The sequence below is a fragment of the Oppia nitens genome, unplaced genomic scaffold (assembly GCF_028296485.1).
Source record: "Oppia nitens isolate AA-2021 unplaced genomic scaffold, nextdenovo-longstitch-racon4-pilon3 scaffold20_pilon_pilon_pilon, whole genome shotgun sequence".
Lineage (NCBI taxonomy): Eukaryota > Metazoa > Arthropoda > Arachnida > Sarcoptiformes > Oppiidae > Oppia > Oppia nitens.
In genome coordinates this window covers 1,488,689-1,598,912 of record NW_026533200.1, presented here as the reverse complement: position 1 = coordinate 1,598,912, position 110,224 = coordinate 1,488,689, and the positions used below count along the sequence as shown (strand labels likewise).

Here is a 110,224-nt window from a genome sequence, read left to right as displayed (position 1 = left end):
TAATTTAAAAATAATTTATATATATTTAAACTATCCGTTTATTATTAATTTAATGTTAAATATTCACACTATGTTAGTGTATGTACTGTTTGTCTAATTAGTAAATCTAATGTGTTTAATAATAATTTTTTAAAATTAATTATTTGATAATTTTTTAAAAATAACATATTATTTATTTATCTAATTAAAAAAATTTATATTAATTTTACAATAGTTTCAATGTTTAACTATTGAATGATATACAGTATTAGTTTTTAAAACTGTATTTTTATTATTTATTAAATATATTATACAATTTATAATTAATTGTTATTAATTTATTTTGAACAGCAAATCCACTTTAATTTTTTAATAATAAAAATTTAATAGCATTTATAGCTATTTATTTTTTATAATTTAATTTAATTTAATTTAAATAAATTTTGATATTAATACCTTATTAAATCTTAAATATTAGATTAAAATATTTATAACTAAGAGAGTAAAAACAAATTGTAGATAAGTTGATTAAAGTAAAATTTATTTATTAAATAGATAAATCTATAATTAAAATATTATTTAATTAAAAATAATTTTGTTCAAACTGTAATTTGTTAACAATTAATTATTTTAATATCTTATAATTAAATTTTTAAATATAAATAGTCCAAATTTTATAATTATATTTTATTAGTTTTAAAAAAATTGTCCAGTTAAATTACTAATTTATTATTTTAATTTTTATTAACATTGTATTAACAAACTGTGGTATAATAATCAAAAAGTTTTAATACATTATTGAAAAACATATATGTTTTTAATTATTTTGTTTTGTGTACATTTAAATTTAACTGAACTAAACAATAATTTAAACAATTTTAATATCTCGAATAATAATAAACTTAAAAAGTTATTATAAGATTTTTTTTTAAAATTTAATTATATCAGTGAAAACTGTAAATTTTCTATATATATTAAACTTAAAATTATATTAGATTTTTTCTATAAATATTATTCTAGATTATTATTTTGATATTTAATTTTACTATTAATAGTTAAGAAAAATATTATATAAATTATTTTTTATATATAATAAGTTATTTTTCATTTGACCATAAAACATTTAAAACATTAATTATATTTAATTAACAAATATTTAACATTTTAATTATTTAGTAATAAAAAATATATATATTTATTAGATTTTCATTGTTTGTTTATAAATATTAATTTTTAAAAAATAAGTTTATTTAGTTTTGTAAATTGTTTTAACAATAAATATTTGTATTTATAGTTAAATAAAAAAAACAATATAGTTGTAAAAAATAGTCAACAATTGATTGCTTTTTATTTAATTTATTTTAAATTTATCTAAAATTTTAATTTATAAAAAAAACTAAGTTTGCGTTTGTGTGTGTATTGTCTATAGTAGTAATTTATAGTAGAAATTACTTAATATTTACTTATTTTTTGATTGATAAAACTTATTTTTGTTTGTGAAAAAAACTGTAACTTTTTAATATAAAAACATTTTAATCTAATATATTTTTATTAATAATATTAGTTAATTAGACGGTTAATCGAATTGATATTTATTTATCTATGAATTTAATTGTTTTGTATTAACAAAAAATTATTTTTTAAAATTAAAATTAAATTAAAGTTAATTATTGAAATGTAGTAAAACAAATTTTAGATATTTTTATAAATTTTTTTAGTATTGTAAACTTTTTTCTATATAAAATAATAACTGTAGTAACTATTATTATATTTATTTTTAATAAGTTATTGAAATAATAATCTCATTTTAAACACATTTTATACATATTTAGACTATTTTTTTAAAAAAATAACTTAATAGTGATTATACAGTATTTTAATATATACTTTAAAATTTTTATAGCTGTCTAATTTATTATTTATAAAAAATTTACCATAAATGTATTAATTGCAGTAATAAAATTAATTAGTTTATTCAATTATATTATATTGATAATTTCTATCGGTTTATAAATTATTTAGTTTAGTAATTTTATGTTAATTAGTTTAATAATTTTTTTTATTTTATATAATTGTGTTATATAATAATAATTTTTATATGTAAAAACATATGTAAATTTAAATTCAAATAAAAAATAATTATTGTTTCTTGTGTTATCTTATCTATAATGTATTTATTTTAGGAAACTGTAAATTATTTTTTAAAAATATATTAATTATTATAAATTTTAACATAAATTTATAGACAGTTAAACAACCAAAAAATATTTTCCAAAAAAGTTTTATATTTATTTAAATTTAGTTATAAAATTATTAATATAATTTAATTTCTTTTTTATTTTAAAAAAACATTTTTTGAGTAATCTATAAAATTGTAATACATGTGCTAATATTGTGTGTGATCAATATATATATATATATATATATATATATATATATACAATTATAAATTATTATATATTTTTAGATATTTACAAAACTAATATTCAAATTAATTACAATAAAAATTATTAAATTGTTAGAACATATTACCAATAATTTTTTCAGCTAACTGTAAACTGATAACTAAATGATTTTAATTAGATAAATAAAATAAAAATTGAACTATTTTATAATTTACAACCGGATTAAATTTTAAACATATTTGTAAATACTCTATATGATTTATTTTATTTTTACATATATTTATTATATTTATAATTGAATTTTTTTTATAAATAAGCTTAACTAAAATTTAATAAATTTATTTAATATTATCGATATAATATTGAACACTGTAGCTCTTTAGTAAATGTTTTTTACATAAAAAAAATTTAATTTTTAACTAAATATATTATAGTTAACTTTTAATAAATTATTAATTTTTTAAACATAATATTAAAAAATATTATTATTTTTAAAAATAATTTGTCATTTTTTATAATTAATAAAAAAAACTTTGAAAATGTTTTAACTTTAAGAAATAATTTGTTTTTAAAAAATTTAAACATAACAAGTATTATACAATTTTCAATAAACAAACAATTGTTTTTATTTACTTAATTAATTAAGCTAAGTATTTAATCTTGTTATTATATTTATCATAATTTTTTATTTTTTATTAAATTAATATTTTAATTTGAATTGTGATAATAAATCATAGAATTAACACTATTTTGAAATTATATTTTTTTAATTTTGCTCAAAATACGTGTAGTTTATTAGTTGTAAATTGTTAACTATCTTATTTAATAATTATTTTTTTGAAAATAAACATGATAAATTAACAATATTTAAAATTTATAATATTATTAATAATAATTAGTAATATAAATATACAATTTACTATAATTTTTAGTTTTTTTTACTTAAATTATAATATTTAAACAATTTTCATGAACGTTTATATTTATCAAACTGTAAATTTTAAATTTATTTTATTAATAATAATATTTATATCGTGTAATTTATTAAAATAGTTTGCATACCATACATATAATTAATTTTTAAATTTGTTAAATAAAATTAAAACTTTTTACTTTTAATCTTAATTAAAATATTATATATTTTTTATGTAATTATTAAAAAATAATAACAAATTAAAATTAATTTAATAATTATAAACAAAAATATTATATATAGATAATAATTTTTATTTTTTATTTTATTTGTCTAGTATTTACTACTAATAGTATTAATTATTATTAATAATTAGTATAAATACTAACTACAAAATGTAATTTTAATAAAAATAAATATATTGATTATAATATATTTATTTTAAACTATTAAATTAAATTTTTAGAGAAATGTTTATATAGAGATTAGAATCATATTTAATATTTTTACAAAATAAAAGTTATTAAACTATACTAATATAAATTATTTTATTTTGTATTATAACATCTATGTTTAGAAAGTTTTAATTAAAATAAGTATTTTACATATTTAACATTTAAAAAAAATGTATTCTATTTTATCAAACAATTTTTTTAAATTTTTAAAAAAATATTCTAAAATAGCTATCTAAAATAATAGATAAATTTTAATTTATATAACTAAATAATAAAATTTTAAAAATATTTTACAGTTATCTAAATAAATTTATTAAATTTAATTTATTTAATTTTTAGTTTTTAACCGGATCAAATTTTATATAAAATTGTAAATAAACTATATTTGTTTCCTTTATTTTTATTATTGCTATATTTATTATATTTATAATAAATCTTAGTAACCATAACTAAAATTTAATAAATTTATTAAATCTATTTTCGCTATAATATTGCAAACAATAGCTCTTTATTAAATGTTTTACATTAAACTTTTAATTTTTTTAACCCAATATATTATAGTTAATTAAAAAAAACTAATTATGAAACTGAATTATTTAATAATTTATTTACACATAAAATTAAAAAATATAATTAATTAATCAAAATAATTTTAGGTTATTTTTAATAATTATAAAAACAAAAACTTATGTTCACATATTTGTCTAAACTATATAAACTATAATTAATTATTTATTTTTAAAAATTTAAACATAACTAATATGTTACAGTTTTTATTATAGTAAACAACAAATATATTAATTTAAATTAATTCATACAAATAAACTAAGCATTATATAAACTGTTATTTTAAAAATAAATAAATAAATTTATTATAAGCAATTTATTTTAAACACTTTTAAATTAATTTTTTTAGAAATGTTTCGATAGAATTTATTATCAAATTTAATATTTTTACAAAAATAATTACCAAAAACAAATGCTAATATTAAAAATTATAAGTTATTAAACTATAGTAATATTAATTAATTCTAATATTTTTTTAATTTATATTTTCTATGTTTGTAAAATTTTAATTAATTTTAGTATTTTACATTTTTAACATAAAAAAATTTCAATTAACAAACAATATTATTTTTTAAAAATGAATATAAATATAAAAAATTATTGAAATATTTACTTAAAATTTCATAATTATTAATTATCTAAGAAAATAGTTTCAAAAATATTTTATTAGTATTTAATTGAACAAAATAATAATTTTTTCAAATTAAAGTTAAACAAAATTTATTTAAAATAATAATATTTTTGATATTAAATTTATTAATAAAAAATATTAGGCTTTATAATATAAAATAATAATTAAATCAAACTATTTGTTTTTAAATAATTATAAATTATTTTTTTTTATTTAGTTAAATATTTATTGTTAAACTGTTAATTTATAATAATTTATTAATGTAAATATTTTAATTATTACTTGTATATTGTTTTCAATTAGATTTAAAGATTGTTGTTATATTTGAATATTTATTTTTTTTACAAACAATTTATAATAATTTTATTATTTAAAATATTTATTTTATTTTATTTATGGTAACTGGAAACATATATCTAAATTAACCAAAATTAAATTTAGATAATTATTATCATTATTATTAGGTATATAATTATTTATATATATATATAACTATTTTATTAATAATATTGTTGAGTAGAACTATAATTTAGTTTTCAAAAAACAAATTAATTTATAAATTTATATACAATATATTGTATAAACTTACTTAAAAATAGCCATAACGATTGTTTTAATTTTTAGTGTATTTGAATTGTTTTTTTTAAACAATTTATAATATTATTATACTTTATTTTTATTTTTTTACTTTATTTGCTAATTTTATTTTGTTATTTTTATATTTAGATTATATAAAATTAAATTTAGATTATTATCATTATTATTATATATTATGTTAGTATTAAAATTGTTAGGCAGTCCTATAATTTAGTTTTCAAAAAAAATACAAATAAATTAATTTATAAACTGTATATTTATATATAAAATTACTTAAATTCATCATTGAATACTAGTTTTTTAATTAACTTGTTTTTTTAACTAAATTGTAATTTTAATTTCAAATTAAATTACATTTGTTTTTTGTTTGCAAACTGTAAATCATAAATAATTAATTTCAATAGTTTTATTTATATAAATAAATAAATAAAATATAATTAGCATCGCAAACCATAATTTTATTAATAAATTTAAATGTATAATTAATTAACTAATTATATTATAAACACTTTTTTTTGTCGACAATTATTTAAAATTAGATTCAATTATGTATATCATTATTAGTTTTAATAGTTTTATTTATAATTTTTCTAACTGTATTAAAAACTAATTAAAAACTATAATTTTACAACAAAATTTTTATAATAGTAATATAATTTAAAAATATATTTTAAATAGTTTGATTATTAATAATTTACTTTTATTTATCCTATCATTAATTTAGACTTTAATTTATAATAATTCAAAATGTGTTTGTATTAATCTATACTAATATTAATTATTATTTCTAATTTTCAAATAACAAATTTTTTACTTATAGTTATAATTTAAATAATCTATAATATTAATATAATCAACAATTTTATAATTTTTAATAAATCTTAATTATTTATTTACTATTACAATTAAATAATCATTTATCTGCATAATAAATTTTAAAAAAAGTTTATTTATAATAATTAATAATAAGTAAACTATTTTTTACTAATTACTATTAATTATTATTAATTACTGTAAATAAATAATAAAATATTTATTTAAATATTTTATTAATTACTTGTATATTGTTTTCAATTTTAACTTTACTATTGTAAAAATATTTGTTATATCTGTATTGTTATTGATCTAAACAAATAATATACTATAATAATATTATTTTATATTTTTTTTGTGTAAACAATAATAATTATTTAAGTTATTTACTTTATTTATTTTTTGGAAACTGAAACATATTTGCTAATTAGTATTGTTGGGTAGACCCCTGGGTTATTTAGATTTTAAATTAATCAAATATTTAATTCATCATTAAATACTAGCCTTTTGATTAAGTTATATTAAACGTAATTAGAAATTTTAATTTAAAATTAAATTACATTTTTTTAAAACTGTAAATCATTAATAATTTATTTGAATAGTTTTATCTATATAAATTATTATATTTAATAAAATTAGTATTAAAACCTCACAATCTTATTATTATTATTTTAATTTTATATTTAATATAATTATTTATTTATTTATACTATAAACAAGTTTTTTATACTTATTTTGTCATTTTGTCTGTTAACATTAATAACATTTATTTAAATTATAATAAAAATAATTATAATATTGTAAATAAATAATTTTCATGAATTTAATATTTTTAAAAACTGTAAATTTTTAAATAATTTTTTTAATAATATTATTTATATAGTGTAATTTATTTCTATAATTTAGACTGTGTATCGGCCAATAAATTTTTTTAATTTTAATATGTTTTTTAATATTATAAATTATAATTAAATTACAATAATATTTATTAATATAGTTAAATATATACAAAAATAATAAATAATTAAAAACAAAATTATTTTGTTTTTTTTAAAATAAACAGACCATACGACTTAAGTAATTTATGTTTTTACATATGTAATTATTAACAATTTAAAATTAATGTAATAATTTTAAACAAAAATACTAGATAAAGATAACAATAATAAGTTTTTTTATTATTAATAATTAGAATAAATATTAACTATGATTTTAAATGAAATAATTATATTTATTATAAAAAATTTATTTTAAACTATTAAGTTTTTAATTTTTTATTTGTATTTTAAAAAAATATTTACTCAATATTTTTTTGACTTTTTAATTAGATATATTATTTGCTAATTTAAAAATAAATCTACATTATATATTATCTGAATATATATTAATATATAAATTGTATTAATTTCTATTTTTAAGTACAGTATCTTTACGTTCTATCTTGATGAGATAATAGTATTAAATTTATTTATATTTTAATATGAAACTGTTAATTTAATTTAAAAATATATAATTTATATTAAAGTTTTAATAGTTATTAATTTTCTTTAATAATTAAGATAAAAAATAATATTAAATTAACAATATTAAAAGCTATCATATTATATATATATATTTTTAAAAAATGTAACTTATAATTACTTGATTTTATTAACAACTAATATTTTATATACTTAATACTAGTTTACTTTAATGGAAGATATTTATTTTATATATATAATTTTAATTTAATTTAATTATAATGGTTATTAAATAGTAATTAATTATTTAATACAAATTATTTATTAGTTAGTTAATTGTTGTCTTAATTTTATTTACTAATAATTAAAATAAAATAACTAAGTATTAATAACAACTATTTTAGATATTAATATTTTTAATTATTATTTTATTCTAATTTGTTTATAATTTATGCATTTCAATAAACAATATACTAATGTTATTTTTAATTTTAATTTTCAATATACATATATTTGTTTTTTTATAATTAAAAATTAGTATTTACTTTTATTTATATATTTAATTTAATATTTTAAATCAATAATTAGTTATTAGTGATTTTCCTATGAATTTTTTTTGATTTATTGATTTTTTTTTCGCTATCCGCTAATTTTAATATAAATTATAGTTTATAGTTAACATTATGGGGGAAAAAATATTTAAAATTTACAGTTTAAATAATTGTTAATTATTATTATTAAAATATTTTTTTTAATAAATTAAAAAAATAATAAATATTTTCAGTTAGTTAATAATTATACTTAACTAATAGTTACACAAATAGATATTACGGTATTTGCAAACTAAAACTCTAACACAAAACAATTTTTTAAAATAAAATTTATTAATTAATAGTTCAGACATTGTATTTAAAATTAAAAATAAATTTAAAATTTATAAAACTAAATAATAAATTAAATTATATCAAATGAATATAATTAAAATGTAATTATTAAAAACCGTAACATAATAATGAATAATTATTTTTAGTATTTCAAGTAATATTATTTATCAATCAAAAATTAGATTAAGAATTTATTATTATTATTATACTGTATATTTTAATATTAGTGATCACATTAGACTCTACATATAGTAGAAATAATTTAAATTAATTAAATTAAATAAACAAAAATAATGATAATTTTATTAACAATTTTGATTATAATAATAAAAAGTTATTTATTAATATATAGTTTTTAAAAATATTTTAATCTATTAAACTGTAAATTATAATATTATGTTAATATTAATTTTTTTATACTTTTAATATTTATAATATAAAGTATATGAAATAGTTAAGCTAATTACTTTTGGGTAACTTATTTTTGTAATAATATATCAGATTTAATAAATATTTAATTATTAATAGAATTTTTTAGATTTAGTTTTTAATAATAATAAAAAATTATATAATATATAATATATTTTAATTTATAATTGAAAACTGTATATTAATATAATATAGATTATAATAAAATTTATATAATTTATGTTTAATTTTTGTTGAGATTTGACGATAAAATTTTTGTAAATATTTAATTAGTAAAACTAAACATAAAATTAAATTTACAATTATTTTTTGTAATTAATTTGAAAATACTTTTTTTTCTAAAAATAATAAAAATATTGTAAAAAATTAGAGCATTATTAATTTGATTACTATTAATTAATATATTATTAATACTACTTTTTAGTATAGATTAAAACTAAGTTTACAATATAATTATTAAACTATAATATACTAAATATAATATTTATTTTTTTAAATTAAATAATTAATAAAAACTGTAATTATCTAATAATGTTGATATTAATAGTTGATTTTTGAATATATTTTTTTTGAATTAACTAGATATGCACCGAATGTTTATTTTAAAATAATTTTATATAAATTAATTTATATAATTTTTATGTATTAAATAAAAATATAATAGTAAAATATACTATATTTTTTATTCTACAATATACACTATTAAATTTAAATCATTTAGTATTTAATCAATTTAATATTGTTTATAAATATTTACCAATTGTTAATTAGTATTAACTATTAAATATTTTATATGTATTTTATTAATATTATTAATTATATTATAAATAAGTTATTTTTTTATTAATTAAAATTAATGAAAAACTTTGTAAAATTTAAATATATATATATATATAAATTATTTACTTTTGTAATTGAATGTAATATTATATTATAAAAAACTGTAAATTTTTAAATTTATTTTTTGAATAATGTTTTATATAAAAATCTATAGATATTTATTGATAGATTCTGTCAATCCAATCACTATATTAACTATTTTTATTAGTTATTTTAATTAAAGAAATATATATAACTTTTAAAATATTTTTTCTTCAATATTTAATAATTTAAAATATTTTACATTATTTGCAAACAAACAAAATAATAATTATTTTTTAAAATTTCTATTCAATAATTATAAATTTAATTTAATAAAAAATAAATAACTATTAAATTATTATTATTATGTCTATTAAAAAAAATAAAATTTAATTTTAAAGACTGTAAATATTAATTACTTAATAATCAAATATATTAAATTTTTAAATTATATATTTTTAAAAATTAGTTGTCAAATGATATTCCAAAAAATTGTATATATTTTTTAGCCAACAATCAATTACTAGTAAATAATATTTTTTTATATTATTAATAAATTAATAAAGTTTTAATTAACATGAATTTAAATAAAAATTATTTAGAAAAAATATCTAACAAAAAATTTGTAAATTTCTTTAATTTTATTTCTAACCTTTTTATATATATATATATTTATTAGATTTTAATTGTTTTTTAATAAATATTTTTTTAAATATGTTAAATTATTCTACAAAAAAATGTCAACATTTAAAAATAAGTTAATTATCAATTTAATTTAAATAGCTAACTAAAATTCGTATATTTAAAATTAATTTTTTTATAAAACATTAAAATTTCTAAATTATTTCTTAAATCAATCAATTAAACTAAAACTATTTACAACAACAAAAAATAATAATTAAAATAATAATAAATTGTATGTTTAACTCTTAATCAACAAATTTGCGTTAATTTTTATAATTATGTGCTGAAAGCTGTAAATTGTTTAAACAATAAATATTATTATTTATATTTTAAAATATAAAAAAATTTATTTAAAGATAACATATATTGAGAATTAATTATTTAACCAAACATACTGTTATTTAAAACTGTAATTTTTTAAAAAATAATTATTTTACTATTTTATAATTAAATTTTTAAATATAATCACATTTTCTCATTCAACTTTTAAACAGTTAACTTATTTCTATTAAATATATATAATTAAAAATTTTATTTATTTTTTAAATTTTAATTTATAAAAAAAGCATTAATATATATATAACTATCCATAGATTTGAAAACAAATTCAATAATTTAAGCTAAAATTTGTGATTTTAAAAAATTATGTTATTGTGATTAAAAAATTTATATTTTAATTAATTAACTTATAAATATTTCTATTATAGTAGAGATTAATTTATCTCTAGTATATTTAACAATAATAGAGTTAACATTACATTTATTAAGAATTATAATATGTAAACAATTTTTTTATAAATGAATTATATATTTTAGCAAACTGTAAATTTTTAATTTATTTTTTTAATAAGATTATTTTTATAGTCTAATTTATTTATTTAATTTAGAATGTGCTACCGGATAATAAATTTTTAAATTTTAATTTGTTTATTAATATTATAAATTATAATTAAATATCACTAATATTTAAAACCATATCAAAAAATTTAGTTTAGTTTTAATTATATACAAATATTTTTTTTTAAATTTAGAAACTAAATAATACATATAAAACCAAAATATATTAAAATACATATTTTTTACAAACACATATATATTTAACAATATTGGAATACACTTGATATCAATAACATTAGATTTATTAAAATTATAATATGTAAACAATTTTTTGTAAATATTTTGTATATTTTAATAAACTGTAAATTTTTAATTTATTTTTTTAATAATATTATTTTTATAGTATAGTTCATTTATATAATTTAGCCAGTGTATCTACAGATTAATTTTTAAATTTTTAATTTGTTTATTAATTTTATAGATTCTAATGAAATTTCACTAATACTTATTAAAATACAAAAATACTAATTAAAATATTAAATATTTAAAAACATAAAAAATTATGTTATAATGTTATAAGTTATATAATAATTATAAACAAAACAAAATGCTAAATAAAGATAATAATAATTTCCATTTTTATTTGTTTTGTATTTACTAATAATAGTATTAATTATTTTTAATAAATAGTATAAATACTAACTATAATTTTGAATGAAATAAATATACTATTTATAAGCAATTTATTTTAAACTATTTTTTAAATTAAGTTTCAGATATATGTTTCAATTAGACTGACCACTCTATTTATTAGTAAACCTGTATAATACAATAAAATATATGAATTTCACCTGTATTTTCCTGTATATTAAATATTATATTACTGTATGTTAACCTGTATTCAAATAACTATATATATATTTATAATATAAATTTTTTTTTAAAAATAAATTTAAATATAATTACATAAAAAGATGAAATTTAGTTTTTTTATTTTGAACATGAACAACTTTATTTTATAAAATTTAATTTTTAAAAATTTATTTTATATATTTAAACTTTATATTAAAAATTTTACCAATTTTTATTAACAAATTTTACTTCATAGTTATTTTATACTTTTATTAATTAATTGGTTTCACATATTTTAAAACTGTATATTACATTATACAGGTTAACCCCTTTCCTGTCACCTGTATCAGACCATACATTCCTGTATGATACAGGCGTCACCTGTATGGGTGGTCAGTCTAGTTTCAATAGATATTATAATATTTAATAATATTACAAAATAAAAGTTATTAAACTATACTAATATTAATTATTTTATTTTGTATTATAACTTCCATGTTTATAAACTTATAATTAAAATATGTATTTTACATAATTTTTAAAAATATACTCTTAAATCTAAAAATAAATAAATTTTATTTTATTTAATTAAATATCTAAATTTTATAATTATTTTACAGTTAGTTCAATAAATATATTGAATAATAATGAATTTTCTAACGGAAATATAATTATAAAAATTTATTATTTAGTTAATAAAATATTTTTATAATAATGTTTACGTAAAGTTTTATATTTAGTAATTTTCTGAGAAAATAGTTTCAAAAATATTTTATTAATATTTAATTAAGAAAAATAATTTTTTTAATTAGTTAAACGATTAATTCATTAATTAACTATAAAATTCATTAATTAATTGAATTTTTTAATTAACTTAATTTTAACTAAATTGTAATTTTAATTTCAAATTGAATTATATTTGTGTTTTTTTTGCAAACTGTAAATCATTAGTAAATAATTTCAAAAGTTTTATTTATATAAATTAATATATCTAATAAAATTAGCAACAAAAACATTAATCTTATTATTAAATTTATTAACTAATTAATTATAAAAAATAAAATTTTTGTATTTATTTTGTCAACAATTAATATAAAATAAACTATTCAATTATGAATATCATTATTAGTTTTAATAGTTTATGTATAGACTTATATCTAACCCCAGGCTAATTACAAAAAAAAACAATAAATCTATTTATATGTTTATATTTTTACAAACTGTAAAACATTAGTTAATTAATTTTTATAGTGCTATTTATAAACAGTTATATATAAATTTATATTAGATTATAAGATTAGAATTTTTATTTATTTTAATAGTTTAAAACAAATAACTGAATTGTTTTAAATATTTAGTAAAAATTAAATTTTTTTATTATACTAATAAACTAAAAATTATTTTTTTATATTTTTACAAAACTAATTGTCATATTTATTAAAATCATTATTAAATTGTTAAAAAATATTACCTATAATTTTTTTTTGTAAATTAATTGTAAAATTATATATTTTAGATAAATAAAATAAAATTTATCAATTTTTTAGTTTACAATATTATTAGTTATATTAACGTACTTTTTTCTAAATTATTGATTATTAATTGTAAACTGTAAATTATTATTAAAAATTTTTTATAATAGTATTTTATAATGTAATATAATTTATTATAATAGGCTATGAGATACAACAGTTTACTTTTAATTTTAATTATTAATACATGTAATTAATTAATTAAAATTATTTTGAATTACTAATAAAATAAAACATCAATAATTACTTTAAATTATTATTTTTTTAAAATTAAATAATATTAACTTTTATTACAAAAAAAACAAAAAAGATTTATTACAATTATTATTAAATTGTTAGAAAATATTGCCTATAATTTTCAGCTAACTGTAAAATAATTTCATTATTATATTATTTAGTTTAGTTAGTTATTTATTTTATATAATTATATGTTACAGTTTTTAGTAAAAAATATATTGCTTATAATTTTATCAGTTAACTGTAAAATAATTTTAAAAAATTATATTATATAGATAAATTAAATAAAATTTATCTAATATTTAGTTTACTGATACATTGTAAATACACTATTTAATAAAAATTTTTATTATTTTTATTTTATCTATATTTATTATATTTATAATTTAGAAATTTATCTAAATAAGCATAACTAAAATTTAATAATTTTTTTTTTTAAATTTTGTCGATATAATATTAAACACTATAGTACTTTAGTAAATGTTTTATATAAAATTTTTAAACCATTATATTATAGTTAACTTTTAATTATTATAATTATTAAACTAAATTATTTATTCTTTTTCATAAAATTTAAAAAAATAATATAATAATAATGTTATTTTTAATAATTAAAAAATTTGTGTCAATATATTAGTCAAAAAATTATAATTTTTATTATTTATTTTAAAAAATTTTAACATAACTAATATGTTACAATTTTGAGTATATAACAAAAATATATTTTTTCAAAATTTTCAAAATTTATTTAGTCTAATTCATACAAATAAACTAAAATATTTTTAAAAATATATACTTTACACCCACACACACACACACACACATAAATTTAAAAACTTTTTTTTTATTTAGTAAAATATTTATTAGTATAGTGGAAATTACTAATAAAATAATTATTTAAATATTTTATTAATTACTTGTATATTGTAATTATTTCTTGAAATTTTTTTTAGTTATATCTGTATTGTTAATGATGTCCTATTATCTCATTATTGGATCCAAAAAAAATCTATATTTTTTAACAATCAATTTATAAAAATATTATATTATCTAAAACAATAATAATTATTTTAGTTATTTATTTTTTAGGAAACTGTAACATTTTTGTTAATTTTATTATGTTATTTAATATCTAAATTAAAAAAAATTAAATTTTGAAAACAATCCGCATAAATTATTTTTATTTGGATATTTATTATTATCATATATTATGTTAGTATTAATATTGTTAAATAGATCTATATTTTTTAATTTTCAAAAAATAATAAAAAATAAATTAATAAATATATATATTGCATATTTATATCTGTATAATATATATAAAAAAAACTTTATTGACTTTTTTATTTGACATTGAATTAGTAATTAATTTTGTATTAATTAATATTAAATTCATCATTAAATATTAGATTTTTAGTTAAGTTATATTTAAAACAAAAATAATTAAATGTATTACTTTTATGGAATACTGTAAATTATTAATTAAAAATTTTAATATTGTTTATATAAATTAATATATATCAACAAAATAGCTATTTTTATCCAATGCATTATTTTTTAATATAACTATTTAATTAATTAATTAAACAAAAATTATTTTGAATTATTAATTAAAAAAATCAATAATTATTTGACATTAATTTTATTAAAGTTTATTAAATTATAATTTTTGTTTTTTTAAAAGAAAAATTAAATATAATAGACTTAAATTTAATTGCTATTAATATTATCTATCCAATTAGTTAATTAAAATTTAAACAAAACAATATATTTATGTATTTTTAGATATAATATTTATATTTTATTTTTGAAAATTATTGTCTACTAGTTGTGGTTCACTATTTGTATTAATTTATTTGATAATAAACTTTGTTATTTATTTATAAATTTTTACAATTTTTAATTAGTTAAATTTTTTTGTTAACAATTTAATATTTATAAATATATTTATAATAGATTTAGTTTATAAGTATATAAAATTATTGATTTAAAATTTTAGCTGATCATCTAAATTTTTCATTATTTTAATTTAATACTTGAGTATTAGTATAAAATTATTTATTATTTAATATACTAAATAATTTTTAATAATTTGTTTAATAATATTTTACCTATAAATATATATTAGAATATTTAATATAAAATATATTATATACTGTATATAAATACTGTGTAAATTAATAAGTATTAATAATAACATGATAAATTTTAATATTGTCAAATTAACCTTATTTTTTAATCATAATTATTAAATTAAATAGTTAATAACATATTAAACAAATTTATAGAAGATTTTAAATTTTTAAAAAGCAATTAACTTATATTAAAATATTAAAATTATGATAAAATAAAACTAATGATTTGTATATGAAGTTTAGTTATTATAATTTATTTCAATTTTAGATAATTTTATTTAAAAAACACAATGTCCAAACGACTAAATTAATTTTCATAATAGCTTTAAATATATGTCAATATTATTAGTAAAAACAAATAGATTACAGTTTTTTTTATTATATAAATATTTAATAAATATAATTTTATTTAAATTTACAACATTTACAAAATTATTAAAATAGATTTTAATTCTACTCAAAAAATTCGTGTTTTTTTTGTTAAGTTTGAAAACTGTAAATCATTAATAATTTATTTCAATAGTTTTATTTATATAAATAAATACATTTATTAATATTAGAATAAGTACAATAGAGTCTAATTAAATTTTTAAATTTTTATTTAATAATTTTTTTTAATATGTATTTTTTAAATTTTTTTTATGATCTGAATATTAATTTATAATCATTATATTATATTTATAAAATATTTTTTTTTGAATATTTTATTTAAAATTATATTCGTATAAGATTTAGTTAATTATTGCCACTACTACTATGTATAACAGTTTAGTATTGTTTTATAGTTTTTATTTCTCTTATAAATATTTCTATTATAGTAGAGATTAATTAATTTTTACATTAATTGAAAATAAATAAATAATTGTAACTTTTTTTTAATATAAATACATTTTAATTGTAATATATTATAATTACAATTAACAATTTAGTATTATTAACATTTAAAGCCATGCAATTAATAGTTTTTTATAATATAATTTATCTTTAATATATTTAACAATAATAGAGTTAACATTACATATATTAAAAATTATTAATATGTAAACAATTTTTTATAAATGAATTATATATTTTAACAAACTTTAAATTTTTAATTTATTTTTTTAATAATATTATTTTTATAGTGTAATTTATTTCTATAATTTAGACTGTGTTACCGGCTAATAAATTTTTTAAATTTTAATTTGTTTATTAATTTTTTTAAATTATAATTAAATTTTCCTAATATTTATTAAAATACTCTAATATTAATTAAAATATTAAATATTTAAAAACATATCAAAAAATTTAGTATAGTTTAATTATATGCAAATATTTTTTTTAATTTAGAAACTAAATAATACAAATAAAACTAAAATATATAAAAATATATATATATTACAAACACATATACACACATACATATTTAACAATATTGTAATACACTTAACATTAATAACATTACATTTATTTAAATTATAATATGTAAACTATTTTTTATAAATAAATTATATATTTTAAAAAACTGTAAATTTTCAATTTATTTTTTTAATAATATTATTTTTATAGTATAGTTTATTTCCATAATTTAGCCAGTGTACCTTATAATAAATTATATTAATAAAATTTTTGTACTTATTTTGTCGACAATTATTTTTGTAATAATTAAAAATGTATTTGAATTAAGCTATAGAAATATTAATTGTTATAATATAGCTATAATTAAGCCATTTTGTTTAATACTTTAAAAAAAAGTTATTATATTATATAATAAAAGAAAAACTGTAAGTTTCTAATATAGTTTAAAAATTAAAATAATTATATAAAATTATTGATTTAAAATGTAGTTAATCGATTGGTATTTGAATTTTTTCAATATTTTAATTTATTAGTTATGTGTTAGTATTAAAAATTATTTATTATAAACAAAACATATTTAAATTAAAATACTATATATATATTGTATAAATTAATAATTATTAATAATAATATATGATAAATTTTAATATTGTTAATTAATTTTTTATATTAATTATTAAATAAGATAGTTATAAATAACATATTGAAAAATTTGCAGATGACAAATTTTTTTTTGAAGCATTTAACTTATATTTTTAAAAAATTAAAAATATGGTAAAATAAAACTAATAATTTGTTATGTGAAGTTTATTTTTTTGTAATTTAATTTTAATAATAAGTTTATTATATTTATAACAGTAATACAATTAACATCAATAACTTTAGATTAGTTTAATAATATATTTTAATTTATAAAATTGTAAATAATTTTATTTTTAAAAAAAATAATATTGTCCAATTCTCAAAATTAACTTAATTATAGCTTTAAATATATGTCTATACTATTAGTAAAAACAAATATTTTACAGTTTTTCTAAATTGAGTCTAAAACAAAAAATTAATTTTTTTATTGTATAAATATTTAAATAAATATAATTTTATTTAAATTTCCAACATTATTAACTAGTAATAAAATTAGTAATTAATTTTCAATTAATTAATATTTAATTTATCATTTAATACTAGCCCTTTAATTATGTTACATTTAACCAAATTGTTATTTTAATTTCAAAAATAAGATACATTTGTTTATTTTTGCAAACTTTAGATCTTTATAGATAAATAATTAATTTAATAATTAGTTATATATTTATATATTTAAATTAATATATCTAATAAAATTATACTATCACAACCGCATAAACTTATTAATATTTAAAAAAGTAATATATTTAATACTTTTTTAAATATTTATTTTTTACATTTTTTAGATTATATTTATAAAAAAAAGTTATTTTATTTTAATATTTAATTAGTTATTTTTTAATATTTTCTTGTAATTACATATAATTAATTAATTATACTTAGTTATAATTATAATTAGTTAATTACTATTTTACTAATTTATATAATTTAATTATACTTTTTAAATAATATAAACTTTATAATAATATAATAAAATTTATAATTTTTATGTAAACTATTTAGGTTTAAAATAATATAATCATTAAATTATTTTCAATTATTTTACATGCATGTTAAGTAAAATATAATTAATATATTAATTAATCTAACCCGGCTTATTACAAATTGTAATTTCACAATAAATTTTTTTAATAGTAATATAATTAAAAAATATAATATTGTTATAGGTACTCAGTGCCATTTCAAAGCTAAGATTTTTGATTCAAAGAGAATTTAACACAAGGCTGTTTTATTTTTATTTAAATAATTATATTTTCAAACCAAGGTTTGTTTAATACTAACATGTATTACTACTAACTTTGATTTAATTTATAATATATTATTTTGTTTGTTTTTAACTTTTCTCAGATAATATTCAATCTTAAAATACATTGAAATGTTATACAGAAAAGTGAATAGTAAGCACCTACTTTTTAGCAAAGTTTTATGTTATTTTTACTTAGTATTTCACTGTTAAAATAATGTATTGAAATATTATACAGAAAAGTGAATGGTTTACGCCCAGTTTAGAATAGGGATTAAAGCTGACTCAATACGGCCTAATTATTTCTCACGTACACTTTAGTATAAATAGAGGTGTCTTTTAGACACCAAAATCAGTTCTCCACTTGGAGTCATACCGTGTGTATTACTTTAAAGTGTTTCAATAAAAGTATTTGCATATTACTTTGTGTGTGTTTACTTTCTCGACGCGGACCAACCGTTGGACATCACAAGGGACGCCTTTTGATAACTCCATAACCACGCGGACGTTAAACAACTATTACGTAAGTAAATATTTTTATTATGAGAACTCCGGACTCCGTATCCGTAAACGGACGACTCTTAGGATACCTTAGTATAACCGTTATTGAGTAATCTTTATTAAGTAAACCATAATTTATAACCTTATGTCCTGTAACCCTTGACGGGACTGTGTCCCTTGACGGGCCTGCGACTCGACGGGACTGTGTCCCTTGACGGGTCTGTAACCCTTGACGGGTCTGAAACCCTTGACGGGTCTGTAATCCTTGACGGGTCTGAAACCCTTGACGGGTCTGAAACCCTTGACGAGTCTGAAACCCTTGACGGGTGCCAGACCCTAGATGGGTGCCAGACCCTGGATGGGTGCCAGACCCTAGATGGGTACCAGACCCTGGATGGGTGCCAGACCCTAGATGGGTGCCAGACCCTAGATGGGTGCCAGACCCTAGATGGTTGCCAGACCCTAGATGGGTGCCAGACCCTGGTTGGGTGCCAGACCCAGGATGGGTACCAGAACCAGGATGGGTACCAGACCTCAGATGGGTGCCTGTCCCAGGATGGGTCCATGATCCCAGATGGGTGCCTTGCCCATAATAAACATTTAACGAGTCTGTAATACTGTACGTGTAGCTCTTAGCATTACTTAAAAGATAGAAAAATAGAATACTCAGAGTTAACATAGGAAAGCCGCTCGTTCCTTAGCCACGTATTACTATAGGTTATCACTACAAGAGTCAAAACCGTAAGGTAAGTGGTGTATTGTCGAGTGTTTGGTTTACATAAGTAAGGTTAGACAAGATTAGATACCCGTAATATACCCACTTCCCCTACATTTGGTGTGCAGCTTCCGGGATTAAATGAATCTATTTTGATCGGCGCTTAGTCTAAGATAAACAGCTTTAGACGTAGCCAAACTATATAAATATATTATTGATTATGAATTAAATTTTTATAATTGCAAGTTTATTTACATGAGTTAATAAACATGAAGTCAATAAACTTGTTACAGCGTAGGAAACGAAAAATCTTTAAAAGATATCGGCATAACAATGTACGACATAAATACAGCGAAAACTACTATTTAAATTATCAATATTTTAAAACACGTTTGACAAGTTTCCTACAAGTACACTACATGTCTCGGGATTCACAGACTCGGTTTAAAAGATTAAGAATAAGATATACTTTACCAAAGTGTAGACCATATAATATACCTGACTTTGGAAAAAGTAAACTACCGGCGGTGAACCAAAAAACTAAACTTCGCAGTGTGGTAGTCATACCACCATCAAATAAATACTTATTAGCAGACGTAAGTCGAATAGAATATAATAGACTCATGCTGTCTACTGATATGACACTCGCCATCACACAATTTATTTGTGAAGTCAGAAAAAATTCTAATCAGCAATATCTGGGAAACCGAAAAGATTGTCTTTGTCAAAATAATAAAAAATAATTTAATAATAAATTTATGTTTAATAATTGATTATTTAAGACTCAAATAATTATTTGAGATAAAAATAATCAACGTATCAAATATTATAAAACGTTAATTATTTTTAAACACAACTTACTTGATAATACAAAATATCTTGTTAAAAAATATTTAATTAAATAAATAATTTTAAAATAAATTTTATTCAAAAAGTTACACGCAAATTAAATTGATAATAATGAAAATTAGTTATGTCGTAGCCATCTAACAAATACCCAATGAATAACAAACAGGATTGAAAAACTTCAATGTCTTCCAATTGAGAAAAGTAAAGACGCCTAATAGTTAATACATTAGTACATACTCGTATAAGTCTCTGTAATGTGTAAGGTAAATAGCGTCTACGTCTTGCTCTTTGTATTGGATCAAAAACATAAACAACTGAGAGATAAGATACTTTAATTAATTTAAAGCATTTCAATTATAATCATAAATTAAAAATAAAACCGTTATTTTTAATAATTAACAACAATGGGTCAATTCCAGTTGTAGTATCAGTGTTTATCAATAGGTTTATGATTCCTGAATTACGCGATATTAAATTTATTTGAGTAGTTGCTTGTATGAAATTTGAGAAATAGTAATACTGGTCCATGTTTCCAAATGTGTTTCCAACAATATTGTTTAAAAAATCCAAACCGTTTGAAATATTTCGAAAAGTGTGAACCAATAAATTAGTTGTAATAGTATAGTCGGGATTTGTTGGTACAATCTCTAAAAAATTTCTCCACAGACATACAAGGTTATGACGGGATGATATAACTCTACGTCTCCCATTACTATAAAATGATCGTCTAATAATCTTGATCAGTATCAATAATTAAAATTAAATTTATAATTACCTTAGAGGTCCGGTATATGAGAAGTAAATTCGTAATTCTTCAAATTCTGAAAACATACGGTTTATAATATTTACTGTAGTGTTGTCTTCAATGTCGGACACATCATCCAATAAACTCACTATCTCTGGGTTTACTGAGATATTGATGTTACTGTTCTCGAGTACTGATATACCCGAGACACGAACAACTGGCCAGTCTGGGCTATACAATTAATTAGTATTAATATACAAAATTGATACATTTGATTATACCTTTGAAAACAGTCGGAGAAACTATCCATTGTATACGTTTATAACTTTGTAACTCGTATATATATACTAATTTAAAGATGTCCTTAACATAATTTTTAATAGTGTTACACCTTAAGTAGGAAAAAATTTATTAGCAAATATTTAATAAAAAATAAATAAAAACATTTAAATAAATAGAGAGGTTAACCTAAAAGCTACAGTAAAAATGATAGCACATTCAAAGTTAGTTAACATACTTTTGTGTAAAGTTTGTGACGAGTTATGTTGCCCACCATTATATCAGTGTCGCAATGGGCACATTACATGTAACAATTGTTTGCCGAAATTGCATAATAATAATTGTCCTGTCTGTCGCGAAAGTTTGGATACCAAATCGCGAAATTTGGCATTAGAAAATGTACTCGAAGATCATAGATTTCCTTGTACTTATGCTGATCAAGGGTGTAGTGCTTTATTGTCTATTGAAAAAAAATTAATACATGAAAACAGCTGTACTTACACAACAATTAATTGCCCGCTTGTTGGAGATAATTGTCAATTTAATGGTGATCTTAACACCGCGATTCTACACATAAATGATGCACATGGCTTCTTGCCGACTCATCATAGCTCATACCTTAAATATGAAGTCACAGAATTGTTCAACGATGACAAAAATATGTGGCCCATTATAATTGAAGTATACAACACCAAATTTTTGCTAAATGTACACAAATTTATTTACAGCAATACTGTATTATATGCTGTATATGTTAAATGTTTACATCATTGGGAGACTACTAAAAAATATAAAGTTATGCTCTGTATAAATAACCTAATTTTAAATAAAGGTTTTGCATATAAATGTAAAGTAAATAATGTCAATGATAATATCGATAGTATTATGAAAAACAGCAACTGTTTTATATTTTTGAGAGATTGGATTGCTAGTTATGTAAAAAATAATAATTTAGTTATTGAAGTAAAGTTAGACCCTATATAATAACTTGTGTTTCTGTAATACTGTATTATAATGTTGTAAAAAAGTTTTATATAATAAACTGGTTTATACAAGTATGTAAAAAGTAATAAAAATAATTTTTTGCAAAAATTATTGTATGAAATTGAATAACTATAAAATAAAATATTTTTCATGTATAAATAGAGTTTCGAATAAATATCTGCATGTTTCAATTAAAAAAAATATTGTTATTATATTTTTAATATTTAACAAATATATATTTTAATTGTTGAAATAATATTAAAAATAATAATTAAAATAAATTTTTATACATATTAGATAAAGCAAAACTAATTTAAATTTACTATAATACTTGTGTATAGCTTAAGGCTATTCAAGGTTATAGCACTTTTCATAACAAAATTTTTAAAGCAATGAGTTGTATTAAACCTTGAGTTAACAAAACCTAAATGAAAACTTGTTATAATGACTTGTCTTACAAAAAATATACAAAAATTATTTTTTGATTTTTTCTTTTGCAAACATATATTTTCCCTTTGAATATATGTTTTATTTTCTTAATAAATACAACAAATAAAATGTTTATTTAATGAATTTTACTGTTCAAAATTTATGGCATTATTTGTAATAAATTTAAAAATTAAAAAGAAATGCTAATAATTTGGATAAGCATTTGAATACATAACCTGTTGTATAGTTATTATTGTTGTGTATGCATTACACAATATATTTTTACTAAAATATTTTTATGCAAAAAATAACATTAATTAGGTCGATGTTCTGTTAAACCTGAATACTACAAAACATATACATGTCACGTCAAAAATAATTTTTAAGATAAACTTATTAAATAGTTAATCGAATTCTAAATGTAAATGTCTGGCAAATGTTTTTTGAAAATCTTGAAATTTTGATTTGAGATTCGGTTAAATATTAAAAATTAACTATAATTGATTACACTAAAAAATATCCTATGTCATCGGGAACATGTTCAAAATGGCGGCCGAAATTAGTTTTAAAATTTAAACAAGTTAATTTTGGGATTTTATATAGTTGTAACATTAATCTGCGAATGCTAGGTTTGTTTGGATAGGCAATAGTGATGTTACCTTTCCGGTACATTGAATAGTATAGATTGCCGATGGTGGCAATAGTGATGTTACCTTTCCGGTACATTGAATAGTATAGATCGCCGATGGTGGCAATAGTGATGTTACCTTTCCGGTACATTGAATAGTATAGATCGCCGATGGTGGCAATAGTGATGTTACCTTTCCGGTACATTGAATAGTATAGATCGCCGATGGTGGCAATAGTGATGTTACCTTTCCGGTACATTGAATAGTATAGATCGCCGATGGTGGCAATAGTGATGTTACCTTTCCGGTACATTGAATAGTATAGATCGCCGATGGTGGCAATAGTGATGTTACCTTTCCGGTACATTGAATAGTATAGATCGCCGATAGTGGCAATAGTGATGTTACCGTTCCGATACATTGAATAGTATAGATCGCCGATGGTGGCAATACAGTGATGTGATTAAATGTTGCATCGAGAGATATATATATCGAAAGTTAATGTGTAAATTAAGTTAAAATCATGATCTATTGTGCGACATCGAATTGCACAAAAGAAAGAACTATAGGGTCGACTAGATAAAATTAAGCTTAAATATAATCATGAATATATGTATTAACTATTATTATATAAGTATAATAATAATTTAACGTAAATTACAGTATTGTTTAATTTGTACATTATCGTTAATTGGCCAATTAAAATGTATAATTGTGCATAATTACAATCTATCTGTAAAAACTAGAATATCATTTTGCCCAAATAAACATGGCTGAAAAATCATTTGCTGAAAAATTTCATCAAACTGAGCCATCTCATCTTTACGACGATTTGGAAACTATTAGCTATGACAATCGTGAGGTTTCGGCATTACAAAACATCGGAGACAATGAAAAGAATGAAACTCAAAATGCAAGAATAAACGTTAAGCCTAACATGCCTATGTTACAGCCAAAGCCTTATGATGGTAAAACTAATCCTGTTATTTGGTTGAATCACTACGAAATAATTGCGGATGCAAATCTATGGGATTCTGATTTAAAATTGAGAAGAGTCATTGGTTGTCTCGACGGCGCCGCCAGAATTTGGTATCAAAACCAAATTCTTATGAAAACAGTTACTGATTGGGAAAATTTCAAATTACTTTTGAAAGAGAATTTCTCTAACAAACTGAACGAATTATTTTTTACTAAAACAATGTTTGATTTAACTCAATCAAAAGATTTTAATGAATACTTTGAAGAAAAATTCGGATTGATAAAATTGACTAAACCCAATACCAGTGATAATGACATGATTGCATACATGTTAGAAGGAATGGAGGGTGATTTAAAAAATGAAGTAATGGATAAATTAATTACAAATCCCTGTTCAACTATTGATGAATTCAAAAATCTTTTAAAACGTATTTGTGACGTTAAACGATATCAACAAATGAATAAGAAGAAAGATCAAGATAATTACACTAAAATTGACATAAAACAAGTAGACAACAACGTGGAAACATATGTAATAAAGCAATCAAAAGACATTCAAAGAATTTTCGACAATTTGAAAGATATAAGAAGATTAATTTTAAAAGGTTTTAATAGATTCAATGGCGAAGAAAGCGGTACTGGAGTAGAATGGGATGCTATAAAATGCTTTAAGTGCGGTCAATACGGACACATTGCTAGACAATGTAAAGGAAATAAGGATTGACTACACTTTATTACAACTCATAGTCAAATAGGTGAAGAGGGTTATCAAATGGATTGAATAGAATTTAATAACTATACTAATGATACAGACAGCAATTAAAATTTAATATAATGCATGGTTAATTTGTAGTCTATAGATTTATGATATATAATGCATGAAATTTTGAAATTTATAATTAGTTTATAAAAATTAGTTGTAAACTATTGTGTACATGAGTGATAGTTATGAACCATACGTAATATCTTAATTACGCATCTGAGGACAGATGCAGACTTGAAGGGGCGGAAGTGTTATAGGTACTCAGTGCCATTTCAAAGCTAAGATTTTTGATTCAAAGAGAATTTAACACAAGGCTGTTTTATTTTTATTTAAATAATTATATTTTCAAACCAAGGTTTGTTTAATACTAACATGTATTACTACTAACTTTGATTTAATTTATAATATATTATTTTGTTTGTTTTTAACTTTTCTCAGATAATATTCAATCTTAAAATACATTGAAATGTTATACAGAAAAGTGAATAGTAAGCACCTACTTTTTAGCAAAGTTTTATGTTATTTTTACTTAGTATTTCACTGTTAAAATAATGTATTGAAATATTATACAGAAAAGTGAATGGTTTACGCCCAGTTTAGAATAGGGATTAAAGCTGACTCAATACGGCCTAATTATTTCTCACGTACACTTTAGTATAAATAGAGGTGTCTTTTAGACACCAAAATCAGTTCTCCACTTGGAGTCATACCGTGTGTATTACTTTAAAGTGTTTCAATAAAAGTATTTGCATATTACTTTGTGTGTGTTTACTTTCTCGACGCGGACCAACCGTTGGACATCACAAGGGACGCCTTTTGATAACTCCATAACCACGCGGACGTTAAACAACTATTACGTAAGTAAATATTTTTATTATGAGAACTCCGGACTCCGTATCCGTAAACGGACGACTCTTAGGATACCTTAGTATAACCGTTATTGAGTAATCTTTATTAAGTAAACCATAATTTATAACCTTATGTCCTGTAACCCTTGACGGGACTGTGTCCCTTGACGGGCCTGCGACTCGACGGGACTGTGTCCCTTGACGGGTCTGTAACCCTTGACGGGTCTGAAACCCTTGACGGGTCTGTAATCCTTGACGGGTCTGAAACCCTTGACGGGTCTGAAACCCTTGACGAGTCTGAAACCCTTGACGGGTGCCAGACCCTAGATGGGTGCCAGACCCTGGATGGGTGCCAGACCCTAGATGGGTACCAGACCCTGGATGGGTGCCAGACCCTAGATGGGTGCCAGACCCTAGATGGGTGCCAGACCCTAGATGGTTGCCAGACCCTAGATGGGTGCCAGACCCTGGTTGGGTGCCAGACCCAGGATGGGTACCAGAACCAGGATGGGTACCAGACCTCAGATGGGTGCCTGTCCCAGGATGGGTCCATGATCCCAGATGGGTGCCTTGCCCATAATAAACATTTAACGAGTCTGTAATACTGTACGTGTAGCTCTTAGCATTACTTAAAAGATAGAAAAATAGAATACTCAGAGTTAACATAGGAAAGCCGCTCGTTCCTTAGCCACGTATTACTATAGGTTATCACTACAAGAGTCAAAACCGTAAGGTAAGTGGTGTATTGTCGAGTGTTTGGTTTACATAAGTAAGGTTAGACAAGATTAGATACCCGTAATATACCCACTTCCCCTACAATATCAATAATTATAGTTATATTAATTTTCTAAAATTTATCATAATAATAATTTAGACAATTTAAAAAAAAATAAAATACTGTATATTAATCTATATTAATATTAATTGTTATTTCAATTTCTTATTACAAATTTTTTAAATAGTTATAGCTTAAATAATCTATAATATAATAAATAATTTTTATTAAATTTCAATTATTTAATTACTTTTACGATTAAATAATCATTTATCTTTATTAGAAATTATATAAAAGTTTATTTATAATAATTAATAATAAATAAACTATTATTTTTATATGTATATATTTCTACAAACTGTAAATTATTAGTTAATTAATTTTAATAGAGATATTTATAAACAATATAATATTAATTGATATTAGACAAAAATATAATTTTTATTTATTTAAAAAAATTTAAAACAAATAACTTAAAAAATTATAAAAATTTAGTATTATTTTAAAAATTTTATTTTTTTATTATACTAAGTAACTATAATTTTTTTTAATATTAACAAAACTAATATTTAAATTTATTACAAATATTATTAAATTGTTATAAAATATTGTTTATATTTTATTAGCTAACTGTAAAATAATTTCAATATTATATTATTTAGTTTAAAGAAAATAAAATATTTATAGTTTTTAGTTTTCAATATATTTGTATACTGCTTTTTAATTCAAAATTAATTAAAATAAAATTTTATAACAAATAATAATAATAATAAGTTAATATATTATTTATTTATTATAAATGATAATAATTATAACAAACTTTAAGTAAACATTAATATTAAATTTTATTACATTATTTTTTTTCTAAAATAAGTTTAATGTAATTAAAACATAATTATTTTTAACAAATATTTTTTTTTTACTTATTTATTATTTTAAAAATTAATATTATACTTTTAATAAGATTGTATTATTATTGTAATCTGTGATATGTTTATAAATATCGATTATTAATTTTTTATATAAAAATGAAACATAGAGTAAGATAAAACACAAATTAATTTAATTGAAGTAAATTATTTTTTTAATAAATACGAATTAATTAATTAATTAAAAAAACTTGAACAATATATAAAATTTAAAAACAAATTTATAAGTATATTTAGATATAGTTTTTATATACTTTCAATTTTTATTCACAATTATAAATACACTATTATTTAGTAATTTTAAAATAATTTATTACTATTTATAAGTCTATTACAGTATTATATATAAATTTTTACTAATTTTATAATATTGAAACGTTATTTAGTATATGTATAAAAATTATTTAAATTTTAATTATTAAAAAACTTAATTTACTAAATTTAAATATTTATTGCTCTTATTAATAAATTTTTAAAAAATATTTTATAAAAAAAACCTAATATGCTTAATTATTATTATTCAAAATTTAATAAAAATTTAATTAAAACAGTTGTGTTGAAATTTTATTTTTAATTTTATAAATATATACTAAAATTGATTAAATATTTATTTTAAGGAAAAAAACATAAATATATTATTTTGTCAAATATATAAACAATCATTATATTCATAATTATCAATACATTTTTAAAAAAGTAATCTAAAAAACAAAATTAATATATCAGTAGTTATGTTAACTTACTTTTATTTAAATTATTAATTTAATTTAATAATGGTATAAACAATGTATTTTTTATGGAAAACTGTAAATTATTAATAAAATTGCTTTTTAATATTATTTATATAAATTAATAAATTTTCAAACAATAGACAATAGATTCCATGAGAAATTTTAAATTTTTAATATATTTAATTAATTAATTAATCAAAATTATTTTGAATTATTAATTTAAGAAAAACATCAATAATTACTTGTTATTAATTAAAAAATTGTTTAGTAAATTATAATTTTTGTTTTATAAAATTATATAAAATTTAAATTCTATTCATAGTTTTAATATATATGATAAAAATGTTATTATTTAAAAAAAATAAAATTATCTATCCAATTAATTAATTAAAATTTCTAACAAAAACAAATTATTTATTTATTTTTAGATATAATATTTAAATATTTTTTATTACTGAAAATTATTATGTATTACTTGTGGTTCACTATTGGTATTAATTTATTTTCAAAATAAACTTGGTTATTTAGTCTTGATTTAAATAATTATGTATTTTTTACAAGTTTTAAACTATTAATTTATTACTTTTTTACACACTATAGTATTAAATAAAATTAAATATTAATTACTTTAAATTAACATTTTATTATTTAATCTATATTTACTAAACTAATATTTAAGACAAATTTGTTAGCATTTGATTTATGTATAATAATTGTAAATTTGATTTAAATAGTTAATTAAATTAATTACAAAATTTAATTAAATTTCCAATTAAATTAATTTTATTTATATGAATCTAATCAATAAAATTTATATATATTTAATTAAAATTTAATAAAAAATTATAATTATTATATAGACAACTAAATTTTCTAAAAAAAAATACAATTAACTAATTAATTAATACAAAAAATCATTAATAAATTTCAAAAAAAAAAATAATAATAAAATATTAGATATAATTTATTTTTAAGATATCACTAAATTTTCAATCATTTTGACAGCAATTTCTAGTCTATCGGATTCAATCAATCGCCGGGATATCCGATTCAAACGTTCCTTTAGTTGACTATCGCTAAGCAATATATCCAATGCATCCCTGAGCTCGCCATCGGTATAGTTGTGTGCATCCAATTGTAAACCGTAACCCATTTCCTGTAGACGTTGGCCGTTATCAAACTGATCCAAATACAGCGGTAGGGCTAACAATGGCCGTCCGTATACCAGTGCTTCGCATAGACTATTGTTGCCGGCATTAGTCACCAGTAGATCCACATGAGGTAGTAGTTGTCGTTGAGGTAGAAACGGTTGGCCATACATGTTGTTTGCCGGCAACTGATAACTATCGCCATTATAGCCTTTAGCCACTATATACCTGTTCAAAACATAACAACAAAAATGTATATCAAACTAGGTATATACACCCAGGGTTGCGATAGGGGAGGGTAGGGGGTAAGGCCATATTACCCCCCTGAAATTTTTAGTTTTTTACCCCCTGGCCTAGTCAAAAAGTTAGGCGACCCCTACCAATTTAGTGGGTATTTATTGGGAATTTATTGGTAATTTAGTGTGAATTTATTGGGAATTTAGTGTGAATTTATTGGGAATTTAGTGTGAATTTAGTATGAATTTATTGGGAATTTATTGGGAATTTATTGGGAATTTATTGGGAATTTATTGGGAATTTATTGGGAATTTATTGGGAATTTATTGGGAATTTATTGGGAATTTATTGGGAATTTATTGGGAATTTACTCTAATTTGGCAAAAATTGTTGTTTAAAAATGCAATAAAAATTGTTCAACAACCCTCCCCCCTAATACCCCGCCGAGATCAAAAATATTTCGCAACCCTGATATATACGGTATAATACGGTATGACTTATCACACACACACATACCTACCTGTGCTCTGTTTTGGCTAATATACCGATTAGTTTATCCATAAATTGCCGATCGCCTGAACAATAGGATCCCATCGATACTAGTATTAGTTTTTTGCCCCGACTTTCATCAATAAACTGTTTCAATGGTTCGCCAATTATCGATGTCTTACCATCACTAGACTGGTCATACTTTGGTGACCACATTGTATCGATACGATAGATTAGTTTACGTATATTTTTTTGTTGTCCATCACTACTATTGTTGGCAATAGGATAGTCCAGTTCCTCCGGATAGTAGCATAGGTTTAAATAGGGTGATAGAGGTATATAACGATTATCCGGATTAGCGGGATATCCGCGCAATAGATAACCCAATTTGTAGAGTAATGTCAACACTATTAGATAACTACGATATAATAATCCAAATATTGTTGATTTTAATGTAGGCGGCGTACTATTGGACAAACCTATATAGTTATATAATAGTAATATTACACTAATTAGAGTTAATAATAATACTAATAGTTTTGAATTAAATTATTTTTTTTTGTGATTAATATATAAAATTATACTATTTATAATAACATATATTAACACACATACATGTACAGTATATACTGTATACAAAAATACACATACAGTACACACACACACATACATACAATCATCTAAGCACACACACACACATACAAACAATCACATAAACACACACACACACACACACACACACACACACACACACACACACAGATACATACATACACATATAAACAATCACATAAACACACACATACATACACACATATACACTTATATCCCTACCCCCCCCACACACACATAGACATACACATACCTAAAAAAGGTGTCGGTATGTCGGTATCATCATAAACGCTTAACGGATTGCCGCTAACCTGCCAGACCCAGGGTATACCCGAATAAACTATTGAGGGAAAGGTATGCAAGTCGTCCATCAAAATCAAATCGGGTCGTTGTCTTTGGATAATACGGTGAAGTTTAATATCCTTATTAAACCAACTGTACACTAGTGTAGCAAAAATTTTCAATAGTGTCAACTGTCGGGTTGTTAGCAATAGATTACGGGTAAACCACCAAATGGTTTTCGGTTTAGTCACCTCTAAACCGCCGGACAGTTCCGATTCGTAACCATTTAGCCGATAGTGGCCATCAATCAGCCGATTGTCAATGATTTCCGTATCGAAACCGTGATTGTGTTGTCCATCGGTTGTGTTGTTGTTGGTGTTGTTGTTGGCCACCAACTCCCGGTGCGAGCTATCAATAGCGTAGCAAATGCGATGACCTCTCTGGCGTAGTACCTGAGCCAGACATAGGGTGGCCCTAACATGTCCGGCCAGCTCCTGGGGTACAATCAATATTTTTAATGATTTTTTTGACATTATTTTCAAAATATATATTTAAAAAAAAAATCAAAAAAAAAATAAATAAAATAATTGTTTTGTTTATCAGTTCAATGCTATAGAAAAAATAAATAACAAAAAAATAATACTATTATTATTATTAGTATTAATTTTTTTTTTATAACAAACATATATAAAAAAAATTATATTATATTATAAATAATATTTAATTTATTGTTAATTAGTACAGTACAGTATAATAGTTTAAATTATAATTTCCGTTTTTTTAAAAACAAATTAAATAATAATAATTTTGTTATAATATTTCCTGATAAAAACAATAAAATATTACACTATATATGATTTTTTAAAAAAAATAAATAATTAAAATGATTTTTATATTTATTTAATTACATATTTGTTTCAGTATTATTTATAGTTTAGTTATTTTATCAGTAATTTATTTCAAATATTATTATTAATTTCCTATTCATAGATTGTTATCAATTATTGTAATTAATTTGTTAAATTTAAGTGAATAGATATTATCTCTAAAAAATTAATATAATAAAAAATAATTTTTTAAATAATATTTATAAATTATAAATAATAATAATAGAGATTTATAAATTATAGTTAATATGAGACTCAATTATGTTAATTAATAATTTTTATTTTTAAAACTATTTATTTTATTTTAAACCATTAAAAGTTATGTATGATATGGTATACTAATACTGTAAGTATTAGTAATACAGTAAAAGTTTATTACTATTTTTGTATTAATATTTTTTGATAATTAAGATAAGTCTAAATTTCAATTATATTTTTTTTTGTTGATAATAACAGCAATTTTAGACAGTTTTTTTTAATAAAAAAAATGTTAAAAATGTACTAAAAATGTACTAAAAATACTAATAATTAAAATTGTAATTTTTTTTAAATATGTGTTAAAAACTACTTCAAAAAAACAGGATTTAAAAAATAAAATAAAAACAATAATTATATTATTGATTAAATAAAAACATGTGTTATTTGTCTATAAATTATACATTATTTTTTTTAAAAAAAGTAAGTGCACTGTTAGTTAATAAACTTTTTTAAAACATAGATTAGATAATAATAATAATAATAATACTAATATTAATTTTTTGAAAAAATGTTTAAATGTACTTATTTTAAACAATAAAATAGATATATGTTATCTAAAATATTTATTTTTTTCAATTTGTTTTTAATTATCAATATATATATATATATATTAAATAGATATACTTAAAGTTCAAGTTTATATATTATTAAAAGTTAGATATAAATTCAAGTTTATAATAATATTATTAAAGCATTAAACTTTTAATTATTATTATTATTATTATTATTATTTGGGGGAAAAAATCAAATATAATTTTTTCAAACAAAAAAAATAAAAATTATTAATTAAACAATGAATTTATTATTATTGCTATTATTTATAAAACAATTAATATTTATATTAATAATTAGTTTATTTTCATCGACGACATCAATAAAATGTTGTGATATATCGGTCAGTGATCTAAAAGTTGAATATCTGGTCAATCCGTTAGCAGTGGACATACCCGGGCCGCGTCTACAATGGCTACTCCAGGCCATTGACCATCGGAAACATAATTTATGGCAATCGGCTTATCAGATACTGGTTGCTACCGATACGGAAACTTTATTACAGAAAAATACGGGTAATCTATGGGACAGTGGAAAAGTCGTAAGCAATCAATCAAATCATATTGAATATAAGGGACGACCACTTAGTGCCGGTCAGTTAGCCTACTGGATGGTTAAGGTATGGGATCAGGACTCCCGAGAGTCTAACTACAGTACAATTGCCTATTGGGGTAACGGTTTGGGTAGCGGTAGTGGTGGTGGTGGTAGTCAATGGTCCGGTCAATGGATTTCGGCACCCAATGGTCTACAACAGGAGGCGCTCAAACAGTTGGCAGATATCGATAAAAAAGTAAGTATTTATGAAAAAAATATATAATTTTTAACTAATAAAAATTGATCAGGGTGATCACACAATAAAATAAAAAATAATTATAATTATTAAAAAAATAAATTAGCATACATTACTATATATTTTTTTTAAATAGTAATTTATTTAAACAATATTGGGTTATTAATAAAATACGTTTAACTAAATAAATAACGTCAACATATATCTAAATAATTAATTTCTAAAATAGGTTATACTGTATTTCACACATAGATTTACAATTTTTTAAAATTATTTTTTCTCTCTTAAAAAATTGTACAAGGTTATTACAATATAAAAAAAATCATAATTATAATCATTAAAAATAGCATACATTACTATTTTATTTATTTATTTATTATTTAGACAATATTGGGTTATTAATAAATTACGTTTAATTAAATAAATAACGTCAACATATATCTAAATAATTAATTTCTAAAATAGGTTATACTGTATTTCACACATAGATTTACAATTTTTTAAAATTATTTTTTCTCTCTTAAAAAATTGTACAAGGTTATTACAATATAAAAAAAATCATAATTATAATCATTAAAAATAGCATACATTACTATTTTATTTATTTATTTATTATTTAGACAATATTGGGTTATTAATAAATTACGTTTAATTAAATAAATTACGTCAACATATATCTAAATAATTAATTTCTAAAAATAGGTTATACTGTATTTCATATATATATTTATAATTTTTTTTTAATTTTTAAATTATTTTTTTAAATAATCTAGGTAGTACAAGATCACCAAGGTTTACTACCGATGCTCTATATGCGTAAACAGTTTAGTTTGGGACAGTCAGTATCATCATCATCATTGTCGTCAAGGGGTAGTCGTAAAGTCAAACGCGCTATACTGTACGCTACAGCACAGGGAGTCTATAAAGTTTGGATTAACAATAAACTGGTAGCCGATCATCAGCTAAGTCCCGGTTGGACTGACTATTTGAAAACCTATAACTATCAGTCCTATGATGTAACTGAGCTGCTGCTGACCAATGCCAGTACTACTACTGATAATACTATAGGTGTCCTATTGGGCACCGGCTGGTACAGTGGCTATATTGGATTGCAAAAAAATTACGCCCACTATGGCCGACAACAATCGTTTTGGACGGAACTACATGTCCAGTATGACAGTGGGGACAGGGAGGATGAAATTATTATCAAATCAGATCAATCATGGAAAGTAGGTACCGGTTCTCTGATGTACTCGGATATGCTTCACGGACAGCTGTACTATGAGCACCTGGAGCCAAAAAATTGGCGATCAACTGGGTTTGATGATAGCAAATGGCCCGAAGTAGTTGCCCGGCCAGTAGACGATAGTAAACATTTAGCACTGTTAGCCGATCCGGGTGTACCCATCAGGGTAATTGAGGAACTGATACCAGTAGCTAAATGGCAGTCAAGTCCCGGTGTTTGGGTATTTGATTTTGGCCAAAATGCGGCCGGTTGGATACAATTAAGGAGACCTACCGGTGCTGCACGGGTACAGATCAGACACGCCGAAGCTTTGAATCCAAACGGATCCATATATACCTTAAATTTGCGATCAGTTTTGGCTACCGATACCTATGTATTCACAGGTATGGGTCTGTATGTAATGAGTATGTATGTGTATGTGTATGTGTATGTGTATGTGTATGTGTATGTGTATGTGTATGTGTATGTGTATGTGTATGTGTATGTGTATGTGTATGTGTATGTGTATGTGTATGTGTATGTGTATGTGTGTGTATGTGTATGTATATGTGTATGTGTATGTATATGTATATGTGTATGTGTATGTGTATGTTTATCTACCGTTTCTTTTATATTCACCCAAACATATACTAACTAATACTTTAAATACCTTTTTTAGATACAACCGATGCCGAGGAGGAGGACACAGACACAGTTGAACCGCACTTTACATTTCACGGCTACCGATATGTTGAACTGGTCGGCTATCCGGACGGCGAACCCAAACTAACTGATCTCAAGTTTCGGGTCATACACTCGGATACACCGATGCTGTCCAAACTGGTCACATCCGACCAGCTGGTCAACCAATTGATTAGTAACATCAAGTGGGGACAGCGCAGTAATTTCCTGTCCGTCCCGACCGACTGTCCACAACGCGATGAACGTATGGGTTGGATGGGCGACGCAGAGATATTTGCCCCGACGGCCAGCTATATGGCCGACGTATCGGCTTTCTATACAAAATGGTTACGCGATGTACGCGATGGCCAGTCCCCCGAAGGCGGCTTTTCCGATGTAGCACCGCGTATGGTCGACCCCTATGACGGAGCACCGGCATGGGGTGATGCCGGTGTAATACTACCCTATACTATGTTGACGATGTTTGGCGACCATCGTATAGTCGACCTCCAGTGGCCGTCAATGGAAAAATGGTTTCAATATATTGCGGCCGAAAATCCCGATCACTTGTGGACCAAACGTGTCAACAATAATTACGGCGATTGGCTACAGGTTAACGCCCGGACACCCAAAGAGGTTATGAATACAGCCTACTATGGTTACGATGCACTGTTGATGTCCAGGATGGCCTCCGTTACGGTCAACCGTACCGCTGATGTCCTAAAATATCGTCAATTACACCAATCGATTGCCCAGGCATTCAATCGCGAGTTTGTCAACCAAACGGATGGCCGTATTGCTGGCGATACGCAAACCGGTTATCTGTTGGCACTGGCCTTCGAATTGCTACCCGAACGGCTACGACCGTTGGCCGTCAATCATTTAGTCGATAATATACGGGCGCATGACTGGCATCTGACCACCGGTTTTATCGGTTAGTTGTGTTAATGTTGTTAAACTGTGTTAATAAAAAACGGTATGTTATATATGCATAGGTGTAGGCTATCTGTGTCCGACATTGTCCGAGTTTGGCCGCCACGACGTAGCCCTGCGGCTGCTCCTACAGGACACCTACCCGTCCTGGGGCTACAGTATCCGTAACAATGCCACTACAATATGGGAACGTTGGGACGGTTGGACCCGAGATAAGGGTTTCCAGGATCCGGGTATGAATTCATTCAATCACTATTCGCTGGGATCGGTAGGTCGATGGCTGTGGCAATCGTTAGCTGGTATCGACAATAATGACAGTAATGGTTTGGTCACCGGCGGTGGTTTTAAGGACATACTCATAGACCCGAAACCGGGTGCCAACCTATACAATCTGACAGCTAATTATCAGTCAATTAATGGCCAAATTGATAGCTCCTGGATCTCCAATGGCACACACATTAAGTTTACTGTAATTATAATATACAGTATAATAATAATTAGGAACGATTCACATATTACGTTTGCAATTTTTTTGCAAGAAATCTAGACCCCCTCTCCATCCCCTATGCTCGCAATTATTCGCATATAGTCATTTTTTAAAAAAAATTACGTTCGCATATCCCTAAGCGCAATCCCCCCCCTTCCCCCACCACTAAGAAATAAAATATTATCTAAATCTAAATAAACCCCTCCCCCTCGTACGTAAAAGTTTGCTTTGGCAACCTTCCCCCATCCCCTTAAGTGCGAACGTAATATGTGAAACACCCCTTTATTATTATTATTTCGTTTTTAATATTACTATAACTATATTACTATAAAAATAAATATTGTATTTAATTATTTTTTTTTAATTATTATTATTATTATTAGACAACAATACCGGTTAATACTCGGGCGACAATAGACGTGACATTTATTAGGAATGAAACGATTCACAGGAATGTCGGGTCGGGTAGGTATGAGTTCATGGGTCAGCTCAACAAACAGTACGATCGGATAATCAATAAATTAATATTTTAATTAAAAAAAAATTGCTGAATTAAATACTTGAATAATTTCTAAATAATTTAATTAAATAGTAGTAATAAATAATAATTTAAAATATAAAATAATTTAATTACTATTAAAATAATTTAATTACTATTAAAATAATTTAATTACTATTAAAATAATTTTTTTAAAAATTATTTTTGCTTTTGTTAACTAAATGTTTACACCAAATGATTATTAATTGATATTTTATTTTTTATATTTATGTACAAAACATTTGATGTGATTTTTTATTTGTGATTTGATGTACAAATGTTTTTAAGACATAATAATTGACATTACATTTAAATACATTTCTAAAAGTAATTTTCCCCATTATATTGAATATAGTAGCAAAATATTTATAAATGATAATTAGTATCTATAAAAATAATATAAAAATATGTTATGAATAATAAAAACTAAAATTAGTAATAATTAGGAAAAATATTTATAATTATTAATAATTAGAAAAATATTTATAATAATTAGTATCTATGAAAAATACAAATTATGTTATGAATAATAAATACTATTAATTTTAAATTAATTTAAATAAAAACCATAATAATATTTTTTTATTTTAATTATTTTTATGTAACAATTTAAAATGTTAAAAAATGAGATATAGCTTATAATAATATTTGTGTATTAAAAGATATATATATATTAAAAAAAATATTTATAAAAATCTAGTTAATAGTTAAATGTTTTTATTTAAAAGGAAATGGATATACCTTTTCATATAAAATGATTTTTCATTAATCCTTAAACTTGTTTACAGTATATAACAGTTTAAAATATTTTTTATTTGTGTTTCAATTTAATCAAATTAATAACTATACAAACTGTATATTAACTATATATTAATTATTTGTATGATTATTTTTAATTGATAAATAAAATACATTTAGTATCAATAATATGATAAAATCTATATTAACTGTAGTTAAAGTAATTAATAAATTATAAAATTTACTGTAAATTATAATTATTATTTATTTAGTATGTTTTATTAGTATAGTTATTAATTAGTTAGTATTAATAACTTATTATTATTATAGACAACAATATCGGGTAAAACTCGGATAACAATTGACGTAACATTTATCCAGTAATGTCGGGTCGGGTATAGGTATGAGTTCACGGGTCAGCTCAACAAACAGTGCGATAGTATGTTATCAATGAACTGATATTTAAAAAAAAATAATTGAATAATAATTGTTTAATTAAAATTGATATTAAAAAATCATAATATAATTAATACATATAATTAATATAAGTATAGATAAAATTTATTTTTCAAATTTTTTTTTACAAAATTTGAATTAAATACAATAATAATAATAATTGTAATTATTTTATAAAATTTATTTTAATATCATATAGTATAATAAGTATTAACTATAGAATCTATAGTATAGATGTGAAGATAATTGATATTTATTTAGCATTAATTTATTCAAAAATAATTATTAAAAAAAATTTCCACAATTATTGACATTACATTTGAATATTATTTGAAAACAATATCTAAATTAACAATATTTCTGTATATATTGAAAATGTTTTGACGCAATCATTTAACTTAAAATTTATTTATTTATTATTATTATTTTTTTTATTAAATTTTGTATTAATTTTTTAAAACAATAGTTGTACAGCCAGTTGATGTCATTTTTAAAAATTTCATTTATATTGAAAATGTTTATAATTTAACTTTCAAATAATTATATTTACAATAAAAGTGAAATTAATTAATGTTTTTAAGTAATTTTTTTAATTATGAAAATAAATTTATTTACAACTTTACGTACAACTATTTGAAATTTTTTTTTTTAATTTTCTTTAAATTGAAATGTTTTGCCGCAATCATTGACTTCACATTTAATTATTATTATTATTATTATTATTATTAATTTTTGCTTTTATAATCAAAATGTACAACAAGTTTATGTCGTCGCAAATTACGTAAATTGGCAAATGTTTTGCCACAATCTTTATAATCACATTTGAATTTTGGTTCAATTGAATGATCCCATGACTGGTGTTGTCGTAAACAATGATTTGTTGTAAATGTTTTCAAACAATCACTAACTAAACATTTGTATCGATTTTCACTTATATGTTGTTTTTTATGACAATTTAATTGACGTTTTGTTGCAAATGTTTTATCACAATAATCGACATTACATTTGAATGGTTTATATTTTAGATGAGCAGTTATTTTATGATTTTTTAAACATTCATTTCGAGAAAATTTTTTGCCGCAATTATTGATATTACAAATGTATCGTATATTTAAATGTTTGTCATTTTTATGACAATATAATACGGATTTACTAAAGAAAATTTTATTACAATTATCATAATTGCAAATAAAGTGAATATTTAAATGTTTAATATTATTATGCAATTGAAGACTCTGTTGACTAACAAATGTTTGATTGCAATCATTAAAATCACATTTGAATCGCTTATAATTTGAATGACTTGATTGATGTCTTTGTAAATTAGGTTTAAGTTTTGCTTTAAACCGACATTTAGGCCAAAAGCACTTGTATTGCCTGTTGTTATCCACACGTGTGTTGTTATTGTTATTGTCATAATTGTGGTCACAATCGTTGATAATATAATCAGTAATTTTCAATGATTTACAATTATCTAATAAATTCAATTTATTTTCATCACAATAAATCAATTCATATGTTTTACACAATTTATCACTAATTTGTTTCAAACTATTTGCTAAAGATTTCAATTGAATTAATTGATTTAAATTCATATTCAAATATCTTATGTTTGAATGACTTAAATATTTAGATAAAAAAATGGCGATCACTTTCATCGCAAATAAAATAATGTGTTTTATCTTTTATATCACACATTCAAAGCACACACCAAACAAACAGTCAGTCAAAAACCTGTTTAGGGAAATGGATATACCTTTTCATATAAAATCATATAAAAATTTCAATTATAATAATAAATTTTTCATTAATCATTAAACTTGTTTACAGTGTATAACAGTTTAAAATATTTTTTTTGTGTTTCAATTTATCAATTAATAACTATACACTATATATATATATATATTATATGGAATATATTAGTATTATTTGTATGATTATTTTTAAATGAATAATAATTTTTTTTTTTTAATTATCAATTATGATAAAATCTATATTATCTGTAGTAATAATTAATTATAACTAAAAACTAATTATTTGTTTAGTATGTTTTATTAATATAGTTATATTAGTATATAGTTATAATAATTTATTATTTTTATAGACAACAATATCGGGTAACAATTGATTAATCATTTATCCAGCAATGAGACGGTTAACAGTAATGTCGGGTCAGTCAGGTATAGGTATGAGTTCACGGATCAGCTCAACAAACACTGCGATAGTATGTTATCAATGAATTGATATTTTAATAAATAATAGTTTAATTTTTGTTTATTTGTAGATTGATGTGTGAAAATTGATAATATATAACGTAATATATAACAAAAATTATGTAAATTAATATAATATACAATTAAAATCTTATTTTATTTTTACAAAATTTGAAATAAATACAAATAATAAAAATTAATAATTAAAATATTATAATATAATGATACATATGAAAAAATTAACTAAATAAATATAATATACAATTAATAATATAAGTAAAGATAAAAAACTTTATTTTTACAAAATTTTAATTTAATACGAATAATAATAATAATTAATTGAAAAATTTATTTTAATATCATATCATCAATAGGCATTAACTATAGATCAATTGGTATTTATTATCATTAATTTATATAAAAAAAAAAGTTTTGCCACAATTATTGACATTACATTTGAATTTGTTTAAATCAAATGAACAATACTTCGGTGTTGTTTTAAATGTTTGGAAACACCAAATGTTTTGCCGCAATCTTTATAATCACATTTGAATTTAGGTTGAATTGAATGATCCCATGACTGGTGTTGTCGTAAACAATGATTTGTTGTAAATGTTTTCAAACAATCCTTAACTAAACATTTGTATCGCTTTTCCCTTATATGTACTCTTTTATGACAATTTAATTCATATTTTGTTGCAAATGTTTTATCGCAATAATCGGTATTACATTTGAATGGTTTATGTTTTAGATGAGCAGTTATTTTATGATTTTTTAAACATTCATTTCTAGAAAATTTTTTCCCACAATTATTCACATCACAAATGTATCGTATATTTAAATGTTTGTCATTTTTATGACGATATAATACGGATTTAGTAAAGAAAATTTTATTACAATTATCATAATTGCAAATAAAGTGAATATTTAAATGTTTAATATTATTATGCAATTGAAGACTCTGTTGACTAACAAATGTTTGATTGCAATCATCATTAAAATCACATTTGAATCGCTTATAATTTGAATGACTTAATTGATGTCTTTGTAAATTAGATTTAAGTTTTGTTTTAAACCGACATTTAGGCCAAAAGCACTTGTATTGCCTGTTGTTATCCACACGTGTGTTGTTATTGTCATAATTGTGGTCACAATCGTTGATCATATAATCAGTAATTTTCAATGAATTACAATTCGCTAATAAATTCAATTTATTTTCACCACAATTAATCAATTCATATGTTTCACACAATTTATTACTAATTTGTTGTAAACTATTTGCTAATGATTTCATTTGAATTAATTGATTTAAATTCATATTCAAATTTCTTATGTTTGAATGTCTTAACAATAATTTAATTTAATATATAACATAATAATAATTTAATAAAAAACAATAACAATAAATGGCGATCACTTTCATCGCACATATAGTAATTTGTTTTGTCTTTTATATCCAAACATTCAAAGAACACATCAAACAAACAGTCAGTCAAATACCTGTTTTTAAAGGAAATGGATATACATTTTCATATAAATATAACTTAATTATTAATCCTATTAACCTGTTTATAGTATTATTGTGTATATAATTTTGTACAAGTTTTTATACCCATTGGTTGAATTGAAATACAACAACAAAATATTGTCTAATATAATAAAAAATAAACTATAGAATCGATAAAATCTATTTTCAAACACTTATTAATTAATTATTATTATTATTATAACTAATTTATATTATTTAAAATGTTTTATAATATTAAAAATTACCATAACAATATTTTATTATTATTATGTAATAATTTAAAATGTTAGAAAATAAAATATTCTATTAAAAGATATATATTAAAAATATTTATAAAAATCTAGTTAATAGTTAAATGTTTTTTTAGGAAAATGGATATACCTTTTCATGTAAAATGATTTATCATTAATCCTTAAACTATTATAGTTTACAGTTTATTACAGTTAAAATATTTTTTTTTGTGTTTCAATTTATCAATTAATAACTATACACTGTATATGTATATTAAAATATATTAATTATTTGTATGATTATTTTAAAATGAAAAATAAAATATGTAAAAAATAATTTAAATATAATTAGTATTAATCAATATTGATACATATAATGATATATAATAAAAAAATTAACTAAATAAATATAATATACTATTAATATATATATTGAATATTTATTTATTATTTACAAAACAATGAATTAAATACAATAATAATTGTAAATATTTGAAAAATTTATTTTAATATCATTTTATCAATAGGTATTAACTATAGATATAAAGTAAATTGATGTTTATTTAACATTAATTTATTTATTTAATAAAAAAGTTTTCACTTAATTATTGACATTACATTTGAATTTTATTTGAAAACAATATCCAAATGGACAGTATTTCGGTGTCGTTTTAAATGTGCGGAAACACCAAATGTTTTGCCGCAATCTTTATAATCACATTTGAATTCGGGTTCAATTGAATGATCGCATGACTGGTGTTGTCGTAAACAATGATTTGTTGTAAATGTTTTCAAACACTCTTTTACTGAACAATTGAATCGCTTTTCAATTAAATGTTGTTTTTTATGTGAATCTAATTCATGTTTTGTTGCAAATGTTTTATTACAATACTCGACAATACATTTGAATGGCATATATTTTAGATGACAATTCATTATATGTAACTTTAATAATGATTTACGACAATATTTTTTGCCACAATCATTGATATAACAAACATATTTTTTATAAAAATGTTTGGCATTTATGTGATCATTTAATCCGCATTTACTAAAGAAAATTTTATTACAATTAGTATAATTGCAAATATATTTAATATTTAAATGTTTAGTATTTTTATGCAATTGAAGACTTTGATGATTAAAAAATGTTTGATTGCAATCATCATTAAAATCACATTTGAATTGCTTATGATTTGAATGACTTAATTGATGTCTTTTTAAATTAGATTTAAGTTTTGTTTTAAACCGACATTTAGGCCAAAAGCACTTGTATTGCGTGTTGTTATCCACACGTGTGTTGTTATTGTCATAATTGTGGTCAAAATCGTTGATAATATAATCAGTAATTTTCAATGAATTACAATTATCTAATAAATTTTTTAAGTTATTTTCATCACAATTAATCAATTCACATGTTTCACGCAATTTATCACTAATTTGTTGTAAACTATTTGCTAATGATTTCAATTGAATTAATTGATTTAAATTCATATTCAAAATGTGTTTGTTGTTTGAATGTCTTCAATAATTTCGATGAAAAAATGGCGATCACTTTCATTGAACATATAATGTGTTTTGTCTTTTAATTATCATTTATTCAAAGCACACACCAAACAAACAGACAGTCAAATACCTGTTTAGGGAAATGGATAATTAATAGATATTTTTAGACAAATTAAAATATTTAAAAAAAAAATAAATTTGTATAAATTATATAGAGTATAATACTATAAACAGGTTTAAGGATTAATAATAAGATATACTTATATGAAAAGGTATATCCATTTCCCTTAAACATGTATTAAAAATATATATTAATTATTTGTATGATTATTTTAAAAGAAAAATTAAATATATAAAAAAAATTAAATATAATTAGTATTAATCAATATTGAACTTATTATTTTTTATATTTAGTGTCAATAATATGTTAAAAATCTATAGTACCTGTAGTAGTAATTTATTATTAGTAAAAATTATAATGCTTACTGTAATTACATAATTTACTGTAATTAAAATTATTATTTATTTAGTATGTTTTATTAGTATAGTAATATTTAGTATAAATAATGTATTACTTTTTTTTAGACAACAATATCGGGTAAAACTCGGGTAAAACAATTGACATAACATTTATACAGCAATGAGACGGTTATATAGTAATGTCGGATCAGTCGGGTATAGGTATGAGTTAACGGGTCAGCTCAACAAACAGTGCGATAGTTTGTTATCAATGAATTGATATTTAAAAAAAAATAATTGTATAATTTTTGTATATGTTTTTAATTAAAATTACATAATATACATAAAAAATTAATTAAATAAATATAATATACAATTAATATAATTCAAATTATTTTATTTTTTATTTTTACAAAATTTTCAATTAAATACGAACAATAATAATTATTGTAATTATTAGAAAAATTTATTTTAATATCATACCATCAATAGGTAATAACTATTAGATATAAATTTAATTGATATTTATTTAACATTAGTTTATTAACATTTATTGACATTACATTTAATTTTTTTTTAAAAACAAATGGATAGTACTTCGGTGTTGTTTTAAATGTGCTAAAAAACCAAATGTTTTGCCACAATCTTTATAATCACATTTGAATTCGGGTTCAATTGAATGATCCAATGATTGGTGTCGACGTAAACAATGATTAGTTGTAAATGTTTTCAAACAATCTTTAACTAAACATTTGTATCGCTTTTCACTTATATGTTGTTTTTTATGACAATTTAATTCATATTTTGTTGGAAATGTTTTATCGCAATAATCGACATTACATTTGAATGGTTTGTATTTTAGATGAACAATCATTTTATGTTTTTTAAATTTTGATTTATGTGTAAACTTTTTGCCGCAATCGTTGATATTACAAATATATCGTTTATTTGAATGTTTAGCATATTTATGCTGTTGTAAACTGATTTTATTAAAAAATATTTTATAACATTTATTGAAATTACAAATAAATTTCATATTACTATTAAAATGTTTAGCATTTTTATGTGATTGAAGTCCAGTTTCAAACTTAAATGTTTGATTGCAATAATTAAAATCACATTTAAATTGTTTGTAATTTGAATGACTTGATTGATGTAAATGTAAGTGACTTTCGTTAATAGCTTTATACAGACATTTGGGCCAAAAACACTTGAATTGCTTGTTATTATTCACATGAATGGTATCGGTATTGTCATAATTGAGGTCACAATCGTTGATAATATAATCAGTAATTTTCAATGAATTACAATTATCTAATAAATTCAATTTATTTTCACCGAAATTAATCAATTCATATGTTTCAAATAATTTTGTATTAATTTGTTGCAAACTATTTGCTAATGATTTCAATTGAATTAATTGATTTAAATTCATATTCAAATGTTTTTAGTTGAATATCTTTTCAATAATTACTTGAAAAAATGGCGATAACTTTTATATCACTTTTTTCAAAGCACACACCAAACAAACAGTCAGTCAAATACCTGTTTAGGAAAATGGATATACATTTTCATATAAATATATCAATAACTTTATAATATTAATCCTTAAACCTGTTTATATCAATATACAAAATATTTTGATGTTTTTTCGCTTATCTAATAATATCTATTATAATTGTTTATAATTAAACATTGATAATATTGACTTTAAATAAAATTATAATAAATCTATTATTAATTATAATTTAATTAATGATTTAATAATATCATTGCTTTTGATTATATATGTTGTACTTTTAATTTTTTAAATTATATTTATTATTTTATGGTAATTTTTTAAAATATGTAAAAAATATTGAACTAATTATTAGTACATTTGATTTCAATAATATAAAACTGTATTTAACTGAGTAGTAATAACAATAATTAGTTATATTTTTTTTAAATTAAATTATTTTTTTTAAATCAATTTTTCCATTAATACCCAAATGTACAACACGTTTATGTCGTCGCAAATTAGCTAAAGTGGCAAATGTTTTGTCGTCACAATTATTATAATCACATTTGAATTCGGGTTCAATTGAATGATCCAATGATAGGTGTTGTCGTAAACAATGATATGTTGTAAATATTTTCAAACAATTTTTTACTGAACACTTGAATCGTTTTTCAATTAAATGTTGTTTTTTATGTAAATCTAATTCACGTTTTGTTGCAAATGTTTTATTACAATACTTGTCATTACATTTAAATCGCTTATATTTTAGATGAACATTCATTATATGTAATTTTAAAAATGCTTTTTGTATATATTTTTTGCCGCAATCATTGATATCACAAATAAATTGTTTATTAAAATGTTTGGCATTTCTATGATTAAATAATCCGGATTTACTAAAGAAAATTTTATTACAATTAATATAATTACAAATATAGTGAATATTTAAATGTTTGGCATTTTTATGCAATTGAAGACTGCTTTTATTAACAAATGTTTGATTGCAATCATCATTAAAATCACATTTAAATTGTTTATAATTTGAATGACTTAATTGATGTGTTTTTAATATATAATGAATTTTTGTTTTAAACCGACATTTAGGCCAAAAGCACTTATATTGTGTGTTGTTATCCACACGTGTGTTGTTGTTATCGTTGACATAATTGTGGTCACAATCGTTGTCCATATAATCAGTAATTTTCAATGAATTACAATTATCTAATAAATTCAATTTATTTTCACCACAATTAATCAATTCATATGTTTCACACAATTTATTATTAATTTGTTGCAAACTATTTGCTAATGATTTCAATTGAATTAATTGATTTAAATTCATATTCATTGTGTTGTTGAAAATCTTCACAATAATTGAACAAAAATGGCGATAACTTTCAACATATAATGTGTTTTGTATTTTATATCATTTATTCAAAGCACACACCAAACAAACAGTCAGTCAAATACCTGTTTAAGGAAAAGGGTATACTTTTTCATATAAATATATCAATAACTTTATAATATTAATCCTTAAAACCTGTTTAAAAGCATTATACAAATGTTTTATTGTTTTTTTTAATCTAAAATTTTAGATATCTATTATAATAATTATTGTTTATAGTTAAACATACTGTATATTAAGTTTAAATTTAATTATGATAAATCTATCACTAATTATAATTTATTTACTAATTTTAATTTTATGCTGTTTTTTCGGGTTCACAGTAATGTCGGGTCAGTCAGGTATAGGTATGAGTTCACGGGTTAGCTCAACAAACAGTGCGATAGTATGTTATCAATGAATTGATATTTTAAAAAAAATAATTGTATAATTTTTGTATATTTATTTACTTAAAATTGAGAATATAATGATACATAAAAAATTAAGTAAAAAAATATAGTATACAATTTATATAAATAAAGATTTTATTTTTATTTATTTTAATATAATATCATCAATAGGTATTAATTATATATTGTAAAGTCAATTGATGTTTATTTAACATTAATTTTTTTTAGTTTTGCCACAATTGTTTAGATTAAATTTTGAATTTTATTTGAAACCAATATCCAAATGAACAGTACTTCGGTGTCGTTTTAAATGTGCGGAAACACCAAATGTTTTGCCGCAATCTTTATAATCACATTTGAATTTTGGTTCAATTGAATGATCGCATGACTGGTGTTGTCTTAAACAATGATTTGTTGTAAATGTTTTCAAACACTCTTTGACTGAACATATGAATCGTTTTTCATTTAAATGTTGTTTTTTATGTGAATCTAAATCACGATTTGTCGAAAATGTTTTATTACAATAATCGACATTACATTTAAATCGCTTATAATTTAGATGAACAGTCATTACATGAAATTTTAAAAATGATTTAAGACAATATTTTTTTCCGCAATCATTGATATTACAAATATATTGTTTATTAAAATGTTTGATATTTCTGTGATTAATTAATCCGGATTTACTAAAGAAAGTTTTATTACAATTAGTATAATTGCAAAAATATTTAATATTTAAATGTTTGGTATTTTTATGCAACTGAAGCACATTTTGATTAATAAATGTTTGATTGCAATCATTAAAATTACATTTGAATGGTTTATAATTTGAATGAATTAATTTATGTATTTGTAAATTGTGTTCAATTTTTGTTTTAAACCGACATTTAGGCCAAAAGCACTTGTATTGCCTGTTGTTATCCACACGTGTGTTGTTATTGTTATAATTGTGGTCACAATCGTTGATAATATAATCAGTAATTTTCAATGAATTACAATTCGCTAATAAATTCAATTTATTTTCACCACAATTAATCAATTCATATGTTTCACACAATTTATCACTAATTTGTTGCAAACTATTTGCTAATGATTTCAATTGAATTAATTGATTTAAATTCATATTCAAATTTCTTATGTTTGAATGTCTTAACAATAATTACTTGAAAAAATGGCGATCACTTTCATCGCACATATAGTGTATGTTGTCTTTTATATCACACATTCAAAGCACACACCAAACAAACAGTCAGTCAAATACATGTTTTTAGGGAAATGGATATACCTTTTCATATAAAATGATTTTTCATTAGTCCTTAAACTTGTTTACAGTATATTATAGTTAAAATATTTTTTTTGTTTGTTTTAATTTATCAATAAATAACTATTCACTGTATTAGTATATTAAAATATATTAATTATTTGTATGATTATTTTAATTAAAAAAAATAATGTGAAATGTAAAACTAATAAGTTTTAGTCAATATTGAACTTATTATTTGTTACATTTAGTATCAATATTATGATAAAATCTATATTACTTGTAGTAATAATTAATTATTATTTGAAAATTATAATATTACTATAATTATTTTTATTTATTTAATTTGTTTTATTAGTTTTATAGTTAGTTTTAATAATGTATTATTTTTATAGACAACAATATCGGGTAAAACTAGAGTAACAATTGACGTCATATTTATACAGCAATGAGACGGTAATATAGTAATGTCGGATCAGTCCGGGTATAGGTATGAGTTCACGGGTCAACTCAACAAACAGTAAGTGTTGGCAAAAAAGAGAAATTTATAAAATAATAGAGAAATTTCTAGAAAGTTTCTAAAAGAAATTTCTAGAAAGTTTCTAAAAGAAATTTCTATCTATGTGATCCCCATTTTAATTTTGTTATCTCGATATTGCTATCATATAATAATACATTACCGTAAATATTATTATTATTATTTTAATTATTAATTAATGTAAGAAATTAATTAATTAAACTACAGTATGATATATATATATAATAAAATGATGAATACAATTTTACAAAATTAATTATTATTAAATAATTATAATTATTTTATATATAGTTATCACATTTGTATAGTACTGTAAAGTATAATTAACTCTATAGTATAATATTTTATCTATAATATTACAATAACTAGATATGGGGATCCCATAGTATAACAATAAAGTTAAATTTCTATAGAAATTTATTCCTGAGAAATTTTCTAGAAACTTTCTATTTGCCCATCTCTACAAACAGTCCAATAGTATGTTATCAATGAATTGATATTTTAAGAAATAATTGTTTAATAATTGTATATATGTTTAATTAAAATTGATATTAAAATATCATAATATAATGATTGATATAAAAATAAATAAATAAAATATTTAATATAATTACTATAAGTAAAGGTAAAATTATTTTTATACAATATTTGAATTAAATACGAATAATAATAATTGTAATTATTTAAAATTAATTTTAATATATCATATCATATAATAGGCATTAACTATATATGTAAAGTCAATTGATGTTTTATACATTGATTTATTTAAAAAAGCCACAATTATTGACATTACATTTGAATTTGCTTAAAGCAAATGTATAATATTTCGGTGTTGTTTTAAATGTGCGGAAATACTAAATGTTTTGCCACAATCTTTATAATCACATTTGAATTTTGGTTCAATTGAATGATCCCATGATTTGTGTTGTCGTAAACAATGATTTGTTGTAAATGTTTTCAAACAATCGCTAACTAAACATTTGTATCGCTTTTGACTTATATGTTGTTTTTTATGACAATATAATAGATGTTTCGTTGAAAATGTTTTATCGCAATAATCGGCATTACATTTAAATGGTTTGCATTTTAGATGAACAACCATTTTATGCATTTTCAATGATGATTTATGTGAAAACATTTTGCCGCAATCATTGATATCACAAATATATCGTATATTTGAATGTTTAGCATATTTATGATGTTGTAAACCGATTTTACTTAAAAATATTTTATTACAATTACTATAATTACAAATATAGTTAATATTTAAATGTTTAGTATTTTTATGCGATCGAAGACCGTATTCACTAACAAATGTTTGATTGCAATCATTAAAATCACATTTGAATTTCATATAATTTGAATGACTTAATCGATGTCTTTGTAATTTATTATCATTTTTTGTTTTAAACCGACATTTAGGCCAAAAGCACTTGTATTGCGTGTTGTTATCCACACGTGTGTTGTAATTGTCATAATTGTGGTCACAATCGTTGATAATATAATCAGTAATTTTCAATGAATTACAATTATCTAATAAATTCAATTTATTTTTATCACAATTAATCAATTCATATGTTTCACATAATTTATTATTAATTTGTTGCAAACTATTTGCTAATGATTTCAATTGAATTAATTGATTTAAATTCATATTCAAATGTGTTTGTTGTTTGAATGTCTTCTCAATAATTTAGATAAATAAAAATGGCGATCACTATCATCGCACATATAATGTGTGTGTTTTGTCTTTTATATGATACCAAACATATATCACATATCAAACAGTCAGTCAAATATATACCTGTTTAGGGAAATGGATATACCTTTTCATATAAATATATCAATAACTTTATAATATAAATCCTTAAACCTGTTTAGGTAAATATACAAAATATTTTGTATTTTTTATGTTTATCTAATAATAGTTATTTTAATTGTTTATAAATTATAAATATAAATTATAATATTGAATTTAAATAAAATAATGATAAATCTATCATTAATTATAATTTATTTACTAATATAATAATATCATTGTTTAATTATATATATATGTTGCACTTATAAGTAGTAGTAGTAATAATAATAACAATAATTAGTTAAAGTTTTTTTTTAAAAAATATTTATGATAAAATTATGATAAATATTATTAAACTGTTATAACTAATAAAGTGGTGTTAAAAATATGATTTTTTTTCTATAGCTATTACAGTGATTATGATTGCAGTGCTAGAGATGATCAATCAGTATCATTAAAATTTATTTAATTATAATTAATTAACTTATAATATTATTAATATGTTTTATAATATTAATAATTACCGTAACAATATTTTAGTAAAAAATTTAAAATGTTTTATAATAAATTTACAATATAGTTTATTGCAATATTTGAGTACTAGTAAAAATTTTATTTATTAATATAATAATAAAATTTAATTAAAAGTTTAATATTTAATATTTCGTAAAATAATTTATTTTAATAATTAAGAAAATAGTTATATTTACAATAAAAGTGAATGTAATTAATATATTTTTTTTAATTATAATTTTTTTTTTTTAAAAACATTTCAATAGATTTACAGTCATTTGATGTCTTTTACAAAAAATTTCATTTACATTGAAAATGTTTTGACGCAATCATTTAAACTTCACATTTATTTATTTTTATTAATTTTTGTATTAATACCCAAATGTTTATGTCGTCGCAAATTACCTAATGAGGCAAATGTTTTGCCGCAATCATTATAATCACATTTGAATTCGGGTTCAATTGAATGATCTATTGATAGGTGTTGTCGTAAACAATGATATGTTGTAAATGTTTTCAAACACTTTTTTACTGAACACTTGAATCGATTTTCATTTAAATGTCGTTTTTTATGTAAATATAATTTAATTTTTGTCGAAAATGTTTTATTACAATAATCGACATTACATTTAAATCGCTTACAATTTAGATGAACATTCATTATATGTAATTTTAAAACTGATTTTTGAGTATATTTTTTGTTGCAATCATTGATATCACAAATAAATTGTTTATTAAAATGTTTGGCATTTTTATGATTAATTAATCCGGATCTATTAAAGTAAATTTTATTACAATTAGTATAATTGCAAAAATATTTAATATTTAAATGTTTGGTATTTTTATGCCATTTAAGACCATCTTTATTAACAAATGTTTGATTGCAATCATCATTAAAATCACATTTGAATTGCTTATGATTTGAATGACTTAATTGATGTCTTTGTAATTTAGTATCAGTTGTTGTTTTAAACCGACATTTAGGCCAAAAGCACTTGAATTGCGTGTTGTTGTCGTCGATGACATAATTGAGGTCACAATCGTTGCTAAAATAATCACAAATTTTCAATGAATTACATTTCGCTAATAAATTCAATTTATTTTCACCACAATTAATCAATTCATATGTTTCACACAATTGAATTAATTGATTTAAATTCATATTCAAATGTGTTTTGTTGAATGTCTTCACAATAATTGAACAAAAATGGCGATAACTTTCAACATATAATGTGTTTTGTCTTATATATCACTTATTCAGAGCACACACCAAAACAAACAGTCAGTCAAATACCTGTTTAGGAAATTGGATATACCTTTTCATATAAATATTTATATATCATTAACTGTTATTAAATATTATTATACAAAAAAAAAAAAAAAGTTTCAATAGATATGTTTGAGTCAAACACAGTTTGACACAATTTATTATTATTAAGTTTATGTTTGTTAATTATTTGTTAATCATTTTTTAAATAATTTTATTTATTTGATTTAAATTCATATTCAAATGTATTGTTGAATATGTATTGTTGTACACAATAATTGTTATCACTTACAGTATATATATATTTATACATATAATAATATGTTTTGTCTTTTATATCTAAACATTCAAAGCAAACACCAAACAAACAGTCAATCAAATACCAGTTTAGGGAAATGGATATAACTTTTCATATAAATATAACATTTAATTTTTAATCCTTAAAGAAAGTTTATATCCATATATATTAAACAATATAACACCAAATGTTTTTTGATGTCTTAATTTATTTTATTAATAATAGTTACTTAAATTAAATGAGAAATCTATAAATAATTATATCAAACTATAGTTACTAATATAATTATATCAATGCTAAAATTAAAAATTTTAGAAATTTAAAAAACTTTTATATTTTTTTTTCATTTACGTTTTTTTTAAAAAAAATTATTTATTATTCAAAAATATATATATAAACTAGTTATTAATAATTTATATACTATATTGTTATTTTTTAAAAAAAAAATATGCATTAAATAAATATATTTGAATAAATGTGTAATAAATAACATAATAATATTAATAATACTGTAATAAAATACATTTAATTTACATTAAAATGGACAGTCATTTACATACTATTAGTATTTATTATAATAATAGTAAAATGATCAAGTTAACTATTAATTAAAAATAATATTAAATATATTACAGTACTAGTTATTATAAAATTAAATGTTATTAGTTACAATAGTTATGTGATATTATATATATTTATATATATATTTAGAGATATATTTAATTTGTTTAACAATAAAATATTTATTTCATCAGTATTTTAATATTACAAATAATTTATATTATAATTTAGACATTAATTGTTTTAAACTATATTTGAAAATTAAACTATATATACTATTTAATTAATTAATTTTTTTAGATAAAAATTTATACAATATATATGTATATTGATAAGTAATGTTAATTTCTAAATTACAATAATAATATTGTTGTATAAATAATTATAATATTTATATATATATATAATTATAAAATATTTGCACCTAATTGTATTGGAAATGTTTTCAAAGTAGTGATTGAATAAATAAATAAATTAAAAAAAATAAAAACTAAATCTACGTAAACATGATAATGATTTTACATATTTTTAAAAAAATAGTATTTATTGTATTAATAATTATATTTTTTTATATCTAAAATACTACTACTAATACTACTAATAATAATAAATAATATGCCGATAATATTTAGAGAGAAAAAAAATTAATGTCTAAATTATAGCATAAATTATTTGTAACATTAAAATACCAATAAATATATGGAAATCATAAATTAATAATAATAATAATAATCATAATCATAAAAAAAGTATTATTTAGTGTAATATTATTTTTTAAAACAAAAAACTTTTTTACATTATAATAGTATAAAAATTGTCGCAAAAAAATGATTGTCAGATAAAAATTAATAATAATTATAATTATTATTAAATCTTTAATAAAACAATTTTGTTTAAAAATAGTAATAATTTTTATATAATAAATAAAATTTTATTTTTTTGTAAATCCCAACAAAAATGTTACAATTATTATATTCATTAGTATCTCATATACTGATTAAATTGACTACTATTTTATTATTAATTTTGTATACAATTTATAGGTAATTATAAAAATTATTTAAAAGTAATTTAAAAATAGTTTATCTTAGTTTAAATACTATATACGATATATATATATATATATAACTTATATCAATATTTACTGTTAATAAAACTTATTAAATTTATTAAAATTAAATTTTTAATATTTATTCAAAAAGTATAACAATAATTATATCATTTTTTTTGAGGGGGAGGGATTTTTAATTAATTAACTAATTATTTAGTTAAAGTTTATAAATAAATAGATTAGTAAAATACTTTATTATTATTATTATTATTATTATTATTATTTAAAATTAACAAAAATTTAATTATAATTTTTTTTAGTGATTTAATTATTAATAATTTATTAGTATTAGTATTATTATAACAGTTATTTAAATATAGGTTTAAATAAAAGCTAGTATTTAATATTAAATTAATAAATTTAATTTAATTAAAATTATTTATTAAATTTTTGTTTCTTAATATCTTTTCTTTTTTTAAAAAAAAGATATTATTTATCAAAATGTAATTATTGGGAGAAACAGGGCGTCCAGACAGCATCGGTAGGCCTATGGACTCGGCTAACAAAACCGGGACACAAATGGGAACAGGATCTGTACCGTCGGTACGGCAAATGTTTCGGTATCTATGATCTGAACCGTCCGGTACTCTATCTGTCCGATCACTGATGTCGCCGACATTTACCACAAGAAAACTGAAACTAATGATACCATTGATCGATGAATGCGTGGAAACAATGGACAACAATCTCCGTAGAGTGTCCTCAGCAGCCAATACTACGGGTCGTCACCACTGGGACTACAGGAGGACGAGTCGGATATGAAACTATTGTTCGGCGCCTACAGTATGGAAGTCATAATTCAGATTAGTTTCGGTGTCAAAGTTGATGCCCTGTTCGATAGGTATAACCCAATCATCCGAAATGTACAGAAATTTTTCTCCCGTGACCTCAATCTCAGAATGTTGACCTTATTTATGGCTCCCGCGGCGGCCAAGTGGTTGAAATTGAAAGTTTTTGATGAAAAAGTTACGAAATTTTTCCATGACTTTACATTGAAGATCATTGAAGACCGTCGACGACGACATCGACAACGACAATAATAATATGAGTCGACAACAAAAACGGGTCGACTTTTTGCAGCTAATGTTAGACACGATGTCCAATACTAAGACAACCGATGATATTATTACCACCGATGAAGACATTACTGATGGCTATAATGAGTTATCGTCCAAATCGATGAACCCTTTGGACAAAAGTATGAATTTTTTTTAAAATTTTTAATTTTTAATAATAAAAATAATATATCAATAGGTCTATCAAATGATGAACTAATAGCTCAGTCGGTATTCTTGTTTATTGCCGGCTATGAGACTACGGCTACAGTATTGTCGATAACTACCTATTTGTTGGCCAAGAATCCCGTAGTCCAGGAAAAACTATACAATGAAATCGACAATTATTTCAAACATAACAAAGAGGTAAACAGTTTTTTTTGTTTAATTACACAAATATAATACAGTATAATAAAGTAAACTACATAAGCATCGGAGATACAATGTATTAATGACAAAAAACATACTGATCCCTCTCCTATCCACCCTCCTAACAGCACAGGTATTAAAATAATAATACTATATATATATACTATTATATATAGGTATATATATCCCGTATATATATATACTGTATATCAATATTCAATATATATATACTGTATTCATGTTATATTTACTGTATATTATGTATATCGATGTATATTTATACTGCATATCTATATCTATATATACTGTATATTATTTATATCGACGTATATTTATACTGCATATCTATATATATATCGGTATATATATATATTGTATATCTATCTATCTATCCATCCGGCAGACAGACCACGACTACGATATACTACATTCCCTGAAATACTTGGACGCAGTTATTATGGAAACTATGAGACTATATCCTTCGGCACCGTTTCTCGAGCGCGAAGCTAGCGATGACTATACATTGGGCGGCGGCGGCGGCGGCGGTAGCACTGGCACTGGTAGTATCCAAATACGTAAGGGTCAACTGATTCATATACCTATCTATGCCATGCAACACGACGAGGCCAACTTTCCCGATCCGGATCAGTATTTACCCGAACGATTTCTGGCCGATAATGTCCAACATGACCCGTACGTCTATCTGCCGTTTGGTGCCGGACCTCGCAATTGTCTGGGCATACGATTGGTTCATATGATAACCAAACTGGCACTGGCCAATGCCGTCCATAACTACCGGTTCATCTATACTGGGGTATACTATATACTGTATAAGCTTTCTATAGTAATAAAATTAATTACTATAATATTAATAGTAGTTTTTTTTGTTGTTGATATTTTTTTATTAAAAAAAATAATTTTCATCAAATTTATAATTATAATAACAATAGAAATTAATACTATTTACAAAATTTATTAGTATTTTTTAAAATTTTTATTTTTATTAGTATTATGTTATTATTAATTTTTGTTTTATTAATTATTATTAATTTTTTTCATTAATTATTAATTTTTTTATTAATTATTATTTTTTTTATTAATTATTAATTTTTTTATTAATTATTAATTTTTTATTAATTATTATTTTTTTTATTAATTATTAATTTTTTTTATTAATTATTAATTTTTTATTAATTATTATTTTTTTTATTAATTATTAATTTTTTATTAATTATTATTAATTTTTTATTATTAATTCTAATTTTTAGAAATCCATTGAATTTTATGATAATTTGATAGTTATAACACCCAAACAAGTGATGGTTAGAGTTGAAAAACGGGTCGTTTGAAAAAAAACAAAATAAAAAAATAAACACAAATGAGTGCTAAAAAAAATTACAAAAATAATTTAATTAATCAATTTTTTTCTGCCACAAATTTTCCATAATTTTTTTTGTGTTAAATTTTATTCATTAGATATAATTATTATTATTACTGTATTATTGAATTTTTAACATTTGATTTGAAATTAATAATTAAAATTATATATAGTATATATATTTTTGTTTAATTATGAAAATACAAATTATTGTTTATTTCATAGCAATAGTAATTGTAATAATAATTTGTTTGTAATTACAAAACTACAACTAATTAAAACATATATTTTTGTTTTAATGAGAAAATTATAAAACAATAATTTTTAATAAATAATAATAATAATAATAAATAATGTAATGTAAAAATATAAGTTTATTTATAAACTGTAACTAATAATTAATTTTGAGTCAGTTTTAAATGTAATTTTAATTTATAGTTATTGAAAAAAATATTAGTTTCATTGATTCATTTAAAATAATTATTTTACATATTTATAATTTTTAACAAAAGTATTTTTAGTTTTAGTAATTTTAAAATTATATATAAAATCCATATAATATATTTATTTTTGATTTTTGATATATTTTATTAATTTAAAATATTTTTGTTATATTAATTATTATAAAAATTATCATAAAAAAATTAATTATTAACTAGCTGATTTTTGTTGTTGTTGTTGTTGTTGTGTTAAAGTAGTACAATATATTAGACAAAAATTACTAGTATTATTATTATGATTATTAAAATTATTATTATGATTATTACGATTACCCTGGATCCTTAAAAAAAATAAAATTATTACCAAAAAAAAAACACTAAGCTTTGAATATACTGTCAATTTGTTTCATAGTATTAACCCAATTTGGATCAAACTTTAGGACATCACTGTCTACCGTTCCCTTCAATTTAGGCAATTGTTGTCTAAATACTTCATCCACTGCTCGGCCAATATCAGTATAAAAGTCGACAATTACGGGTAAAAATTTTTTAGCACTTTCCTCCGGTGTAAACATTTTGCCGATAGTACCGGCCAGACCAACACAAGCATCGGTAATCACTGGATTGTATACAGATTTACCCGGTCGGGTCTTACCCGAAACTAGTGGACCGAATTGCGTATGAATATCAGTGGCCAACTGTTTCAACAGTCCGGCCGCTTGATTGACTTTGTTGATCATCGACGGGTCGGTCATTGTTTTGCCGTAGGCAGTCATAGCCGATAATAAGGCTGCGGCCAATTGACCGAAGTCATTGTCAATCAAAAACGGTACGTCCGATGGCGGGTCGGCGGCTGCGTCCTTGAAAAACTTGTTCAACGTATCCGATAGTGACTGTAATTGTGGCTTAAGTTTATCGTCAATGAATTGAAAGCCGTGATTGGACAACATTTTATAGAGATCAAACTGGACAATATCGGCGGCTAGGAGGACAGGTAGGTTTGATGGGACAGTTAGTAAAAAAATTATTATATATATATATATATATAATAAGTTTAATGTATGTATACAGGTAAATAATTAAAAGTTATATTTCATAATAGTTTATAGATATCAAAGTGGACCAAATTGATGGCTGGAGGACAGGTAGGTTTTTTGTGGAAAGTTAGTTAATAATTATTAAATATTGATATATATATAATAAGTTTAATGTATTGTATATATATATACAGATATATTATTAATAAATAATTAAAAAGTTATATTTCATAATAATAATAGTTACCATTAGTAGTGGTGGTAGTCATTGATAACTGCATGATAAATGCCAATAGAAACAGTTTAGCTAGTTGATTTTTCATTATGTAAATGATCTAGTTAACAAAATTAATTTATTAATTAATTATTTTAAATATATATTTTTTAAAGTTATAGTATTATTAATACTACTAATAATTTAATTAATTTATTATTTTAAGTATTACCTAATAATACTCACTGTACACTAAACTAATTTATATAAAAAAAACTAATTGATAGTTATATTGTAACTAAATATTAGTATACAATAGTTATATATATATATATATATATATATATATATATGATGTTAATATAAAATTGTTTTTATGCTCTTTATATACTTATTTTTTCTCAAAAATATGATTTACATATCAAATATTTTAATCAGTATTTTAATATTACAAATAATTTATGTTATAATTTTGACATTAAATTGTTTTTTTTATAACATTAAAAAAGATAGTCGTCATAAAATTGTTAATATTATAATTACATTACAGACAATATATTAGATAATAAATTATTTAATACGTAAAATACTTTTTACAAATATGTAAAATCATTATTAAGGTTTACGTAAAATTTTAGTCAACGTTTAATTAAAATTTTCATTTTTATCAATACTTTTCTAGCATTTTCATTACAATTAGGTGTAAATTTTTTAAATAATATTTTTTTTAATTAATTATTCAATATATTTATTATTATTATTAGTATTAGTATTATTAGTATTATTTTTTTATTAAAAAATTAGTTAACAAACAAAATTAGCATCATTTTTTAAATATTTATTGTATAAATATTATTTAAAAATTATTAAATTAAATAGATTAAATTATACTTTAATATTGTTTTATTAGTAGTTTTAAAAAAGCATATTAATTATAATTGTTATATAATTAATTCAAACAATTGTTGCATAGTTTAAATATATAAATTAATATTATAATTATAATTATAAAATTAATAAAATACTAGTAAAACAAAATTTTCATTATAATAATTAAAACCTTATTGTTATACCACTAGTTTACGGTTATATTATTATAATTTAAAATAATATAAACTTAAAATACAGTATTTATTATAACTACAATATTACTATAATATACTTTTTTAAAAAAAATAATTTATATTCATAAAAAATTTTATGAAATTATTATAGTTTTCTTATATTATTATTTAACATTATTAAACAGTAAAACTTAAAATTAGAAAACAATAAGATAATTAATGAAAAACAAAATTAAAAACTATTTATTGTAACTGTACAGTAAACATTGAATTTAATTAATTTTAAGAAAAATAAATTTTTAAAAAAAATTATTACAAAATACAATTATTGATCAACAAATAAAAAATAATAGTTTTAATATTTTAATATTTTATATTTTTTTAAAAAATCAACTATTAATATGTATATCATCTAAAATAATTAATTACAGTAAACTTATGATATTTTAATTAAAATATTCAAATTATTTAATGTTGAAAAAAATATTGAAAGTATTTATTATATTATTCAACAAAAAAATAGTTTCAGTTATTAATTTGAAATAATTATTTTACAAATTTATTTTTTTTAAATCTGTTAAAATAATGTATAAAAACGGTATTTTAATATTACAAATAATTATTTAAAGATTATAATTTAAAAGATTTTTGTAAAAATCCTTATAGTATATTAACATAAAAATTAATTTAACATTAATTAGATATTTTTTAAGTAATTATAATAAAAATTATCATTAAAAATAATTAACTAGATGATATTATTGACCGATGATTTACATAATAAATATTTTAATCGGTATTTTAATGTTACAAATAATTTATGTTATAATTTTGACATTTAATTGTTATGTATATAAGTTTATAAGATTTTCGTCATATAATTATTAATATTATTATTACTGTAAAGTATATTATATAATAAATTATTTAATACGTAAAATACCTATAAAAATATGTAAAATCATTATCATGTTTACGTAAAATTTTAGTCAACGTTTAATTAAAATTTACATTTTTATCAATACTTTTCTAGCATTTCAACACAATTAGGTGCAAATTTTTTTATAAAATATTTTTTAAAATTAATTATTCAATTTATTTATTAAACATTTTTTTTATTAAAATGAGTTAACAACTAACAGTTAATATTATTTTTTATATTTTTTGTATAAATAATTTTTTTTAAATTATTAAATTAAATAAAATTTATAGTTTAATATTTCTATTAGTAATTTTTTTAAAAAAAGTATATTAATTATAATTGTTAAATAATTAATTCAAACAATTGTTGCATAGTTTAAATATATAAATTAATGTTATAATTATAATTATCAAATTAATGTAATACTAGTAAAATAAAAATTTCTATTATAATAATTAAAACCACTATTGCTATACCACTAGTTTATACTGTAGTTATATTATATAATATAAAATAAAATTAACATTAAATACAATATTTATTATAACAATTACTATATATTGATTTTATTAATTTTATACAAATACAATGTAATTATTTATTTTTTTGCAAATTTAATAACAAATAATTAATTTTATTAATTAACATTGATAAAATACTGTAAATAAATTAATACACAAAAATTAAATTATTAATATTTAAGTTACAGTTAAAATATCAAAACTTTAATTAATTAATTATTATTTACTTTATTTGATAATTTAGATGATATCTATATATTATTATTATTATCATTATAAGTATAGATTATAAAGTATTTATAAAGTATAGAAAAATAAAAACTATTAAAATTTTTTTTTTATAAAATCAGTTAAAATTATTTTTTATTTGTTTATCAATACTTGTATTTAGTAATAATTTTATTTTAATTAATTTTTATTAAAATTTAATAATTCATTGATTACTAAATAGTATTTATTTTTTCCCATTTATTATCTTATTATTTTCTAATTTTAAGTTTTACTGTTTATTATTAAATAATAATAATAATAACAACAATATAAGTAAACTATAATAAAACTCTATTATTTTTTATGAATAAAAATTATTTGATAATTTTGGATTTTGATATATATATATATTACAATTATTACTTAACATTTAAAAAAATTTGCAACATTTGCAAATATTGAATTTAATTAATTTTAAGAAAAATAATTTTTTAAAAAAAAATTATTACAAAATACAAGTATTGATCAACAAATAAAAAATCAATAGTTTTAATATTTTTATACTTTTTATTTTTAAAAAATTAACTAATAATATGTATATCATCTAAATAAATAATTACATTAAAGCTATAATATTATAATTGTAACTAAAATATTCAAATTATTTAATGTTGAAAAAAATATTGAATATATTTATTATATTATTCAACAAAAAAAATAGTTTCAGTTATTAATTTGAAATAATTTTAATCAAATTTATTTTATTTTTTAAAAATCTGTTAAAATAATGTACAAAACGGTATTTTTAATGTTACAAATAATTATCTAAAGGCTATAATTTAAAAATATTTTGTAAAAATCCTTATATAGTATATAATTTTAAAATTAATTTAACATTAATTAGATATTTTTATGATTAATTATTAGAAATTATCATTAAAAAATAAATTAATTAACTAGATGATTTTTGTTATTATTAAAGTACGTATAGTATATAATTATAAGTATTCTAATTATTATTAATATTATTAGTAGTACCCTGGGTATCCCTAAATTAAAAAAAAACTAAACACTAAACTTTGAATATACCGCCAATTTGTTTCATAGTATTAATCCATGTTTGGTCAAACTTTTGGACCACTCTGTCTACCGGTGCCTTCAAATTAGGCAATTGTTGTCTCAATACTTCATCCACTGCTCGGCCAATATCCTCGAAAAACTCAATAATTACGGGCAAAAATTTTTTGGCACTTTCCTCGGGTGTCAACATTTTCCCGATAGTATCGGATAGATCAACACAAGCATCGGTAATCAATGGACTGTACAATGTATTAACCGATCGGTTCCTACCCGAAACTAGTGGTCCGAATTGCAATTTAATATCAGTGGCCAACTGTTGCAACAGTACGGCCGCTTGATTGACTTTTTTGGCCACCGCCGGATCGGTCATTGTTTTGCCGTAGGCAGTCATTGCCGACGATAAAGCTCTGGCCAATTGACCGAAATCATTGTTGACCAAAAACGGTACATCCGATGGCGGGTCGACGGCTGCGTCCGTGAAAAACTTGTTGAACGTATCGGACAGAGTCTGTAATTTTGGCTTAAATTTGTCGCCAATCGACTGAAAGCCGTGAATCGACAACAGTTTATAGATATCAAAATGGACTAAATTGACGGCTAGAGGACAGGTAGGTTTTTTTTGGGGACAGTTATAAAAAAATATTATTATATATTATATTGATATATATATAATAAATTTAATGTAAATTTATATATACAGGTATATTGTATTATTAAATAATTAAAAGTTATATTTCATAATAATAATACAAACCATTAGTAGTGGTGATAGTCATTGATAACTGCATGATAAATGCCAATAGAAACAGTTTAGCTAGTTGATTTTTCATTATGTAAATGATCTAGTTTACTAATTAATTAATAATTTTAAATATATATATTTTTTTAAAAATTTATAATATTATTATTAATACTAACTGTACACTAACTAATTGATAAAACTAATTGATAGTTATACTGTAACTATAAATATTAGTATACAATAGTTATATATGTGATGTAAATATAAGATTTTTTTTGGTGCTTTTTATATACTTTTTTTTAGCGAAAAATATGATTTCCATATAAATATTTTAATCGGTATTTTAATGTTACAAATAATTTATGTTATAATTTTGACATTTAATTGTTTTTTTTTATATAACTTTATTAGATTGTCGTCATATAATATGATAATTTTATTATTACAATACAGTATATTAGATAATATATTATTTAATACAAAAAAATACTTTTTAAAATATGTAAAATCATTATCACTTTTACGTAAATTTTACGTATTATTTATATTAAATTATAATTTTCTAGCATTTCAACACAATTAGGTATAAATTTTTTAAATAATATTTTTTTAGTTAATTATTCAATTTATTTATTCAACATTTGTTTATTAAAAAATTAGTTAACAAATAAAATTAACTTAATTAATAGAAAAATATATAAAAAAAAATTAATAGAGTTTTATTATAGTTTACTTATATTGTTGTTATTATTATTATTTAATAATAAACAGTAAAACTTAAAATTTGAAAAAATAAGATAATAAATGGGGAAAAAATAAATATTATAAAGTAATCAATGAATTTTCATTTAAGAAAAATTCATTAAAATAAAATTATTACAAAATACAAGTATTGTTAAACAAATAAAAAATAATTTTAACTGATTTTATAAAAAATTATTTTTAATAGTTTTAATTTTTTTATACTTTATAAATAATTTATAATCTATACTTATAATAAAAATAATAATACTGTATATAGATATCATCTAAATTATCAAATAAAGTAAATAATAATTAATTAATTAAAGTTAAGTTTTGATATTTTAACTGTAACTTAAATATTAATAATTTAATTTTTGTTTATTAATTTATTTACAGTATTTTATCAATGTTAATTAATAAAATTAATTATTTGTTATTAAATTTGCAAAAAAATAAATAATTACATTGTATTTGTATAAAATTAATAAAATCAATATATAGTAATTGTTATAATAAATATTGTATTTAATGTTAATTTTATTTTATATTATATAATATAACTACAGTATAAACTAGTGGTATAGCAATAGTGGTTTTAATTATAATAATAGAAATTTTTATTTTACTAGTATTACATTAATTTGATAATTATAATTATAACATTAATTTATATATTTAAACTATGCAACAATTGTTTGAATTAATTATATAACAATTATAATTAATATACTTTTTAAAAAAAAATTACTAATAGAAATATTAAACTATAAATTTTATTTAATTTAATAATTTAAAAAAAAATTATTTATACAAAAAATATAAAAAATAATATTAACTGTTAGTTGTTAACTCATTTTAATAAAAAAAATGTTTAATAAATAAATTGAATAATTAATTTTAAAAAATATTTTATAAAAAAATTTGCACCTAATTGTATTGATAATGCTAGAAAAGTATTGATAAAAATGTAAATTTTTTATTAAAGTTGACTAAAATTTATGTAAACATGATAATGATTTTACATATTTTTATAGGTATTTTACGTATTAAATAATTTATTATCTAATATACTGTATATTGTAATTATAATACTAACAATTTTATGACGAAAATCTTATAAACTTATATACAAAAACAATTAAATGTCAAAATTATAACATAAATTATTTGTAACATTAAAATATTTTGTATGTAAATCATATTTATTTATTTTTTTTAAAAAAAAAAGTATATAAAGAGCAATAAAAAACAATCTTATATTAACATCACATATATAACTAACTATTGTATACTAATATTGATAGTTACAGTATAACTATCAATAGTTTTTTTTTATCAATTAGTTAGTGTATATTATATATAAATAAAATTAATTAATTAATTAGTTGACTAGATCATTTACAGTACATAATGAAAAATCAGCTAGCTAAACTGTTTCTATTGGCATTTATCATGCAGTTATCAATGACTATAACCACTACTAATGCTAACTATTATTATTATTATGAATTATAACTTTTAATTATTTAATAATATATCTGTATATACATTAATTAAACTTATTATATATATATATCAATATATAATAATTATTTACTAACTATCCATAAAAAAACCTACCTGTCCTCCAGCCGTCAATTTGGTCAACATTGATATCTATAACCTGTTGTAGATTTATTAATAATATACCTATATATCTATATATATATATATACAATACATTAAACTTATTATATATATAATAATAATAATTTTTTTTATGACTGTCCCCCCCCAAAAAAAACCTACCTGTCCTCCTCCAAAGCCGCCGATATCGTCCAGTTTGATATCTATAAAATGTTGTCCAGTCATGGCTTTCAATTCATTGACGATAAACTTAAGCCACAATTACAGTCACTATCGGATACGTTGAACAAGTTTTTCAAGGACGCAGCCGCCGACCCGCCATCCGATGTACCGTTTTTGATTGACAATGATTTCGGTCAATTGGCCGCTGATTTATTATCGGCTATGACTGCCTACGGCAAAACAATGACCAACCCGTCGATGATCAACAAAGTCAATCAAGCGGCCCAACTGTTGAAACAGTTGGCCACTGATATTCATACGCAATTCGGTCCACTAGTTTCGGGTAAGACCAGACCGGGTAAATCTGTATACAATCCAGTGATTACCGTTACGATTGTTGGTCTGGCCGGTACTATCGGCAAAATGTTTACACCCGAGGAAAGTGCCAAAAAATTTTTACCCGTAATTATCGAGTTTTTCACTGACATTGGCCGCGCATCGGATGAAGTATTTAGACAACAATTGCCTAAATTAAAGGGAACGGTAGACAGTGATGTCCTAAAGTTTGACCCACAATGGGTTAATACTATGAAACAAATTGACAGTATATTCAAAGCTTAGTGTTTTTTTTTGTAATAATTTTATTTTTTTAGGGATCCAGGGTAATCATAATAATAATAATACTAGTAATTATATCTATTATATTGTACTACTTTAACACAACAACAAAAATAATTAATAATTTTATGATAATTTTTTTTCAATAATTAGTATAACAAAAATATTTTAAATTAATAAATATGTCAAAAATCAACGATACATTATAAGGATTTTATATATAATTTTAAAATTATAAACTTTTTTTTTTAGATAATTATTTTTATACATTACTTTAAAAAAAGGACCCAGGGTACTACTACTACTAATAATAATAATACTACTACTAGTAATTTTAGCTAATATACTGTACGTACTTTAACAATAACAACAACAAAAATCATCTAGTTAATTATTTTAATAAGATAGTTAATTTGTAGTTTTTTAAGTTGAATTTATAGTTAATTATTTGTTTTAATAAAATTTTGTTAAAAAAATACATTTATTTGTTTGTAATATTAACTAAATTAAGTTATTTTCGTTTAGTTTCTAAATTTTGTTTTTATAATTTGGGTTTATAATTATTGTAATTTTATTTATTATTAATTAAAAAAATAATAATAAACTATAAATTTTTAATTGATTGAATTTTTTTTTAATTTTGTTATAAAAATTACATGTACTTAATGTACAGTAATGTTAAAATGTTAAAAATTTTTTTTGTTGATGAAATGTAAAATAATAATAATAATATTAAAAAAAACAAATTCATTATAAATTGACGTAAACGTGATAATGATTTTTTTAAAGAAAAAAAACAATATATTATATACATTAAAATATTTTTCGTATTAAATAATTTATTATCTAATGTAATGTAATAGTAGTAGTAATAGTAATAATAATAATTGTAAATAATATAACAATATTTTTTTTCAACAACAAAATAAATACATTATAATTAAAGTCTAAATTATAACATAAATTATTTATGAAAAAAAAATTAAAATATTTAACTGAATTGCTGTCATATTTTTCTAATAATAATAAAAGTATGAAAAAAATGTTGAAAATATTTTTTTTTTAATTTTAAATACTAATATCAGATAATTATTGTTTAAAAATATTTAGTTTTTAATCCAATAGTTTTAATTTTACTATAAATTAATAAAATAAGTATAAATTAACATTATTATTAATTAATAATTATCTAGATAATTTTATTACAACAACTACTACTACTATTATAATTACAGCAAAAAAAATTATTATTTAATTAAAAAGTAAAATACATGCAAAAAAATTATTATTAAATTGACGTAAACTTGATAATGATTTTATAATATATTATATACATTAAGGTATTTATCGGATTATCTAAATGTATTGTAATGTTAATAATAATAATAATAATAATAATAATAATAATAATAATAATAATAATAATAATAATTAAAATGTTAAAAAATCTTAATGAAAAGTAAAATATAAAAAAAATTGACGTAAAATGTTATAATGATTTTACATATTTTTAAAAATATTAAATATCTTTACGTGTAATAATAATTATTACAGTATTATCTAATGTATTGTAATATTAATTATAATACTGTATATGACGACAATCTTTAATTGAAAATAAAAACAAATCAATTAATGTCTAAATTATAATATAAATTATTTCTATCAAAAAAATACCGATAATTATATGCAAATCATAATTTTTCTAAAAAAAAGTATATAAAGAGCTAAAAAAAATTTTAAAAATATATTTATACTGTAATATAACATAACTATTATATACTAAATAATACTGTATTAATAAATATTATTAATAATACTATAAGTTTTTATTTAAAAAAAATATAATAATTAATAGTTTAACTTGATCCATTTTTTTAAAACTATTATTGATCATCATTATGAAAAATCAACTAGCTAAATTAATGCTATTAGCATTTATTATGCAATTAACACTACTGACCACTACTATTAATGGTAATTATTATTATGATTATTAAATCAATAACTTAACTATTAATAAATCAATAATTTAACTATTAATAAATATAACATAACTATTAATAAATATAACTTAACTATTAATAAATATAACTTAACTATTAATAAATATAACTTAAATATTAATAAATATAATTTAACTATTAATAAATATAACTTAACTATTTATAAATCAATAACTTAACTATTAATATATTACACACACACACACAAACACACACACACACACACACACACACACACACACACACACACACACACACACACACACACACACACATTAAACTTATCATTAAATATTTTTTTTATACATACCTGTCCTCTATATATAGCCCATACAGATGTCGTCTCCTCCTATGATATCTATAAACTATTGTCGACTCATGGCTTTCAATCAATTGGCGACAAATTTAGGCCACAATTACAAGGTTTATCGGAAACGTTGAACAAGTTTTTCAATGAAGCGGCCACCGATCAGGCCGGGGACGTACCGTTTATGGTCGACCAGGATTTCGGTCAATTGGCTACCGATTTGGCCCGTGCTATGAACAGCTACGGCCAAACACTGATCAACAAACCGGTAGTCAAAAAAGTCAGTCAAGCGGCTACACTGTTGAATCAGTTGGCCATTGATATACATACGAAATTCGGACCGTTAGTCAAGGGCCAGACCCGACCCCGACAATCACTGTATAGTCAGACAATTAGTTCGGCACTGGTAGGCCTATCCGGTATGATTGGACCGATGCTAAATCCGGAGGATAGGGCTACAAAATTTTTACCCGTAATTGTCGACTTTTTCGGCCAAATTGGCCGCTCCGTTGATGATGTATTGAAAAAACAATTGCCTAATTTGAAGGCACCGGCAGTAGCCGATACGGTCAAACAGTTTGACCAGAAATGGGTGGATACTATGAAACAAATTGATGGTATATTTAAAAGTTAGTTTGTTTTTTAGGACAGTTGGTTAGTAACAGTAGTATAAAAATTGTATATTAATATATTTTGTAATCTAAATTTTTTTTTTTTAAAAAAATTACTTAAAGTGCATTATTATCTAAGCTATCTGTTTTTTTTTGTTGTTTATGAAAATTAAATAAAATTATATTTTTAATTTTGTTAATTATTTTTTCAAAAAAAATACTTATTTATTAATATTAATTAATTGTTTAAATAATAATAATAATTAATAATTATAATTTTGTTAATAATTTTTTAAAAATGCTTATTTATTAATATTAATCAATTGTTAGTAGTAGTAATAGTAGTATTTAGTTACCAAAAAAAATAAATAATGTATATTAGTATAAAAACTATATTTGTAATTTTAAAAAAGTTTATCTATTTGTTTTTTAATTGAAAATTATAATTTAATTTTAATTATTTGAAAAAAATAATACTTGTTTAATTGATATTAATTAATTTTCAAAAAATAATATTTGTTTTGAAATATAATATTTACAATAAATTTTTTTTTAATAATTAAAATAATTTATTTTTTTTGTTAATCTAATTGTATAGTAATAAATTTGATTTACATTTACAATCTTTTAGTATACAATATTTTTTTTTGATATTATAATTTTATTTAATTAAAAAAAATATATTCAAATAAAACATATATTAATAATTTTATATAACAATTATAAGTAAAATATAAATTATGAATTTTGCTAAATAAATATATAAATCATTTGATAATTAATTATTGAAAATATTTATTTTAAAATTTGAATTTGTTTTAAAAATAATGTATTCAAATAAACAATATTTCAGTCACTTATGATTTGTAAATATAAATTCAATGAATAATTTTGAAAAACATTTTTAAAAAATTAATTTAATAAATCACTGGATTTTTTTTATGTACAGACAATTGATGTGCTTTTAATGAGGATTTATATGAATAAATTTTGTCGCAATCATTGACATCGCATTTGTATTTGTTTGATATAATACCCGAAAATTGTACAATAAGTCGGTGTTGTTTCAAATATGAAAAACAAATGTTTTGCCGCAATCATTGTAATCACATTTGAATTCGGGTTCAATTGAATGATCTATGATTTATGTTGACGTAAACAATGATTTGTTGTAAATATTTTCAAACATTGGTTTACTGAACACTTGAATCGTTTTTCACTCAAATGTATTGATTTATGTTTATTTAACTGATTTTTTACAGCAAATGTTTTATCACAATAGTCGTGATTACATTTAAAATATTTTTGTTTTAAATGATAAACTAATTTATGTCTATTTAATGTTTGTTTTTGTCGAAATGTTTTCACGCAATCATTGATATCGCAAATAAATTTTCGATTAAAATGTTTGGCATTTCTATGACATCTTAATCCGACTCTACTAATGAAAGTTTGACAGTTTACTAATGATAAATTTATTAGATATAAGTTCAACAAAAATTTTAAGCAAATAAAATAAAAGAACAATTGAATCTATTTTTTATAATATTAATTATTAATCATTATTGCCAATTAAATATTATAATAAACTTATAAAATTAATATGTTTTAATATTAAAAATTACTATATATAGAAATATTTTATTTAACATAATTATAAAATGTTAGAATATAAGATTAATTATAATATTTGTGTATTAAAATTTAATAAATTCAAAGCACACACCAAACAAACAGTCAGTCAAATACCTGTTTTTAGGGAAATGGATATACCTTTTCATATAAATATATCAATAACTTAATCAATAATATTAATCCTTAAACCTGTTTAAAGCATTATGTTTAAATGTTTTAGTTTTGATCTAATATTTTAGATATAATTGTTTATAATTAAACATACATTATATTGAATTTAAATTAAAAAATTATGATTTAAATGTAAGTAAGTTTCGTAAATAGCTTTAAACTGACATTTAGGCCAAAAACACGTGAAACGCGTGTTGTTGTTATCAATACGTGTTTTTTACAGGAAATGTATACAATTTTTTATTAATCATTAAAATTGGTTACAATATTACAGTTACTATGTTTTTTGGTAAAATACTAATAATATTACTAATAATTTATATAATAAGTTATTTAAACAACATTGAAACTTATAATAAAAAAATTTAATGTTAATAATGATGTAATCTATATTATCTTTTCTTAGTATTTAATAAATTATTACTTAAAAAAATTATAATATTTATAAAATAAAATTAATCATAAAAATAAACATTATTAATGACACATATAATTGTAATTATAATAATTATTGTTTATTTATCATATTTTATTAGTATAGTTATATAGTTTGCAATAATAATGTATTTACTTTATGTTTTTTTTTATAAACAACAATATCGGGTAAAACATCCGGTAAAACAATTGACATAACTTTTATACAGCAATGAGACGGTTAACAGTAATTGTCGGGTCAGTCAGGTATAGGTATGAGTTCACGGATCAGCTCAACAAACAGTGCAATAGTATGTTATCAATGAATTAATAATTTTAGAAATAATTGTTTAATTTTTTATATATGTGTTTAAATAAGTCTTAATTAAGATCTAACTTAAATCTAACTTAATTAAGATAAAACTAATTTTAATATCATATAATAGGTATTAACTATATATGTAAAGTCAATTGATGTTTATTTAACATTGATTTATATATTAAAAAAAAAGTTTTGACACAATTATTTAAATTTGCTTTAAAAAATGTACAATATTTCGGTGTTGTTTTAAATGTGCGGAAATACTAAATGTTTTGCCACAATCTTTATAATCACATTTGAATTTTGGTTCAATTGAATGATCCAATGATTGGTGTCGACGTAAACAATGATTTGTTGTAAATGTTTTCAAACAATCCTTAACTAAACATTTGTATCGTTTTTCACTTATATGTAGTCTTTTATGGCAATTTAATTCATATTTTGTTGCAAATGTTTTATCGCAATAATCGACATTACATTTGAATGGTTTGCATTTTAGATGAACAATCATTTTATGCTTTTTCAATGATGATTTATGTGTAAACTTTTTGCCGCAATCAATGATATCACAAATATATCGTATATTTGAATGTTTAGCATATTTATGATGTTGTAAACCGATTTTACTTAAAAATGTTTTATTACAATTACTATAATTACAAATATATTTAATATTTAAATGATTAGTATTTTTATGCAATTGAAGACCATATTTACAAACAAAAGTTTGATTGCAATCATCATTAAAATCACATTTGAATTGCTTATAATCTAAATGTCTTAATTGATGTGTTTGTAAGTTATTATCATTAGTTGTTTTAAACCGACATTTAGGCCAAAAGCACTTGTATTGCATGTTATTGTTATTCACACGTGTCTTATTGTTGACAAAATTGATGTCACAATCGTTGATCATATAATCAGTAATTTTCAATGAATTACAATTCGCTGATAAATTCAATACATTTTCACATTTAATCGATTGATATATTTTACAAAATTTATCACTAATTTGTTGCAAACTATTTGCTAATGATTTCAATTGAATTAATTGATTTAAATTCATATTCAAATGTGCTGTTTGTTGAATGTCTTCAATAATTGATTAAAATGGCGATTACTTTCATATAACATAATGAGTTTTGTCTTTTATATGACTTATTCAAAGCACACACCAAACAAACAGTCAGTCAAATACCTGTTTAGGGAAATGGATATAACTTTTCATTTAAATATAACTTTAATTATTAATCCCTAAACCTGTTTATAGATACAGTATTTATATAAATTATTTATTATTACTTTATAATAGTACTTTTAATTTAAATTATTAATTATATTTCTTATTTAAATAATATTAGATTTAAATTTTAATTATTATTATTTTGAATAAAAACTATACATTCAATTATAACTATGAAATTAGTCAATATTAATTGTATATTTACTATACATTTAGTATAAATAATATAGATATTTATTTATATAGATAAGTATACCAAGACAACCTGGGTCAATGTTGTATCAAAACTTGTATAAATTATATACAGTATAATACTATAAACAGGTTTAAGGATTTATAATAAGTTATATTTATATGAAAATGTATATCCATTTCCCTAAACAGGTATTTGATTGACTGTTTGGTAAGTGATATGTTTAGTATCATATAAAAGACAAACACATTAAGTGTATGTGCGATGAGAGTTATCGCCATTTTTTCATCAAAATTATTGAAGTCATTCAAACAACACATTTTGAATATGAATTTAAATCAATTAATTCAATTGAAATCATTAGCAAATAGTTTGCAACAAATTCATAATAAATTGTGTGAAACATATGAATTGATTAATTGTGAAAATAAATTGAATTTATTAGATAATTGTAATTCATTGAAAATTACTGATTATATTATCAACGATTGTGACCACAATTATGACAACAACAACAACACACGTGTGGATAACAATAACATGCAATACAAGTGCTTTTGGCCTAAATGTCGGTTTAAAACAATAACTACTAATAAATTACAAAGACATCAATTAATTCATTCATATCATAAGCAATTCAAATGTGATTTTAATGATTGCAATCAAACATTTGTTAATCAAAATAGTCTTCAATCGCATAAAAATAGCAAACATTTAAATATTAAATATATTTGTAATTATACTAATTGTAATAAAACTTTCTCTAGTAGTACCGGATTAATTAATCATAAAAATGCCAAACATTTTAATAAACAATATGTTTGTAATATCAATGATTGCGGCAAAAAATATTATCGTAAATCATTTTTAAAGTTACATATAATGAATATTCATCTAAAGTGCAAACCATTTAAATGCAATGTCAGTTATTGTGATAAAACATTTGTAACAAAACGTCAAATAAATAGTCATAAAAAACTACATATTAGTGAAAAGCGATACAAATGTTTAGTTAAGGATTGTTTGAAAACGTTTGCAACAAATCATTGTTTACGACAACACCAGTCATGGGATCATTCAATTGAACCCAAATTCAAATGTGATTATAAAGATTGCGGCAAAACATTTGGTGTTTCCTCACATTTAAAAAAACACCGAAATACTGTCCATTTAGATAATGTTTTCAAATAAAATTCAAATATAATGTCAATAATTATGGCAAAATTTTTATTAATAAATTAATGTTAATTAAACATCGATTGTCTTTATGTTTATAGTTTTTTTTCATTAAGATATTAAAATATTTTTTTAAAAAAATAATTACAATTGTTATTATTTGTATTTATTTCAAATTTTGTAAAAATAAAAATAAAATAACATTGTATTATTTTAATTGTATATTATATTTATTTTCATAATTTTTGTTATGTATCATTATATTATCAATTTTCACACATCAATCTACAAATAGACAAAACAATTTAAACAATTATTTTTAAAAATATCAATTCATTGATAACATACTATCGCACTGTTTGTTGAGCTGACCCGTGAACTCATACCTATACCTGACTGACCAGACATTACTGTCTAATTGCTAGATAAATGTAATGTCAATTGTTTTACACGAGTTTTACCCGATATTATTATCTATAAATTACATTATTAATACTAACTGTATAATTATACTAATAATACATAATAAATAAACAATAATTATTATAATTACATTTATCATTAATAATGTTTAATTTCTCAAATTTATTTGATAAGTGATTTTATTTGTATAAATTATATTAATTTTATTTCTATAAATTATATTAATTTTATTTCTATAAATTATATTAATTTTATTTGTATAAATTATATTAATTTTATTTGTATAAATTATATTAATTTTATTTGTATAAATTATATTAATTTTATTTCTATAAATTATATTAATTTTATTTCTATAAATTATATTAATTTTATTTCTATAAATTATATTAATTTTATTTCTATAAATTATATTAATTTTATTTCTATAAATTATATTAATTTTATTTCTATAAATTATATTAATTTTATTTCTATAAATTATATTAATTTTATTTCTATAAATTATATTAATTTTATTTCTATAAATTATATTAATTTTATTTCTATAAATTATATTAATTTTATTTCTATAAATTATATTAATTTTATTTCTATAAATTATATTAATTTTATTTCTATAAATTATATTAATTTTATTTCTATAAATTATATTAATTTTATTTCTATAAATTATATTAATTTTATTTCTATAAATTATATTAATTTTATTTCTATAAATTATATTAATTTTATTTCTATAAATTATATTAATTTTATTTCTATAAATTATATTAATTTTATTTCTATAAATTATATTAATTTTATTTCTATAAATTATATTAATTTTATTTCTATAAATTATATTAATTTTATTTCTATAAATTATATTAATTTTATTTTTATAAATAATTTTGAGTAATAATTTATTAATTACTACTACAGATATTATATATAGATTTTATCATTATTGACAATAAATGTATTACTAAATAAGTTAAATTATTGATTAATAATAAATATATAAATTATTTATATATATATATATAAATTATATATATATATATAAATATTATTTTACCAAAACATTTAAAATTGTAATATTGTAAACAAGTTTAAGGATTAATGAAAAATCATTTTATATGAAAAACTATATCCATTTCCCTTAGAAACAGGTATTTGACTGACTGTTTGTTTGGTGTGTGCTTTGAATAAATGATATAAAAGACAAAACGCACACTATATGTGAAATATATAAGTGAATCGCCATTTTTTAACAAATTATTTAAGATATTCAAATATAAGACATTTGAAAATGAATTTAAATCAATTAATTCAATTGAAATCATTAGCAAATAGTTTGCAACAAATTAGTGATAAATTGTTTGAAACATATCAATCGATTAAATGTGAAACTGAATTGAATTTATTAGATAATTGTAATTCATTGAAAATTACTGATTATCTAATCAACGATTGTGACATCAATTATGTCAACGATAACAACAACACACGTGTGGATTACGACACGCAATACAAGTGCTTTTGGCCTAAATGTCGGTTTAAAACAACAATTGATTATAATTTACAAAGACATCAATTAAGTCATTCAAATCATCAGCAATTCAAATGCGATTTTAATGATGATTGCAATCAAACATTTGTTAGTCAAGAGGGTCTTAAATTGCATAAAAATACCAAACATTTTAATATTAAATATTATTGCAATTATACTAATTGTAATAAAATTTTCATTAGTAAAACCGGATTATTTAATCACAGAAATGCCAAACATTTTAATAAACAATATGTTTGTGATATCAATGATTGCGGAAAAAAATATTCTCGTAAATCATTTTTAAGGTTTCATAAATTGAATGTTCATTTAAAATATAAGCAATTTAAATGTAATGTCGATTATTGTAATAAAACATTTGCAACAAAACTTGAATTAGATTTACATAGAAAACAACATTTAAATCAAAAGCGATTCAAGTGTTCAGTAAAAAATTGTTTGAAAACATTTACAACAAATCATTGTTTACGACAACACCAGTCATTGGATCATTCAATTGAACCCGAATTCAAATGTGATTATAACAATTGTGACAAAACATTAGCCAATTTAGCTAATTTGCGACGACATAAACGTGTTGTACATTTGGGTATTAATAGAAAAATTAATTTTAAAAAAATAAATAATTGTTAAATGATTGCGTCGAAACATTTTCAACATATATAAAATTTTTAAAAAAGACATCAAATGGCTGTACAACTATTGAAATGTTTAAAAAAAATATAATTAAAAAAATATATATTAATTACTTTTATTGTAAATATAATTATTTTCTTAATTTTTTAAAAAAAAGTCGTTTTAAAAAAATAAACTTTTAATTAAATATTATTATTATATTAATAAATGTTTTTTTTTCTCTACACATGTATTACAATAAACTATATCTCATTAAAAACATTTTAAATCATTACATAATAATAATAATAAAATAATTTTAATAAATATTGTTATTTTCTACTTTTTATAATAAATTATTGAATAATATTATATATTTTTTTTAGTTTTCGATTAATGTGATTAAATAAAAAATGAATTTATTATTAACATTTACAAATAATTACTACTACTATTACAGATAAATATTAGACATATTATTGAAATTAAATGTCCTAAAATAAGTTTTTTTTAAATATTTTTTCATATTTTAAATAACCATAAAAAAATTATAAATATATTTAAAAAATTAAAAGTACATGTATATGTATTCATAATTAAACTATAATATTATTATATTAGTAACTAAATTATAAATAAATTTAGCAAATAATTTTATTTAAATTCAATATATGTTTTAATCTATAAATAATTATAATAGATTATAATTAGACAATTTAAAATATCATTACATTTTACATTAATACTATAAACAGGTTTAAGGATTAATAATAATATAAAGTTATTGATATATTTATATATATGAAAAGGTATATCCATTTCCCTAAACAGGTATTTACTGACTGACTGTTTGTTTGGTGTGTGCTTTGAATAAGTGATATAAAAGACAAAACACTTTATATGTGAAAGTTATCGCCATTTTTCAAGTAATTATTGAAGAAATCATTCAAACAACATATTTTGAATATGAATTTAAATCAATTAATTCAATTGAAATCATTAGCAAATAGTTTACAACAAATTAGTGATTAATTGTGATGAAAATAACTTAAATTTATTAGATAATTGTAATTCATTGAAAATTACTGATTATTATCTGATCAACGATTGTGACCTCAATTATGACAATAACTACAAAACACGTGTAAATAATAACAATCAATTCAAGTGCTTTTGGCCTAAATGTCGGTTTAAAACAAAAACTACTAATAAATTACAAAGACATCAATTAAGTCATTCAAATTATAAGCAATTCAAATGTGATTTTAATGATTGCAATCAAACATTTGTTACTGAATACGGTCTTAAATTGCATAAAGATATTAAACATTTAAATATTAAATATTTTTGCAATTATACTAATTGTAATAAAATTTTCTTTAGCAAAACCGGATTATTTAATCACAGAAATGCCAAACATTTTAATAAACAATATGTCTGTGATATCAATGATTGCGGCAAAAAATATTCTCGTAAATCATTTCTAAAGTTACATATAATGAATATTCATGTAAAATGCAAACCATTTAAATGTAATGTCGATTATTGCGATAAAACATTTGCAACAAAATGTGAATTACATTTACATAAAAAACAACATTTAAATAAAAAACGATTCAAGTGTTCAGTCATTGAGTGTTTGAAAACATTTACAACAAATTATTGTTTACGACAACACCTATCATTGGATCATTCAATTGAACCAAAATTCAAATGTGATTATAAAGATTGCGGCAAAACATTTGGTATTAACAAACATTTAAAACAACACCGAAATATTGTCCATTTGTTTTAAACAAATTAAAATTTAATGTCAATAATTGTGGCAAAACTTTTTTATATCAATTAGAATTGAAAAGATTTTTTAGAAAAAACAATTTAATAAATGTAAAGTTTTATTTGTTTGTCTATTGTTTATCTATTTGTTAATACCTATATGATTATATAATATTAATATAGATTTTAAATATTTACAATTATTATTTTTCGGATTTAATTCACATTTTGTAAAAAATAAAAAAAAGTATTTATTTACTTAATTTTTTATATATCATTATATTATGATATTTTAATATCAATTTTAATTAAAAACACAAACACTAACTATACTAATAATACATAAATAATAATTATAAATACAGTAAATATAGTTTTAAGTAATAATTAATTACTAATACAGGTAATATAGATTTTTAACATATTATTGACACTAAATGTATAAATAATAAGTTCAATATTGATTAAAACTAATTAAATTTAAATTTCTTTTTTCATATATTATTTTTAATTTAAAATAATCATACAAATAATTAATATATTTTAATATACATATACTTTTAGTTATTTGGTATTAAATTCGTATAATACATGCAGTATAAAGTATTATAATTAGTAAATAATAAATATCTATTTTTTTTAAATATTAAATATCATAATTTATGATTCATAACATATGATTTTATAAGATACTAATTAGTTATTAATTTTTAAATATTTTAACTGTAATATACTGTAAACAAGTTTAAGGATTAATGAAAAATCATTTTATATGAAAATGTATATCCATTTCCTTAAAAACAGGTATTTGACTGACTGTTTGGTATGTGCTTTGAATGTATGGATATAAAAGACAAAACACATTATTATATGTGCGATGAAAGTGGTCGCCATTTTTTCAAGTAATTAAGACAGTCAAACAATACATTTCAATATGAATTTAAATCAATTAATTCAATTAAAATCGTTATCAAATAATTTGAAACAAATTAGTGATAAATTGCGTGAAACATATGAATTGATTAATTGTGATGAAAACAAATTGAATTTATTAGATAATTGTAATTCATTGAAAATTACTGATTATATGATCAACGATTGTGACCTAAATTATGTCAATAACAACACACGTGTTGATTACAACACGCAATACAAGTGCTTTTGGCCTAAATGTCAGTTTAAAACAAAAACTGTTAATAACTTAGAAAGACATCAATTAAGTCATTCAAGTTATAAGAAATTCAAATGTGATTTAAATGATTGCAATAAAACATTTGTTAATAAAGGCAGTCTTCAATCGCATAAAAATACTAAACATTTAAATATTAAATATTTTTGCAATTATACTAATTGTAATAAAATTTTCTTTAGTAAAACCGGATTATTTAATCACAGAAATGCCAAACATTTTAATAAACAATATGTTTGTGATATCAATGATTGCGGCAAAAAATATTATCGTAAATCATTTTTAAAGTTACATATAATGAATATTCATCAAAAATATAAACCATTCAAATGTAATGTCGATTATTGTAATAAAACATTTGCAACAAAACGTGAATTAGATTTACATAAAAAACGACATTTAAATGAAAAGCGGTTCAAATGTACAGTAAAAGAGTGTTTGAAAACATTTACAACAAATCATTGTTTACGACAACACCAATCATTGGATCATTTAATTGAACCTAAATTCAAATGTGATTATAAAGATTGCGGCAAAACATTTTGTGTTTCCTCACATTTAAAACAACACCGAAATATTGTCCATTAGTTTTAAACAAATTCAAATTTAATGTCAATATTTGTTGTAAAACTTTTTTATATCAATCATAATTGAAAAGATTTTTTAGAAAAAAAACAATTTACAATATAAACATTTTGTTGTATATTGAAAATAAATATACATATATCTTTAACATAATGATAATTCAATGATAAATCAAACTTAATATCAATAATTATGGCAAAAATTTTTTTTATTAATAAATTAATGTTAAATAAACAAGTTGAAATAACTTTTATCATTACTTATATTAATTGTATATTTTATTTATTTAATTAATGTTTTTATTTATTTATATATTATTTAATGTATCAACAATAACTTTAATATTGATTAATACTAATTATATTTAAATTACTATTAATATAATATTGAACTTATTATTGATATATTTAGTATAAATTATGAGGAAATATATATTAACTATATTTGTAATTAATTATTTCTAAAAAATTATAATATTTGCTATAATTAGTATTATTATATATTTAGTATGTTTTATTATTATAATTATATAATTAGTATAAATAATCTATTATTTTTATAGACAACAATATCGGGTAAAACTCGGGTAACAATTGACATAACATTTATCCAACAATGAGACGGTTCACAGTAGTGTCGGTTCAATCAGGTATAGATATATAAGTTCACGGGTCAGCTCAACAAACAGTGCGATAGTATGTTATGTTTTCAATGAATTGATATTTAAAAAAATAATTATTTAATTTTTATATATGTGTTTAATTAAAATTGATATTAAAATATTGATACAAAAAAAATTAAGTTCATAAATAATATATACAATTAATCTAAGTAAAGATTTTATTTTTATCAATGGTAATCAATATGTATTAATTATATATATATATATTAAGTCAATTGATGTTTATTTAACATTAATTTTTTTTAAAAAAATAAAAGTTTTGCCACAATTATTTACATTAAATTTTGAATTTTATTTGAAAACAATATCCAAATGAACAGTACTTCGTTGTTGTTTTAAATGTGCGGAAATACCAAATATTTTGCCACAATCTTTATAATCACATTTGAATTCGGGTTCAATTGGATGATCTCATGACTGGTGTTGTCGTAAACAATGATTTGTTGTAAATGTTTTCAAACACTTTTTTACTGAACATTTGAATCGCTTTTCACTTAAAATGTTGTTTTTTATGTAAATATTATTATTTATTAATCCGATTAAACCTGAATATATCATTATAATATATATAATTTATACATGTTTTTTATATTTTATTTTGTCTAATAATATCTATTAATTAATTGATTTTTATAATAGATTATAGATTAACATATATTAAATTAATGAATAAATTATTATAAATCTGTCAATAATTATAATTTTGCTACTAATCTAATAATATTAATGTTTAACAATACATTTAATTTTTTTTAAAAATAAAAATATTATTTTATTAGTTATTTTAAATTATGTAAAAAAATCTACATTTATTATTAAAAATATAGCTGTAGTAATAATATCAATAATAATATTAAGAAATATATATGAATTTTGTAGTAATAACAACTTTTTTTTATTAACCACATTAATCAGAAACTAAACATATTTTTTTTAATAATTTATATTAAAAAATAGATAAAACTAATTAATTATTGTCTATGAATCATAACCTATGATATTAAATAATTTTTTAAAAATATTTACTATTAATAGTTATTAGTTAAAAGTAGTAAAGGATGTAATTTATCATTTTAATACATTATATATAAAATACGGTAAATATATTTTATGTTTTTGAAAATAAAATATATGAAAATTAATTATTTATCTGGAAATTAATGTCTGTTTCGAAAAAAATTTATTTTTGTTATTTTCATAAAAAGTATATAAACTAGTGTTAAATAATTGAAATATTATAAAACTATTGATTATCTGTTATGTGATAATAACTGTTATATAGATAATATATATAAAAGTTATATTTAAAAAAAATGACTTTTTCAATAGCTATTACAGTGATTATGATGACTGTACTAGTGGTCAGGCAATCAGTATCAATGAATAGTATTAATAATTATTACAATTATTATTAGTCTATTTATATTATAATAATAATTATTATTAGTCTATTTATATTATAATAATAATTATTATTAGTCTATTTATATTATAATAATAATTATTATTAGTCTATTTATATTATAATAATAATTATTATTAGTCTATTTATATTATAATAATAATTATTATTAGTCTATTTATATTATAATAATAATTAAACTATTATTATTATTATTATTTTATTAGATGTATCTCAATATAGCTTTGCTGTCGATGCCCTACACCTACAGCAGTCGGCTGGCGAACAGTTTACTGATGGCGACGACATTATTATGGATTGTTATTTTACTCCCGGCACTAATATAAATGTAAACTACATTTCATTGACAAAATCCATGATTCCCAATGATATTGGATTAACATTTATCAGATATAATAGCAATAACAACAATAAGACTGACAATCAATGTATGTAATAATTAAATAAAATTATAAAATATTTAAAAAAAAATATTTATTAATTTTAATTAATACCATCAATAAATTTAATTAATGCATAGGTATAAAAAATTATAAATATTTACCTGGACAACAAAATGTTATCATAGATATCAATACTATAGACAATTTGCGTATAAATATTACCGGTAGTCAAAAGGCATTAGAGGGCTGGTATGGATGTAGGGTTGAACTTGAGCTAAATGGTACTGTATGGCAATCGACATTGAGACAGGTTGAATTGAAATATAAAAAATATGGTCTATTACGTAAAGCTTATGATAAGATAAGATCGTTTTTCAATTACTAGATTTGATTTAATTAATTAATATACATAAATTATCAAGATTATTATTAACTAATTTATCATTTAAAATTTACCCGAAAAAATTTATAATATTATAATTACTATTTAATAATGTAATAATTTTTAAAAAAAATGTTTATTAAATTTTCAAACAATAGAAATATAAATTATTTTTTTTGACATTAAATTTACTACTAATGTTTAATGACATTTAATAATTTATTTTGAATAAGATATTGATGTTATTTTTATTTTATTTTTTTTGATTAAATTATATCAATAATTTATATTAAATTTTTGGACGATAAATGATTTACTTGTAATAACTAAATGATTTTTGTTGTTGTTTTTATTGATTTAATTGAATATTAATAAATATAATATATTTACATTAAATTATTTAGTATACAATATTTTTTTAAATATTATAATTTTATTTAATTAATTAAAAAAATATATTCATATATAAAAAAAACATATTTATATAATTAATATAACAAAATAAGTAAACTATAATTTATGAATTTTGCTTTAAATATATAGAGAAATCATTTGATATTAATGATTAAAAAAATATTTTTTAAAAATTTATTTTATTTGAATTTGTTTGTAATGAAAAATAGTTATTTATATAAAATAGATATTATTAAATCTATATTATTAAATGTACTTAAAAAAATAAGTTTAATATTGATTAATTTCATAATTATAACTGAATTGAATGTAGAGTTTTATTTAAAATAATAATAATAATTAAAATTAAAACAGTATATAATATAATTATCTAAATAATAAAATATAATTAACAATGTAAATTTTAAAAAAATTATAACTATAGTATTTATTTATTAATTAATAATTTATATAAAATTATAACTATAACTATTATATTTATTTATATAATAATAAAAATATACTTTTTAATAAAAAGGTTTAAGGATTAATAATAAGTTATATTTATATGAAAAAGTATATCCATTTCCTAAACAGGTATTTGACTGACTGTTTGTTTGATGTGTGCTTTGAATAAGTGATATAAAAGACAAAACACTTTATATGTAAAAGTTATCGTCATTTTTCAAGTAATTATTGAAGACATCATTCAAACAACACATTTGAATATGAATTTAAATCAATTAATTCAATTGAAATCATTAGCAAATAGTTTGCAACAAATTAATGATAAATTGTGCGAAACATATAAATTGATTAATTGTGGTGAAAATAAATTGAATTTATTAGATAATTGTAATTCATTGAAAATTACTGATTATATTAACAACGATTGTGATCTCAATTATGATGATAACAACAGCAAAAAACGTTTGAATAATAACAATCAATTCAAGTGCTTTTGGCCTAAATGTCGGTTTAAAACAAAATTTGATCATAATTTACAAAGACATCAATTAAGTCATACAAATTATAAGCTAATAAAATGTGATTATAATAATGATTGCAATCAAACATTTTTAACAGAAGACGGACTTGAATCTCATAAAAAATCCAAACATTTAAATATTCAATATATTTGTAATTATACTAGTGTTGGCAAAAAAGAGAAATTTATAAAATAATAGAGAAATTTCTAGAAAGTTTCTAAAAGAAATTTCTATCTATGGGATCCCTATGTTAATTTTGTTTTCTGGATATATGTTATTATGTAACAATACATTGGTTTTACAAGTAATAATTAAATATTAATATTTTTATTATTAATTAAAATAAAAATTAATTTATTTAATTATCTTAAATTCTTATATATATAATAAAATGATTATTAAAATTTTAGAAAACTGATTATTATTAAATAATTATATTTATTTTACATATAGGTATCGCATTTTGTATAGTAGTGTATAGTGTAATGTTATATGAATAGTAGTATTGTCTCATTATTTATATATTATTTCAATAGCTATAGATATGGGGATCCCATAGTATAACAATAAAGTTAAATTTCTATAGAAATTTATTCCTGAGAAATTTTCTAGAAACTTTCTCAGTGAAATTTATTAGAAACTTTCTATTTGCCCATCTTTAAATTATACTGATTGTAATAAAATTTTTATTAGTAAATCCGGGTTACAATATCATATAATTGCCAAACATTTTAATCAAAAATTTATTTGCAATATCAATGATTGTGGGAAAAAATATACTCAAAAATCATTTTTAAAATTACATATAATAAATGGTCATCTAAAATGTAAGCGATTTAAATGTAATGTCGATTATTGTAATAAAACATTTTCGACAAAACGTGAATTAGATTTACATAAAAAACAACATATAAGTGAAAAGCGATTCAAGTGTTCAGTCAAAGAGTGTTTGAAAACATTTACAACAAATCATTGTTTACGACAACACCAGTCATGGGATCATTCAAATGAACCCGAATTCAAATGTGATTATAATAATTGTGACAAAATATTTGGCAATTTATCAAATTTGCAACGACATAAACTTGCTGTACATTTGGTTATTAATAGGAAAATTATTTTTTTAAAAAAATAATTGCTAAATGATTGCGTCAAAACATTTTCAATATATATAAAATTTTTAAAAAAGATCTAATGGCTGTACAACTATTGAAATATTTTTAAAAAATTAAAAATATATAAATTAATTACTTTTATTGTAAATATAAATATTTTCTTAATTTTTTTAAAAAAGACTTTTAACATTAAAATAATAAACTTTTAGTTAAATATTTTTATTATATTACTAAATGTTTTTTTTTCTCTACACATATATTACAATAAACTATATCTCATTAAAAACATTTTAAATTATTACATAATAATAATAAAATAATTTTATAATAAATATTGTTATTTTTTACTTTTATAATAAATTATTGAATAATATTATATATATTTTTTTTAGATTTCGATTAATGTGATTAAATAAAAAATGAATTTATTATTAACATTTACAAATAATTACTACTACTATTACAGATAAATATTAGACATATTATTGAAATTAAATGTACTAAAATAAGTTTTTTTTATAATATTTTTTCATATTTTAAAATAACCATAAAAAAATTATAAATATATTTAAATAATTAAAAATACATGTTATTAAATTTAAACTTAATATTATTATATTATTAACTAAATTATTAAATAAAATTATAGATTTGATAGATTGATTTAAATTCAATATATATTTTAATCTATAAACATTTATAATAGATATTATTAGACAAATTAAAATATCATTACATTTTACATTAATACTATAAACAGGTTTAAGGATTAATAATAATATAAAGTTATTGATATATTTATATATATGAAAAGGTATATCCATTTCCCTAAACAGGTATTTGACTGACTGTTTGTTTGTTTGGTGTGTGCTTTGAATGTGTGGATATATAAGACAAAATACATGATATATATGTGCGATGAAAGTTATCACCATTTTTTCAAGTAATTATTGAGAAGACATTCAAAAACAAAACACATTTAAATATGAATTTAAATCAATTAATTCAATTGAAATCATTAGCAAATAGTTTACAACAAATTAGTGACAAATTGTGTGAAACATATGAATTGATTAATTGTGATGAAAATAACTTAAATTTATTAGATAACTGTAATTCATTGAAAATTACTGATTATTATCTGATCAACGATTGTGACCTCAATTATGACAATAACAACACACGTGTGGATAACAACAAGCAATACAAGTGCTTTTGGCCTAAATGTCGGTTTAAAACAAAAACTAAAAATAAATTACAAAGACATCAATTAAGTCATTCAAATTATAAGCAATTCAAATGTGTTTTTAATGATTGCAATCAAACATTTGTTACTGAATACGGTCTTAAATTGCATAAAGATATTAAACATTTAAATATTAAATATTTTTGCAATTATTCTAATTGTAATAAAATTTTCTTTAGTAAAACCGGATTATTTAATCACAGAAATGCCAAACATTTTAATAAACAATATGTCTGTGATATCAATGATTGCGGCAAAAAATATTCTCGTAAATCATTTCTAAAGTTACATATAATGAATATTCATGTAAAATGCAAACCATTTAAATGTAATGTCGATTATTGCGATAAAACATTTGCAACAAAATGTGAATTACATTTACATAAAAAACAACATTTAAATAAAAAACGATTCAAGTGTTCAGTCATTGAGTGTTTGAAAACATTTACAACAAATCATTGTTTACGACAACACCTATCATTGGATCATTCAATTGAACCCGAATTCAAATGTGATTATAAAGATTGCGGCAAAACATTTGGTATTAACAAACATTTAAAACAACACCGAAATATTGTCCATTTGTTTTAAACAAATTAAAATTTAATGTCAATAATTGTGGCAAAACTTTTTTATATCAATTAGAATTGAAAAGATTTTTTAGAAAAAACAATTTAATAAATGTAAAGTTTTATTTGTTTGTCTATTGTTTATCTATTTGTTAATACCTATATGATTATATAATATTAATATAGATTTTAAATATTTACAATTATTATTTTTCGGATTTAATTCACATTTTGTAAAAAATAAAAAAAAAGTATTTATTTACTTAATTTTTTATATATCATTATATTATGATATTTTAATATCAATTTTAATTAAAAACACAAACACTAACTATACTAATAATTATACATAAATAATAATTATAAATACAGTAAATATAGTTTTAAGTAATAATTAATTACTAATACAGGTAATATAGATTTTTAACATATTATTGACACTAAATGTATAAATAATAAGTTCAATATTGATTAAAACTAATTAAATTTAAATTACTTTTTTCATATATTATTTTTAATTTAAAATAATCATACAAATAATTAATATATTTTAATATACATATACTTTTAGTTATTTGGTATTAAATTCGTATAATACATGCATTATAAAGTATTATAATTAGTAAATAATAAATATATATTTTTTTAAATATTAAATATCATAATTTATGATTCATAACATATGATTTTATAAGATACTAATTAGTTATTAATTTTTAAATATTTTAACTGTAATACTGTAAACAAGTTTAAGGATTAATGAAAAATGTATATCCATTTCCTTAAAAACAGGTATTTGACTGACTGTTTGGTATGTGCTTTGAATGTGTGGATATAAAAGACAAAACACATTATTATATGTGCGATGAAAGTGGTCGCCATTTTTTCAAGTAATTAAGACAGTCAAACAATACATTTCAATATGAATTTAAATCAATTAATTCAATTAAAATCGTTATCAAATAATTTGAAACAAATTAGTGATAAATTGCGTGAAACATATGAATTGATTAATTGTGGTGAAAACAAATTGAATTTATTAGATAATTGTAATTCATTGAAAATTACTGATTATATGATCAACGATTGTGACCTAAATTATGTCAATAACAACACACGTGTTGATTACAACACGCAATACAAGTGCTTTTGGCCTAAATGTCAGTTTAAAACAAAAAACTGTTAATAACTTAGAAAGACATCAATTAAGTCATTCAAGTTATAAGAAATTCAAATGTGATTTAAATGATTGCAATAAAACATTTGTTAATAAAGGCAGTCTTCAATCGCATAAAAATACTAAACATTTAAATATTAAATATTTTTGCAATTATATTAATTGTAATAAAAGTTTCTTTAGTAAATTCGGATTAATTAATCACAGAAATGTCAAACATTTTAATAAACAATTTGTTTGTTATATCAATGATTGCGGCAAAAAATATAGTCAAAAATCATATTTAAAATTACATATAATGAATGTTCATCTAAAATATAAACCATTCAAATGTAATGTCGAGTATTGTTATAAAACATTTTCAACAAAACGTCGATCAAATTCTCATAAAAAACAACATTTAAATGAAAAGCGATTCAAATGTACAGTAAAAGAGTGTTTACAAAATATTTACAACAAATCATTGTTTACGACAACACCAATCATTGGATCATTCAATTGATCCCTAAATTCAAATGTGATTATAAAGATTGTGGCAAAACATTTGGTATTGACAACCATTTAAAACAATACCGAAATATTATACATTTGTTTTAAACAAATTCAAATTTAATGTCAATAATTGTGGAAAAACTTTTTTTTTATCAATCATAATTGAAAAGATTTTTTAGAAAAAAACAATTTAATAAGTTTTATTTATTATTTTTTTTTTTTGATAACAATTTACAAAATAAACATTTTGTTGTTGTATATTGAAAATAAATATACAAATATCTTTAACATAATAATAATTCAATGATAACTCATTATTAATGTCAATATTTGTAGTAAAACTTTTTTTTTATTAATAAATTAATGTTAAATAAAAATCAATTGACTTTACAACTAATAGTTATTACTTATTGATGATATGATACTAAAATAAATTTTTAAAATAATTACAATTATTATTATACAACTTTGTAAAAAAATAAAATAAGTTTTTTTTATCTATACTTATATTAATTGTATATTATATTTATTTACTTAATTTTTTATGTATCAAATATGTATCAAAACTAAATATATCAATAATAAGTTCAATTATGATTACTACTAATTATATTTAAATTATTTTTACATATTTTATTTTTCATTTAAAATAATGATAGGAATTATTAATATACATATACTTACTATAGTTATTCTTAGATAAAATGAAACTAAAAAAATATTTAAACTGTAATATTGTAAACAAGTTTAGGGATTAATGAAAAATTATTTTATATGAAAAGGTATATCCATTTCCCTAAAAACAGGTATTTGACTGACTGTTTGGTATGTGCTTTAAATATGAGGATATATAAGACAAAACACGTTATTATATTTGCGATGAGAGTGATCGCCATTTTTCAAGTAATTATTTTTAAGACAATCAAACAATACATTTGAATATGAATTTAAATCAATTAATTCAATTGAAAACTTTGGCTAAAAATTTGCAACAAATTAATAATAAATTGTGTGAAATATATAAATTGATTAATTGTGGTGAAAATAAATTGAATTTATTAGATAATTGTAATTCATTGAAAATTACTGATTATATTATTAACAATTATGACAACAACAACACACGTGTGGATAACAACACGCAATTAAAGTGTTTTTGGCCTAAATGTCGGTTTAAAACAAAAACTGATAATAAATTAAAAAGACATCAATTAAGTCATTCAAATTATAAGCAATTCAAATGTGATTTTAATGATGATTGCAATCAAACATTTGTTAATCAAGAGGGTCTTCAATCTCATAAAAATATCAAACATTTTAATATTCACTATATTTGTAATTATAATAATTGTAATAAAATTTTCTTTAGCAAATCATTATTATTTCGTCATAGAAATACAAAACATTTAAATATACAATACATTTGTGATATCAATGATTGCGGCAAAAATTTTTCTCGAAATGAATTATTAAAAAATCATAAAATAACTGTTCATCTAAAATATAAACCATTCAAATGTTATATCAATTATTGCGATAAAACATTTACAACAAAAAGTCATTTAAATTGTCATAAAAAACTACATTTAAGTGAAAAACGATACAAATGTTTAGTTAAGGATTGTTTGAAAACATTTACAACAAATCATTGTTTACGACAACACCAGTCATGGGATCATTCAATTGAACCCGAATTCAAATGTGATTATAAAGATTGCGGCAAAACATTTGGGTTTTCCAAACATTTAAAACAACACCGAAGTAATGTCCATTTGTTGTAAACAAATGGAAACAAAATCAATATTAAATATAGTTATCAATTGATTTTACATATATAGTTAATACCTATTGATTATATATTAAAATAATTTTTCTATTATTTACAATTATTTGTATTTAATTCAAATTTTGTATAAAAATAATTTTAAATATATTTTATCTTTACTTAAATAAATTCAAATGTAATGTCAATAATTGTGGCAAAACTTTTTTTTTTAATTTATATAATTCAATATTAAACAAACATCATTTTATTTTACATCTATTAGCTATTGATTATATAATATTATAATAGATTTTAAATATTTAAAATTATTATTATTCGGATTTAATTCACATTTTGTAAAAAATAAAATAAGTTTTTATCTTTACTTATATTATTTATTTACTTAATTTTTTATGTATCCTTAAATTATAATATTTTAATTATCTTTTACTTATTTTTATGTATTATTTATTATCATATTTAAAAATCAATTTTAATTAAAAAACATATACAAAAAGTAAACAATTATTTTTTAAAAATATCAATTCATTGATAACACACTATCGCACTGTTTGTTGAGCTAACCCATGAACTCATACCTATACCTGACTGACCCGAAATTACTTTCAACCGTTTCATTATTGGATAAATGTTATGTCAATTGTTACCCGAGTTTTATCCGATATTGTTGTCTATAAAAATAATATATTATTAATACTAACTAAATAACTATACAAATAAAACTTACTAAATAAATAATAATTATAATTATAGTAATTATTATAATTTTTAAGAAATAATTTATTAGTATACTAGAGGTATAATTTTTTTATCTTTACTTATATTAATTGTATATTATATTTATTTACTTAATTATTTTTATGTATCAAATATGTATCAAAAGTAAATGTATTAATAATAATTTAAATTTTGGTTAATAGTAATTATATTTAAATTATTTTATACATATTTTATTTTTCATTTAAAATAATCATACAAATAATTTATAAATTTTAATATACATATAAAATGTATAGTTATTTATTGATACAACAGAATATTTTAACTATAATATACTGTAAACAAGTTTAAGGATTAATGAAAAATTATTTTATATGAAAAGGTATATCCATTTCCTAAACAGGTATTTGACTGACTGTTTGTTTGGTGTGTGCTTTGAATAAGTGATATAAAAGACAAAACACATTATTGAAAGTGATCGCCATTTTTTTCGTCTAAGTTATTTAAGACATTCAACAACACAATGAATATGAATTTTAATCAATTAATTCAATTGAAATCTTTAGCAAATAGTTTGCAACAAATTAATAATAAATTGTGTAATAAATTGATTAATTGTGGTGAAAATAAATTGTATTTATTAGAGAATTATAATTTATTGAAAATTACTGATTATATTATCAACAATTATGATAACAATAACAACACACGTGTGGATAATAACAATACGCAATACAAGTGCTTTTGGCCTAAATGTCGGTATAAAACAATAGATAAAAATAAATTAAAAAGACATCAATTAAGTCATTCAAATTATAAGCAATTCAAATGTGATTTTAATGATGATTGCAATCAAACATTTATTAATGAAGACGATCTTCAAAGGCATAAAAATACCAAACATTTAAATATTAAATATATATGTAATTATAATAATTGTAATAAAGTTTACTTTAGTAGCTCCGGATTATCTACTCATAGAAATGCCAAACATTTTAATAAACAATATATTTGTGATATCAATGATTGCGGCAAAAAATATAATCAAAAATCAAGTTTAAAATTACATATAATGAATGTTCATCTAAATTATAAGCGATTTAATTGTATTGTCGATTATTGTAATAAAACATTTTCGACAAATTGTGAATTAAGTTTACATAAAAAACAGCATTTCAATGAAAAGCGATTCAAGTGTTCAATAAAAGAGTGTTTGAAAACATTTACAACAAATCATTGTTTACGACAACACCAGTCATTGGATCATTCAATTGAACCGGAATTCAAATGTGATTATAACAATTGCGGCAAAACATTTACCAATTTATCTAATTTGAAAAGACATAAATTAGCTGTACATTTGGCTATTAATACAAAAATTAATAATAATAATAATAAAATTAAATCTCAAAAATTAAATGATTGCGTCAAAACATTTCAATATAAATTTTAAAAAGACATCAAAATCTCTTGAAATGTTGAATTTTTTTCCATAATTTAAAAAATATAATAGTTATTACCTATTGATGATATGATATTAAAATAAATTTTTTTAATAATTACAATTATTATTATTTGTATATAATTTAAATTTTATCAAAATAAAATATAATAATTTTTTGTATTTATTTACTTAATGTTTTTATGTATTATTATATGTATTAAAACTAAATGTATCAATACTAATTATATTTAAATTATTTTTACATATCTTATTTTTCATTTAAAATAATCATACAAATAATTAATATATTTTAATATACATATACTGTGTATAGTTATTTATTGATAAATTGAAATAACAAAATATTTAAACTGTAATATACTGTAAACAAGTTTAAGGATTAATGAAAAATTATTTTATATAAAAAGGTATATCCATTTCCCTAAAAACAGGTATTTGACTGTTTGTTTGGTGTGTGCTTTGAATAAGTGATATAAAAGACAAAATACATTTAATAAGTGAAAGTTATCGCCATTTTTAAAGTAATTATTGAAAAGACATCATTCAAACAATACATTTGAATATGAATTTAAATCAATTAATTCAATTGAAATCATTAGCAAATAGTTTGCAACAAATTAGTGATAAATTGTGTAAAACATATGAATTGATTAATTGTGGTGAAAATAAATTGAATTTATTAGCGAATTGTAATTCATTGAAAATTATTGATTATATTATCAACGATTGTGACAACAATTATAACAACAACACACGTGTGGATAACAACAGCACGCATTTAACGTGTTTTTGGCCCAAATGTCGGTTTAAAGCTATTAACGAAAGTCACTTACATTTACATCAATCATGTCATTCAAATTATAAACAATTCAAATGTGATTTTAATAATGATTGCAATCAAACATTTAAGTATAAAACTACACTTAAATCGCATATAAATGTTAAACATTTAAATAGTAATAAGAAATATATTTGTAATATCGATAAATGTAATAAAATATTTTTAAGTAAAAACAGTTTACAATATCATAAAAATGCTAAACATTTAAATATACGATTCATTTGTGATATCAATGATTGCGGCCAAAAGTTTACACATAAATCATCATTGAATAAGCATATAATGATTGTTCATATAAAATGCAAACCATTTAAATGTAATGTCGATTATTGTGATAAAACATTTGCAACAAATCGTCGATTAAATTGTCATAAAATACAACATATAAATGAAAAACGATTCAAATGTTTAGTTAACGATTGTTTGAAAACATTTACAACAAATCATTGTTTACGACAACACCAGTCATGGGATCATTCAATTGAACCCCAATTCAAATGTGATTGAAATTTAAGACATTCAACAACACAATGAATATGAATTTAAATCAATTAATTCAATTGAAATCATTAGCAAATAGTTTACAACAAATTAATAATAAATTGTGTGAAACATATGAATTGATTAATTGTGGTGAAAATAAATTGTATTTATTAGAGAATTATAATTCATTGAAAATTACTGATTATATTATCAACGATTGTGACCTAAATTATGACAATAACAACACACGTGTGGATTACAACACGCAATACAAGTGCTTTTAGCCTAAATGTCGGTTTAAAACAAAAACTGCTAATGACTTACAAAGACATCAATTAAGTCATTCAAGTTATAAGAAATTCAAATGTGATTTTAATGATTGCAATAAAACATTTGTTAATAAAGGCAGTCTTCAAATTGAATTTATTAGATAATTGTAATTCATTGAAAATTACTGATTATATTATTAACAAATATGACAACAACAACACACGTGTGGATAACAACACGCAATTAAAGTGCTTTTGGCCTAAATGTCGGTTTAAAACAAAAACTGATAATAAATTAAAGAGACATCAATTAAGTCATTCAAATTATAAGCGATTCAAATGTGATTTTAATGATGATTGCAATCAAACATTTGTTAATCAAGAGGGTCTTCAATCGCATAAAAATACCAAACATTTAAATATTAAATATTTTTGTAATTATACTAATTGTAATAAAATTTTCACTACTAAATCCTTATTAATTCGTCATAGAAATACAAAACATTTAAATATACAATACATTTGTGATATCAATGATTGCGGCAAAAAATTTTCTCGAAATGAATTATTAAAAAATCATAAAATAACTGTTCATCAAAAATATAAACCATTCAAATGTTATATCAATTATTGCGATAAAACATTTACAACAAAAAGTCATTTAAATTGTCATAAAAAACTACATTTAAGTGAAAAACGATACAAATGTTTAGTTAAGGATTGTTTGAAAACATTTACAACAAATCATTGTTTACGACAACACCAGTCATGGGATCATTCAATTGAACCCAAATTCAAATGTGATTATAAAGATTGCGGCAAAACATTTGGGTTTTCCAAACATTTAAAACAACACCGAAGTAATATTCATTTGTTGTAAACAAATGCAAACAAAATCAATATTAAATAGACATCAACTGATTTTACTTATATAGTTAATACCTATTGATGATATATTAAAATAAATTTTCAATTATTTACAATTATTCGTATTTTGTATAAAAATAAGTTTAAATAAATTTTATGTTTACTTAAACAAATTCAAATGTAATGTCAATAATTGTGGCAAAACTTTTTTTTAAATTTATATAATTCAATATTAAACAAACATCATTTTATTTTACATTTATTTGTTAATACCTATTGATGATATAATATTAAAATAGATTTTAAATATTTACAATTATTATTATTCGGATTTAATTCACATTTTGTAAAAAATAAAAAATAAAATAAGTTTTTATCTTCACTTATAGTATTTATTTACTTAATTTTTTATGTATCCTTATATTATAATATTTTAATATCAATTTTAATTAAACACATATAAAAATGGTAAACAATTATTTTTTTTTAAATATCAATTCATTGATAACACATACTATCGCACTGTTTGTTGAGCTAACCCATGAACTCATACCTATACCTGACTGACCCGACATTACTGTCAACCGTTTCATTGTTGGATAAATGTTATGTCAATTGTTACCAGAGTTTTACCCGATATTGTTGCCAATAAAAATAATACAATATTATTACTTTTAACATAACTATACTAACATAATACTAACATAAATAATAATTATAAATACAGGTAATATAGATTTTTAACATATTATTGACACTAAATGTATAAATAATAAGTTCATTATTGATTAAAACTAAATATATTTATAAGTTTTAAATATTTGATTTTTCATTTAAAATAATTATATAAATAATTAATATATTTTAATATACATTGTATAGTTATTAATTGATAAATTGAAAAACTGAAAAAATTTTAACTGTAATATAGTGTAAACTAGTTTAAAGATTAATGAAAAATCATTTTATATGAAAAGGTATATCCATTTCCCTAATAACAGGTATTTCACTGACTGTTTGTTTGGTGTGTGCTTTGAATGTGTGAATATAAAAGACAAAACACATTATTATATGTGCGATGAAAGTGGTCGCCATTTTTTCAAGTAATTATTGTTAAGACAATCAAACAATACATTTCAATATGAATTTAAATCAATTAATTCAATTGAAATCTTTGGCTAAAAATTTTCAACAAATTAATAATAAATTGAATGAAATGATTAATTGTGGAGAAAACAAATTGAATTTATTAGATAATTGTAATTCATTGAAAATTACTGATTATATTATCAACGATTGTGACAATAATAACAACAACACACGTGTGGATAACAATACGCAATACAAGTGCTTTTGGCCTAAATGTCGGTATAAAACAATAGCTGAAAATAAATTAAAAAGACATCAATTAAGTCATTCAAATTATAAGCGATTCAAATGTGATTTTAATGATGATTGCAATCAAACATTTATTAATGAAGACGATCTTCAAAGACATAAAAATAACAAACATTTAAATATTAAATATTTTTGTAATTATACTAATTGTAATAAAATTTTCTTTAGTAGCTCCGGATTATCTAATCATAGAAATGCCAAACATTTTAATAGACAATATATTTGTGATATCAATGATTGCGGCAAAAAATATTCACAAAAAGCATGTTTAAAATTACATATAATGAATGTTCATCAAAATTATAAGCCATTTAAATGTAATGTCGATTATTGTAATAAAACATTTTCGACAAAATATGAATTATATTTACATAAAAAACAACATTTAAATGAAAATCTATTCAAGTGTTCAGTAAACAAGTGTTTGAAAACATTTACAACAAATCATTGTTTACTAAAACACCAATCATTGGATCATTCAATTGAACCCGAATTTAAATGTGATTACAATGATTGCGGTAAAACTTTTTGTAGTTTTTCATATTTGAAACAACACCGACTTATTGTACATTTGGGTAATATTTCAAACAAATGTAAAGTCAATGATTGCGGCAAAACTTATTTATATAAATCATCGTTAAAAAGGCATCAAATTATTAAACATTTAAAAACATTGAAATTCAATTAAAAATGTTAATATCTATTAAAATAATTATACAAATAACTGTTTTTTTTAATAATATTAATTTTTTTAATTATTATAATTATGTCTAAAAATTAAATAAAAATATAGACATCAAATGGCTGTACATTTTCTAACAAAATCTATTAATATTTTAAGTTAAAAAAAATATTAAATATTACTTTTAATTAAATTATATAAATATAATTATTATTATTATTTAAAAAAATTAGATTTTATCTTAGAAAAATAAATTTTCAATATTTATATTATTTTTGTTGAATATATTGAAATATTAATAAAAATTTTATCATAATTTTTCAAAAAATATTAATTACTTTTATTGTATATATAATTATTTTCTTAATTATTTAAAAATCAATTTAAAAAATATTAACTTTTACTACTAGTAAACTTTTAATTAAATTTTATTATTATATAATATTAATAAATGTTTTTTTAATTTACAAATTTTAATTTAACTACTGTCCATTCAAATATATTGTTTTCAAATAAAATTCAAATGTCAATAATTAAATGAAAACTTTTTTTTAAAAAAATAAATTAATGTTAAATAAACATCAATTGACTTAACATATATAATTAATACCTATTGATGATATGATATTAAAATAAATCAATTTTTTTTATCTTTACTTACAATAATTGTATATTATATTTATTTATGAACTTAATTTTTTATGTATCGTAATATTATAATATTTTAATATTAATTTTAATTAAACATTTATACAAAAATTAAACAAATATTTTTGTTTAATATATCAATTCATTGATAACATACTATCACACTGTTTGTTGAGCTGACCCGTGAACTCATACATATACCTGGACTGACTCGACATTACTGTTAACCGTCTCATTGTTGGATAAATGTTATGTATAATTGTTACCCGAGTTTTACCCTAAATAGTTGTCTATAAAAATAATATACTTATTTAATACTAATAAAACATATTAAAATAAATAATAATTACAGTAAATATTATAAATATAATATATTATTAATACTAACTAAATAACAATACAAATAAAAAAAATACTAAATTAATAATAATTATAGTTATTTCAGTGAATAATGTAATTACTGTTAAAAAAATTAAATTAGTTAGTCCAGGTAGATTATTATAATATTTGAAATTAATTCAATGATATTTAATATATAATTTAATTAATTTTTACATTGATTTTCAGTGTTATTGTTGTTGATATTATAAATAATACTAATAATAATATTATTATTATATTACTAAAAAATATAAATTGTTATTACTATTACTACTAATAAATACAGCTTATTAATTATTGTCATTTTTTATATATTTTAAAATTACCATAAAAATAATATATATAATAAAAATATAAAGTACAAGATAAAATTAAAATTAATAAATAAATTATAATTAATGACAGATTTATCGTAATTTAATTTAAATTCAATATACTGTATGTTTAAATAAAAACAATTTATAATAGATATCTAAAATATTAAATAAAGTAAAACATTTAAACATTTGTATAATGCTTTTAAACAGGTTTAAGGATTAATATTATAAAGTTATTGATATATTTAAATGAAAAGGTATATCCATTTCCTTAAACAGGTATTTAACTGACTGTTTGTTTGATGTGTGCTTTGAATAAGTGATATAAAAGTTATCGCCATTTCTTTTATCAAAATTATTGAAGACATTCAAACAAAACACATTTGAATATGAATTTAAATCAATTAATTCAATTGAAATCTTTGGCAAATAGTTTGCAACAAATTAATAATAAATTGTGTGAAACATATGAATTGACTAATTGTGATGAAAATAAATTGAATTTATTAGATAATTGTAATTCATTAAAAATTAGTGATTATATGATCAACGATTGTGACCACAATTATGACAATAATAACAACAACACACGTGTGGATAACAACAGGCAATACAAGTGCTTTTGGCCTAAATGTCGGTTTAAAACAAAAACTAATAATAAATTACAAAGACATCAATTAAGTCATTCAAATTATAAGCAATTCAAATGTGATTTTAATGATTGCAATCAAACATTTGTTAATCAAGATAATCTTCAATTGCATAAAAATACTAAACATTTCAATATTAAATATTTTTGCAATTATACTAATTGTAATAAAATTTTCTTTAGTAAAACCGGATTATTTAATCATAGAAATGCCAAACATTTTAATAAACAATATGTTTGTGATATCAATGATTGCGGCAAAAAATATTCTCGTAAATCATATTTAAAGTTACATATAATGAATATTCATCTAAAATACAAACCATTCAAATGTAATGTCGATTATTGCGATAAAACATTTGCAACAAAATATGAATTAAATTGTCATAAAAAACAACATATAAGTGAAAAGCGATATTAAAATTATATCTTTAAAATAATAATAATAATTCAATAATAACTCAGTCTTATTGTTTGTTTAGCTGGTTTTTAAAAAAATAAAATAAAATTATTATTATATTTCAATTAAATTTTTAATATATTTCTTACTTATTTTTATTTATCATTTATTTTCATATTTTTATCTCAATTTTAATTAATCAGATTTTTTTTTTAAATATCAATTTATTGATAACATACTGCTTGTTTAGCTGACCCTTGAACTCATACCCGACCCGACATTACTGTGAACCGTCTCAATGCTGGATAAATGTTATGTCAATTGTTTTATCATTTTATTGATATTAAATGTATCAATAATTAGTTTAATATTGATTAATACTTATTATATTTAAAATAATGTTAGTTTTTATTTAAAATATAATCATACAAATAAATAATATAGTTTAATATATACTGAATAGTTATTAATTGATAAATTGAAACAAATTTTAACTGTATTTACTAAGTACTAAGTTTAAGGATTAATAAAAAAAAATCATTTATATGTAAAAGTATATCCATTTCCCTAAACAGGTATTTGACTGACTGTTTGTTTGGTGTGTGCTTTGAATAAGTGATATATAAGACTAAATACATTATATGTTGAAAGTTATCGCCATTTTTGTTCAATTATTGTTAAGACATTCAACAACACAATGAATATGAATTTAAATCAATTAATTCAATTAAAATCATTAGCAAATAGTTTACAACAAATTAATGATAAATTGTGTGAAACATATGAATTGACTTATTGTGATGAAAATAAATTAAATTTATTAGATAATTGTAATTCATTGAAAATTACTGATTATATTATCAACGATTGTGACCACAATTATGTCAACGATAACAACAACACACGTGTGGACTACAACACGCAATACAAGTGCTTTTGGCCTAAATGTCGGTTTAAAACAATATCTGATTATAAATTACAAAGACATCAATTAAGTCATTCAAATCATAAGCAATTCAAATGTGATTTTAATGATTGCAATAAAACATTTGTTAATAAAGATAATCTTCAATTGCATAAAAATACTAAACATTTAAAGATTAAATATTTTTGCAATTATACTAATTGTAATAAAATTTTCTTTAGTAAATCCGGATTAAATACTCATAAAAATGTCAAACATTTTAATAAACAATATATTTGTGATATCAATGATTGCGGCAAAAAATTTTCTGGAAATGGATTTTTAAAAAATCATAAAATGATTGCTCATCTAAAATATAAACCATTTAAATGTGATAACGATTATTGCGATAAACAATTTGCAACAAAACGTCATTTAAATTGTCATAAAAAACAACATATAAGTGAAAAGCGATACAAATGTTTAGTTAAGGATTGTTTGAAAACATTTACAACAAATCATTGTTTACGACAAGACCAGTCATGGGATCATTCAATTGAACCCAAATTCAAATGTGATTATAAAGATTGCGGCAAAACATTTGGTATTGACAAACATTTAAAACGACACCGAAATACTGTTCATTTGGATATTGTTTTCAAATAAAATTTAAATGTAATGTTAATTGAAAAAATAAAGAAATTTTTTTCAAATTTTTACTTATATTAATTATATTATATATTAAATTTATTTTAAATAATTACAATTATTATTATTTTTTTAAATAATGCTAAATTAACATCAATTGACTTTACTTCAATAACTATGGATGATATGATATTAAAATAAATTTTCAAAATAATTATTAATATTTGTATTTAATTCAAATTTTGTAAAAAATATATGTTTTTTTATTTTTAATTATATTAATTGTATATTATATTTATTTACTTATTTTAATGTATCATTTACTAGTATTATCATATTTAAAAATCAATTTTAACAAAACACATATACAAAAATTATACAATTATTTTTATAAAATATCAATTCATTTTGTTGAGCTGATCCGTGAGCTCATACCTATACCTGACTGACCCGACATTACTGTGAACCGTCTCATTGCTGAATAAATGTTATGTCAATTGTTACCCGAGTTTTACCCGATATTGTTGTCTATAAAAAATAATACATTATTAATTCAAACTAAACAACTTTACTAAAAAAGCATACTAAATAAATAATAATTACAGTAAACAATATAATTTTTTAGTAATAATTAATTACTACTACAAGTAATATAGATTTTATCATTATTGACATTAAATGTATAAATAATAAGTTCAATATTGATTAATACTTTAATACTAATTTTGACTGTTATATACTGTTATCAAGTTTAAGGATTAATGAAAAATCATTTTATTTGAAAATGTATATCCATTTCCCCAAAAAACAGGTATATCACTGATATTGTATGGCATGTGCTTTGAATGTAAGATATAAAAGTGATCGCCATTTTAACAAAATTATTGTGTGAAGACATTCAATTAAAAATATGAAACACATTTTGAATATGAATTTAAATCAATTAATTCAATTGAAATCATTAGCAAATAGTTTGCAACAAATCAGTAATAAATTGTGTAAAACATATGAATTGATTAATTTCGGTGAAAATAAATTGAATTTATTAGATAATTGTAATTCATTGAAAATTACTGATTATATTATCAATAATTATGACAATAACAACACACGTGTGGATAATAACAACACGCAATACAAGTGCTTTTGGCCTAAATGTCGGTTTAAAACAACAACTGATTATAAATTACAAAGACATCAATTAAGTCATTCAAATCATAAGCAATTCAAATGTGATTTTAATGATTGCAATAAAACATTTGTTAATAAAGATAATCTTCAATTGCATAAAAATACTAAACATTTAAAGATTAAATATTTTTGCAATTATACTAATTGTAATAAAATTTTCTTTAGTAAATCCGGATTATTTAATCATAGAAATGCTAAACATTTTAATAAACAATTTATTTGTGATATCAATGATTGCGGCAAAAAATTTTCTGAAAATGGATTTTTAAAATATCATAAAATGATTGTTCATCTAAAATATAAGCCATATAAATGTAATGTCGATTATTGCGATAAAACATTTGCAACCAAAAGTCATTTAAATTGTCATAAAAAACAACATATAAGTGAAAAGCGATACAAATGTTTAGTTAGTGATTGTTTGAAAACATTTACAACAAATCATTGTTTATGACAACACCAGTCATTGGATCATTCAATTGAACCCGAATTCAAATGTGATTATAAAGATTGCGGCAAAATATTTAGCATTTCATAATTGTAAGAAATAAAGTTTTTTTTTAATTTTTACTTATATTAATTATATTATATATTAAATTTATTTTAAATAATTACAATTATTATTATTCGTTAAATAATTTTAAATAAACATCAATTGACTTTACTTCAATAACTATGGATAATATGATATTAAAATAAATTTTCAAAATAATTACAATTATTATTATTCGTTAAATAATTTTAAATAAACATCAATTGACTTTACTTCAATAACTATGGATAATATGATATTAAAATAAATTTTCAAAATAATTACAATTATTATTATTTGTATTTAATTTAAATTTTGTAAAAAATATATGTTTTTTCTCTTTAATTATATTTATTTTGTTTATTTTCATGTATCATTTATTATCATATTTAAAAATTAATTTTAACAATTTTTGTATCTTAAATTATATTAATTGTATATTATATTTATTTACTTAATTATTTTATGTATCAAATATGTATCAAAACTAAATGTATCAATAATAATTTTGATTAATACTAATTATATTTAAACTATTTTATACATATTTTATTTTTTCTTTTAAAAATAATTATACAAATAATTAATATATTTTAATATATTAATAGATATACTTACAATAGTTATTATTAGTTAAATTGAAAAACCAAAATATTTTATTGTTATACTGTAAACAAGTTTAGCGATTAATGAATATACAGTATGTGAATTTATAATCAATTATAAAAGTCTATTATTAATAGATATTTTTAGACAAATTAAAATATTTAAAAAAAATATATACAGTATAATACTATAAACAGGTTTAAGGATTAATAATAAAATATATTTATATGAAAAAGTATATCCTTTCCAATAAACAGGTATTTGACTGACTGTTTGTTTGATGTGAGCTTTAAATAATTCATATAAAAGACAAAACACATTATTTTATGTGCGATGAAAGTGGTCGCCATTTTTTCAAGTAATTATTGAAAAGACATTCAAACAACACATTGTAATTCATTGAAAATTACTGATTATATTATCAACGATTTTGACCTAAATTATGACAATAACAACACACGTGTAGATAACAATACGCAATACAAGTGCTTTTGGCCTAAATGTCGGTATAAAACAATAGCTGAAAATGCATTACAAAGACATCAATTAAGTCATTCAAATCATAAGCAATTCAAATGTGATTTTAATGATGATTGCAATCAAACATTTGTTTATAAAGATGATCTTTAAAGGCATAAAAATACCAAACATTTAAATATTAAATATTTTTGCAATTATACTAATTGTAATAAAACTTTCTTTAGTAAATCCGGATTAATTAATCACAGAAATGTCAAACATTTTAACAAACAATTTGTTTGTTATATCAATGATTGCGGCAAAAAATATACTCAAAAATCATATTTAAACTTCCATATAATGAATGGTCATTTAAAATATAAACAATTCAAATGTAATGTCGAGTATTGTAATAAAACATTTGCAACAAAACGTGAATTAGATTCACATAAAAAACAACATTTAAATGAAAAGCGATTCAAATGTAAAGTAAAAGAGTGTTTGAAAACATTTACAACAAATCATTGTTTACGACAACACCAGTCATGCGATCATTCAATTGAATCCGTTATCAAATGTGATTATAAAGATTGCGGCAAAACATTTGGCAGTTAAGCAAATTTAAAACATCACCGAAATACTCTCCATTTAGATATTATTTAAAATAAAATTCAAATGTCAATAATTGTTGCAAAACTTTTTTATATAAATCAATGTTAAATAAACATCAATTGACTTTACATTAGTTTACATTACATAGTTAATACCTAATTATGTTATGATATTAAAATAAGTTTTAAAATAATTACAATTATTATTATTCGTATTTAATTCAAATTATGTAAAATTTGTAATCTTTACTTATATTAATTGTATAATATATTTATGTACTTATTTTTTCATGTTTTTTATAAATCATTTATTATATATTTAAATACATAACTCATATGTGAAAGTTATCGCCATTTTTTCATCAAAATTATTGAGAAGACATTCAAACAAAACACATTTTGAATATGAATTTAAATCAATTAATTCAATTGAAAACTTTGGCTAAAAATTTCCAACAAATTAATAATAAATTATGTGAAACATATGAATTGATTAATTGTGGTGAAAATAAATTGAATTTATTAGATAAATGTAATTCATTGAAAATTACTGATTATATTATCAACAATTATTATAACAACAACAACAAACGTGTAGATAATAACAACACGCAATACAAGTGCTTTTGGCCTAAATATCGGTTTAAAATCTATTAAAATAATTATAGAAATAACTATTTTTTCAATAATATTATTTTTTTAATTATTATTATTATTATGTCTAAAAATCAAATAAAATTAAAGACATAAAATTATTAATTACTTTTAATTAAATTGTATAAATATAATTATTATTATTAAAAAAAATTAGATAAACTAAATTTCATTTAAAAACATTTTAAATTATTAAAAAAATAGTAATAATACTAAAGTATTTTTATGCTAATTTTTAATATTATAAAACATATTAATAATTTTATAAGTTAATTAATTAAATATAATTAAATAAATTTTAATGACACTGATTGCCCATCATCAATTTTAATAATACTTTACATATTTTAAAATTACCAATAATTTAATTTAATTAAAATAATAAATATGTTAAATAAACATTAATTGACTTTACATTTAATAGTTATTACCTATTTATTAGTATTATAAATAGATATTAAAATAAATTTTTAAAATAATTACAATTATTATTATACGTATTTAATTCAAATTTTGTAAAAAAATAAAATAATTTTTTATCTTTACTTATATTAATTGTATATTATATTTAATTACTTAATTATTTTTATATATCAAATATGTATCAAAACTAAATGTATTAATAATAATTTCAATTTTGATTAATAGTAATTATATTTAAATTATTTTATACATATTTTATTTTTCATTTAAAATAATCATACAAATAATTTATAAATTTTAATATACATATAAAATGTATAGTTATTTATTGAAACAACAGAATATTTTAACTATAATATACTGTAAACAAGTTTAAGGATTAATGATAAATAATTTTATATGAAAATAAATATCCATTTCCCTAAACAGGTATTTGACTGACTGTTTGTTTGGTGTGTACTTTAAATAAGTGATATAAAAGACAAAACACATTATTGAAAGTGATCGCCATTTTTTTCGTCTAAGTTATTTAAGACATTCAAACAACACATTTGAATATGAATTTAAATCAATTAATTCAATTGAAATCTTTGGCAAATAGTTTGCAACAAATTAATAATAAATTGTGTGAAACATATGAATTGATTAATTGTGGTGAAAACAAATTGAATTTATTAGATAATTGTAATTCATTGAAAATTACTGATTATATTATCAACAATTATGACAACAACAACAACACAGGTGTGGATAACAACAGGCAATACAAGTGCTTTTGGCCTAAATGTCGGTTTAAAACAAAAACTAATAATAAATTACAAAGACATCAATTAAGTCATTCAAATCATAAGCAATTCAAATGTGATTTTAATGATTGCAATCAAACATTTGTTAATCAAGATAATCTTCAATTGCATAAAAATACTAAACATTTCAATATTAAATATTTTTGCAATTATACTAATTGTAATAAAATTTTCTTTAGTAAAACCGGATTATTTAATCACAGAAATGCCAAACATTTTAATAAACAATATGTTTGTGATATCAATGATTGCGGCAAAAAATATTCTCGTAAATCATATTTAAAGTTACATATAATGAATATTCATCTAAAATACAAACCATTCAAATGTAATGTCGATTATTGCGATAAAACATTTGCAACAAAATATGAATTAAATTGTCATAAAAAACAACATATAAATGAAAAGCGATATTAAAATTATATCTTTAAAATAATAATAATAATTCAATAATAACTCAGTCTTATTGTTTGTTTAGCTGGTTTTAAAAAAAATAAAATAAAATTATTATTATATTTCATTTAAATTTTTAATATATTTCTTACTTATTTTTATTTATCATTTATTTTCATATTTTTATCTCAATTTTAATTAATCAGATATTTTTTTTAAATATCAATTTATTGATAGCATACTGTTTGTTTAGCTGACCCTTGAACTCATACCCGACCCGACATTACT

General features: G+C 20.0%; 6 protein-coding genes across 6 annotated transcripts; 4 read left to right on the top strand and 2 right to left on the bottom strand.

Moving 5' to 3' along the window:
* Positions 1 to 26,577: 26,577 nt before the first annotated feature.
* LOC128953170 (uncharacterized) lies at positions 26,578 to 32,885 on the bottom strand. Its single transcript, XM_054298644.1, has 5 exons — positions 32,392 to 32,885; positions 31,558 to 32,005; positions 30,635 to 31,028; positions 27,347 to 27,540; positions 26,578 to 26,647 (listed from the first exon to the last, which is right to left on the bottom strand). The coding sequence occupies exons 1-5, from the start codon at positions 32,507 to 32,509 to the stop codon at positions 26,578 to 26,580; spliced, it is 1,224 nt and encodes a 407-aa protein (XP_054154619.1). The 5' UTR covers positions 32,510 to 32,885.
* Positions 32,886 to 32,899: 14 nt separating this feature from the next.
* LOC128953168 (alpha-L-rhamnosidase-like) lies at positions 32,900 to 38,766 on the top strand. Its single transcript, XM_054298643.1, has 6 exons — positions 32,900 to 32,919; positions 34,418 to 34,907; positions 35,681 to 36,536; positions 36,812 to 37,747; positions 37,809 to 38,215; positions 38,617 to 38,766. The coding sequence occupies exons 1-6, from the start codon at positions 32,900 to 32,902 to the stop codon at positions 38,764 to 38,766; spliced, it is 2,859 nt and encodes a 952-aa protein (XP_054154618.1).
* Positions 38,767 to 44,563: 5,797 nt separating this feature from the next.
* On the bottom strand, positions 44,564 to 54,338 carry LOC128953167 (zinc finger protein 761-like). The gene is made up of 8 exons (XM_054298642.1): positions 54,287 to 54,338; positions 53,718 to 53,783; positions 52,411 to 52,531; positions 52,067 to 52,215; positions 49,470 to 49,685; positions 48,497 to 48,623; positions 46,499 to 46,881; positions 44,564 to 44,790 (listed from the first exon to the last, which is right to left on the bottom strand). The coding sequence occupies exons 1-8, from the start codon at positions 54,336 to 54,338 to the stop codon at positions 44,564 to 44,566; spliced, it is 1,341 nt and encodes a 446-aa protein (XP_054154617.1).
* A 204-nt stretch (positions 54,339 to 54,542) lies between these two features.
* LOC128953166 (cytochrome P450 3A6-like) lies at positions 54,543 to 59,582 on the top strand. The gene is made up of 7 exons (XM_054298641.1): positions 54,543 to 54,593; positions 57,013 to 57,132; positions 57,245 to 57,483; positions 57,548 to 57,747; positions 57,804 to 57,970; positions 58,377 to 58,787; positions 59,577 to 59,582. Exons 1-7 carry the CDS (start codon positions 54,543 to 54,545, stop codon positions 59,580 to 59,582), a joined length of 1,194 nt encoding a protein of 397 aa, XP_054154616.1.
* An 11,074-nt stretch (positions 59,583 to 70,656) lies between these two features.
* Positions 70,657 to 71,678, top strand: LOC128953165 (uncharacterized). The gene is made up of 2 exons (XM_054298640.1): positions 70,657 to 70,708; positions 71,065 to 71,678. Exons 1-2 carry the CDS (start codon positions 70,657 to 70,659, stop codon positions 71,676 to 71,678), a joined length of 666 nt encoding a protein of 221 aa, XP_054154615.1.
* Positions 71,679 to 84,877: 13,199 nt separating this feature from the next.
* LOC128953194 (uncharacterized) lies at positions 84,878 to 85,897 on the top strand. The gene is made up of 3 exons (XM_054298668.1): positions 84,878 to 85,020; positions 85,264 to 85,485; positions 85,578 to 85,897. The coding sequence occupies exons 1-3, from the start codon at positions 84,948 to 84,950 to the stop codon at positions 85,823 to 85,825; spliced, it is 543 nt and encodes a 180-aa protein (XP_054154643.1). The 5' UTR covers positions 84,878 to 84,947; the 3' UTR covers positions 85,826 to 85,897.
* The last annotated feature ends 24,327 nt before the right edge of the window (positions 85,898 to 110,224 follow it).

What these genes read in the sequence shown, in the direction of transcription:
- LOC128953167 (XM_054298642.1), bottom strand. Translation starts at nt 54,338, where the DNA reads ATGTCATCGACGACAACAACACGCAATTCAAGTGCTTTTGGCCTAAAT. An exon ending in AAAATGCAAACCATTTAAAT is followed by an intron (nt 49,686 to 52,066) that starts GTAATGCCGATT and finishes ATCGTGATTTAG; the next exon opens with ATTCACATAAAAAACAACAT. An exon ending in ACATTTAAAACAACACCGAA is followed by an intron (nt 44,791 to 46,498) that starts GTACTATCCATT and finishes AACATGAATTAG; the next exon opens with ATTCACATAAAAAACAACAT.
- LOC128953170 (XM_054298644.1), bottom strand. Translation starts at nt 32,509, where the DNA reads ATGGACGACTTGCATACCTTTCCCTCAATAGTTTATTCGGGTATACCC. An exon ending in TTAGCCAAAACAGAGCACAG is followed by an intron (nt 31,029 to 31,557) that starts GTAGGTATGTGT and finishes TGTTTTGAACAG; the next exon opens with GTATATAGTGGCTAAAGGCT. An exon ending in TCAAAATGATTGAAAATTTA is followed by an intron (nt 27,541 to 30,634) that starts GTGATATCTTAA and finishes GCACCCATCTAG; the next exon opens with GGTCTGGCACCCGTCAAGGG.
- LOC128953168 (XM_054298643.1), top strand. Translation starts at nt 32,900, where the DNA reads ATGTCCGGCCAGCTCCTGGG. An exon ending in CGATACCTATGTATTCACAG is followed by an intron (nt 36,537 to 36,811) that starts GTATGGGTCTGT and finishes TACCTTTTTTAG; the next exon opens with ATACAACCGATGCCGAGGAG. An exon ending in GCACACACATTAAGTTTACT is followed by an intron (nt 38,216 to 38,616) that starts GTAATTATAATA and finishes TATTATTATTAG; the next exon opens with ACAACAATACCGGTTAATAC.
- LOC128953165 (XM_054298640.1), top strand. Translation starts at nt 70,657, where the DNA reads ATGCTATTAGCATTTATTATGCAATTAACACTACTGACCACTACTATT. An exon ending in ACTGACCACTACTATTAATG is followed by an intron (nt 70,709 to 71,064) that starts GTAATTATTATT and finishes CTCTATATATAG; the next exon opens with CCCATACAGATGTCGTCTCC.
- LOC128953166 (XM_054298641.1), top strand. Translation starts at nt 54,543, where the DNA reads ATGTGTTTTGTCTTATATATCACTTATTCAGAGCACACACCAAAACAA. An exon ending in GATGAACCCTTTGGACAAAA is followed by an intron (nt 57,748 to 57,803) that starts GTATGAATTTTT and finishes ATATATCAATAG; the next exon opens with GTCTATCAAATGATGAACTA. An exon ending in ATTTCAAACATAACAAAGAG is followed by an intron (nt 57,971 to 58,376) that starts GTAAACAGTTTT and finishes TCCATCCGGCAG; the next exon opens with ACAGACCACGACTACGATAT.
- LOC128953194 (XM_054298668.1), top strand. Translation starts at nt 84,948, where the DNA reads ATGACTTTTTCAATAGCTATTACAGTGATTATGATGACTGTACTAGTG. An exon ending in GCAATCAGTATCAATGAATA is followed by an intron (nt 85,021 to 85,263) that starts GTATTAATAATT and finishes TTATTTTATTAG; the next exon opens with ATGTATCTCAATATAGCTTT. An exon ending in CAATAAGACTGACAATCAAT is followed by an intron (nt 85,486 to 85,577) that starts GTATGTAATAAT and finishes ATTAATGCATAG; the next exon opens with GTATAAAAAATTATAAATAT.